At 40.3% G+C, this 141,203-nt stretch overlaps 11 protein-coding genes across 17 annotated transcripts; 8 read left to right on the top strand and 3 right to left on the bottom strand.

The window, feature by feature from the left end:
* Positions 1–20,348: 20,348 nt before the first annotated feature.
* On the top strand, positions 20,349–25,715 carry LOC146574365 (inositol hexakisphosphate kinase 2-like). The gene is made up of 5 exons (XM_085273971.1): positions 20,349–20,934; positions 23,192–23,423; positions 23,537–23,697; positions 23,804–23,979; positions 24,083–25,715. Exons 1-5 carry the CDS (start codon positions 20,721–20,723, stop codon positions 24,674–24,676), a joined length of 1,377 nt encoding a protein of 458 aa, XP_085130097.1. The 5' UTR covers positions 20,349–20,720; the 3' UTR covers positions 24,677–25,715.
* Positions 25,716–40,470: 14,755 nt separating this feature from the next.
* LOC146574364 (protein transport protein Sec61 subunit alpha-like 1) lies at positions 40,471–48,624 on the top strand. Its single transcript, XM_085273970.1, has 12 exons — positions 40,471–40,582; positions 41,229–41,296; positions 41,441–41,506; positions 41,776–41,854; positions 41,938–42,069; positions 42,180–42,289; positions 44,930–45,083; positions 45,217–45,377; positions 45,494–45,691; positions 46,099–46,290; positions 46,382–46,458; positions 47,533–48,624. Exons 1-12 carry the CDS (start codon positions 40,576–40,578, stop codon positions 47,717–47,719), a joined length of 1,431 nt encoding a protein of 476 aa, XP_085130096.1. The 5' UTR covers positions 40,471–40,575; the 3' UTR covers positions 47,720–48,624.
* A 3,023-nt stretch (positions 48,625–51,647) lies between these two features.
* On the top strand, positions 51,648–55,020 carry chchd4b (coiled-coil-helix-coiled-coil-helix domain containing 4b). The gene is made up of 3 exons (XM_085275554.1): positions 51,648–51,863; positions 53,512–53,610; positions 53,690–55,020. The coding sequence occupies exons 1-3, from the start codon at positions 51,842–51,844 to the stop codon at positions 54,010–54,012; spliced, it is 444 nt and encodes a 147-aa protein (XP_085131680.1). The 5' UTR covers positions 51,648–51,841; the 3' UTR covers positions 54,013–55,020.
* A 605-nt stretch (positions 55,021–55,625) lies between these two features.
* uroc1 (urocanate hydratase 1) lies at positions 55,626–62,015 on the top strand. The gene is made up of 19 exons (XM_085273968.1): positions 55,626–55,861; positions 56,372–56,502; positions 56,959–57,052; positions 57,159–57,218; positions 57,301–57,429; positions 57,516–57,577; positions 57,667–57,733; positions 57,852–57,995; positions 58,101–58,189; positions 58,618–58,680; positions 58,807–58,986; positions 59,087–59,184; positions 59,272–59,344; positions 59,482–59,671; positions 59,798–59,896; positions 59,992–60,091; positions 61,049–61,130; positions 61,221–61,320; positions 61,417–62,015. The coding sequence occupies exons 1-19, from the start codon at positions 55,736–55,738 to the stop codon at positions 61,555–61,557; spliced, it is 2,028 nt and encodes a 675-aa protein (XP_085130094.1). The 5' UTR covers positions 55,626–55,735; the 3' UTR covers positions 61,558–62,015.
* A 313-nt stretch (positions 62,016–62,328) lies between these two features.
* LOC146574361 (MAP kinase-activated protein kinase 2-like) lies at positions 62,329–67,720 on the top strand. Of its 2 annotated transcripts, none has more exons than XM_085273966.1 (11): positions 62,329–62,612; positions 62,727–62,982; positions 63,962–64,101; positions 64,976–65,040; positions 65,128–65,207; positions 65,554–65,680; positions 65,861–65,936; positions 66,058–66,182; positions 66,691–66,776; positions 66,855–66,935; positions 67,025–67,720. In XM_085273966.1, the coding sequence occupies exons 1-11, from the start codon at positions 62,596–62,598 to the stop codon at positions 67,259–67,261; spliced, it is 1,290 nt and encodes a 429-aa protein (XP_085130092.1). In that variant the 5' UTR covers positions 62,329–62,595; the 3' UTR covers positions 67,262–67,720. The 2 variants fall into 2 exon arrangements, with proteins under 2 accessions (XP_085130092.1, XP_085130093.1); XM_085273967.1 differs by having other exon boundaries at positions 62,329–62,616.
* Positions 67,721–68,471: 751 nt separating this feature from the next.
* On the top strand, positions 68,472–76,298 carry LOC146574360 (actin nucleation-promoting factor WAS). Its single transcript, XM_085273969.1, has 9 exons — positions 68,472–68,600; positions 73,986–74,132; positions 74,355–74,441; positions 74,536–74,611; positions 74,700–74,772; positions 74,865–74,949; positions 75,058–75,211; positions 75,325–75,551; positions 75,634–76,298. The coding sequence occupies exons 1-9, from the start codon at positions 68,502–68,504 to the stop codon at positions 75,772–75,774; spliced, it is 1,089 nt and encodes a 362-aa protein (XP_085130095.1). The 5' UTR covers positions 68,472–68,501; the 3' UTR covers positions 75,775–76,298.
* Positions 76,299–76,767: 469 nt separating this feature from the next.
* pfkfb4b (6-phosphofructo-2-kinase/fructose-2,6-biphosphatase 4b) lies at positions 76,768–92,992 on the top strand. Of its 3 annotated transcripts, none has more exons than XM_085273964.1 (14): positions 76,768–76,922; positions 84,896–85,012; positions 85,094–85,190; positions 85,491–85,557; positions 85,655–85,729; positions 85,822–85,878; positions 86,377–86,498; positions 86,899–87,106; positions 87,206–87,352; positions 87,448–87,552; positions 87,642–87,771; positions 87,879–87,941; positions 88,232–88,296; positions 91,967–92,992. In XM_085273964.1, exons 1-14 carry the CDS (start codon positions 76,880–76,882, stop codon positions 92,024–92,026), a joined length of 1,356 nt encoding a protein of 451 aa, XP_085130090.1. In that variant the 5' UTR covers positions 76,768–76,879; the 3' UTR covers positions 92,027–92,992. The 3 variants fall into 3 exon arrangements, with proteins under 3 accessions (XP_085130090.1, XP_085130088.1, XP_085130087.1); XM_085273962.1 differs by lacking the exons at positions 76,768–76,922; positions 91,967–92,992 and adding exons at positions 82,937–83,638; positions 90,181–91,193; XM_085273961.1 differs by lacking the exon at positions 76,768–76,922 and adding an exon at positions 82,942–83,638.
* A 40-nt stretch (positions 92,993–93,032) lies between these two features.
* Positions 93,033–97,989, bottom strand: arpc4 (actin related protein 2/3 complex, subunit 4). Its single transcript, XM_085273965.1, has 6 exons — positions 97,722–97,989; positions 95,174–95,292; positions 94,959–95,070; positions 94,749–94,844; positions 93,671–93,841; positions 93,033–93,575 (listed from the first exon to the last, which is right to left on the bottom strand). Exons 1-6 carry the CDS (start codon positions 97,722–97,724, stop codon positions 93,570–93,572), a joined length of 507 nt encoding a protein of 168 aa, XP_085130091.1. The 5' UTR covers positions 97,725–97,989; the 3' UTR covers positions 93,033–93,569.
* Positions 97,990–99,375: 1,386 nt separating this feature from the next.
* LOC146574357 (ras-related protein rab7-like) lies at positions 99,376–107,384 on the bottom strand. The gene is made up of 7 exons (XM_085273960.1): positions 107,270–107,384; positions 106,935–107,018; positions 106,755–106,817; positions 105,981–106,107; positions 105,577–105,795; positions 101,058–101,186; positions 99,376–100,949 (listed from the first exon to the last, which is right to left on the bottom strand). The coding sequence occupies exons 3-7, from the start codon at positions 106,805–106,807 to the stop codon at positions 100,845–100,847; spliced, it is 633 nt and encodes a 210-aa protein (XP_085130086.1). The 5' UTR covers positions 106,808–106,817; positions 106,935–107,018; positions 107,270–107,384; the 3' UTR covers positions 99,376–100,844.
* A 5,483-nt stretch (positions 107,385–112,867) lies between these two features.
* On the bottom strand, positions 112,868–121,451 carry LOC146574356 (ras-related protein rab7-like). Of its 3 annotated transcripts, none has more exons than XM_085273957.1 (6): positions 121,115–121,451; positions 117,364–117,426; positions 115,735–115,861; positions 115,362–115,580; positions 114,421–114,549; positions 112,868–114,283 (listed from the first exon to the last, which is right to left on the bottom strand). In XM_085273957.1, the coding sequence occupies exons 2-6, from the start codon at positions 117,414–117,416 to the stop codon at positions 114,188–114,190; spliced, it is 624 nt and encodes a 207-aa protein (XP_085130083.1). In that variant the 5' UTR covers positions 117,417–117,426; positions 121,115–121,451; the 3' UTR covers positions 112,868–114,187. The 3 variants fall into 3 exon arrangements, with proteins under 3 accessions (XP_085130083.1, XP_085130084.1, XP_085130085.1); XM_085273958.1 differs by having other exon boundaries at positions 121,362–121,428; XM_085273959.1 differs by lacking the exon at positions 121,115–121,451 and adding an exon at positions 117,521–117,542.
* A 2,925-nt stretch (positions 121,452–124,376) lies between these two features.
* Positions 124,377–131,340, top strand: LOC146574355 (fibroleukin). 2 transcript variants are annotated; one of them, XM_085273956.1, is made up of 6 exons: positions 124,377–124,944; positions 125,522–125,717; positions 126,072–126,149; positions 126,222–126,334; positions 126,490–126,752; positions 129,097–131,340. In XM_085273956.1, exons 1-6 carry the CDS (start codon positions 124,669–124,671, stop codon positions 129,437–129,439), a joined length of 1,269 nt encoding a protein of 422 aa, XP_085130082.1. In that variant the 5' UTR covers positions 124,377–124,668; the 3' UTR covers positions 129,440–131,340. The 2 variants fall into 2 exon arrangements, with proteins under 2 accessions (XP_085130082.1, XP_085130081.1); XM_085273955.1 differs by having other exon boundaries at positions 125,519–125,717.
* Positions 131,341–141,203: the final 9,863 nt, after the last annotated feature.

The raw sequence follows: 141,203 nt of genomic DNA, 5'->3' as shown, positions 1-141,203 counted from the left end.
TCACTTATGTAAGAGAAGGTCTGAGTAGCACTCACTGGCTTATGTGGGTCTGAGTGTGCTCAATGGGAGGAAGGAGTGGCATAAACAGAATGAAGATGTAGATAAAAAGCCAAACCACTCTCACTTTCTCACCTCCACACATTTGATAAATCTCTGCTTGCAGTGGAAAGCTACTGAAATTGCTACTTTCTCACATCAGAGAGGCGTCGTTGGCAAGGGCTTCAGACATTATTTAACTATCTAAAAAGCAGTTATGATGTAATGAATTGGAATTTTTGACAGCATAAAATGACCCCGACAGTCTTAATCTCTGTTTGTGCTACAAATCTGCACCTCCATTCAGATCATTTATTTAGTGAACACAGGCACAGAGATTGTGTTAGGGCTACTAAAAATTATTGCATGTGGATCATTTGTTACATTCATAACACAAATCAGTGCAAGATCCCCATGTCCTGCTCCAAGTCTAACATGGTATACTGTGGACATATACGTAAGTTCATCATCAGGACCACGGATGAAAAACATGCTGACTGGAAACTCTGGGGGATTCTGTCTCAACTTCTTCTTCCTCTGCTGCTATATTTAAGCTGTTCTCATTAACAGAAAATGTTCTCCTGCACAGCCACTAATTTACCAGTCTTTCATTCCTTCATGTGAAGCTTTAGTAAAACTTTCCATCTCATTTCTAATTTTTCTCACATACTTTTTCTTACACCTTGGGAGAACCTGTCCCAGTTCCCAGCGCTTTTTTTGGCAGAGCTTTTTATGAAGACTATGCACCCAATCAGGGAGAATAGGTGGGAAATACGGATTAGCTTAGAGAATCTCTTGACTCCTCAAGCAGCTCATTTCATTATCCCAGCAGTGCATTACCTGTCGGCATAATTACCACTTGACTTATTTCCTTAAGCCTTGTCACTTTAGTGTTCCTGACAGCAAATGGTAACTGGGAACGCTGTTCACTGAGAGTTTGTGTTGACATTTGTTTTCACAGTGTAAGCTGCTATCTTTTCTGGCAGTGCCCTTCGTCTGAGCACAATGTTCTCAGCTGTCTGTGTGCTCAGGGAATAGAGCCAAATGCCCTTTGCTGCCTGCCAGTCAAACGGCTTTACATCCATGACTTCTTCTGTTTCATCCTATCTCTTCATTGTTCTTTTTGTCCTCCTTTTGTATGGACCCTTTCTTGATCTCTGGGATTTACCGCTCGTAGTTGTGATGATGGGCTTGCGGGTCAGTGTTATGCAACCCTGCGATTATTACATGGGACAAATTGAGTCAGACAGGCTGAAAGGACTGTACATAGGCCAGGGCTTAAGATAACATTGCTGTAGAGCCATCACTGAAAAGAATACACTTTATAATATTAAAAGCTTAGAGGAGATGGTGATGTCAATGATGGTTTATGCCGTGTATGTAAAGGGCTAACATAGGGATTTGTTCTTAAGTTAGTATGAATTAACATGTGAGTTTCTTACTGCTTACTTATTAAACTAGAGTTTCATTCCACTCTTCCATTCTTTTGTGGTTGTTTTGACAGTGTCCCAGACTTTTTACATACAAGGACAGATGATTGGCATCTGTGGCAGTGGCCTAGACTGGCCCAGGTCCCAAACCTCTCAGGATTCTCATAAAACTTCTCCTGTCACTGAGGCTCACTGGGTCCAGTTTCCTTTGGCATCAGAAAGTGACAGAAAAAGAGCAGCAAATGATAGGATGACTCAGGGGGAGTGGCTGGTTTTTCTCAAACATACATACATACATATCCGCACTGGTGCGTATTTGTTTTCCTGGATAGATCTCATGTATGTCAAACTTTATTAATTAACTTTCAGTTAATGTGATGTAAGCTTAGCTGTTTGCCAAATAGTTGCCTTGACATTTCTAATCCAATATGGACTGGTTTTATATTCCACTGAGCTCCAGTTTATGTTGCAGGATACACTACTGCAGACTGGATCAAAGCTTTCAACACTGTGCCCTGAAATCTAGTTTACTTAAAATAAGAATAAGATGCCATCTAATAAGAAGTAGATTACAAATCTTTGCAATCAGAAATAATATTAAATCAATTTTCTCTCTGTAGATGAGTGTAACCTACCTGTGTTGCATTATTAGGTTATAAAGGCCACAGTGTGAGGAATGTTTATCCCCCTCCTGATGCTCAGCTTTTTGGACAGGTTCACTATCAGCTGCCTTTTTCTTTTACAGACAACAGGCTGGTAGAACTGGCAATAACATCCACTGTCTGCTTTAAAGTGGGTAGTCCTGCTCCACCATTACCAAACAAGTCAGTGTTTTCTTTCTTTTATGTGAGCACTGGTAACAGTGCAGGCATAGAAGGCTGGGAAGCAACAGAGTGGCATAAATTTAAACGTAACCCTGTTTACATGTTAATATTGGCATTCATTTGGCATCTTTATGATTTTTTTTTTGAAAGATGGAGACTTTTTAAAAGGCTGCTTGAAAAAAATACAAATGATATCGTTATTATAAAGAAATTGAAAGTGTAAGCAAATTACAGATACATTTACTCAGCAATACCCACTACCACAGCAGTCTATTGCAACTGGACTGAATTTGGTTGAAAACATGATATTTTGCTGATTATAACCTTTCTTTAGTGGTATTTGATAACTGTATTTTTGGCATATTCAGTTTTGCGTGATCTTCTAGGTTTGATTTTTCTTTGCGTATATCTCTGCACTGACAGCTTATTCACTTGTTATAAGTTGATTTTATTTTCCCGGAATCCTGTATGCTGCCATGTCTCTCATCGGAGAATGATACATCTAATGGTTAACTGCACAGAGTTAATGTTTTGGGGTGAGTGCATGCCTCGTCGTGTGCAGGACAGAAAGTATGAGAATGTCACCACAGAGGTTACTGGAGATGTCCACTGGGTAAATGATGTCATGCTCTACACATCTGGTGACGCAGGGCAATAATCTAAAGAGTAGCCACACACACACACCCACACACAGTTTCCCACTCTGATTACCTTTTACAACGTCATCATTTTAACACTGGCCCAACAGACTGCAGCAGAAATTTTCCCTTATGATTTAGCCACTAAATACCCGGAGTTGCAGACATTGCCACGTTATCTCAAATGCTCACTGCTGCATCGTTGTCACAGTCACAGATTGTCATTAACACATTTCCAATCACCTCCTCCACGTTTACACCAAAGATGCTGCAGTATCTGACTGTTTGCTGTTCGTCAGATCAGTTGATGGGAACTCGTCGTCCCTAACAACTAATCTAACCAGTGCTGAGAATTACCGCACATCCTCCGGCCGCATAGTGATGCTGAATTTTATGACATAATATAAATCTGTGAGCGGTTTGTCATATGTGACAAATGCATATGGAGTTATTTTGCCAGAAGTAAAAGCATTCAAAAAAAAATGCAGGCCCTGTTAGCAAGTAAAAAAAAAAAATAAATAAAAAAAGGAAGAAAACTACAACTACTTTCACATATATATGAGGATATTATGCACTATTTTTGTGCATTTTTTTTAATTATAGTGCTATACTTATTATTCAATTTACATCAATATGCTCACATCTATTATCCTATGTTGTGGGTGCTCGCCAACTCTTCAGTGCTGCTTCTGTGTCTGGTATTTTTCCAATGAATTCATGTAGGGAGGTGAGGTGATGGATCTATCCTCACAATGGCTCAGTTTTTTTGTGATGTGTGCTAAGTAGCGCTCACCCTGCCCTCCTCCTCTATCCTTTTCATCTTCCTGTACACCATCAGTCTGAGCCTCGGCACTGCAGCACTTGCTCTGGTTGGAAAATTCCACACTGCAGCAGAGCGAGGGGTGGCAGTGGAGAGGGAGACGCAGGTGGGATGGGATAGAATATGCTTGAAAGAAGTAATCCATGCTGTGGGTTTTGCAATAAATCGTAGGAGGATGCTACCACTTTCAATGATAAAAATATTATAAGTGACAGTAGTTAAAGAAAGAAATTGGGCTTTCGGTTATCTGTGATGCAATGCAATGAACAATGTTGAAATGCATTACATTGCAAAACTGAGAAAAAGGTTTTGTTTTGTTTTTTGTTATCATTATCTCACCTTGATACTATGCAATAAAATACAGGGATATGAAGACAGAGGTAGATTTTTGAGCTATTTAAACAATCATGTTAATTTATGTAAATACTTTTGGAGATAAAGGAGGGAGTCCTGTATATCAGCAGAAAGAGGAAGAGAGACCTTGAGGGAATGGGTGATGGAGGGATGGAGGGATGGAGGGATAGGAAAATGTAGTTCTTTGGCTACAGCCTCTGCAGAAACGTGCATCAATCATCACGTGCTTTGAGAATAAGCAGAAAAACACTGCAGCGCCCTAGCACTACAGCTTAGAGCTGGCACCCACAAACACTTAGCTACAGATTTAATCCAAGCCCCCAGAATTTATGCTAAGACTACTCACAAAGATTATTGGAAATGTGCATCGTGCATTTTATCATGTCTGTCAGATCTAATCCATTTGCAGGTGTCCTATACACACCATTACCACTGATATAAAATACACAATAATACAGCAGCCTATGGTAACACAAGGGTCACCATAAAAACCTACAAGCTGATTTTCAGTCCAATGTTATATAAGTATCTCAATGAAAACTTAAACTACATTAAGTGATTTTGGATTTTTTTTTCTTTTACTTTTTCTAGTCAATGTGAACTCATGAGTCCAGTGGTTACTTATCACCTCAGGTTGTTATTGCAAGCCTGTTTGCAAATAGTCACAGATATTATTTAGATATTTAACTTATGGGCAATATTATTATTCAGGTGGAGACTTGAATGGAACCTGATCCAGGAGAGAGAGGCAGTGATGGGATGGAGGTGGATTCCACAAAGCGTCTGCAAGGAAGAATGACAAATGTGCAGTGAGATTTAAAGTATGCAAAGTGAAGACTGATTGGCCTGAAGAAGGCCAATCAGTCTTCACTCTGCATACTGATTGTGACAAGCTGATTGTGACAATCAGCTTGATTGTCACAATCAGCTTGACAGTGTGGGAATGTGGAAGTGATATAAACCTTAGATTAGCCACCAGGACTCCCAAGGAAAAGAAAGCAGTCTTATCGTGGCAGGAAGATCCTACCTACAGGGAAATTAATGCATGAATGTTGGCAGTAATGCATGGCACAGGGCAAGGCGTAAAATGCATAACAGAGAGGGAGAGTCTTTGATAGGCTTGGAGCTGATGTACAGCAGAGTGCAGAGAGCCTGCCAAAGGCTGCAAGTTGCAAGACAGAAAAGAGAAGAGCATGCACTAAGGCTCAGGGCCGCTGAAGGCCAGTTGACAACAGAGGGTCTTTGAATGGGCTGAGAGTTGCAAAAACAGCAGCAAGAGCAGAAGGTCTGCAATAGGCCTGAGAGTTTGGCAAAGGTCAGGAGAGAAAGGAAAACCTGGTTTAAAGTTCAAGGCCACTGAAGGCTGGGACAAAGCCAGAACATGCAATAAGGCAGAGAAAGCAGAGCGCCTGCGATAAGACTGAGAATTGCTAAAGGAAGAGGCGAAAAAAGAGCCTGTATTAAGGCTCAAGGCCACTATTGGCCAGGATAGAGCACAGAGACTGTAATGAGGCTGAGAGTTGGCGAAGCAGGAGAAAAGACAGAGACCGCGATACCACTACCAGCTATGTGCTGATGTGCCAAGAGTTTTAGACTTGAGTGATTTGGCATTATATAAATAAATGGGATGGAAAGGCTTGTAAAGCTGCTGAGGCTGAACTTGAAATTTCACCATGAAACAGCAGAGATGGAGATACTGATTTACTAGTTCTAATTTCAGGTCGTTTCGAGGATCCATCTTTAGAATGCACATATTGCCAGCTTGACTTTATAAGAAGCATGCTTGAATAATTCCTGTGGAGGACAGGAAACAGCAGAAACTCAGGTGGGCTACTCCTTCTAACTATTACTGACAATAGTACCCCTGAAACATGGTGCTAAATGTTTAAAACCCCAAAGACAGAGGAAATATGAAGACATAGAAACATATGAAACATACAAATCAAAATATTGAGCAGGTATGGCAAACCTTCCGAGATAACCTTTAATGGCAGAAAGTAATAGAAGTCGCACTGGAGAGCCAGGATGAATAATCACGAGAAAATGATTGTCGGCAATGATTTGAAGACAAACAATGGCTTGAGTAAAGAGAGTCAGATGGCCAAACAGGGGAGGAAGCTAAAGTTTAATAGATGGTTAACTCATTAAGATTATCTAGGATACTTAAAATGCCTAGAAACTGCACACATGGTATGCAAAATCATCTAAGAAATAAGATGGCCTAAGATGAGGTGAAAGCTTGAATTGGCTAGTAAGGGTCAGTAAGCCAATAATCAACATGTGAACAACAAGAGAGATTTACCTAATGGATGTTTCTCAGACTAACAGAAAAGTATCATTATTATTATTATTATGTAAGGCTCATTGTACTGAACTGAAAGAACTTCTGTACAAATGGCTCATGTGGATATAAAAATCAAAGCTAAACATATCATCCTATCAGGATATACGGAAACAAGGTGTTCCTGATTAAAACGAGGATATGAACACAGGCTGAAGCTGCGATATACAGAGGCTTCTGGAATCCAGACCTACCCGATAAAGTTGCTGGGACCCCTCAACTGAATTCTGCAGATAAACATTGACTACTTCATATAACTTGGTAGTGAAAAACTTAAAAGCTTTAATGTGATAATTATTGCAGTGTAGTGGGCTTATACAGGTTAGGGTTAAGGAAATGCACCTCATGACTCTTAGAACTAAAAAGGCATTTATCTGTGCAGTTAATTCAAAACATGACCCTACTGAAATTTTAGAAGGTTTACGAGGAGGAAGCTCCGGAGGGTTAAATGCAATCGTTTTAGCTAGAATTGCTGCAGATTTAACACTAGATGAATGTGAATGATCAGGCTGTTGGATTGATTGGGCTGAATGATTAGACAAGGAATTTAAGTTTGTTAACAAGGAGTGACTAGCTGAAGCAAGTATTGAACTGAACTGAAATTTAGTGGGTTTTTTAGTGTTGACAAGAGAAAATTCCAGACAAAATTAAGATGATCGCTAAATAGCACTAGATAAGTGACTAATCATAGCTAACTGCTATGAATAAACTGAGGCGAATGGGGATTGCAGCAAGAGACCATTTAAATTAGATTTTACCTTGCAGATTCTTGAATTCTTCTGCCCACATTAAAGACACATGGAAACCAAGGAAGGGAGAAATTTGCGAGTTGCTGCACTCTCCAAAACTTGCAGATGGAAGTTCAAGATATGAAAATGGAAACAAGGTCCTGTAATTGGGTAAGTGTACTGAGCTGAGGCTAGATCTTAATTGGCATTGCTGACATTGAGAATTGCCGAGAGGATGTTTGCCATTATATGCGAATTTGGTATTATATGCACACTTCTAGGACTGCTTGAAAGACCTGTAACAGTGATGTCACAATAGCCCCTTTCCCAGTAGTACCTAGTCGGATCGACTCAGCACAGTTCGCCACATACCTGGTACCAGGTTTTTTTTTTAGTACCTGCAGGGTTCGAAGTGATCTGAGAAGGTACTAAAATGTGACATTGTCAAACTCAGTGCCACCGATTAGCTGGTCAGTAGAATCACTTGATAAGTCATAAGAGCATCTCGTTCACAAAAATTAAAACCGCCTTTTGTGAAACCTGGCAATGAGGAAAATGACTATAAAAGACAACGCCGTGGTTTCCGAGTCTGACGAAAAGCCACACACCAAGCAGCAGGTATACTCTTGCCGTGACCTCCACCTTTTTTGTAGTGTTCATGTTGCATATTAATTACGTCATGAGACACTGGGATGCATTGCTATGGCGACAACCATGCACGTTGGACAGTGCTGGATTGTTATGGAAAAACAGTTGATCTCAGTTGAGTCGATCTCAATCATCCCTTTGCTGCACACGTTGGAGGATCTCAGCTTCCTTAGGAAATAGGGCTTACACACCCTCCGTGTTGGTCTTCCAGTTGTTGTCAGTGTGCACCACATCAACATCTTGTGCCATAAAAGACACAGGTCATCACCATCTCTCTCTGGCCTTATTCATACTCAGAAGCAGATGAGTCCCCCCAGACCACTACACAAAATCATCCACTAGCGCTTTGTGCTCCAACCACAATAAAAATCCAACCACAATAGAAACATTCGAGTATTGCTGTAGGTGTGCCAGGTTAAAGTTGTACTGAAGGCCTGAGATGTACAAGGTGAACAGGAATGGAGACAGCAAAGCCCCCTATAGAGTTCCTCTACCGCACATCGACAGATCAGACAGAGGCTTGCTTGCTTTGTGTCGTTTTTAGTCAGCAGTGATTTTCTCCTTGGAGCTCTCCCATGGATGCCATTTTTGCCCAATCTCTTTCTTATTGCTCAGTCATGAACTCTGACCTTAAAGGGAACCCCGGCTATTAAGACATGTTTGCACTAAAATATGCACTGTGCTTTCAATAACATATATGTGGTATTAGCCGGGGTTCCCTTTAAGTGAGGTTTGTAGTTCTTTAGATGTTGTTCTGGGTTCTTTGGCAACCTCCTGAATGAGTTGTCCATGCACTCTTGGAGTAAAGTTTGTGGGCTGTTCACTGCTGGTAAAGTACACCACTATTCCAAGTTTTGTTTTCTGTTTCTGGATAATGGTTGTCGCTGTGATTCACCAAAGGCCCAAAACCTTAGAAATGTCTTTGTAACTCTTTGACTGATAAATGTCAGGGACTTTGTTTCTCAGCTGTTTCTTTAGATTCTTAGATTGATTTAGATTGTAAATTGAACTCATTATATTATTTATTATCACTTATTTCCACACTTCAAATATGCATACTCATAGCACTTGGTTTTTTTCACGCTTGTGAACAGTGCTATGCACCAAAAATGACATCATTGACACCCACTGTGCTTTGGTGTTGTATTAGCTTGTTGATTTTTGTAACTTGTGCACCAGGTTGGAAACACGTTTATCAGTGGCTCGGTTTTTACCTCAATTAGAGTGATATGTAAGTGCTCAGGAGCTCAGAGATACCCAGATTACAGATGCTGCAGCAGCCTGAAAAGAAAACAGCCCATCCCAAGCTAAAGGTCATCAGTCAATGAAGCCAACAGGACGACATCATCTACATAAAGCAATGACTTGATCCCAGGACCACTGAGCACTTATCTACACCTGTGTATTCTGTCCATTAAAGTTATGAACAGAACAATTCACTGTGGCTAGATATCAACGTGACATTAAAACACAGGGCCAGAAAAAAGCCACTGCAGTGTTGCAGAACAATCACTGTAGCATACAGATTGATTCAGAGTAACTAACCTAATGTGTTATTGAGCAACAACATGCAGACTGCAGATGGGCTGGCAAGTAGTTAGAAAATAGGGGAGGACTGTGACACGTGAATACAAAATGTGTGTTGTGCCAGCTCTCATTCAGTCCACTTTTTTTAGATACCACTATTTGCAATGAGGCTAAGTCCTAAGTGCCACTCACTCTCCTTAATCAAAGTTCTGTTTTTGGCCTGTTTCAATTTGTTTCAAGAGTGACTCGCACTTCAGGTAAGTCAAGTACTGCTTTTGAGTCAGCACTTTCAGGGATGTTCAGAGAAATCTAACTTTGTGTGATGCTGCTGCAGGACACAGCAGTACATATACCTCTGAAATCTGCAGGTTTACTTCTATCATGGGGTTACTTCTTCAACTAAAATCAGTGTGTTATAAAGTAGGCTCTGACCGTTTAATATTGAAAATGAAAGAGTAACACTCCACAAAACTAATTCATGTTGCAAAGAGCTCGAGTTAAGTTACTAAGCGCATGTAACTTACATTGAGATCTGAAATACAATTGGCTGTTCTAAAAACAGAATGTACTGATCTGCAAAACTCATGCAGCCATTTCTTTTCACAATAGAACATAAAATCATAAATATGTTTAAACTTAAAAAGAACAAACATTTTTATTTGATGGCTCCAACACATCTCCAAAAAGTTGGGTTGGGATAACAGAGGGCTGGAACAGTAAGTGGTTCTACTAGAGTTGGATGTCTCGAGACTGGTCTTGGTCTTGAGACCGGTTTTGAGACCACTTTTACGTGGTCTTGGTCTTGTCTTGGTCTCGACAAACTTTGGTATCGGTCTTGTCTTGGTCTCGATGTCTCGGTCTTGCTGTCTCAGATTGACATAGTGGTCGGGAGATTTGGAGTCAACAGTATCTATGACATGACGTTCGATAATGTGTCATGCGCAAAAGCTTCAGCTCTAAGAGCTGTGCTTAGAGAGTGCTTTGTAGTGAATCAGAAGAGTCGACTCCCATTGAGCAAGAGCCGGCTCCTCACTTAATTTCCTTTCGATGCTCAGTTCTCACACAGTGGCTCAGCTATGCTCCAATCCCTCCATATTGTGGCCAATCGCATGCGAGGATATAGGATAATATCATTATGTGAAAAACAGAGAAGGTGAGAGACGCGACAGCGTGTGTCTGTCCTCTCAGTAAGTGAGTGAGACAGTAGACAGTGGTGAGGAGGGCTGTGCGAGTGCAAAGCAAAAACACATAAATATGCCTGACACCCGTAAACGAAGCAGCATTTGGCTGCAGTTTAAAGACTTTTTTGTCTCGGTCTCGTCTCAAATTTGTCTTGGTCTTGACTCGGTCTGTCATGGTCTTGGTCTTGGTCTTGTCTTGGTCTCGATACCCTCTGGTTTTGGTATTGTCTTGGTCTTGGTTTAGGCAGTCTTGACTACAAGTCTAGGTTCTACAAAGAAAAAGCCGGAGGAACATTTTGCTGCTTGTTAGATAAACTGGAAATGTTTACCACTGTGTAGCATCTGTGTAGCATGTGTGCTAACAATTTTGGCAGAGAAATGAGGAATTCTTGTCTGAGGCAACAGCCCTGGGTCCTCTTTTTCATTTTTGTAATATAATGATGTGCCAGATGTTTCAGTTGCTAAAAGGTGTGGCCTTCAGCACCACTGTGAAGCTATGTTGTTGTAATGAAGCAATATGCAGTGTTTTTATGAAAAATGATTTTAAAGTTTGATTTGTCTGACAGAACAGACAGTGCATTTTAAATGAACGTTGGCCCGGAGAAAACAACAACATTTCTGTTGATGATATAGCTTTGACCTGAATTTGTAGATGGCACAGTAGACTGTGTTCACAGACATCGATTTCCAGTGTTAGAAGTTTTCCTGAGACCATGAAGTGCTTTTGATGACAGAACCATACCTGTTTTTAATGCAGGCCTAAACGCCAAGGCCATGTCCTTTGCATACAGATGTTTCTTCAAATTCTCAGAATCTTTTTATATTATATTCTGTAGATGATGACATTTTGAAACTCTTTTACATTATTCAGAAATTGTTCCACAATTTGTGGATGCAGGTTGTTAAACCTCTGCCTAGTTTTACTTCTGAGAAGCTCTGTCTCTCTAAGAAGCTCTCTTTATATCCAGTAATGTTACTGAACTCTTACCAATAAATGTAATTAGTTGCTAAATGTTTCTCCAGCCATTTCTTTTTAGTGCCACCTACTTTTCAGACCTTTGTTGCCCCAATGTAACATTTTTAAGAAGCGTTGCTGTCATCACATTCAAACTTTTATCAGTTTAAAGATTTGATATGTTTTCTATGTTCTATATTGTGAATGAAATTTTATAACATTTGCAGAGATTTGCATTTTGTTGTTTTTTACATTTTACACAGTGTCCCAACTATTTTGGAATTAGGATTAGAGATGTCTAAGCAAAATGCTCTGCAGTGGCAGATAACATTTACTTTACTTTATTCCTCTGATATACTCTCAGACTATGATATGAAACTAAAAACATTCAGTTCTTGGAAACATAATACTAAGAACTGCTCTTCAGTTTTTGGAACAGAGATGGACTTTTGGGAATGCATGCTCTCAAAGTGCTTCACTGTAACTCTTTTCTGACAGCAGCCTTGGGAACATATGAACCCTGGTCTCTTTTTCCTAACTTGTACCAGAGTAAGTAGGGATGTGATGGCACTTTCAAAAACATGCTGATGTGAACGATATTGGCAGTGAGCCCCACAAAGCCAACACCATCTGGACAATGTCTTAAGCAACTCGTTATGGACTCGTGCAAAAGAGCAGTTTCTTGTGGCTGTAGGTTTGTGCTGTAAACGGATCAACTCTCAGCTTTTGCATTGGTGTGTTTCAGTGCTCAGGACTAAAAGCAGATGCAGCACCAAAGTCAATAGTAGCCTAGTTTAAAGCCATTCTATGTGATAGAGTATTGATGGTTTCTCACAGTCGTCAGGCTACTCAGTCTTCAGTATTGAAGTACAAACTGGCTAGGTCACTAACTAAACATCGAGAGTTTTATAGTACATCACATGACTGAGTAAATTTCAAATTTAATTCAAAACTGAATACATAAATGGGAAAATAGGGCATGTAAGCAAACCTTTATGCTGACTGATGAACTTAACCTGCTACATCACAATCTCTTTCTGAATCTCAAAATCATCTTTTTTTGCCCTGCAGTTAATTCTCTGTTTTGAGCTAAAACGAAACATTTTAGCTCCCTTTAAGACGCGTCTCCCTTTAAGGACTTCCCACCAAAATATTGAACTATTTCCTAGTTTCTAGGGAGTTGGATAACTTCTGGAGGTTCACATTCTTTCAAAGTTCGCAGTTCTAAAGACATTTAACTGGATTGATACATGAGGCCATACATTTGACTTGCATCATTGTCAAAGGCTGCTTGCTGTCCAAACTTTTCTTAATGCAGTGAAAAATAAAATCCTGTTTTTGCTTTTTTTAGAGGTGGTGAAAAATGAAAGTGCAAAGGTCCTGTATGCGAGTCCTCACCACTATATGTACTTTCTTTTTCCAGGAAAAATGAGGTAAACATTATGCGCTCAAAGTCATGCTCAAAACTCCTCCCAGCTTGAACTGTCAGAATTGACAGGGGCAGCATATACGAATTAGAGGTTAGGCAGTTTAATGGTAAGTCTGAAATTAGTTGCAACAGCATGGCTGTGTTTTTGAATTCGTAGAGCTGCCACCTCTGGACAGCCTGCACTTTGTATCAATATAATGTCATGGGGTTCAGATACAGACAGATTGAATTTACTGGACTGTTACATAACACAGCATGAGAAGACAGGACCTATATTCACTCCTTCCCTCTCAAACACGTACAGCTGCACATGCACACAAACCCAGAGGCATGCACACATGTGCCACACAGAGACATACACACACTCGCACAAGCTCAGACACCACTGGTATGCAAGGGAACTCCAGAAGCCCTTATATCTGCAGAATAAAAACAAAAACCTTACTGTGTGCAGCCAAGTGGGAGGAGTCTTGAATTTGACTTTTAACAGATGATGTTTACCCCATTTTTCCTGGAAAAAGAAAACTGGTATACACCACAGAGTAGTGAGGAGGCCACTGCACACGGCAGGAGCACTCATGTACATGGCTTTTGAAGTTGAAAAACAATTATGAATTCACTTTTCACCACCACTAGAAAAAAGTCAGTCATGCCTCTCCAGTTTGAACTAAGAGTTATTTCCATGTGCCCTAATAAACTTGAGTTTCATGAAAGCCCTTGAATGGTAATTGTATCCCTGCACTGTTTGTTTTGGGGCTGACTCTTCAGCGTGCACAAGTCAGAGCTCAGACTAATCATGCCTCATGTGTTTGAGTGTGCACGTGTGTGTGCATGAAAATCAAAATATTATGGTTCTACATTTTGATGGTTCTAAGCCACGTGACATCTTGTGTAACACGTGTAGAACTGGAGGAGCGAGGGGGTGTTTTTAAGAAGCTTTTTTTTCCTTCACGCAACCTCAGCATACTTGGGTTATATGGAACTTGTTAATGTACAGTTAGGTACAGGAAGAGCCCAGCACAACAAGTCCTGCAAGTTTGCACAGTTTAAGACAGATAATATCATTTGGACTAATTTGCGTGGTTGGAAACTTCGCTCAGCTTCATAGTAAACCTCAAAGAATGCATTCATGAGACCAGATTTTAGTTGGAAGTCAAGGGCAGTTAATATTTGTGACTCTCCGCTGCTGTTTTGAGAAAGCAAAATAGAACATGCATAGAGGTTCAAATTGCATTTCATGAAAACAAAGAAGTACCCATTACTTTGCTTATCTGCTGAATAAGTTTTTTTTACCAGCACAAAATCAAATTAAGTGTGGACAGTGTGTGGTTTTGTTTTGTTTTGTTTTGCACTTGTCCTGTTTACAGCACTGGGAAGCATGGTGGCTTTAAACTTATGACCACAGTGCTTGTACTGAATGTACATGTTGGCGATTAGCATCAAGAGGAGTTGATTTGTTGTTTTTCAGTGAAGTATACTTTGTGATTGTTTGTGTGCATCTCTGTGTGCATGTGTGTGTGTTTGTGCACGTGCATCAGACTTTGCATGTGCATCAGAAACCATGAGCCATGCAGCATGCTCTTAAATCGTGGAGGTGTTGACATTGATTTGGAGTGCAGATACAGTGAGCAGTAAAACATCAAGGATTGCTGTGTTGATAGGATGCTTTGTAATCTTACGTATGAAAGTATATTGGGGGGGTTCAGACACAAAAAATATCCATAATGTTTTCCAGTGACTGGGTATAAAAAGGAAAAAAGTAAGAGAATGTGCAAAATAAAAAATAGAGATAAAAATATTGCACCTTTATCATCAGAAAATCATCATCATCACATATATTTTATGTTTCACAAAGCTGCAAAATGAACGCTGGTGGCAGTGAGTGCAGAGCAGATTTATGGGATGATGAAGGGTTTCTGCAGCACTGGATAGGATGTGTTAAATGTTATAGGTTGCCCTAGCTATAGATGTTCAATAATTCCCTCCAAGCGCTGATTCATTCTGGTCCATTTGTCCGAGACTGACACCTACTTTCCTTTAACTTTAGCGAAAATTGGATGCGATGGTTGGCCAGTCAGGATGTGGGGCACGGGCTGGAGGGAGCCGGGCTACTGGCGACTGTCTGGGTCAGATCATGTGAAACAGACTTGGTGCGGCCGCTTGGCTTGTACCCAAAGCCCACTTGCAGACAGAACCTGGCCACCTGGATCCTGGACAAGGAGCATAAAAATCTGACCTAATTTCTTTTCCAGGTCTTGAGGAGCTAGTATCAGTGTACAGTGTTAGTATAAATCTAACTTGTTGTTGTTTACTGGAGGTTAGGAGTCAAGGGTAAGGTTGTGTGGGGGAGGAGGGGTGGTATTGGCAGTGGCTTGGTTGGCAGTTTATACATGAGAAAAATGTGTCAGCTGAGCTATAACAGATCACCAGACAGATGTCGAAAGGGGCCTGACGTCGACGTGTCCTATGTGTTCATGTATATTAATAAGTGAGTCCAACGTGAACTCCTTATTTGACTTTTCATTTACACCTTTAAATTTCTCTTTTAAAAACTAGTACTTCTACTTTGGAAAACCAATCTGCATCTTCTCCTAAATTACTCCATTCTCTGGGCACCATCCCTTCCAAACTGTTCCCATGGTGACGTGCTGTTGCAGGCCGAGCACTGATGTGCTGCACGTACTGTAGAAACTAAGCCATAACAATGAGGCAATAAACATGTCCCAGTATTTCCAAAACAGGCACGTGAGTGATGACAAATACAAAGATGGAACCATAAACTTTGACACTACCAGTGATCTGTTTGACCATACAGTTTCTCACGTATGACATGTTTACAAGAGATTCCAGGCTTGTCCACACCTTTCCTTATACTTAAGAGAAATAGACAAGATGTTTCCTGTGGGTGTGGGGGTAGGGGGCGGGGGACGTTACGCTCTAGCTGATTGTCTCATGAAAGTCTGCGTCTCATAGCATAGCATTATCTTCAACATCAGCTTGATGAGGACACAGCAACTTTAATCACTGCAATTATCTGATGTCAAGGCATCTGGTGAATGCATGCATTTGTCTCCACCAGTTTAAAAAGGATTTTGCTGCCATAGCTCAGTGCACCGAGTAGCTTTCTTTGAAGCAATACGTTAATATTTTAAACTGTCACTCATACGCACGCACCTTCAGCACTCAGAAGCACAATGATTTGTGGCCTCCAACTTCTAAAACTGAATGTCCATGTTGCTCATTAACATCATCAGTGAGGAGGACATCAGCAACATGAACTTTTATGGGGATAAACTATGCAGACCGCCTCTCCCCTTTTGTCATCCCACTGTAGGACGTGACTGCGCTTTGGTCTAATGGGCTCCATGTAGCTCCGGGAATGTACTTGAGGAATGTGTTAGTGTATTTGAAGATAATGCTGTTAAATCCGTCAGGTTGCTTAGGTGCCCGCTACAGTTTGAGCAACCACATGTCATATCGACACAAGGCCATTGCCAGCTCAGATTTTGTATTACTTGGGATTTTGTATCATTGGCGTTTTGATTCAGTGTAGTCTCAATTTTGTTGTTCTTGTGACCATTTCTGATGATTAAAATGAACTTACCCCTGAGAACCACTGGCAGAAGATACTATTTACATAAGCCTTTTTCCACCCCCAGTACTATCAGTCTGTGTAAAGCCTAACTTTTTTTGGCCACATATTACTTTCTGTCCTTATTTAAGCACCATGCCAAAGATTGTTTTTCTTATATACTTAGGAGAGTTTATTGCATTTCCTTATCTTTTAGTTTTAAAAAGTAAATACACACCAACAGCAGAGAAACTCTTATCATTCCAATGAATTATTGACTCAGTGACTGAATATTGCCTTGTGTCACGCTTTATGATTTTATTTACTCTTAACCAGGAATCACCATCCAGGAACTTGTGCATTTGTATATATATATTATCTGTGCTATTAATTATATTGACAGATCCACAAAAGCTGACAAAGAGGTGCTTTGATTTTATTTTAGCGCCTTTTTCCATTCTAGACAAAGGGAATGACTGAAGGAGTTATATGAGGATTGTGGGTGGCAGTGGGGAGTGCAGGAATAAACAAGCTTGTCCTTGACTTTGCATTAGCTGTCAGAGTTCCAACAGGATTCATCACTATCAGCACACAGGGCAGAGCTGGTAAGCTCCCCTGCACACCCATGTGTCACTTCCTCACGAGAGCAGGAATGATTAAAAGGCCTTACAGACTGACTGGAAAATACCAAGTCAAATTAGGAGCATAATACTGTTGTGATGTCCCCAAGAAATTCATCTGAAGGCATAGCTTCATGGCACTCATTTTCATCCACAGTGTAGGCTGCAGTGTGGCATACTGATTTTGTTTAAGCTTTTACTTCCTTAAGTTAAATTACTTTAACTATGGCCCATTTGCATTATTAAGCTGTAGCTGTCCAGTGACCAACCAGTGCCATTTAAAGAAATGACTGGCACCAGTTTGAGTAAGAATACAAAAGAATAGTATATTAAACAAACTGGGTATATTGTAGACAATTGTAGACGGATAGTGTTTCCTAAGCTTGCTATGGAAAAACAAGATAGGTCACATTTTCTAGATGTAGCTACCTTCAGCTGTACGTGTATTCTCTGTTATAAGTTGAGCTGATTATGGTTTGATTATGACCTGATTATGACCCTTTGAAAGTTGCATTGCTCTGAACAAATCCACTATTTCTATTGATATAGGCTCGATCCACCCACCCACCCACCCATCTATCCATCCATCCATATTCATCCATTAACCCATTTTCTTTGATTTTCACGGGTGTGCTGGGCCCAATCTCAGCTGCCATAGGCTGAGAGACAGTAAGCACCCCGGACACATCACCAATCTGTTGCAGAGCTAACACAGACAGAGAAGCAGACAACCACTGACTTTCACATCAACACCTGAGAACCACCAGTTAACCTAACCCCATGCATTGGAGTGTGGGAGGAAGCAAGAGTACATGAGAGAACCCACGCAGTTTCAGGGAGGACATGCAAAATCCAAACAGCAAGAATCCAGGACTTTCTTGCTGTCAGGTAACAGTGTTAACCACTAATTTGCTTGACTGCTTATATGTAAACATGTATTACCATGGCACTAAGAACCTGCCACTAAGATCAGACCGATCCATTTATAAGTAGTACTGAATTTAAAAGTTGTTGCATTAAAACAGACCATTTTTGTTTTTCATTGGTTAAGATACTTATGCCTTTGTTCAGTGAGTTTTCTGCTGCATCTATGGTGGACAGAGTTTGCAGTGATTCCTGGGTTTTGAGCATTATGTGGTGTGCATATATGAAGAGAGGTTCAAGGAAATTGAATCACTGCTCTGATTCACAGCTGGATTGCGGGTCCCGTGGCACAACCAAGCACTCTTTTCCAGAGACATGGATCCATGCTAAGCTGACATAACACCGATCCATCATTTGTGGCTAAGGAGACTACGTTGGAAAGCTGACAGCTCATTATGTTTAAATACCCACACGATTTGTTGTATCCTCAGACTGGATCTGCTGTAATATCACAACTGTTATGTAGATTTGTGAACTCAAAAATTGTGTACATTTAATGTTAGTAGCACTGTATTTTTTGATTTCACTGTGACTTAGAAATATAAGCCATTTTTGCACCCTGCCTCTTTTGGAGCTATCTGGTGATAACAAGCCAGGTGGTCTCTTCCTCTTTCATAAATAATGCTTTCAAGAATTTCAAGTTTTTAAGTACAAGTGGGTGCCTTCTCTGTGTGCTGACCATTAAAATCCTTCCCTGTATGGCTCTGGGATATTTTCCTCTTGTGTGTAATCCCAGTACAGAACTGGAACATAAGAGATTAGTGCATGCACCTTGATGTGGCCTGGTACACTAGTCAAACTTATTAGGCTAACTGACACTCAAAAAGAAGTTTTGGGGCTTTTCAATGACCTCTTTGATATTGAAGGGGATTTTTGGGTTATATTAGCTAGCTTGACTAGAAGATTCTTTCAGAGGTCTTTCATTCTTCTTTCTTGTATCTGGAGTCTGTTTGGACAAATGTTCAATTCATAAAGGAATAATGGAAATTATTAATGGAATGTGCACTTTATTGAAAAGGATGTTGTTCTTTACAGATGGGACACTGTCAAGATAGTGAAAACTGTATCAACAGTAACATGATTTGTTTGTATTCAGTGTAAATAAATGGCTCTGATGCTGTTAAAGTACTTTAAAAAAAAGTTGTACCTCCTCAGTTATTCACTTGAGTTTACTGCTTGGAGACAGCTTGGGTGCCACACAAAACCCAGGTGTTGAGCTCATGAGAGCTGTTTTCATGTGTGTATTATTATCTCTGTAAAATCAACAGATGGGGTCGCGGAAGGAAATGGTTTTGCAAGAGAGCTGGCAAAAGGCTTTTTGGCACGTGATTTGGATAAACAACTTTCCCTGAAATTGCACTGGGGAGATGCAGAGTGACAGATAAATGTGCTATGCAAACTGGGCTTCCTGGATTGTGTGCCATTTTGTTATTGGTACCTGATGAAACATGGTCATCCCTGATGAATGATGACACTGTGTGTGTCTTTCTTTCAGTGCATCTCTATTTTAGGTCTGAACTTAGGTCTCACTTTGCCAGCCCAGTGTTCATCTAAGTATAAACTTAAAGACTGTACTTCTGAGGTAATTTATAAGAACTTATGTTGTTTTGGCAACACACATTTCAGCCCTCACACGACCCATGCATGTTAATGGATGGTATGTGCAGTTGAAAGTTGTAAACAAGGAAGTGATCTGTATGATCTGTTCCATATGAGGGAGTAGTTATTAACTTCTTGAGCTCCTGCTTTAAGGCAAATGCTCTCATTCTCATCTAAAAAAGATAAGAGCTTTTTTTATGTGAAGCCACCTGAGCCACCTTCCCTTATGACATTAACACAAGCAACATCTAGATTTCATACCCATCTCATTTGTTGTGTATTTCACTCATACACCTTTCACACCTTTGCCCTGATCAATGGGATGTGAAAAAGTCCCCCCGAAAAGAAAAAATAATCAAAGAGGTATAGTGTAAGAACAATTTGGATTTCCTGCTTGCTTTGGTGTTAAATTCACTGCTTATGTTTGGTGCAAATTAAAATAACAGGACTTGAAAACTGTAGCCGATCTCTAAAGCAAAAACATCGATGAAACCTTCAAGTACAGCAAACTTTAAAAAAAATCTCCACTGTTTTGTTTTGTATGAAGCATTTTTCATGTTCTACCCTCCCCCATGTTTTCTCTCCTTCCTCTTTGTTTGCTTGATCCTCTCCTAGGTATCTCGTCTCCTCCCAGCGACAGCTGCGTGTTTCTGATTGGGTGATTTTGGAAGAGGGGTGGGGCTTGCTCACTGCTTCTGCTGTTTTCTAGCAGGCGGATCAGCCTAGCAGTCAGTTTCGGTAAAAGGAGGCGACGAGTGTGGTCACTGCTTACGCTGCTTGAATTTCTTCAGGCAGCTTGTAGGAGCTTTATAATCATTTTTTTACTAAATGTACAAGCACAACGAACATACCGCTTAGTCGGTGAGCCTTATAATTTGCTCTCCGGGAAAGGAAACTAATCGGAATACGGGATTTCGTCGTCCTTCCTGTTCAGCCCTTTGTTTTTTACTGCTTCGGTCAAGTGGGAGAGCAGCAGCGCCCCCCTGTGAGCGAACAGGAAACAGCCTGAGGATAGGGAGCCAAACGAGCGGCCGAGCCTCTTGCCTCCCGTACGACGTGGGCCCCCCCAGCTCAGCTGTCCGATGCGGGGTGAGGATGAGTCCCGCTCTGGAAGCCCTCATGCAGGCGGAAGGGACTCCTTATCCCGGAAAAGGGGTGATGCTTGAGCCGTTCGTGCACCAAGTGGGGGGCCACTCTTGTGTGCTACGGTTTGGGGAACAGACAATTTGCAAACCCCTCATCCCCCGAGAACACCAGTTCTATAAGAGTCTCCCACCAGAGATGAGGAAGTTCACCCCTCAATATAAAGGTGAGTCTGTGCATCCCAAATATGAACTATTGAGCTGCCCGTTAGAGCAGCATGCATCTTTTAATTTTCTCACCTCTGTGCATGCGTTATATAAGAGTCTCATGGGTGCTTTTAATATTGCATTGCAAAAAAACAAAACTTCTATTACATGAAATTTTGCGCTTATTTGCCGTTGCAATACCTTAAAGTGCATTGTGTACACAACAACACTACAGAATGTATGTTGAATATTTGTAAGCTGATTGCATTGGCTTCAAAATAACTCACGTTACATTGTCAGTCATGTTGGAGCCTTTGGCAGACACAGCTATCCGTTTTCTGGCTATATCCCTCATGTGCAAGGCAGGGTTTCAAGTAGCGTCAAACCTAATGGCTTGACTTCCTGCCAAGAGAATGAGTAGCCAGAGTATCCAGAGGTCTTTGACTGTGTGACGCTTTTAAGGCAGCTATAGTTTCAAGATGCGTATTGGCGGGCCACGGCAAATCTAAAATAACTGCGGCAGATCACCAGAGTAATAATTTACAAGTCATTTGAGGAGATTTCCAGGTCTGGTTTCAGGGAACGACACGCATAAAGACTCACACAGACCTGAAGCAGGAATGCTATGTTCCCTGGTTGCATTCAGTCTCTCACAGTTTCCCCTACAATTACACCTAGTACATGCTGATGCGGAGATCTTCAGGCAGAGATCTTTTGACGTGATGTGTGGTAACTGAATCCACGGCCATGCAGCATGGGGCTATAAAAAGGTCCTGGATATGGAATGGGATGTGAGGAGCTAATAGTATAGTAGACGTCTGGGGCCTTCAAATGCTCAACGCCACTAGCATTTTCCAGTCTTACATTTCACATTATGATGAGAGACGGGGAAAGAGCTGTGTTCTTCTAAAGGAATGTAAGGTTCCTTATCCGCGATTGTAGATAAATGAGTCTCAGCAGTATCTGATGTTAGGGACATCTTGCAGTGGAATACTGGATTAGAAACATTAAGACTTTTGAGCAGATGTAGATTAAATTTATAAGTTAGGGGTCACTTATGTTGTGTAGAGGATACTATATTGCAATTTAATGTCACGACAGTGACCTGAAAAAAGATTGGACAGGAACGTTTGTACTTAATAAAATGATATTGATAGCAATAATAATGTCTAAGTCAGTTTAGCCCTACTCCTGTACTACATTCGATTTGCGCAACTGGGGCGCAATAATCGCGCACTTGATATACGTTTATCACAAATTTATGAGCCTTTTTATTGAAAGAAACTCGGAGTGACTCATAAGTTCCTTTGCTGGCTGCAGTGGTGTAATGACAGTGCAGTGCTGAGGCACACATTCCTTCAGAGGCGGGGCTTCCTGCAGACTGATGACGTCAGTGCGCATGACATAAGTCAAGCCTCCGCCTGCGTAGAAGGATGGCACCCATGATCCCGGGGCCTGCCATTTAACATCCAAATCCAGTGCCATGTTATTTGCATGGCTGTTTTTTGTTGTTTGTTTTTTGGTCATTGTAATAAACTGTCATTTAATTTTCTAATTCAGTGGCTGATTTGTAATGACTCCTACTGCTGCTTGGTTTTGGTATCGTGTTTTGTGTCATGTAACTTGGATGTTACATCCAGATCTAAAACAGTTCCTCTTGAACTGTTTCAACCACATCCCCTCCCTCCTTCCTGTCTGTGGTTGATCTGTTTCGGCCTTTGCAGCTGTGATGTTTATTCTCAGTGCAACACCTCCCCCACTCTGCCTGCAATACTCAGGTCCTTGTAGGGAGTTTTATTTTGGGGGGGGGGGGGGTGACCCCGTTGGCTTTTTGCGGGTCATGTCAGAAATTAGCATTGGCATCAAAGGCCTTCCAGAAACATCCATTAGTCCATGAGTTTATCAAATTGTGTTAATTATTACTAACTGAAGCCCTCAGACATTGTGCTCTGAGGGCTTCAGTTAGTAATAATTAACACAATTTGATAAACACTACCGTGCATTTGAAATATGAACTATGTAGATATACTTGCTGCTTAATATCAGTATCTATATTCTTATCTGTGTGTCTGAATCATTATGATTTGACACTTTAAAACTCTATCATGCTTTAACTACTACAGTGTTACATTTTCTATCTCTTTTACTCATGGTGGATCATATAGTTTTCTTTGTGCAATTGCTTTTTCAAATTGTGAGAATTTGTAAAAGTAACAAACATGAAGATAAAACCTCTCCTTCTATTTCTCTCTCTCTCTCTCTCACTCACTCTCTCAGGTGTAGTTTCAGTCAGTTTTGAAGAGGATGAGGAAGGGAATTTGTGCCTCATCGCCTACCCCCTCCACAGCGAATCAGGGGACCTGGAAAACAAAGACCCCTCAACAGACTGTGAGCCCAAGAGCAAGATGGTGAAGTGGAGCAACAAAAAGCAATCCCCTTTGGGCCCTGAGAATGACAACTATAGCAAAGACAGAGGTAGACACAGTCGTAAAGAAGACAAGATTATGAGGTAAGAGAGCACCTTTACTGTTTCACGGAAATAAGAGTCATGTTGAAGACGTGTATTGTTATGAAGCTCTGTAGCGCTGAAGCTGATGTCTTTCTTCGTTCTCTGCTCTGCAGTTATAATCGTGATGAGATGCAACAGCAGGCAGAGGTACTTTACTTTAGCCTGGAAAAAGGCAATGTGGTGTCACAGATCAAACACAACCCCTGGAGTCTCAAATGTCACCAGCAGCACTTACAGAGGATGAAGGAGAATGCAAAGCACCGTAACCAATACAGTATCCTTTTACCACATGCTTGAAGATATGAGAATTCTCAGTGTCTGCTGAAGTGGCTGAAGTGTTCCCTTTTTTTGCCATGTGATCCTTGACTCTCCCTTTACAGAATTTATCCTTTTAGAAAACCTTACATGGCGCTATAGAGTACCGTGTGTCTTAGACTTGAAGATGGGAACTCGTCAGCATGGAGATGATGCATCAGAGGAAAAGAAAGCCAATCAGATTCGAAAGTGTCAACAGAGCACATCTGCATCTATTGGGGTGCGACTTTGTGGCATGCAGGTAAAGTATATTTATAAATGAAACCATATATACGTGGGGGGGGTTTTGTATTTACTTGTTTATGTGCCGCTGTAGTGCTTATGTTGCTGTGGTACCTTTGCAGGTGTACCAGTCAGAACCAGGCCAGCTGATGTTCATGAATAAATACCATGGGCGAAAGCTGACTCTCGCAGGCTTCAAGGAGGCTCTCTACCAGTTTTTCCACAATGGGCATCGCTTGCGTCATGAGCTGCTGTCTCCAGTGTTGCGGAGACTTCGCGAAATGCAAGCTGCCCTCGAGGCCTGCGAGTCTTACCGCTTCTACTCTAGCTCCCTGCTCATCATCTACGATGGCGACCCTCCCAGGGCTCCCACTAGACCTAGACATAGAGGTGGGGAGGAAGGTGATGAGGATGAGCCATCTGATGAGGAGGAGGAGGAAGAAGGTGCCTTTGGTTTCCCTCGCTCCTCCTCTGCGGGTGTTGGCGCAGGTGTGTCCGGAGGGAGCAGCAACAGTGGCGGTAGTCGCTCATCCCACAGCGCAGGAGAGGCTAGTAGCCCTGTGGTGGATGTACGCATGATTGACTTTGCTCACACCACCTGTCGCCACTATGGAGAAGACAGCGTAGTGCACGAAGGCCAGGACAGTGGGTTCATCTTCGGCCTCCAGAACCTGATCACAATCATCTCTGAGCTCGAGGATCACAGTGCAGACTGAGGCTGGACTTTAGTCAGCATGGTCTAAATTTTAAGCGTGGGATGAGCTCACTGAGCTGAAACCCTGCTACACCAAGATGCATTATCCCTATGCCTATGTAGGGGTCTGCTTGGTGGGAACGTTGGACGCCTCTGCGTGAGGGGATAGTTTCAATGGTGGTACCTGTGGTCTCACTCACCTGCCAGAGGATTGGGCTGCCTGTGCCCTTTTTGCACTTTTCAGAGACTGCTCCTTTTTTTTTTTTTTGTAACACATGATAGGAGAAGTGTAGTATGAGAGAGGTCCTTCAACAGAGACTTCTGTAGCATCCTAGGGCTCTCTTCCCTCCTCTCGCCCCCTGGTACAGATACAGTTCTTTATTGTTAAGTTCTCTCTGAGAGAGAAAGCCTGAGGCAGAGAACATTGAAGCTGTAGGTAACTAGAAACCTGTCGTGGTGCTTTACCTGTGATACTTTTTTTTCCCCTTGGGATGTCGCTTTGACTGCTGGTCCCCAACAGCACAACACAATCATGGGGAAGCTGATTGAACAAGCTGACCTTGGCTGGCTGGGTCAGCAGCCTTGTAGCAAATGAGAAGCTTGCATCAAATAAGGACATTTTGTGTCTATTAAGACCCTTATATGGTTTGTGTGTTCAAGTAAGCACTTGGATTTACACTTTTTGGTGGAAGAATATTATTTAGTTCAATAAGAAGGGATCTGCCTTTTTCAACAGTTGTTCCCCTGTACTTATTGCCTATAAACAAAAGACTTTTTGGAAAGGGAATATTATCCTTTTTTTCTGGTCATTATCTTTTTCCTCTTTTTCATTCCTGAAAATTTGACTTGACAAAGAGAATATATTGATAAAACACTAAAAAGACTATAGACTATTTATTTCAACGGATTGTTAAAAATGTAAACAAGTACATTCCATATTACCACTATAAATGTTACGTCCTTCTTATACAGACTTGGATTTCTTTTGTTATTGGAAGAGCTCTCTTATATAACTGTGTGTTAACAGTATCTTGAAAATAAAGGCATTCATTGAGATAAAATTCATTGTCTGTGGTTTGTGTTTATAGTATGTTTGGGGTTTGAATTTCAGAAACAAGTATGGGTTATGAAATAGATCGTGAGGATCCTAATGTGTGCCAAAAACTGTGTACTTTTGACTAATAGTGGTACTTCCAGTTCCCAGTTTTGATTTGGGAACACAGACACCCTCTGCCAGTGTCAAGATTAAATCTTTCTTTTTCGATAAAGGATGTGGTTAGAGCTGGATCAGGTGACCCTGAACGATTCCTTAGTTACGCTGCAATAGGCCTTGGCTGCTGGTGACTTCCCAGGATACAATAAGGTTTTCTTCAGTCACCTCCTTTTACTGCATGTGTTTATACACTGCTGTGAATTTCATCACTAGTTATTATTAAACTCTGGCTGTCTCTCCTGAAGTCTGTCTTATGTTCTGTGTCCCTCCCCTGATCAGCAGATGGCTGCCTCTCCATGAGTCTGGTTCTGCCTGAGGTTTCTTCCTGTTAAAAGGGACTTTTTCCTTCTCACTGTTGCCAAGGCCTTTCTCATGGGGTGGTAGGGGTCATCTGATTGCTGGGTTTTCTCTGTATTACTCCACGGTGTTTACTGTACAGTTTTAATCACCTTGAAGTGACTATTGTGATTTGGCGCTATATTTAAAAATAAAAATAAAAATAAAAAAAAAACAACAACCTGAAATGAAATTGTTTGTGTTGACTATCATCTGCATTTGAACTGGAGACATCATATTTAGATCACAAGTGAGGTCATGTGTGAGGTATTGGATGTTTTCATAGTGCACTTAATGTTCCAGTGTGAATGAATCAAACTTGAAGCTGCACTTCAATACACCTAAGGCTGTCAAAGATTGAGGAAGACGTGACTCATAATTATCAGTAAGAGTCATTTGCTGAACTGGAACTGCTAGAATGGGGAAAAGATCAAATATCACAATGCTGAAACTAGACCTGCTGTAAAACTGTAAAATAAGGAATCAATGGTGTGGAAAACATGCGTCTTTTTTTTTGCACCTGATACTATGAGTTTTTCCATCCATTATCCATTGTTCATATTAGGCAGGTACAAACAATGCTTTCTTTTATGAAAGTAACATCTCTCCTTAATGCTGTATAGTACAAAAAGAAAGGAGTCGTTGTTTCAAAGAAAAAGCATGTTTTCATACTTGAAAGTGTAAACGTAACTAAATAAAGTGCAGTGTTAATGTAGCATAAAAACATTAACCTTCACAAAGCAAACAATTATTTTGAGTTGAGACCATGTTGACAAATGACAAACAGTTTTTGTGCGCAAGTTGAACTTCAAAGGATCATTTTTCCTAAGAGAGTTCACTAAAGGTGTGAAATTGTGAACATAGGATTGCTTTTTGACCACACAGAGACAAATGTTTTTTCTCTGAAGAAGTCTGGGATTTTATGAAAGCTCAATTTAGTTGTTAAGCTCGAATATAGGGAAAGATTAACCCTCCTGCCTTCTTGGGACCTTTTTGTGCCACTGCTATGTGTTAAATGGCTGCCATTTCCACTGTGTTCAGTGGAATATAACCAAACTTGCCACAGGATAGTTTTTACCTGTCAATGTTAATATTCCAGTGTGAATTCCTTAAATCAGCCTAAAATGGCTGAGCAGCAGAAATCCCCACACCCATCACCCTGGGGACCATTTTCTGCCCATTGACTTCCATTATAAACGCTATTTTTCAACCCCAAATTATCATCATATGATTTTATTTTTTCTTCTTTTCTTGGATGTCAATGAAGACTCAGGGCCTTGAAGTTTAAATTTTTAAATTGCAAAAAAATGCAAAAAAAATAATGGCAGGTCAAAATGTATGTTGGTGCCAATCTTTGGTCCATCTAAAGGCCTACTTATAATGACAATCACATATTACTTCAACTGGTTTTTTGTGGAAATATTTAGTTTCGTTTTTTGGTTTTTGGGGCTTATAACACAGGGCGCTCATGTAATAACACTGGGATTTGAAGGGTTAAAACAACGAAAATATAATTAAAACTTTACATGAATATTTCAGGGAGAAGTAGTTTTACAAGGTTGGCTAATTTAAAGTGGAATAAAATATGGATATATGGTCTTTTTATGGCGTGGCTGAGAATGGTCCCTAGGGTGATGGGTGTGAGTTTTTTAAAGGATGGCAGGAGGGTTAAACCACTCCTGCCTTAATCGTGATGTGATGTGAGTGATGAACCTCATCCTCATTCTGATAAAGGTTTCAGCATAAAAACCATTACTATAGTACAAGTATGAAAATATCAGACACCCTCTGTTTAGACAGAATTAATCTGTGGGGGTGGGCAATGATTTTTTCCAAGTGGCAATAAATAAAGCAAAATTGAGTTCAGCTTAGTGGTGCAGCCCTCAACAACAATGCTAAATTCTCATCTAGCTTCTTGGGAAAATTAATTGGCCACCCTGACACAGAAAGCTTCCCTGAGAACTGGCTTTGGGTTTTTCCTTTCCTTTCGCAAGTTTGCTTGGTACGGCAAAAACACAAAGATTGCTTACGCTGCATGCGTCACTGTTGTTACAGAGTTCATTATTAAGCAGTTTAGTTGAGGTTTTTGGCACAGTTGCTCTTTGGCGGTGACATTGGTGACTGATCTGCACAAAGCTCAGATTACAAACTTCTATTCAATAACAGTTCCATAGTGATAAGCAGGAAGAATGAGAAGGTGTTGCCAGCAGCTCAGATTAGTATTTTCTAACATACTGTATGTACCCTAAGCTCCACAGTGAAATGTGTTGCCTGTTAAAGCTGGCAGCTTTGTAGTCTGCCTAATCAGCTTTCTAGTGCTGGAAAAGAGTGAGGAAAGTATGGCTAGAATTTTGACACACCTGCTGGAAGGGTTGAATGAAATGTGACAGAACAACTTTGTATCGACGTATAGCAGGTACTGGTTTTAACCTTGCAACAACCTGATGTGAAATGGGTGGAGAAAGTTAACACGAAGAGATGGTTTAATCTATTAGGATTTCTTATTTATCTTTCCATGTTGGAAAAGTAAATATGGTGAACAGGTTCTTCCATTCTCGCGTTTGTGTGTGCGAAATAAGATGTGACTTTAAATTAGAATTAAGGTTGGAGAAGCCTGTGACCAGAAATGAGGAACAGAAATACCTGCTGAGAGGAAGCAGTTCTAATTACAAGAGAAATGAAACAGAAAGTCAGTCATGCAAATCATCTGATGCCACGACCACTCATCAAGCTTAGCTTCATTTACAACTGGTTGGACTCAAAGCCTCCAATTGACCCACATTATCCTACTTTGTGTGCAACATTCCTCTCCCTTCTTTAGTTGTAGTTAAAATTCTGTTTATGGACAGAAATTCTAGTTGCAACCAAGGGGTGTGACAGTGTCTGGCCTTGGAGGCCTCAGGATCACCTCTCTGCTTTTTGCAGAAGATGTGGTTCTTTAGGCTTCGTCAAGCAGTGGCCTCCAACTTGCAGTTTTTACCTGAGTTTGAAGTTGTTACCACTAAACCCCAGCCCATAATGAATTTAAGTTGAGCTAATGATGTAGCATCCACGAGCAGCTATCAGTGCATGTATCTTTGTGCACGGTGCAGCTGCAGTGCTCTGCAATTTCATGGCCAAAGCACTAGTTAGCAGTGAAGTTTCTCTCTTAGAAATGATCTGTTACCTAGAAAAATGGCAGCAGTGGAAGAAATAGCCAGAAATGTCTAGGAGTGATTGAGGGTTGCATTGAGGGTGCATGTCAGGTTTTGGCATTAGTTTTGGTTTTGAGAAAGGTTTAACATAATATATTAATCCCATATCAGCTGGAAAATGGTGGAGTGCCCACTCCAAATTAGAGAGGAATTTCTGTCCCAAGTGGAGAAGCTTCATTATTTGGGGTCTTGTTCAAGAGTGGGGGGAGAGTAGAGAAAGAGACTGACAAACAAATTGGTGTGGTGTCAACGGAAGCTGCCTGTTGTGGTAAAGAGAGAGTCAAGCATAAAAGCTCTCAGTTTACCACAGGCTTTACGTAATAACTGAATGAATGAGATCATGAATGCCAGCAGCAGAATTGGTCTTCCTCAGTAGGATGTTTGGGCTGAGCCTTAGAAGTTAAGCAAGGAGTATGGTCGTGAGGGGCTCATACTGCTCCATATCGAAAGAAACCAGTTGAGGTAGTTTTGGCATCTGACAGTGGCACTTTTTGGGTTTCTTTAAGGTAAGGGGATTTGGCATATCCTACCTGGAGGAGATCTCAGGGAAGATCCAGGACACACTGGGAAGAGTCTGTCATTCGGCTGGCTTGGCAACAGTTTAGTGTCACACTAGAAAGGTTCGACAAGCAGCAGAAGATGGATGGATGGATGGATTTCTTATCAACAATATATTGTTTTGACATTTGTTTTATCAGTTGACTTCTGATCTTTTGGCCCTGCCCACTATGTTAGGGGATTCGGTTCAGTAAACATCAACTCAGGAAGGTAAACAGAGATGCAGTCAGTTTAGGGGCGATGATAGTAGGAGGCATGAGAGGAAAGAGATTATAATTTTCTCGTTTCAGATCTAAAAATAACTTCACATCCGCTGCTCATGTGCTGCCTGCTGCAAAACAGATTTGGATTAATGTTTTTCTCCTCATTGGAATATACTGCTGGTTGTTTATATGGGTTTTGTGATGAAGCTGAAAAAGCATATGTAATCAGCAAAGAACTCAGAGTGGATACTTTGATTTGCTATATTTTTTAACTTTTTGCATTTTGGGGATGAGTCAAACTGTTTTGCTGTGATGACATGACATGGAGCATGACATGGAAAGACACAAATTAGAAGCTTTGTACCAACAGCTTTGTAATAAATGTGATCAGGTTGAAGGTTACTAGATCAAAGTAGGCTAAGGAGACCTATTCAGGCCAAGGATGTAGGAAAGCACTTGTTCTTATGTAAGATGTGTTATTAATCATACTCTAATAATGCATGAATGCAGCTCTCTTTGCATACGTGAAGATAAACACATAAGTGTTTGTGTTTATTTGGTGCAAGGAAAACTGCAGTGCATATCTGACAGACCTGTATGTGCTATTACAGCTTTTACTGTTCAAGGGTTATAAATGTTCTTATCTGATTGTGTGTCAGTCCAGCTCTGTGTGCTTGAATGACTTTGAAAGGCATTTTGTTGCAAACACTGTCTTATTCTTCACAAAAGAAGTTGCTTCTCAGCAAAACAAACTACCAAAACTGGATTTGAATGCTATATGGCACATGCACTCTACTCCTCCCTCCAGCAACAACAGAGAATAGTGTACTATTTCAAAAAAGCACAGAAATAAGCAGAAAAGCAGGATGGTGTCTTCAGACAGTGGACAGAGAAAGGTTTCTTTGCCCCAGGTGCTATTTTACAAAATGATTAATGTATGAAACTTGAAAGCCTTAAGATGAAATATGGCTTGGAGAACAAAGATTTCTTTACCTTTCACCGCTAATTTATCAGCAGTAAAGCCCAGCAGAGATATGAATAGCATGAGTGAAATTACTGTTTGCATACCTCCAGTGTACCTTGTATTATTCCAGTGTTCTACAAAGCCTTTGGGTAGAAGTGCAACATTATACTACAAGAAGAATTCAAGATTTAAGGTGAAGATGGAAAAATGCATAGTATACTGCCAGTACCTATTACAGAGATTTTTCCTTGCAGATTATTTAAGTTGTAAATATATATTAAAAGGATTGTGTTTAAAACCTCTTATTCTAGAGAGACCTGGCAGTAATGTACAGATGTACAGAATCTCCATAGCAAGCAATACATAAGAACTATAAAGCTTATGCATTTCATTGTGTAAAGCACAATGAAATACCGTAACTAACCACCTTAGGTAAAGATCAGGTGCATTCATATAAAGCAAAGGTATCAGATTTACTCCTAATAGAGAAACATAATTTATGTTTGAGCTTTTTAACGTGAATTTTAAGTAACAAGTTCTAATCTATAAAGATACCAAAGTACTTACTGTCTATGTTGTGACCATATCAGTTCAACCCTTTGATTGGTTTTGATTAGAGGAAGTTTCGATGGCTTTGCCATTTCAAAATAACATGAATTTGCAATTGCCTGCATTTAACACGAACTCAAGCTGAGTTAAATGGGACCGATCAACATCAAAGACAGGCTGCAGAAATTCGAGGATTTGTATTAGTGACGAACAACAAATAACTGCGTCGCAGCGCTTCATATATCTGCATATAGAGAGACAGTCAGCGGTTCTAATATAAAGCCCTGAGCAACTTCTTTGTCTACAGGGGGGGAAAGAGGATGAAGACCAAGCAAAGTAAATACACTGTTCTGGCCAATATTGTGACGTCTGTTAAGCAACTGTGTCAGAAACATTTACAAATTAAGAAAAAGAATGAAACAGCATTTTATTTAATCCATCTCATTAACAGGCTCAATTTTCATGTTAATAGCAGCAATTATTGTTGAATAGAATTTTCATCTAAAAAATCTTTTAATTGTTCACTGATAAATTTTTCAAGAATTTGCTAAAACATACAACATAGATATTGGCCTGCAGTTGTTATTTTTTATCTCAATCACTTTGATGCAGTTCTCACATCAGGAACATATCTCTACACCCACAATAGCCTTTGTCTGTTTGTACATACTGCTATTGTTGCTATTGTTACTTCACTGTTGAAGTTTTTTTTATTGTGCTGATCCATTTCTCATCTCAATTGCAATACTCATCAAAACAGTTTTTTTTTTAATCAGTCAGAACTACATATCTTTCACTCATCTTAATACTCTCCAACATTTCATTAGTGTTTTCAATCAAATTAATTCAAACGTTGTTTCATACATGTATGAAAGCATGAGACCAGTCGCATACTGATGGTAGTATTTGCTACCATCAGTATGTGACTGACACACATGTTCATGTCTTGTATCACATGTGCATATCATGGCACTCCGAATTATACACAAGCATGTACGTACATATGTGACTTTACTTGCTTGTGAGTGGAACAGTGCAGATTGCCAGTAAAACCGTGCAGAATAAAACCCCCTTCATCTCTTAAAAAATCCACAGGGCACAAGAGCAGGACCCCCTTGATCAGTGTGCAAACACTGTTTAGCAGATTATACTTTGTTTCCAAAGTACTTTTTGTTTATTGATAGTGATTTGTACAGTGCTGTGAAATTCTTCAGTTTCCTGTGTTTACTGTATTGTACTGTGTTGTATGAACATTGAAGGGAAAATAAAATTGTTTTGTCCAAGTTACACATGTGATACTGAAATAAGCTTTTCTGGAAAATTCACTTTTAGACACAATAGCAGTCAACTATACTCCAAATAAAAGAATAGTCAGATACAGCATGCATTCAAAGTAAATGAAAACTGCTAGTCATTATGACAAAGCACTGAAACATTTTCAATACCCTGCTTTATATAGGCTCAATGCAACTTGTCAATTTGGTGAGAATAACTCATTGGTTGACCAAAAAAAAAAAACACCTTTGTCTTGACATATGCATCTTTAATGTTGGAAACTTCAAAATTAAAATGAGCCAAAGCAACTGACAAAAACTGTTACAGCCTTTTGCAAGTTAACTGTTGCATGTATATGAGCTATTTTGGGAAATGCATCTTTAGTGCTGAGAACTTAAGAAATGTCCAAAGGCAATTTAGAAAATGGTAAATGCTGAGGAAGCAAAGTGTTTTACCACATTCAAAAGCACAAAATAAGTACAAATAAGATTGTCTCAGCAGGCGCATGTGTTTTTTATAAAAGAACTCAAACTGCTGTGGATAAACCACACACATGTCATAGTTTTTTATGACATCACAGTATGTTATGCAACCCTCCTTGAACCGTACATAACATACTGGTCAGATAAGGCTTCGCCACCATTAGGAATAAAATTATGGTTGACTGTCAATTTATGATCCTATAAAGCTGAACACACTCTGCTCTGCCAGTTCTTGTCCCATTTTCATATCAAGCAAGTGGGGTCACAGTCACTTGATAGCTGTGCTATAACTCTGCTTGCTCTGTCTTATCACTTCTTTAACTTTTGGTCCTGGTTAATTAATAAACACTTGATGAAATGTATAACTTTATCCAAGCAGGTAGGCGGGTTGAAATGATCTCAAGGGTCGTGTAAGTCACAGTTTGTTAAGGAACTGAAGGACAAAGGAATGTCTGTGAGACTGAACAAAAATGGGACTGGGGTTGTGTAAGTCCTTATTTTCACAGACTGTTGTCTGTTCTCAGGGTTGTGTCAGGACATCAACATCAATTTGAACATTTATTTATATTACTTAATCCACAGTCTGTTGTCTGTGCAATTACTTTGTGCTGTCTGTTTCTTATTCTAATGCAGACTACAGACTTAATGGATTAAAGCAGAAGTGAACATAGTGTGTAATGTGTCAGACCACCATTAGCCTGTAGAAAGTCTATGGTATGGATTGTTTAAGTTTCTTAAATGAGTGCCATTTTTTCAAAAGAAATTCCTTCATTTGGTGTTTTGGCATCAGAACAGGAGGGCGCTGCTCATCTAAACTCATTTGTGGTGACCTTTTCTTGTATCGAGGGCAGTGTATCCAAACTGCAAACTGCAACAGATGGGATCACTGTAACTTTTAGGGCTATACTAATCTGATATATCTAAATCCAGGTGTTTCTTTCAATTTGTTACTCATCTGTAACTTACAACTGTTAATAAACATGAAGTATTTTGTTCATAAATAATCTATAAGGCTTTATGTGGCATTTTATGTGGTATGGGACCTCTGTGTGGTTCTGACTACCTTTTGGCCTGATTTATTAGATGTAACTGTAGTTGACAAACTCAAACTTGCAGATATCCACTGTGAAGATGAATTTTCTTTATATGACGGCTGAAGCATGTTAAGATGTGATTTGGGGGCAAGACTGAGTGAATCCTTTGTGTGCACTCTAAAACAGAAATCCTTTTTGTCAAGTAAAAAAACAAACAAAAACAAAAACCCACGCACAACCCTAATACTGTACAGGTACACTCATTCTCCCCGAAGCAAAATCCAAGTGGACTGTATGACTCTGTATGCTTAAAATATCCCAGACAAGATGAGACAAGTACTAGAGAAGGCATTGAGTGTTCAACTCAATAATCTGGATTAAGCGTGATGACTACAGCCCTGTTAAAGATGATTAACTCCTGTGTGGTTAAGTTCTGGATTGTCAGTTACAACACATTCCCTGGTCAGTGGGACTGTTTTTTGGTTTTCTGCTGGGTAACTCTTTCCATGGAATAACTGCATTTCTCATGGAGGGATGGATTATAATGAATATAATGAGCAAGTATGTGGGTGGAGGAGGTGAAGGCAGGATGTTTCTATGATGAACACGCCCATACATTTACAGCATAATGATGTCAGCAAAAAACCTTTAAAGTATATATAAGTGAACTATGGCAATAGTTTCAAGGAGCACTGGCTGTCTTGATTTTAAAATCTTCTACATTGCTTTTTTTTTTAATTGTGCTTTTCAAAAACATGTTATATGTTCTGACCAGATAAATCAATTTTTCCTCAGTTGGTTGTCTTGTTTTTATCTCCAAGAGATTTAGATGTATCCTTACAGTATTATTAACATCCACAGTGGTTTTTTTAGACACTTCATAATGATTTTTTTATTAAAAAGTAACCTAAGCAGTTCTGCTCAGTGGCTGTCAAGGTCGTGTTTATGTTCAGAGTAAAGATGTGGAAGAACCTTTGAACAGGTTACATAAGACGGGTACAATGAGGCTGAACTGAGTACAGCTGCTGTTTATTTGTTTATTTATAAGGAACCCCATTAGCTTCCACAACAGTGGTTGCTAGTCTTCCTGCAGGCCCAATGAGATTAGGAGGACAGAAGCAAAAAAAGAGAAAATACACAACGACTCTGTCCCCATTTAGTTACACTGACATTTAAATGTGCCATTATTTACAAAGTTTTATTGCTAAATAAGAGACCCAAAGACATATTTATATATGCTCCTTAAACTCTGTGATCTCTATTTGTAAAGTGAGTGTGACCAAACGGCAGCAGTAGGTGTTTCAGACACAAATTTCTTGTGTTATTGGATCAATCACTAGGAAATTTTCTACAGATGTTCATGAGTCCTATGTTTTGTATCTTGCAGATTTTAGTGGACCAGAAAATTGACATACATAACAACAACTCCTGGACATTCCTGTTGCTTTGTGGATCATGTTTATCAGGTTTAACATGCGATTTTTCCCACCATAACACAACATATAATAATGTGATGGCACTAAGTTAATGACAGTGTTTGACGCAAAACTATTTACAATCCTGTGCTTTGTTTTCAGTGATAATTATCATGGCATGCTAACACACTGAACTAAAAGTCAGCATTGTTTTTGTTGGTATTTAGCTCAAAGCACTGCTGTGTTTGCTGTGTTAACTACATTGCTTCACAGAGCTTCTCATCTCCGTGTATAGCTCTTTAATCCTTTTAATTGGTTTTCAGAACTTCTCCAAGATTATGCTCTTGCTACCAGCTTTAATTATTTTTCGTCAACCCTCTTAAGACTACGTAGGAAATTTCCTTCAGAGAGGAGCTAGTGCTCTTTGGTCACTAGGGTTTATCTAGCCTGGAGTTTAGGGTCGAGGACATGGCGTTCTTCTGTGTGCTGGATCAGTGCAGCGGATTACAGGAACAATTTAAATCAACCAGTTATAACACACTGACGTTAGTACCGTATATGTAGCAGCTACATTTCAAACAGACCTAGTGAAATACTATATGTTAGCAGTCTGTGGGTCACCAAGAGTTCAGATCAGGTCTTTGCCTGAGACACAGCCTGTTTATTCTGAGCAGTGAAGGCTTGGCTAACTTTAGAGCAAGTGGATGAACCCAAATTTAAATCAGTATGTAGAGGGTTTACAGCATAATAAACCAGTATGCTGGCTAAACAAGCTTCAGCAAGTTCTCCTCAACAAGCTTCTCCTTACTGACAGACAATCCGTGGGGTACAGGCACAGAACATCAGCATGTGGCCTTATAAATCCCCTGGCGACTAACTCTATCTCTCTCACAGTCAGCTATTAGTGTGACCATCTGTTTTACACACACAAACATGCAAGTCAGTTCAAACACACACAAATTCATTTAAATTAGAGAAAAATGTGGATCTTTTGATGTCTGTATGCTGTGAGTGTCCTGGTTTTTGATGGCAGGTAAATTAATGTCTTGATGCATGCTCAACCATCCAGGTAAGTAAATCCCTAAAGGTTGATTCTGTTCATCTGGACGTAGCGTTTGCAGTGGGAGAAATGTTTCCCCAACCTTATAAACAGTACATTGCACAATGACTGAAACTAGCACCACTGAATGAACAATGGGCTGGGAGGTCAGTTCCTTGATCATGGAGGTGAATTAACTGGCAGACTTGCATGAGAGGAGGGCGGGCCTCCAGGAACAAAACAAGGAATGAGATGAATGTGAGACAAAAAGGAAGGAGAACAAACATTCACCAGTATCAGTCCAAGGAACTCAAAATTCCTTCATGCTCATATTTCAATGAAATCAAAGACTCTTGTGCAACACCAGCTGCCAAGGAACTTTTCTTTGCATGTGTTTTTGTTCAGCTTGAGTATTTGCATTCACAGTGACCATGTCACAAGTCACGTTTACAATTCATATAATGTTTTGGGGCACTAGTTCAAAAATTTTTGTTCAAGACACTAATATCTTCTTTTTAGAATTAAATAAAATGTATGAATAATTCTGAGATCTGACAATGTACTATGATATTGTGTGCTACTCCTCAATGCTGAAAGAGGTGGTTTAGGTATTTGATTAGGGTACCTCCTGGGTGCCTCCTGGGTAAGGTGTCTTGGGCATGTCCCACTGGAAGGAGGCCCTAGTGCAGACCCAGGACACACACTGGAGAGATTATATTGCTTGGCAGGCCTGGAAACACCTCAATGTCCCCGTGGATAAGCTAGAGGAAGTGGCTAAGGAGTGGGAGGTCTGGACCTCTCTGCTTAGCCTCTGCAACCCAGCCCCAAATAAGTGAAAGAGAAAATGGATGGATGGATCTGACAGTCTTGCAGTATATAAAAGTCCTGGTCAAATCTTGTGTTTGTGAGAGGCAGCCAATCAGGAGAAAGTTAAAGTTGCAGGGAGGGTTGCCTCTCATTTAAAGTGAGAGTAGTTTTAGACAGTTGGTGTTAAGAGGCTGCACTAAAGCCCAGTCTAAGAATGGGGAATTGGTATAATAGGTCCTCTTTAAACTGATCTGGAAAATGTGGAATTAAAAAAAGAAATGACTAGAAGAAACAAGAACATCCTCGAAGTTACTATGTGTTTCACCTCCATGTAGATCAAAACCTTGTTTGCGGTTGCAACAAATCGCCACTTTAATTACGTAATGTTGTTACCTTTAAATGCTATTTGTATCTAAACCAGGAGCATCAAATCAAAGCATAAATAGTGGAACCCTTGTATATGCTGACGTCATTGCACACCACTTAAAAAGAAAGAGCAGATATATTAATCTTATTCATCATTGTTAATACTGATGCTGGCCTATTGTTTTGCCTTTACTGACACTATCAACTGCTCTGGTTATTCTGTAAACTCCTTTGTGTATATTATTTTGCCTTTGTTGAAAGTGAAACTCAAAAGGAGCCGTATCACTTTCTTGACAACCCTGTATTGCCTGAGCTACATTTTTGCCTCTGGTCAGCGCTGCCCTCTGGTGGAGAAAGTCATGTTTCAGCAGTGGAGGAACAAGTAGTCAGGTCGATTTTAAGCAAAATAGTAATATTTTGTACAGTTTATGATGAAGTTAATGCTTAATATTGTAGTACTTTGTATTATATACCCTCAGAATAAAATAAGTAATTATGAAATAGCCTCTTTTGAGTGTTAAACTGCTAAATCGGACAGCAGCAGCAGCCAAAGCCTCGTGGTGCAGGAATATGAGATGAGGTGCACACTGAGGGCAGTGAACCCCAGGAAGGCCGCAGGTCCAGACGGGGGGACCGGAAGGGTTCTAAAAGAATGTGCAGACCAGCTGGCTGGGGTCGTCACTAAGATCTTCAACACTTCACTCTCCCAGTCCTGCATCCTAAAGTCAGCCACAATTGTCCCACTGCCAAAGCATACCAACATTAGCAGCCTCAACGACTACCGACCAGTTGCTCTAACCCCTGTTATAATGAAGTGCTTCAAGAAACTGGTCCAACATCACATCATGTCCTGCCTGCCACCCACACTCAACCCGCTCCAGTTCGCACACAGAGCTAGCAGACCAACTGAAGATGCCATTGCTACAACGCTCCACACCACTATCTCTCACCTGGAACAACAAGGGCGTTATGCCAGGCTGCTCTTTGTTGACTTTAGCTCTGCTTTAAATACGATACTCCCAGACAGACTAATAGTTAAACTGCTGGATATTGGACTTCCTTCTACCACCTGCCGCTGGATCAGAGACTTCCTGTCAGACCGTGTACAGAGAGTTAGAGTGGGGCCTCATCTTTCCTCACCCCTCAGCCTTAACACCAGCTCTCCACAAGGCTGTGTACTGACTGAGTCCTCTACTGTACACTCTGTACACACATGACTGTGTTAGTTCCCACCCAGACAACGCAGTCATTAAGTTTGCAGATGATACCACCGTGGTGGGGCTCATCTCAGGGGGAGATGAGACGGCATACAGAGCTGAGGTTCAGAGGCTGACAGATTGGTGTGTAGACAACAACCTGGACCTCAATACCACCAAGACAGAAGAACTGGTAGTCGACTTCAGAAGCAGGAAGTTTGAGCTGCAGCCTGTCAGCATCAACGGGGAGTGTGTGGAAAGGGTGTCCAGTTTCAAGTTCCTGGGTGTGCACATAGACACAGACCTCCAATGGAGCTCAAACACCTCTGCGGTTTTGAAGAAGGCCCAACAGCGTCTCCACTTTCTGAGAATCCTCAGAAAAATGGACCTGAAGAAGGAGCTGCTGACCGTCTTCTACCACTGCTTCACTGAAAGTCTTTAACCAAAGAATCAAAAATGCAAAGGAAAGAGACAATGCAACTAGCATCTATTTAAAAAAACATTTTCTTCCTCATCACATCAAGATTTATTTCCTGAACTGAACTGTTACACGTGAAAATATGCATAAACATGCTTATTTATTCCCATTATTGTTGCAATTACTCACTGTCAGCAGATTAGACATGTCCAACTGGTTGGTTACAAGCCTGGCTGGTTATGCCAGAGGAAAAAGGTCAAAGCCAAGATGTTGTCTAACGTTTTTTGTTGTTGTAACGTTTTCCAACTTTTCCAACAACTCCACTAAAATGGCAATAAAATCTGACACGATTGTACACTTGTTACTTCAACCAAGCTGCGGCACAGTGCGCCAGGTTACAAAAATCGAGAGGTGCTGGACTGCCCAGTGGACAGGACACAAGACGTGACATCAGAATCAGCGCGCATGACACAGGCAACAAATTCATTTGACTGCACTCTGCAATCTATTGACATCAAGTGGCGATATTTTACGATTTGTAACTTTAACTGCAGTAGTAGCAGCTGAAAAATATTGTCCCTCTGTTTCTCTGGGACTGTCAGGCTCCGGGGTTGTTTGCTTTACACAAGTATGTCAAAAATTAAAGTAGGTCTATTAAAATGTAGCTTTTCATATTTGTTCTTCGTTTCTTTGTATTGCAACTGTGATATGTGATGTTCAGTTAAAAGGTCGCTGTCTCTTTAAATCGCTGGTCTTCGTGTCTGTAGTGATGACGTGTCGCCTCCTTTTCCTCCCGGTGGCTCAGTTACTCAGGCTCAAGCTGGTCTCATTTCCACTGTGAAGAACCGTACAAAGAGACCAGTTGGGACATCATGGGCAGTAAGTTTCACTTTGGCACATGATTTTTAAGACTGTGATCTGCAAAAAACGAGGAGCAAAACTGAAACAGTGTTTTATGTGTTTTTGACAACTTAGTTAGCTAACGGTAACTAGCAACTGGCGTTGATCGCATGCAGCTAGCATTTAGTCGCTAGCTTCCTGGTTGATAAATGGTTTTTTCCCTGTTATGAAAATATTTCTAATGAGAAGTAGTTGTAGGGTTTAGCTTAATAACTAGGTGATATTTTGGCAAACTAGTTTTCTAGTCTGTAGATATCCTTTAAAAGCGATACGGTGAGTGGCTTAATTTCGAGACCTTTACGCTAACTTGTTAGCCACTCATTCAAAGACATTGACAGTCTAGTGATGACGACGCATAAGACGCTCTGTTTTTTGTGAGTCCGCTGTTCCTGTTTCCTGCCTTGCATTACTAGAAACATGTAGGTTGTAGAGGTACTGTAAAGATCTGACATAACAACAGGAAACTGATTTTTTTTTCAAAGCTTTGCTTTACTCCAGGTACATTGTTGGTACATTCACATTTGTCTGTAAAGTCCGCCCCCCATTCATTACCACGTCCCGCTGATGATAACCAGATATGATCACCTTTTTACTCATGTTTGTTTCTTTGTTTGTTTGTTTTCAGTCAAATTCTTGGAGGTGATAAAGCCTTTCTGTGCTGTGCTGCCAGAGATCCAAAAACCCGAAAGAAAGGTATGTGTGTTTTTAAATACCTCCCCTTTGCTAATTGTTTATTTAGAACTATGAAAACAATCAGTAAGCTTTATATTGTGTTTGCTTTAATTTTTTTACCCCCCTCCCCTCGTTTTAAACTTATTACATTTGCTCAACCATTAGATCCAGTTCAGAGAGAAGGTGTTATGGACTGCTATCACTCTTTTCATCTTTCTGGTGTGCTGCCAGGTGAGTCTCACTGTTGTTTAGTTTGTGTATTTACATTTTTATTATGTTTTTAATAGGGGAAAAAACCTCAACAGCTTAAATAAGTAAAAAAAAAACTTAGCATAAATTATTACAATGTTATTATTACATTAAGTTGTCTGTTACAGGAATGTTTCTTACATAATAGTCAAAGTATCAAGCTGAAGTCAGTGAATTCAGGGGACACACAATTATAACACTTCATGCAGCCAATTAAGACTCGACTGTAAATGCAATATGTTGCTTTTCAGATTCCCCTGTTTGGCATAATGTCCTCAGACTCTGCAGATCCTTTCTACTGGATGAGAGTCATTCTGGCCTCAAACAGAGGTATATACTTTTTAATATATTTGTGTATAAGTTAGATATATGTCTGCTGTTTTCTGGGGTCTAACTTGAACATTTTCTTCTAGGTACTTTGATGGAGCTGGGTATCTCGCCAATTGTCACCTCAGGCCTGATCATGCAGCTGCTTGCTGGAGCTAAGATCATCGAAGTTGGAGACACTCCAAAGGACAGAGCGCTTTTTAATGGAGCACAAAAATGTATGTAATCTCTGCTCAGGTGCTGGTTTGAAGTAGTTTGAAATTGCCTATCAAGACTTTAGGGTCTCTGACCTCTGATTTTTTTTTATTTATTTATTTATTTTCTTCAGTGTTTGGCATGATCATCACCATTGGACAGGCTATTGTGTATGTGATGACTGGCATGTACGGAGATCCGTCAGAGATGGGTGCAGGGATCTGTCTGCTGATCATCATTCAGGTGAGAACAGGATGAATATCTGCAAACATACCTGAACTGTGTAATGTCAGGACATGTAGGGCTGCTCAATTATGGCAAAAATGATAATCACGATTATTTTCACTGAAATTGAGATCACGATTATTTGACGATATTTATTTAACCCTTTAAGACCTACCATAGAACCAAGTCCGCCAGAGCTTATATTATTTTTTTTGTACATGCTGTAGTGCCATTTGTGGGAGCATTTCAAGTTGCTATACATCAATACAACTGTTATAGCCCATATTTTAATAATATGTATGCATTAAGTCCATAGTAACTACATTAATTGCAAACAAGTGCAATAAACTACAAAAAAATTGAAAATCGTTTTTGTTTTGTTTACATATATTTCTACTTGGAGAAATTTAAGAGGTTTATCCCTCAAAACTTTAAATACAAAAAAGTTGCAAAAAATAGTTTACAACAACAGGAAATTTATTTTGAGTGTCTTCATAGTTTTATTTTGGAGATACAGCAATTTTTATATACTGCAGGAAAAACAAAAAAAACAATCCTATGATGCAAATTTGCAAAGAAAACAGCACGTGCATCAAAATAAACTATTTCCAGCTGTGCAATTCGAGTTCTAAGCATCCCAGCAACTATTCAGAAAAGTATAGAGTCAAACATGACTTATAAAAACACTAGTATAAGTATAGTATAGTATAGTTTTTTACTTAAGGCCTACAAGTAAAAAACTACATTTTCCGCAAAAATGACATCACTTCCGGTTTCGGGCAGGAAATGCGATAGTTCGAGTTGACGTCTTTTTCAAAGTGGGAAGTGTTATGAACAGCTGATCGGATCGGCAAAGCGTGTTTCTGGAATATTATGTTTTTGTTCCTGCAAGCGCTTTTTATGCAATTTTTGCAAAGCTTTATGTGGAAGGAAACCGTGACCGAGGACAAGCTGATGGCATAAGATGTAAGTACAACTCCTCCGGTTTCATATGCAAAACAAATTATTGCGCTAGCTTAGCGGTTCAGGTTCTACAGGGATTTAAAAATAGTTACGCAAAACGGAGTGTGCTGCTCTGACCGGCTTTAAAGGGTTAACAATAACGATGTATTGAATAATGACTTTAAAAAATAATATAAAATAGTGTGCAAATACTGATAACAGTGCAAATGTTTGCAATATAAGAAATAAATGAAAAATGTAAACATCTATGTTTAGTCAACTTTGCAGTGTTGCTCTGTGGTGCAGCTACTACATCGTAGCAAAGTTTACACACTGTCTACTTGATCCACGTCTAACTCCGCCAACCCATAATGTTTCCACACCACTGAAGTTTTTTTTTTTTTAACCTCTTTTCAACCAACGGCAGTCACTCTCCTCTCCAAATAACTTCTGCTTAGCTTTCCGAGCTTCCCTCGGGTCCTCTTAATTGTTGTGACGCGTGTTCGAAATGGAGAGCGGTGCGCTTGACTTACCACACGGAGCAGCGCGAGAGTAAAGCATGAGGGAGGGTCTAATAATCGGCTCAGTCATTTTTAATGATCGTTGAAAGCCCAGATCGTAATCGTGATTAAAATTCGATTAATTGAGCAGCCCTAAGGACATGTATATAAATATAAATTAAATAAATTGTTTTATTAATTAATTATTAATTGTTTGGTTCCTCAGAGTTTCCAACAATGTTGTTTTTGTTTTTATGAACGTTATTATTACAGACATGTCCCTTACACTGGCATTACTGTTTATTCAATGTCATTCTTATTAAACTTAATGTTGACATCACAATTAAAGAAGTGCACGAGGCGCATTTCAGAGAGAGGTTTCATTAGTTACTCTGTCAAATACAGGGTAACTAAGTACAAGGTCTGGTTCAGCATTCATATTAGAGTTGTGTGATTAGTAGTTGATTATACAAAATTCTAATCTCTTTACAAAAGGCTGAGGCAATGGAGATTTTTTTTTCCAGCTTGTCTTTTCCCAAAGCCTTGTCTGCTACCTTTTCATAAACACTCAAAGAATACCAGTGAAAACCCTTTGATTAAAATCAGCCTTTTTTAAATTGTTATTAGTTGGTAATAGTTTTAAACCTGTGAGTATAAATATACTCCCAAGGAGATGTTACTTTCACGCTCTCAACCTAAAGCACACATACGCTGTACTTTCTGTTACTGAGATGACGCTACTGGTACTTTAAAGAACTCTTTGGGCTAGGAAACATAATTAAATTTCAGTTATTTTCAGCTTTATTTATCATTTAGGGTAACTGTTATACTCATTGATGACGTAACAACAGGTATAGATGCAGTAATTTTCAAAAAAAAATGAATCAATTGAAATCATTTCTTTTTCATTTATTCTGCTCAGCTCACAACCTGCTGGGGTTGTGAGCTGAGGGGGTTTTGCTGTCACCACAGCTTCTTATAATCTTGTGAATGTGAGAACGAAGTGGAGTAAAATTTTTGAATGTATCCCATCTGCTGTCAGTATTATTTTTTTTAATTAATCTTTCATTCCACAAGCCTACATAATTTTTTATTAATTTTAAATGTAAAAACAGAAGACGTAATGTGTTTGTTGGAGTCGATACTCAAAACTTTCCAAACATGGCAAATCTCCATAGCAATCTCATATGACTCGAACTGTTACGTTTCTCTCTAGCTGTTTGTGGCTGGGCTGATTGTGCTGCTGCTGGATGAGTTGCTCCAAAAGGGCTATGGTCTTGGTTCAGGCATTTCCTTGTTCATTGCTACCAACATCTGTGAAACAATTGTGTGGAAGGCCTTCAGTCCCACTACTGTGAACACTGGAAGAGGTAAGGAACCAATAATTGGTTTTTACAAAGTGATTTTTTTTTAAATTAAATAATAATTAAAAAAAACCATGTTGCATCTTTGCAATCCAAAACGAGGTTTCTAATTTGAGAGGGTTTTTTTCTGTGTTTCCAGGCACGGAGTTTGAGGGTGCGATCATTGCTCTTTTCCATTTGCTTGCCACAAGGACTGACAAAGTGCGTGCTCTGAGAGAGGCCTTCTACAGACAGAACCTGCCCAACCTCATGAACCTGATTGCTACAGTCTTTGTTTTTGCTGTAGTGATATACTTTCAGGTCGGTTGCTTTTCTTTTCTTTTGTCTGACTTCACACTAACCCACTTGAGATTTAAAACGTGTATTTAAAAAAATAAAAATAAATCAGTGTGATGAATTAATCTCTTCTCTCACAGGGATTCAGGGTGGATCTGCCAATCAAGTCAGCTCGTTACCGTGGACAGTACAACACCTACCCCATCAAGCTCTTTTATACTTCCAACATTCCCATCATCCTGCAGTCTGCATTGGTCTCCAACTTGTATGTGATCTCCCAGATGCTCTCCACGCGCTTCAGTGGCAATTTCCTGGTTAATCTGCTCGGAACGTGGTCTGTGAGTACATGTTTGCGTTTTATAGATTCTTCAGTTCAGTTTGTTAGTGTGTTGACCTGCAAAATGCCTTATTTAAAGTGCAAAAAGACCCAACACCTAACAACCCAAAAATAAATGCCTCTGCTAATGGTTTGGCGATCCATCTTCTTTATAAAAACTACCTCCTCTCAAACAGTCAGTTTTGTTTTGTTTTTTAACCATATTTTTCTAACTACACAAGCTGCATTTATGTAAGCTTACCATGACATTCACACCTGTGTGGCAGGACAAGCCTATTCTTGGATATTTTTGGTTATTGATAAAAGGAAACAAAATAAAATTGTGGAAAGATTGTACCGGAGTCTGACAACTCATTATCATGTTAACATTAGTGACTGATGGAGTACGTTTTGTTCCCGTTTTCCCAGGACACATCGTCTGGTGGCCCGGCCCGTGCTTACCCAGTCGGGGGACTCTGTTACTACTTCTCTCCACCTGAATCATTTGGCTCTGTTCTGGAGGACCCAGTCCACGCAGTAATCTACATCATCTTCATGCTTGGTTCATGTGCCTTTTTCTCCAAAACCTGGATTGAAGTATCAGGCTCCTCTGCAAAAGATGTAAGTTATTACTGCTTTCTAGTAGGTTGTGTTATGACATTGTTTCAAGAAAACTCGTTCTTAGAGCTCTATTCCATTTCCTGTCATGCAGGTTGCAAAACAGCTGAAGGAGCAGCAGATGGTGATGAGGGGACACAGAGAGACCTCAATGGTCCATGAGCTTAACAGGTAAAATACAAGATCTGTTACACCTGTTGACCTTCTAGATTTTCGCCAGCTTCCCAAAATATACAGAACAATTTTGTGTTTCAAGTGTTTGTTATGCAATGCTCTGGTTCAGGAGGTTATGTCATGAGTTCATCCAGACACAGCCTCCATATAACTGCTTTTCACATTTCCTACATATAAATAATGCCAACCCACACTTTTTGCTAAACTGCTCTTTTAAGCACTACTTAGTTAAGTGAGTGTACACTTCTCAAAAATGTAAGGGAACATGATCATCAGTGTATAACACAAAGTCAGGGATAGGAAGCATGAACGTCTGTCTTTCACATGCTCACATGAGGTGAACTTCCTTCCTTTCATCACTGAAGAAAATAGGGCGCCAGTGGCGAACCTGCCAGCTCTGGTTTTCTCTGGGGGAATGCCAGTCAAACTGCATGGTGCCAGTCTGTTGGCACAGGTTCCACTAAAGGATTGCGGCCTTTGTGTAACACTTGTCGAGTCTGTATCTGACACTTTAGTTGGAATAATGCACATGGAGGGTTGGGGGGTAGGTCGTTTTGTAGGGCTCTGGCAGTGCTGGAGCAGATACAGCTCCTATTGCTGAATTGATGATCTTCTCCTACTATTTCCTCCACACTCTTGAGACTGTGGTAGGTGCAGCGGCACTTTTCAATGTGCCATCCAGGAAGAGCTGGAACTTGAATTGTCTCATGTTGCCAGCAGTGAACAAAAAAGACACTAGTAAAAACTCTGTGAAAGGTTTTGGTGACTACAATCATTCCCTTTTGGAGGAATTATTATTGTTGTCTCCAGTGCATTTGTTGTCACTTTCATTTACACCACAGTAGATGAAATGAGTTCACAATGGCTTGTGCTTTCTAAATTGACAGGGTGATATTTATTAATTTTAACTGACTTTGTGTCTTTATGTTAAACTGATTGCGTATTCCCTTTCTTTCTTCTTCTTTTTTCTTAAGCCGTATATGTGAATGCTATCATCCTTACTACAGATTGCATTTTCAACAGAAAAACACAGGGTGTGTAATTTCCTTAATTTCTCTGTTTTCATTTTAGATACATTCCCACTGCTGCTGCCTTTGGTGGACTGTGTATCGGTGGTTTGTCAGTGATGGCAGACTTCCTTGGAGCCATTGGCTCTGGCACTGGTATCCTGCTGGCCGTCACCATTATCTACCAGTACTTTGAAATATTTGTGAAAGAACAGAGTGAAGTAGGGAGCTTTGAAGGCCTATTCTTCTAGCCATCGTGCTCTTGCTTTTGACCCAACTTTTTTTAGCACCACAAAACCCACGTTTATTTTACAGCCATGAGAAGCCCCTGCATCATCGGCACTGCAATTTTTTTAGGACGTTTGAGGAACCTTCAGGAGTCTCCGCTGAAATCGGGTACTGTGAGGTGCTGGGACAATATGCTGACTCTTCACTCCATTTGTTTTCCCCACAGACCTTCCAAAATGATGCAAAGAAAGACATTTGGCTGTGCTTTATCCATGTTTCTACCTGATTAAACGTGATTAAAGCTTCCTATATTCATCTATAGGCTTCCTGCAGGAGTCCCTCCCCCCTTCTGGACTGACAAATGCTTTGGTATGCAGGCATACTTGATTTGGATGGTGACGGTCATCTGTCTTCAGTGTGCTTAGTGTTATCTCCTACTTTTACTTTCAGCTTTATTTAATTTTTTTTTTTTAGTTAACCTGCCAGTCAGTTAATGGTGTAAACCAGGAGGTGAACTGTCAGAGTCGAGGAGTGTGTATGTTTCTGATCGGGACACTGCACTGAAGTGTTTATTGGGTCAGGGTCCTCTGAGAAGAAGAGATGGAGCTCACATTGGGTTCCAACCTCTGGGAAACATTCAAAACTCATTTTTAATTTAAGGCATTCCCGGGGAGCTTCAGTATTAAATGACAGCTTTCATTGACTCTTGTTACCCACATCATGCAGTCTTATGTCTTGTTTTGTTTTTAGTTGTCTGCTTTGTGTACTTTCAATAATAACTTTTCCAAACAGACTGTACATAGGCCATATATTAAATAACTTGGATTTGTCTTAAGTGTAAGATAAAGTCTTTGAATATGTAAAAATAATTGCATTTCAGAACAAACTTGTACAAAAAACATTCTCAATAAAACATTTTGTGGAAAAAGACTGACTTTTAACTATTTGCTTGGGATGTCCTTTTTATACAACAGGTGAATCTGGGGAGGTTTTTGTGATGTTTATGTCACCACAATATTGTGGATTTAGTTCCCATATTTTGGTGTATTTGTTAACAAATGATGGCTTTACTGTCTGGTGGTTTACAGATCAGCCCGCAGGACCCTGTCAGAATTAAACCTGTGGTTTCAGTTTGAGTTTCTGGTCTTTGCACATAAACCGCCAAAGTATTACACAAAGAGGAAAACAGACAGTATAAAAACATGATGAAATAATGTGGTTTTGTTAGAGAATAATACTAAGTAGGACATTCAAGTGCCTGCAAAGCTTTACATCGGACTTTGATATTTGTAAGACGTAGGTAAGTCCGATTTTGAACAATTGTTCAAAAAGAAATTTTAAGGTTTTTTTTTTGAAAGTGTGCTTCCATAAGAATTGATTATAGTTGTCATTAAATTAAGAAACTTGAACTAATCCTGCTTTAGCATAACAGCGGTTTAAGAAAAATGGTGTTATCTCGGGTTTGGTTCGCTAAGCTGCTGAAGGCAATATTCAAATGACTGCGCACCAACCTTGTTGCACCAACATCCATGCCATTTTCAAAGTCATTTTCATCACAGTTCTTCTCCATTTCGATACTTGGTTTGAACGTCTGCATGTCATCTTGACCTTCCACCTTCTCTCCAGTTCTTCTAATGTTTCCTGGTTTTCCTTTTGCTTTTCTCGCAGGGCTTTGTTTTTCTCCTGCAGTTCTTCGTTTGCCTCATGCATGTCCTTGTTTCTTTGTTGTTATTTGTGATGGATGGCTTTTAACTCTTCATGTCTCTTCTGTAGTTCTTGAAATAAAGACTGTATGTCTTTGAGATTTTTCTCCTGTCGTTGCTTTTACTCTTGCATTTTGGTGTTTGCGTAATGGACTTTGCTGTAGAGTGCTTGTAATTGGGTGTTTTTGGTCACCACTTCTTGGATTTGGCTCTATTTCTCTGCATATCTTCTCAAGCTGCTCTTTCTCTTCCTTGAGTTCAGTGTTTTTGTCCTTTATTAATACTCACAACTCTGTATTTTATGTTTCAAAGTCTTAAAGAATATACTGCATCTCTCTCTGGGTTTCTGGAGTTTTTCCTTCTCTTTTAGCAGGTCTGAGTTTTCTTTGAGTTCTTTATCGAATATTTCTTGTAATGCTTCCATTTTCTTTCTGTGTCTTTGAGTTTGCACTGCATCTGTTGGTGAACTGCTTCCTATTGTTCCTTCTCTTAAAGCATTTGCATATTTCTTTGGAGTGCTTTATCGAACACGCAAACCTTCATTATTTTTCTCTGATACTTGAAGTTTGCACATAGTCTCTTGGTGTATAGCTCCTGTTTCTCCTTTCTCTTTAAGCATTTCAGTATTCAGTATTAATTCTCACTGCTTAGTAAAACATTATGTGTAAACCTTCGGTGACTTGAAGCTTGCTCTGGAGCTTTTGCTGAATTGCTTCCATGTCTTGAAGTTTGCCCTGTATTTGTTTGCACATTGCTTCATTTGCTCCTTGTCTTTCAACATTTCTGTGTTTCGTCTCAGTGCTTCATTAAACATTACGTGTAAGCGTTCATTATTTTTTTCCGTGATGTGAAGCTTGTACAGCATCTGATGATGTAATGCTTCCATGGTTTGGAGCCTGCACAGCATGTGCTGGTGGATAACCTCCTGCTGTTCTTTCTTTTTAACCACTTCTGTATTTCTTTTCAACACTTTACCAAACATTGCGCACAAACTTCCATTATTTTTCTCAGTAACCTGAAGCTTGCACTGCATCTGCTGGTGTATTGCTTCCAAATCTTGAAGCTTAGACTTCATTTGTTGGTGTATTGAGTCCTGCTGTTCCTTTTCTTTCAGCATTTTTATTTTTCGATGGAGTGCTTCATCAAACTTTGTTTGCAACCCTTCATTTTTTTTCTCAACATGCATTGTTTTCACATCGTGGAGCTTACGTTGCATCTCCTGGTGTATTGCTTCCTGTTGTTCCTTCTCTTTCAGCATTTGTGCATTCAGCATTTTTATGACATTTGCGACTAAAATTTTTTATTTGTCTGGGTTTTTTTTTTCTTTTATTCAATTTGCATCAACATTACACATAAATTTAAATGAAATATAATCTAATATAAATTAGTTAACTTAAAAAAAATTAAAATAAAATAAATAAAAGTCTATACCACAGCTTTGATTGTGGGAGAAGTATAACGTATTTGCTAAGCATTAAAGATCTGAAAAAGTTATTTTGACAAAGGAAGTGATTTGTTGGACACAGGGCATCAGTTATTCAATAGATATTTCAGATATTTCCTCTTTTTCCCCATTAAAGAGGAATTGAGCAATGGTGAATGCTAATGCAGTAATTTGTTCATTAATTTTTTTGTAATGATCTTTAATTAGTAGTATTATTTTTAATTTTGTACAATGTATTATTCAGGAACAGCAGGTGTTTGGTTTGGGCAAAGCAAATGGATTTCTTTTTTAATTAGATACCAGAATAACTGGTATTACGACTGGCCATCCCTGCATTGTTCATGTCATGCGTGAAACAGTTTGCTGAATTATATTTTTCCCTCAGTGTGCATTAACACCTGTGATTATAACTCACAATATATTTACTCCAAAAATAAACATTTTTTGAAAGCTCTTTTTGTAATCTCTATTTTATCATTTTATATTGATTACACACTCATATGTTTAACATATGAGTGTGTAATTAACATTAAAAAAAGTAGAAGATGTAATATTGTCTCTTCATTCCCTTATTTTCAGTGACGTTAATTGATTTGTAATACAACCGAACTTTAGGGACAAAAGCTTTAATGTGTACCAAACTACCTGTAATTACTTGAATAATATTCAATAATTAAGCGCATAACATTTTATGTAATTTCGCAGAAATAAAGTGTGGTCCAAACACAAGATGAAGAGGATATTTCTATTACGAACTCCAGGAGGCAGCAACGCGCACCGTGGCGTAAACGATCCCAGCAACACTTTCGGAGAAGAAGAGTAACCACGTTCTGGCAAGGATAGTTGTGAAACAGCTTCCGAAGGATGGATTAAAACCTGCGATGCTGTGATATTTGCGTTTGTTGCATTGTGTGTCAGTAAAAGGCGCAACCATCAGTGAACTGCCATCTGTTTCAAGGAGTCAAGAGGAGGAAGTTAATGTGCTTCGGCGTGAAGAGATGAGTTCGGTCAGACAGGAAGGTAAGCATGCTTCTGCAAAGCTACTCTCTAAAGCTTAGTTGAGTCTGAATGAAAAATGAATCTTGGTGTAATAATAAGGTGGATTAAGAAGCTCCCTCATAGGATCTGAGCTAGGACAGTTATCCTGAGAGGGCAACAGTGCCTGCCACCTGTGGCCGTCAGAGTTTAACCTTGACCAGAACGTGCTACAGTCCACCAGGCCTGCAACATACCGTAATTATTAAAGTGACTAATATTAGCACGTTAGAAAGTCACTTCTAGTCTAGTTATAGTTTAAGGTGTGTGTGAAAGTATTTGGACTGTCATGGTAGTAGATTAAGTAATTCGTCACACCAAGTGTGGTTTTAAGATGCTTTTACACTACACAGCCCTTATTGGCTATGCTGTAGATTAAGTTTAGTTATTTAGTGGGGGGAAAGTGCCTATAATAAATAATGAACTACAGCTGAATTCGTAATGTATAAGCTATGATTACGTGGCTTATTAATCCTTAGTTAATGTTTCAGAGAACAGGGAGAGTGCACACTCGTTCTTGGAGATAAGAGTTTATAATCACACATAATAATAATAATTATCATCACACAAATATGTTTCATTTAAAGGTGGGAAGAGAACATTCTTTATTATATAACTGTGTATAATCACAACTGTTAAACGCTCGTAACTACCTTTTCTATTTATCAGTATTAAATTTATGTGAACTTAACTAAATGAAACTAGCTTATTGCAAGCTTGTTTGTGCATGCAACGGAGTGGCAGGAAACTTTGCACACTCACTGAAATGGCAGCTCAGGTGCCTTTATGATATAATGACCCCTCTTCATGTCTCTGTTTTAATCAAAGTCAGTTTAATCTCTTTTATGTTTATTCACTTACAAGGGAGGAAAAGCAGTACAGAGTAATAGTGTATGCGAGTGCTTGCCAGGGCAGTCCCGCTGAGCCTGTTTTATACATTTCCCCATTCATATCAACCAGTAAACGCGTACTGTGGGAACAGATGTGTGTCAGAGAAAACAGTTTCATTGTATAGCGTGCTAGAACACAATGCTGATGGAACTTGAATAACAGATAGCAGAGAAGACACATCACAGATTGGGAGAAGGACAGACAGACAGAGATTTTCTCAGCTTACCCCGGAAGAGTGTTTATCTTCGTCTTCATGTTTTTGCTGTGTCTATGGGGTTTTCTCTGTATACTTCGGAAGACTCAATGCCAGATAAAGCTCTTAAGTCCTTGGAAAAAAATCCTGGGATTTAGTTTGAAGTGCTTTGAGTGATAACTTCAAATAATCTTTTATTGGCTGTTAAATGATTCAAAGAAAATTGTATAAAACACCAACAAACAAAACACAAAAAAGAAAGAAAGCAGCAAATCTTCACTTCAGAGAGTCTGTTAAGAATTGCTGAGCATTGTTTTAAGTGTGTTAACAAAATAATAACTCCACCAATCATCTCCTGTGGAAGCTCGTTTCATAAGTAAGCCGGCATTTCATGTTATCTCGTAAAAATTCCATTTAATAAGTGGAAATTTTGAGATGTTCAATTCAAAATTTTGACTTATATATGGCCAAAAAAAACCCCCCAACGACAGGAAAAAGTTTTGATACCTTCCTGATGATTTATTTAAAATGCTCTATTTCACACAACAGGTAAAGACACGATCATCTTTGCCACCAAAGAGGATCATGCAGCACCCAGCACTGCGGAGCTCGTGGAGGAAGACCCCAATGACCCATTTGAGGAGAGAGGTGAGAAACGGTAAAGAAAGCTTTGGTGAAGTTGCACAATTACAAGTTATTTATTCTGTATTCTCCTCTCTCGTCCCAGGCTTAATTCTTCCCAATGGGGAGATTAATTGGAACTGCCCCTGCCTGGGTGGGATGGCCAGTGGTCCCTGTGGGACTGAATTTAAGGACGCCTTCTCTTGTTTCCACTATAGTAAGGAGGAGGTGAAGGGCTCTGACTGCCTGGAGCAGTTCAGGTCTATGCAGGAGTGCATGCAGCGTTACCCAGAGCTCTATCCACAAGAAGATGACAAATCACCCAGCGACACCCCAAAAGACTCTGAATCCACAGACGCGCTGGATGAAAGCTCAACATCTGCCTCAGATCAGGACTCTGATACCAAACAGGCCAACACAGAGAGCTAATAATGAGTCTCCGCAGCAACAGTGACGCTCAGTATCCATACATGACATAATTAATCATCCCTTTATTGAGCAAAAATGATGCAGAGATATTTTTTCATTATTTGTCATTAGTTTATTTTTACTATCGACAGTTTTTTTTCATAGCTCATTTTTAAATGATCAGAAATGGCTGTTATGCTTTGGGCTGTGTGGAAGCTGGATAGACAAAGTGAGGAAACACGCAGCAGAGATTACAGATTATTATGAGTTAATTTAAAGTAATTTGATTGGCTGGATGGAAGCAAACGCTGCCACCTTAATATCAAAAAGTATTTAAGATTTTCCCTCCACTGGTTTCTGATTTGTCCTTAAAGGAAAATGGCTACAGAGCAGATACTGTTTGCATGCTGTAGCAGATAAAACTTTTATTTCAGTTTCATTTACAAACTTTGCCAGCAAAGCGATTTAATGCACAAAAGAAAAAAAGGTTTGTGAAGTTGTTTAATCCTGCCACTGTGCTCATCCATAATGGTTGTAAATAATCTTCAGCTGAGTGCTAATTAAGGACCAAGCTTCCTACACCCACACAGTGCACTGTGTGTATACGTTTGGCTCTTTTTCTTCGTGTCTCAGGATGAACATTTGTCTGCTGTGTGATTAACCATCAGAGAGTGTAAACAGTATATTGTCTTAATTTTCTGTCTTTTACATTGTTACACAAATGTTACTTATATCAAATTTGTCTCAAAAGTTTATGTTAGTAACATTATTGAAAAGTTGCCAGCTTTACAAGGTATGAAGCACAAACTGAGGAAATGACTACAACTTGTTTTTGTTTATGAGCTGTTTATTTGTGTCTTTGCACTCTCTGTCCAGTAAGACTGCATTTTTTTTTATAACCAGACCTGAAAAATTTACCTCATCTAAGCTGAAATGAACCGTGTGTGTGCCGCACAGGAGTGACTGACTTGACTTGAAGTGGATATGACAATATTGTTAAAAGTTTTATAATAAAATCAATTACAAATCTCTGGTTTGTGAGATATTGTTGACTGTACACATCGTATTGCAGGTTTACATCATTAACGATGGGAAAATGAACAATGTTACTCATCACGTGTTTGCTTACCGACATTGAATTTTCACTCAAAAAACATACTGGTGTACAACATAAGATATTATATTGTGTATTGATAATATATCAGTACATCAGGTTAAAGAACCATAAACAGTAAGTCAGTGTACCCACCATCTTTGAAAACTGACATCGTGCCTGTAGTTTCCTGTTCTCAGTGAAACTGCGGTATTTAGTTGCACTCGTGGTTTTGTTAATGGGGAGCAACATTTATATGATGATTCTGCACAGTCACTGTGCTGTCTAAAAGGTTTTGGTAAGTTGTGACGCACACTTTTGTGTAACTCAGTTACATGTGCAAGCGTCAGGGGCCAGAGGTCTCAGTAAGTGTTTGTCTACTCAAGCATGTGCTGCTTCAAACTCCGCGAGGGATCAATAATTGCCAAACAACCTCTTCTAGTCGTGGTGTACCATTGGTGCATTGTGAAGGGCAAAGATGACCAAAGAGCCAATGGGACAGTCAGCCAAAGAGCGATTGCCCTCAAATGTTTCTCCCTCCCTTGAATTCTTTCTCTCCACAGGGGATCGTTAGAGCTACTGTCAGGTTCCAGTCTTACCTTTGTCTATAGGTTTCTGATCAGGTGTGTCATAGCAAATATCTAATACAGCATGTCTACTTTGAAGGAGATATGCAGCGGTTTGCCCCTCAACCCGCTGCCCCCTAACCGGGGAAGATATCCAAATGTGCCACATGCACCTATTCGGACTCCCAACCTCACCGCAGAAGAGGAGCGGGTGAGTAAATGGATTGCAAAACTATATTCTCGCACAGTTTGTAGGAGTTTTACCACCAAGAAATAAGTCCGTGAGTAGCACAGGTATATCCTGCCATAGTTTTTGTCATAGTTTTAGTTAATGTTAAGCACTAATGATGATAATTCAGATTTAAAAGACGTGACCAACATTAAAAGCGGTGACACTACAATTTGTGCACAGGAAACTTTTGGATATTATCCAAACAGAGCTGCACTATCATGTCACATAATTGGGCTTCTCTAAATATGTCTGATGGGAAAGTGCATTTGTGTCCTCTGTCCTATTGCGTCACCTCTCCTGGATCATGCCCTTTCCTAAAAATTGATTATTCTCAAAAGTCCTCCACTAAGTGAGTGAATAATTTAAAGAAAAACACAGAGATGCTTAATAAGTTACACGAGAAGACCGAGGAGCAGAAAGAGATCTAATCATGTCTTCTGAACATTTACGTTTCTTGACTAACGTCCTCTAAATGCATCTTTCCTCTAGCTGGCGCTGAGAAATGCACTGCGTTATTTCCCCCCCTCCCACCATGCAACGCTCGCACCTGAATTTGCTCAAGAGCTGCGGCAGTATGGGCACATATACATGTACCGCTTCTGTCCCACATTACGGATGAGGTAAGGCTCACCAAGGACAGCCAATATTCCTATTCTATTTAGATATTTAACACTGAAGAATCTTTCTGTGAGTGTTACAACTAATAGAAGGCAAACAGTTGCACTTTGTAATACTTTTAAAATGTATTAATCTACTAATATATGGGCTGAGCTATACAGGCACTTACCAGTGTGGGCGTGCATTCACATTTTTTACATAATTTTTATATAAAGATTTAAAACAGGTGCTCAGAATTACGGTCATTGGAATCTTTAGGCAGAACAGGTAGAACAGAGAAAACAAAGAAGAAGAAAAGATTTAAAAAATCTAAAAAAGACTATAACAGTATGAAACTGAGAGACCACTATAATATAAATATATCTTATATTTAAACTGCATTTCAACTTCAAAGTGGGATTTTGTTGATTTTTTCCCCCCATTTTACAAGTAACATGAATTTCCTTCTGCTTCCTAAGAGCTTACCCCATAGATCAGTACCCATGTCACACACGTCAAGCAGCCGCTATGATGCTAATGATTATGAACAACCTGGATCCAGCAGTTGCTCAGGTAAGCACAGGTTAACAAGGCTAAGCCTACTGAATAAAATGTCAGGTTTTCTGTATAATTTATGTGTTTGATGTGAATAACAAAGAATTCGTTCTTCATCCTTCAGTTTCCTCAAGAGCTTGTCACCTATGGAGGGAACGGACAGGTGTTCAGTAACTGGGCCCAGGTATGGCCTGAGTTAACATGATCGTTTGCACGTCTCTGATCACAGTGTATCCCTTTTAAGTTTTGCATTTGTGTGGGTGCAGTTCCGCCTCGTGATGCATTACCTGAGCGAGATGACAGAGGAACAAACTCTGGTTATGTACAGCGGTCACCCCATGGGCCTTTTCCCCAGTCTGCCTTCCTCACCTCGCGCCATCATCACCAACGGCATGGTAACGGCGAATCAGGCATTTAGCTCAGTAATGTCATATGAAGAGATAAGTGACGCATTCACATGTTTTTCTTTTGCTTGCATCAGGTTATTCCAAATTACTCCTCCAGAGATCAGTATGAGAAGATGTTTGCGCTGGGTGTATCAATGTAAGTCCTCAAGGTCCATTATAGCTACTTGCTTTTTTTGTCTGGAGATGCCAAGTGTGGTCTCTTTGGTCTTTGCTGTGCATTTTCAGGTACGGTCAAATGACGGCAGGCAGCTACTGTTACATTGGGCCTCAAGGGATTGTTCATGGAACTATGGTTTGTAATAATTACAAACAGATGCACACAACACAGTCTGAAAGTCCCTCACACAAAAATGTATTAATGCACGCTGTAGTGCCTGTTTTAGATTTGTATTAGTGGTCCTTTTTTGCAGCTGACGGTACTGAATGCCGGCCGGAGGTACCTGGGCTCTGATGATCTGAGGGGGCGTGTGTTTGTGACCTCTGGCTTGGGGGGAATGAGTGGCGCTCAGGCTAAAGCTGCCGTCATTGCCGGCTGCGTCAGTGTGATTGCAGAGGTCAGCTGGTTTCAAGTCATTTCCCATGAACTCTGATGACTAAGCAATAACAGAGGAAGTACTGTGTAAAGTCAATGTGACTGTGTATATTTGATTTGCGTTTAGGTGGATGAGGCTCCTCTGAGAAAGAGACATGAGCAGGGTTGGCTAATGGAGGTCACTAGCAGCTTGGATCAGTGCATTAAACGCATAAGGTAACTGAGAACATTGGATTAAAAGTCTTTATCAAAGGTTCAGTCAGACTGCTCTCGTTTGAAATGATTTACTACATCAGAGATTGAAAAGGTGGCCCTTAAAGGTGGTTTTCGATGTAAGGAGACTGGTTGTGGATGAAGCAGTGCATATCCAGCTGACTGCCTGTACTAGCTTGCAGGATTCACTCGAGCATGTTCTCTTTGTTGAGACTTTGTTCAACGAAGGGACATTTAACCAAATATCAGTGCGGGTGTTTGCGCCTGTATGTATACTTTTAACCTTGTGTGGATTAGAGGTGGTAAAATGTTTCATACATTACAACAAACCCCATAAACATACAAGTAGCATGGTGATCCAATGTTAGAAGGATTCCACAGGTAAATCTCTCAGCTGTGAAAGTCACTAATTACTACTTTGTTTCTTACAGAGAGGCTAAGAGCGCCAAGACTCCCCTCAGTCTGGGATACCATGGCAATGTTGTAGACTTGTGGTGAGTCAGACAGGATACGTTTACACTATAAAACTCAGGTCTACAGCTGCAGCTGCAGTGAAGGAGACAGTTTTTGTTGTTGTTGTTCCCTTGAGGTCTTAGTCATAGTCTGCTCTTTCTAAACAGGGAGAGAATCCTGCTGGAGTTTGAGAGGACAGGCGAGCTCCTGGTAGATCTGGGTTCAGACCAGACCTCGCTTCACAACCCATATAATGGTGGTTACTATCCAGTCCAGCTCAGTTTCCATCAGGCCAACCAGTTCATGTCTACTGATCCTGACCGTTTCCGCAACGTGGTCCAAGAAAGGTTAAATTAATCACAGAGCTTAACAAAGCTTATTGTTGTGCTGTTGTTTTTATATGTCTCTCTATTAAGCTGAAGAAATGTGTTTTAAATGCTATCACAGCCTCCGAAGACAAATAAAGGCTATCAACAAGCTAGCTGATGCAGGCATGCACTTCTGGGACTACGGTAATGCTTTCCTCCTGGAGGCCCAAAGAGCTGGTAGGTAATTTAACAAACACAGAGAACTCCATTATCATGCAGTTAATTATAGACTAATAACGAGGAATACTGTCTTTTGATTTACAGGTGCAGAGGTTCAAAAAGTTGGTGGAGGAGCAACAGAGTTCCGTTACCCTTCTTATGTGCAGCACATCATGGGGTGAGCATCATGAACTAAACTTCACTAAGTTTAAACATGTTGTAAAGCCTGCCATACTGTGACTAAACCCTTTAATGAGATGTGTGAATAAGCTTGTGTGCAATATTTTTGATCTCATTTCATATGCCTTTACCCAGGGATATTTTCTCATTGGGCTTTGGGCCATTTCGCTGGGTGTGCACATCTGGCGACCCCAGAGATCTCGCTGTAACTGACAACATTGCCGCTACTGTCCTGGAGGAAATGAGCGCCAATGTACCTGATCGTGTGAAACAACAGTACAATGACAACATTCACTGGATTAGAGAGGCTGGAAAACATAAAATGGTAAGCTCCCTACTAAAACAATCCACCCACTGGATATTTCAGTGTAAATTACACAGGTAATAAATAAATAATAATACAACAAGAATGCCCATATGCTTCATGTATTGTTTTTTTTTTTTTGTTTAGGTTGTAGGATCACAAGCCAGAATCCTGTACTCTGACCAGAAAGGAAGAGTCTCCATTGCTTTGGCGATCAACCAGGCTGTTGCTGATGGAAACGTTTCAGTAAGAGGATAAACTGTCTGCTGAGGTGATCATGAGGCTTGATGTTCAGTTTTGAGTGTAGTCTCAGTAGTGTCTTTGTTGTTACTCTTGTTCAGGCGCCAGTGGTTATTAGCAGAGACCATCATGACGTTAGTGGCACAGACAGCCCCTTCAGAGAGACTTCTAATGTGTATGATGGTTCTGTCTTCTGCGCAGGTACGTGGTACACTCACTACAGCTGAATACAACTGAAATTTGAAGCTTAATACATTGAACTCATTTTACATCACAGGCCACATACAGCCCACTTTGAGCTTAAGTCATCTTAAGTGGGCCAGATCAAATAATTAAGTCTCAGTGTGTGTTACTTCCTTCTTTATTTTGTTGGAGTCCCCTGTCTCCTGTGTGCATGTTCAGTTTTGCTTCTCCTGTCTCGTTAGTCAGATTTAGTTCACCTGTGTTCCCTGGTGTGTTCCATCCTCCTGATTACCTCATGTGTGTATTTAAGCCCCTCTTTTTCTTTAGTTTGTTGTTGTGATCTCCCCTCGTGTTGTGTATTCTCCTATCAGTCCAGCAGTGTTAGTTATTTTAGGTAGTTTGTTCCAGCTCTGCCCTGCCTGTTTTATTGGCCTGCCACTTGCCGGCTGATAAAGCTGAGTTTTTTAGTTCAAGTCTGTCTGCCGAGTCCTGCATTTGAGTCCGCACTCAACCTGCCACACACAAGTGTCCCATGACACAAGTCAGTTCCTTAAAGGCATTCTGAATGCAAGAATGGGAGACTTAAAATATTTTAAAGCTCACTTCCAGGCAGCACATTGTGGTAACAGATGCAGCTTTATAACAGAGCGTATGACCCATTACTGGTTTAGAGAGTTTCAGTGCCTCTGCAGGAAACCAGTATCAAAGAAAAATGCTCTGTGCTTTGCTTCATGGGCGGTACTGAAACCGAATTGTGTCTTTAAAAAAAACAAAACTAAATCTCCTTGACTACTGCTGATATGAAAACTGTTGTGGCTGAAAGTTGTGGCTTGGCCCACAAACGTATAACTTTGGTGACATAAAGCCTTTTTTCATATTCTCATCATTCTTGTATTTCCACATTCATATAATCCATAAATACTTGAGCAGTAATAAAAAAGTCCGCTCACAGCTCACAGCGTGTACCTGTTGCAGACATGGCAGTTCAGAACTTTGTTGGTGATGCATTCAGAGGTGCCACATGGGTAGCCCTGCACAATGGAGGTGGTGTTGGCTGGTAAGTCTGACTACAACAGTTTGCCAAAGCCATATTTATGTATTAATACAAATTTAAATCAGGGTGATTATAACTGCCTCCCATTTACAGGGGTGAAGTCATTAATGGAGGATTTGGTTTGGTGCTGGACGGCTCAGACGAGGCAGCAAAGCGTGCCCGTCTGATGCTCAACTGGGATGTCTCCAATGGGGTGAGATAGCTGAATGCGAAGCAGCTTACAGCCTCACTTCACAGTCTGCAGATGATAATTGTCCTGCTGCTATCTGTGTGTTTCTGTGTGTTGCAGGTGGCTCGTCGCTGTTGGTCTGGAAATTCAAACGCTTACGAGACCATCCAGCGCACCATGGAGGAGAACAGGCAGTTGCATGTCACCATGCCCTTTCCTGTGCAGGACGAGCATGTGCTGGATCGTGCCCTGCAGGGCTAAGCAGCAAGGCAAAACCAGCAAGCTGTGTAAAAAACCAGCCACAAAACTTATCCATCGGTTCAAATTTTACATAACAGACTTATCATACCACATTCATACCACAAAGACATCTGAATACGCAGAAAGCCTGCAAATATTTGTCAGTACTGCACTAGGTAATAAATCTATATACAGTGGCAATTTCTAAAACAAAACTCTATCAGGTTGCTACGGTGTTTCATATATTTTAAATGCATGTATTCTTTATTTTCGAACTTGTATACATTATAAAACCTGTGTTATTTGTGTGTACTGAACCTGCTATTACTATCAAGTAATTAAAATGCCAAGTCCTATATTTCATGTGCCATACAGGATGTAAAGTAAGAAGAGCTGCAGTTCTCTGCAGTAAGAGTTAAACGACTGATGTTCGAGCCAAGGCCAAGTTGGTCACAGTTGATAGCACATAAAAAAAGACAATATGGATTCTGCCCTGAACATTTCTTCACTTTGCACTGCTCATAGCTTTGTGTGTTTATATATATATATATATATATATATATATATATATATATATATATATATATATATATATATATATATATATATATATATACGGAACTCGGATCTTGAGGATCCGAGTTCCGTTTTGTTGCACTCTCGAAGGCGAATGGTCGCGTACTTACTACAGGTCTTTGCTCTGTCTGCTGAGATCCTGCCGTGCGTCTTAACGCGGGATTGTTCCTTTAAGAAAACTGTGAATGGTCCATGAATTTGAGCCTCGTCGCGCTGACGTAAGTGAATTGGAGAGGTTGGTGTGCCTTGCAGGAAGAGACAGATAACAGTGATGAGGACCAGGCAAAGGTACCAGATTTTTTGCCGAGATTTTTCCCCCCACTTGTTGTGTTTTTATAACCTCTACATTTACCCAGCCAATTGCTGAAGTCGTTTGAAGTCCGTGACAGTATAACGGTGCTTATTCCCCTCCCTTTTCTGCACATCGAGGATTCTTTTTTTAAATTTTAGATTGCCTCATTTTTTTCTTCAGCCATAAAAAGAATGGATCGTGACGTGTTGTAAGTAAGTACGAAAGTCGTCTGGATATATGTGGATGAGCTAAGATGACACTGGGTATTTTATGCGGCAGAGCCTGGTGACATTTTCTTTTCTGCGCCACCGTCGGCTTTTAGAGAAAAAATGGATCATTACCAGGAGGAGCAGTCGGTAAATCCTATTACCGCGCAGCACGGGACAGCGACCAACAGCGACTCCAACTTGGGCAGCGGCCTGACTGACCTCCAGCCACCTGCTTACTTCAAACTGGAGTTCAGGAGAAACGCGGTGACCGATGACTACAAAATAACATCTCAGGTCCTTGGCCTGGGAATCAATGGCAAAGTACTGGAGTGTTACTGCAAGAAAACAGGAGAGAAATGTGCGCTCAAGGTTTGTGACTGTGCCTGCCGCTTTATTTTGTTGTTGTCGCTGGAAAGAAAGAGAACAGCCATCAATTATTCATTTCCCCACAGTTGCTGTGGTCTGCACCGTGTAATGGTGACTGGAAATCTGTGCAAATATCCTAATGTCGTTTTATCTTCAGGATTTGATGTAAACTTTAATGTGCGGCAGCTTCAAATTTCTTAGAATGATATGATACACATGAACCAGGGATGGATGGAGGAGTAACCTGAAGCAGATTTGCCTTTTGAACTACCCAGACAGTAGTTGTGTCTCACACGCTGTTGTATGCTGTCTGTGATGCTGCTGCACAGCTTTTACTGTTGTGATGTTGTTATGTGGACAATGAGCTTCTCTGTTAAAACTTTATACCAGTGTCTCTGACATATAAAAAGGAAAAAAAAAAATCCCGCATTTTTCACTCATCCATGCAGCAATGTTGAGCCCACAAAAGCTTATGTGTTTGGAGAAATGCAGCTCTAAAACTACTTTTAGCTGCTCTCTTATTCACAAGGCTGTCGCCAGATTGGGTTGCTCCTCATGTTTGATTTGGCAGATTTTCACGCAGGATGTAATTCCTAATGCAACTCCCAAGGAACTGGTGTTAATTAAATAAACAGCTGGCTATGGGATTGCAGGAAATCCTTATAGAATTAGGCAGGAAGGGCAATCACTCCAGCTCCTCCACGTCTTTTCTTTGGAGGTGATGAAATAAGTGGTATTGTGTGAGTGGCAATGTATGTTGATGTGTTACCTTCCTCCTTCGGCACTCAGCTTGCATTGTCACAGCTGTTGGGATATGTGTGCTGAGTGCAGCTTTAAAATCCTGACTTTTATTGCTCCGTCTGGAATAACTGCTCAGCAAACAGTGGTAATTTAATGCCTTTAATTTTGCCTGCCTTGAACACTGATTTGCATTTTAAAGCATTTCATTATAACGTTTAGAACATTTTGTCACGTTCAACAGATTCTCTACGACACTCCCAAAGCTCGACGGGAGGTTGAGCTGCACTGGCGAGCTTCCGGAGGTCCCCACATTGTACGGATACTCAGCCTCTATGAGAACATTCACCATGGGAAGAAATGTCTCCTCATTGTTATGGAATGGTGAGAATGAACACACTGTTTTTTGGCACCTTAAAGTAAAAGCAGTTGCTTAAAAATGGCTTTTACAGATATTGGAGAACAGTTTGTGAATCTGATTTAATCAACAGACTTTTCAAAGTAAATAAATGGTAAATGGCCTGTATTTGTATAGCGCTTTACTAGTCCCTAAGGACCCCAAAGCACTTCACACATGTGATTCACACACTGGTGATGGCAAGCTACATTGTAGCCACAGCCACCTTGGGGCGCACTGACAGAGGCGAGGCTGCCGGACACTGGCGCCACCGGGCCCTCTGACCACCACCAGTAGGCAACGGGTGAAGTGTCTTGCCCAAGGACACAACGACCGAGCCAACCCTGGCTCGAACCGGCAACCTTCCAATTACAAGGCGAACTCCCAACTCTTGAGCCACAATCTCCCCTAATCATTTTCTCATTTCACTGATTAATCAATGGTGTTTTAAACACTCCACAATTTTGACAACTCATTATAAGTTCACTGAAGAGTGGTTTGAGTGTGATTATTCGTACAAACAGCCAAAATTAAAAAATGTGAGTTTATGTGAGCATGTGTATTATTCCTTTGTGTTGTTATTTTGCTTCCTGTTAAATTTTAACTTGTTAAAACAGTTAAACTAAAACTCAAAGTGGACGCAACAAAAGAAGTAATAAAATAAAATGAATATAAATAGCTAATAATAATAATAATTGAATCCATACAAGTCTAAGAAATGGTGGTCAAACAAAAACCCTCAAGACTGAACCCGCCTGAGCAGTTAATAGTCAGCACAATGACTTGCTTTGTTATAAAACCGTGATTGCCAAGAGTACCCTCACTGCCCCAGTTCTGATCTCTTTGTTAATCTTGTCTCAGCATGGAGGGAGGGGAACTGTTCAGTCGCATTCAGGCCAGAGGGGACCAGGCTTTCACAGAGAGAGGTGGGTTCGAGTTCACATTTAACAGTTTCATTTAATGGTTTCTGCATTGCAATCTGTGCTACCATGTCTCTCATATCCTCCAATCAGAGGTGTCGGAGATCATGCATGACATTGGCATGGCCATAGAATACCTCCACCACATGGACATTGCTCACAGAGATGTAAAGGTACTGTAACGCTGTTCTTTCAGAAGCTGCTGAAGACCGCAAGTCTGGTTAAAATATGCCACATTGCATTAAAAAGTTAACCCTCCACACAGCAAAATGATGCATACCCAGAGTTTTAAATACAATGTCAAGTGTACATATGTAATAAGATGAGGGTGACAGACCAATCTAACTTTAGTGTAAAGTTGATGCACTGAAAAAGGCCACTGCGTGCGTATTAGTGAGATGCAGCAGTACGCTGTGCCCTGGAAATCATTTACACAGTTAATAAAAGAAATAAAAGAAAAGATTTTATAAAACACAGTCAGATTAAAGAGTTTTTTCTTGTTTGTTATTCTCACCACAGCCTGAAAACTTGCTCTACACAACTAAAGAGAGCAACGCTACTCTAAAGCTGACTGACTTTGGCTTTGCTAAGGAGATGACGCTACACAACTCCCTGCAAACTCCATGTTACACTCCGTATTATGTTGGTGAGTGTCCAGAGAAATGTGATTGCAGGAGTTTCAGGTGCACTGCGTATTTGTCAGTATTAGAGTCAAAATTTGTTTTATTTTATTTATTTATTACTGTCTCCATGTGTGTCTGCATATGATTGACGTTTTTGTGTGACTCTGCCCACATTATCGTGTTGTATCTGTTTGCCCATTCAGCGCCAGAAGTGCTTGGGCCAGAGAAATACGACAAATCATGTGACATGTGGTCTTTGGGTGTAATCATGTACATCCTGTGAGTATCTTGTGCCTCTCTAATTAGCAATACTAATGACTAAAAATCAATTCTGCATAGTGCAAAATTAAGAAAGTGTGAAGTTCTCTTCTCTTCTCTTCCCTTCCCTTCTCTTCTTTAGACTCTGTGGGTTTCCTCCATTCTACTCAAACACAAGCCAGGCCATCTCTCCAGGCATGAAACAGAGGATCAGGTTGGGCCAATATGAGTTTCCGAACCCAGAGTGGGCAGACGTTTCTGAGGAAGGTCAGACTAACAGAATAACTAAACAATACTCGCACTGCTGTGAAATAAAATGCAAGTAGAGAGAGGCTCTAAATGAATATGCTATTGGTCCACAAAGTGTAAATTACTGTGCCACGGCGCTTCAGCGTTCAGCCTCACTTTAATCCTCGCACGCTCTAACAACATAATCATGTGCTTAACAGAGAGAGTGGAAATGACCTGCATAAACTTTCCGCTGTAATAGGAACCTCATGGTTTGCAACACTAGATCTCTGTATGTTTAAACTTCCCATGGTGTTGACTGTGTGTATCTTTTTGTTCTCTTGAGTGAAGAGGATTTTTTTTTTGTTCTTTTACATTAGTTCTCGTTTCCAGTTTCCAATCACTGAAGAATTGAAAACATAACACTTCTCAGAGCTTTAGAGCTTTTGCAACATAACAACTGAGATAAACCCATAAACATATCTTTATTCCACATGCACGTTGCCCTGTTGGATTGCTTGACTGTGTTTCTTATTGTTACCTGCAGCCAAACAGCTCATCATTCAGTTACTGAAGACAGACCCCAGCGAGAGGATGACCATTGGACAATTCATGAACCATCCTTGGATTAGTGTGAGTTAACACCTGTGCCCGTTCACCTCTGTGTTTTCTCCCAGTGCACACGCTGATGTGAATGTTTTTATTTAACAGCAATCCATGGTGGTCCCTCAAACACCTTTGTACACCTCTCAGGTTTTGACAGAGGACAAGGAACTATGGGAAGATGTAAAGGTGAGAATTGTATTTACTTCAGAATCTGGCCACAAGATGGCAGTAGAGCATTATCTCAGATTTAAAGCACAAACTGTGTCTTCCAACAGGAGGAAATGACCAGTGCCCTGGCCACGATGCGCGTAGACTACGACCAGGTGAAGATCAAAGACTTGGATACATCCAACAACCCTCTGCTGAAGAGACGCAAGAGGCCCGTTCCTCCGGGAGCTGACGGCGTGGAGGAAGCTGACAGAAGGGATGGAGATGGATCAGGAGTGTGTAACAGTCAGAGAGAAGTATTGTTTTCTGAAGAACATGGTGACATGATCACGGAAGAAAAGTAGCATTAAAACCAGAGTAGCAACATTTTCCATCCACATATCAATTGTTGTACTTTACTCGTTTTTTGTGTTCCTGCACTCACTTTAAAGAATGCCATTTATTTTTAACTCTCACTACTTAAAGTGAAATAAAATGTTGTTTTTTATCTTTTACATTGGTGTCCTGTCACATTTTACATGGCAGCTCATTTTATACAGAACACTAAGAGACTTGGAAACTTTACAATTATTCTGATTGTGAGTAAAACAAGAAAAAGCATTAACCTTAGAGACTTTGTATAAGCATTAGGAACTGATTTTCCTCTCTGTAACCAATGAAAGACGATATATGGAAGCCATAAAAGATAGTCACTTAGGCAAGATAACATACAACTAATTCCTCTTTACAAGTCACAACTGTTTACGTGGTTATGTCACTGCGCTGTCAAGGGACAAATAAACCTTGAGAAGTGAAGGTGTTAACATGGTTCATGCTCGTTATTAATCTTGCCAAACATTTCCGCTTGCTTGAAATGTCTTTCTTTAACAAGCCGTTAGTGTTTCCCGTTGTACTTGACTTCAAGATAAACGTTGTTCACTTTTTCACTCTAAAGTGTGCAAAACCAAAACACAAGCTCTCTAATTTGGACTTGGATGTTTCATGTACACAAAAAACCATTAGAGAACATAATTATACTAACTACTGAATCTTAAACAATGTCAGATTTGAATGCCTTCTACTGGGATTTCTATGTGAAACCCTGATCTCATGCAGTGCAGTCAATATTTTTCCACTGGAAGGGTCGTGGATTTAAAGCAACATGGAAATGTAAATATTCAGGGAAATTAAAATAATTTCCTTGGGTACAGAACTTAAGCAAATGTATGAATATAGGTGTTTAGTTTTGTGTTTGTCTTTAAAAGTTGTGGCCCAACCAGAACAGGGAACTGCCTTCCTTAAAAACGACTTTATTTACACTTCATCCCACATATGGCTAATAAGTACTCCTTTGTTTCACTGATGATTGTACAAATGACCTTTGAGTATGCACCCTCAATCATTTGGTTACTCGAAACTGAGTGGATACATGGCGTCCATAAATTTGCATGATGACATGCTGTAATGGAAACGTTACCATTCAAACTATGGTTAGGATCAGGAAGTGGTGTGTTCAGGACAGGTCCAAAGAAGACGCATCTGGAACAGGAGGAAAGGCGAGATTAACAGGGTTGAGGTAAGGCGAGGAAAACAGGAGTCTCTGTGATGGCTCTGTCTCTGATTACTGGAAGTCAGGTTATAAGTGACCTCCTGACGATCCGTGAGAAAGGCGTCCTCATCGGTCTGCTGGAGCCACAGTGTAAGGTACACTTTATTAATTTGTATGAAAACAGCTGAAAAATATGATGGAAAAATAAATAACAAGGCTGAGAAAATTGAATGTGTTTTAAGAGGGTAAAACACATCCCCACCATCTGTTAAATTCTACATGATGATAATATTACTGTAGTAGCTCGATGTGCTATGATGTATGTCTCTGAATCATTTCATGCTCACACTTGTTTTCATGTTATCATCTGCTGCTATCAGAAGGAGCCTGGTGTATGAATGGGCCATGTGTTAGAGCTGTTTTAGTTTTACATTTAGCCTAATCTTGTCATCCGCAGTCTCAGATGCTTGTTTTGTCTGGAACCGTTGTGTTCCCAGAGCATCAACCACAATATTTAAATATTATTTAAATACCACTCCGCAGTAAATAAATGAGGCATTTTTAATTTTTTTTCAGTGTTAGGGCTTTAGACAGTTATTTAATTAAATTTTAAATTCTGTGGTGTATTTGTTACCTTCCCTCTGTTTTCTTTTGCTTAGAGAGTAGAGGCTGTGTTCGTTCTGGCCAAAACATTTCTGTTGTGAAACACAGAGGCACTGTGCCGGCTCTCTCTGGTGTAGATCAAATTAGGCTATGCACAAACAGGCTCTCCCAGTTCATTACGTTACACTGACATTATCACTACCAAGAAGAAACAATTTGGGAAAAAAAGACACAGAGCAGACCCAGAACAGAGACACTGATAGGAAAGACATCGTCTTCATGGTGCAGCCATAGATGGCCATGTGACTGGCAACATAAAAATACTAAATGGAGAAAAAAAAATCACAAAAGTGAAGAAAATACATTCTTTTATATCCTCCAACAAAATTCTAGGGTTAACTTCCAGAGTTCACAAATACATCCTTTATAGTGGCATGTAAATGGTTAATGACCCCTTTTTAGGGCACTATAAAGTTCTTGTATGGTATCCTGTGTTTATATGCACACAAACTGCATTGCGCCTGGTGTTGTGAACTGGCACTCAGTAGATAAAACTGAAATATGTTAAACTGAAAATTTGTAGTGTGAAGAACACACATCCAGATCCAGGAGGGCCAGTATAGCCTGACTAACACATTCTAGACAGATGTAACTGTGTCATCAGCACAACAGAGAACATTAGATATCTTGATTAATTTCTTATACAGGGAGTGCACTATTATTAGGCAAATGAGTATTTTGTCCACATCATCCTCTTCATGCATGTTGTCTTACTCCAAGCTGTATAGGCTCGAAAGCCTACTACCAATTAAGCATATTAGGTGATGTGCATCTCTGTAATGAGAAGGGGTGTGGTCTAATGACATCAACACCCTATATCAGGTGTGCATAATTATTAGGCAACGTCCTTTCCTTTGGCAAAATGGGTCAAAAGAAGGACTTGACAGGCTCAGAAAAGTCAAAAATAGTGAGATATCTTGCAGAGGGATGCAGCAGTCTCAAAATTGCAAAGCTTCTGAAGCGTGATCATCGAACAATCAAGCGTTTCATTCAAAATAGTCAACAGGGTCGCAAGAAGCGTGTGGAAAAACCAAGGAGCAAAATAACTGCCCATGAACTGAGAAAAGTCAAGCGTGCAGCTGCCAAGATGGCACTTGCCACCAGTTTGGCCATATTTCAGAGCTGCAACATTACTGGAGTGCCCAAAAGCACAAGGTGTGCAATACTCAGAGACATGGCCAAGGTAAGAAAGGCTGAAAGACGACCACCACTGAACAAGACACACAAGCTGAAACGTCAAGACTGGGCCAAGAAATATATCAAGACTGATTTTTCTAAGGTTTTATGGACTGATGCAATGAGAGTGAGTCTTGATGGGCCAGATGGATGGGCCCGTGGCTGGATTGGTAAAGGGCAGAGAGCTCCAGTCCGACTCAGACGCCAGCAAGGTAAATGGTAATGGCCTGTATTTATATAGCGCTTTTACTAGTCTCTAAGGACCCCAAAGCGCTTTACATATCCAGTCATCCACCCATTCACACACTGGTGATGGCAAGCTACATTGTAGCCACAGCCACCCTGGGGCGCACTGACAGAGGCGAGGCTGCCGGACACTGGCGCCACCGGGCCCTCTGACCACCACCAGTAGGCAACGGGTGAAGTGTCTTGCCCAAGGACACAACGACCGAGACTGTCCGAGCCGGGGCTCGAACCAGCAACCTTCCGATTACAAGGCGAACTCGCAACTCTTGAGCCATGATCCACGTGGAGGTGGAGTACTGGTTTGGGCTGGTATCATCAAAGATGAGCTTGTGGGGCCTTTTCGGGTTGAGGATGGAGTCAAGCTCAACTCCCAGTCCTACTGCCAGTTTCTGGAAGACACCTTCTTCAAGCGGTGGTACAGGAAGAAGTCTGCATCCTTCAAGAAAAACATGATTTTCATGCAGGACAATGCTCCATCACACGCGTCCAAGTACTCCACAGCGTGGCTGGCAAGAAAGGGTATAAAAGAAGAAAAACTAATGACATGGCCACCTTGTTCACCTGATCTGAACCCCATTGAGAACCTGTGGTCCATCATCAAATGTGAGATTTACAAGGAGGGACAACAGTACACCTCTCTGAACAGTGTCTGGGAGGCTGTGGTTGCTGCTGCACGCAATGTTGATGGTGAACAGATCAAAACACTGACAGAATCCATGGATGGCAGGCTTTTGAGTGTCCTTGCAAAGAAAGGTGGCTATATTGGTCGCTGATTTGTTTTTGTTTTGTTTTTGAATGTCAGAAATGTATATTTGTGAATGTGGAGATGTTATATTGGTTTCACTGGTAAAAATAAATAATTGAAATGGGTATATATTTGTTTTTTGTTAAGTTGCCTAATAATTATGCACAGTAATAGTCACCTGCACACACAGATATCCCCCTAAAATAGCTCAAACTAAAAACAAACTAAAAACTACTTCCAAAAACATTCAGCTTTGAGATTAATGAGTTTTTTGGGTTCATTGAGAACATGGTTGTTGTTCAATAATAAAATTATCCCTCAAAAATACAACTTGCCTAATAATTCTGCACTCCCTGTAGTCTGCAGTCTTGTTATTCCATGTTTTATGTGGTATGGATGAGGCTGACTTGCCTGTGGTGAGAAAAAGCTGCTTTGAAAGTGCATTTTGAAGTACAAACTACTGACAGTAATTTATGATGCAGCATGTCACTGCCATTGTGGATTGCCTGAGACACGTACAGATGGTTCTTTTATGGTGCTTCCTTCCTTTATTACTTGTGTTTGCTTTCACAATAAAATTGTCTTTCCAAACAACGTTAAGTTCACTCACCTGCTAACACAACCTCACCAACTGCCCGTCCATACTCACTCCACACACCTGGCCCAAGTGTACTACTGCACAAGTACAAGAGACATAATTATACAATGCCTAGCCCGTGCTCCACCCCTCCCCTGTCGCTGAGCCAAACCCACATGCCTCCACCACAATGAAAGACAATTATAACAATTTATAATGCTAAAACATTCAAATCACAACAAAAATCGACAGAAACTCTAATATACATGAACTGACACATTAAATGCCACTGAAAAAGTGCAAGGTTCCAGGTTTGGTTTCATTAAAAGAAAAGGAAAGACATGTTGATTAGTACAGCTTAAGAAGACTAAAGAGTGCAGGCAGGGTAGAGTGGGTGGAGACGAACGGGGTGAGAGATTTGTGACAGCAGGATAGCTAGCAGTGCAAAGAAAGGTTTACAATATGGGACTTAGACCTGCTATTATGTGCGGTGTGGAGAAAGTGGAACAAACAAAAAAACAGGAAGTGGAGAAGAAGGTGGCAGAGCTGAGGATGCTTAAACTTTCATTGGGAGTGACCAGAATGGAGAAAAGGTTAGAGAAACAAGGCAGAGATGGTTTGGACACATGCACAGGAGAGACGGTAGACAGTGGAGCTGCCAGGCAGGAAGAAAAGAGAAAGACTGTAGAGAAGCTTCATGGATGTAGTGAAGAAGGACATGCAGAGCGTTGTTGTGACAGATGAGGAGAATGATAGATCAGCTGTGGTGATGATCTGAAAGAAGACAAAGTCTCTACTCAAGTGCATTAGCTCTCAAATAAAAACAAATGTTTTATTAGTGGCGGTAATCATTGTCATGGATTTGCCTAAGGCAGTGGTAAATCTATAGGGCTGAGGTTTGGATTTTGCATTCTGCAGACAGTAAGCAGCTTCCACCACTTTTCACATGCACTACACATAGGTCAAGTGTGTATGGTTATCTGCCTGATGTATACATTGCCTGGGCCTTTGCAGGGTTAGAGGAAGAGAGGTGTAACGCAGGTCAAATTACACTATATTACAGTATTCAGTTCAGTTTAGGTGTATTTATATTGCCCCAAATCACAACAACAGTTGCCCCGGGGTGCTTTAAATTGTAAATTAAAGACCCTACAGTATTACGGAAAACCCCACAAATCAAGCAACCCCATATGAGCACGCATTTTGCAACATGGAGAAGAAAAAAATGTACTTTTGACAGAATGAAACCTCGAGCAGAACCAGGCTCAGAGAGGGAAAGCCATCTGTCATGACCAGCTGGGGGTTGAGAGGTAAGAGAAGAGAAAAGAAAAGAGATTGTAGGGAGGCAGGACAAAACACAGACTAAGGGAGAGAGAAGACAAAAAGGCAATGGCATGCTGCAGTGGTAATATAAACACGTGGGCAGTGAAAAGAGGTCAGTGGAGTGAAGAAGTGCTCAGTGCATCTCTGAGAGCTTCCTTTTCCCCTCCTGCATGGCAGCTCTATCTTTAGCATCCTTTGTCTAATATAGCCACTATCCCTCCTCTGCATGTCTCGTCATTTCAGTGCACAAAAACTATTTAAAAAACAATAGCTACTCTATTTGAATCACCACGCAAAATTGAATGTAGTTGAACAACCAGAAAGGTATTACAAAATGTAGTTAAACTACAGGATTGCTTAAAAGTAGTCCACTATTACTTAATTGAGGCAACAGAAAGAAGTTAAATGGAAAAGAGGTCATCAGTCTCTGAGGAGCAGCATCTTTGCTGTAAAATGAAACTAGAATGACTCAAAGGGTTACTGTCAGTCAGGAAACGTGAGCTGGTTTCGAAAGTAAATGATTTCTTTTTTTAAAATCGGATGTTACTCATTAAAGAAGTGATTGTGTAGGAGGACGGGCACACAGTGTCTTAAGGACAGGGTTAATGCAAAATATCAGAAAAACAAACCAAAGCTAACTACACAAGATCATTACTGAAGAGACATTTACACAAAGACACCAGGAAGTTGCATTAAATTGGCATTTTCTAAAATTTAACACCAACATAAACATGCCTGTGCCTTGTATGATAACTTAATAAATTGCACATCATGTATTGATGCACTTTGGACCACTACTGTCTATTTCAGCTGATGAAATCTACAGTAGCACAGATACTACAGGCCATAAGTACACCAGGGGAGAGGCCAAGCTGGAGTCGCTTAGAATGCGGTGTGGTGTGCCTCATTGAGGATTCGTCCATGCATTCCTATTTCCTGCGCTTATACTGCGTCAAGGTAAAAAGAACATCATTACTGCTCACATTCACTCCAACCACTCAAACTAGCACATACGCTGAAACGTGCACGCTGCTTCCAACATGGCACAGCACGGGGCTGCTTGAAGTGTTTCCTCTACTTTGAGGTTTCCATCAGCAACAATAGGAAGACTCATCCAGATGGGTGCGCCTGTGCTTTTCCTTGTGCAACTCTAACAACTCCTCTCATTCTGAAACACAGCGTGCCAAGTTACTGTGGGAGCAGGAAATGTACATTCCATTCAAGTACACTGCAGCGCGTGCTTTCTTCCATACTTTCCCCGCAGATGTAAGTGATCCTTTTTTGGCATCGGTGCGTGCCTTATGATTATCAGAGTGCCACTTTTAGGTTGGATTTGGGTAGATTTGCTGTGTTTTCGCAGGACTACCAGGTAGGCGTCAACTTTGCAAATGAGACTGAGGCAGAGGAGTTTCATCATACCGTGGAGGCTGCTTGTGGTTAGAATAACAACAAACATCTACACGTATAAATGCTCTCAAAGGCTCAGCCCTGTCTCGTATTTTAACACAACCTTTTTATTTACAGAAAAGATGACCAGCATGATTGAAATGACAGCAGTGGGCAGTTCAACGAGGGAACTACCTGCTGATGATTTGGGGTGAGAAAGATAGCACCACTTTGTGTCTTTAGAGTGAAGGAAAGAGCGTTAAAGAGGTGGTTCACAGTTTCGTGTTTTTTTGTTCTCTTTAGAATTGAGCCATTGCACAGTTTGAATGGGGAGAAAGATCTCCCTATGGACACATCTTCCACGGCAGCTCCCCCAGCTTCAAGTTCTGTATGTCAAACTCTACAGTGAATTGTTAATGGGGTAACTGTTAAGCTGTTATTAGTCATTAATAATAGCATGATAAATGACTCCCTGTAATGTGTCTGCTTGGTGAAGTTTAAGGATCTTGACCCGGCTATGAGGAGGCTGTTGATGCAGGCCAAACTCACTGAAGAAGACTTGAAAGGCAAAGACGTTGCCGAAGCTGTTGACTGCATCATCAACAAGTTTGGAGGGCTGAAGGCTGTGCAGAGAGAGCTGAGAAACAGAGGTACTATATCCCGTAAAGTTTATTAGAATGTGCAAATATTTATTTACGTTTCAGTTTCAGGAAAAATACTATTGTGTATGTTTTTAAGATAGTGTTCTGTCATATGCACATAGGCCCAATCTCTCAGACACTGCCAAGATCTGCAGGGGCTTCCATCTATCTGAAGAAGGGCCCGTTGCCACCAGTCCCTTCCATCAAAGACAGCAACACTTTTCAACAAACACCAAAGGACATGGACACGGTAGACAAGAGTCAGACAAACACTCCGATTCCTTTCTCTCCAGCTCCCCCTCTGCCAGCTCCTGCAGAGAGGATCAGAAAGAGTGCAAGTTTCAAAAATGTAAGAGGAAAAGATTTAATTGAGCATCCATACTTGTACACAGTGGGTGGGCTGAACAAACTTTTGTGTTTTGTGCTGTTAGGCTGGCTCCCGAAAATCAACAGAGACAGGCGACTTAATCCTGGCTGCACTGAGAGAAGCGTTCAAAGAAAAACGGATGCTTCAGCAAAGCAACAGCGAAGATGGAGAACCTACTGTTACTATTCCTAATACTAACCAATGACGGACTCTTTTAAGAGATCTTGGAAGTCAGCTTGTACTGTAAATGTAGTTAAAGATGCGGCTTTTTGGCTTTGATTGTCAAACAAAGCAGTGGTCAGATTAAATTGCCATAAGGCAATGTGATAAAATGAAAAGCCACATTGTGCATTTAAAAAAATCTAAAATGCCATCATATCAGTACAGTATGCTAAGTCTTAGTTTAGAGTCATAGATGTCACTAAATTAGATAACGAAGGGCCAGATTTTCACTTCCCAACGTAAATCCCAGCTTCCTTAAATGTAGCCTACAGCAATATAAAGATAAGTGAAGAAACAGATGAATTTTTAACCACTCTTTTGCTTTAGTTTCTTTTCTGGAAATCTAGCTGAAAGTGTATGTTTTACTTGTCTTCTGTATAACATTTGTCATGACTGTAATGTTTATGTTTTTAAAAATTCAGATTTCTGTGGGGTGCAATGTTTTATGTATTTTTTAAGTGCTTTAATATACACCCATGGTGGAACCTAAAGAATAAACAAAGTGGAGCATGCATTATAGACAAGATATGGAAGCTCTGTTGTCCTGTACTATAACAGCACTGCCTGCTCTCAGTTTGCTTACAATTCAGTAAAATCTGACTTTACTTATACAGACATAAACAGTGTAAAGGCCAAGGTCAAAGTCGACAAACAGGTGAGTGTGGTAAGTAATTCAGTCAATCGCAAAGGTAAAACCCCCTCTGTTCTTTTCAGTGATCTTAACTTTTTGTTTTAGATGCTTTTCATGTGCTATTTGTGGACCAGTGTTTTAAAAAAGGAGATTTGGGAATAACCTCATGCAAACAGATATTTAAACCAATGTGAAGCGGTGTTTCTAATGACCCCCCGCCTCCCCCATGATACTATATTTCTAAATCTCAAAAGAAGAAAATGAAATGGGGTTAAGGCATTCTTAGAAGTCTTTTTTCGTGGAGAGGTGGGGATGAAAGTGGATGAGCGCTAACGCAGAGAGGTGGGTGTGCGCACGCTCCCGCAGACTGAGTCGCTTCATTCATTTGAGTGGCCGAGCTGCTCTAAGCGTACTGCGCTCACCAAGCTTGGAAAAAGAGGCTTTTAAAACGGGGATCATGAGAGGCTCCTACACTCTACGAAACGCGCAGGAGAGGCCAGGTAGGACGCTGAGTCCTGTCTTTTATTTTTCGTTATTTGCTCCTTTGTACGTGACGTTGCCGCGAGTCTTCGCTGGCACGGAGTACAGAGTGTGCTGTACGCGAGCAGCTGGGCTAACGGGCGGATGAAGTAAACAAGTGTGTGTCACGTAGGCTTGCTCCGGAGCTGTCAGCGCTTTCAGCCGTGCAAATGAGAGAGGCAGACTGCGGGGCAAGCCTAGGAAATGTGTAAAAGACGACTGCTTTCAGATGTGTTGCAGTAAATAATGGATTTTTGTTACTTTTTAAGCGCTTTGGCAGCAGCTTCCTGCAGAGTCGCTGCAGCTGTTGCTTAGCTAGCTGCACGCAGCTGACAGCCATGGGAAGGAGAGCAGAGACTTGTAAACACTGTTATCACAGGGTCATAGTAGTTATGTGTCAAACATCACGCCCCAGACTCATCCCTATTACTGCCTGGGCTGTGATTCGGGAATATCTGATACATTTCTGGAGCTGGCCGTTGATCTGGCACTGCTCAAACTTGAAAAAGTTGATGGTTAGGAGATAATTATGAGCATACTGGTAAAAGGAGAACGTCTGGCTCTTCTTGCATTCACTATGACCTCCGGGTAGCTTTGTCCTCTCCCACGTGGCTTCATAAGTTTGTAATCCATTAACCAGTTATAAGAAAACGTCACTCTTGCTGTTACACCAGGGTCTCAGAGACGTGTGGATCTTTATTAGCAGTAACTCGATGATTTCCAAAAGCACCTCCTGTGAAGTCATTTTATTAACACGTGCTGTGCAGCAGGGGATGGTGCACAAGGACTAAAAGAGATTTCAAAGTCTAAACAGACGCTCAGGTTTTGTCACTCACTGCTTACTACTCTGTTTACTTCTGCTTGCTGTTCTTGTTCCTCCATTACTCGTTTGCACTTGTGCATAACAGCGGCACTTGGCCTAGTTCTAATGCTATGTCCCATATAATACAACGTTTATATTTACTATAGGAACAGGCTCTTATGTAATTCTATTAGTCACGTATCCCGATGAGTCTGTTTAACGTTGCATAAGACACCATGCAGGCAGGTACACAGATTTCCTGCCGTTCTTTTTCGCAGCTGTGGTCACGGAGGTTTAAATGTGTGCAGGCTGAGCTGCTGTGGCAGGTGTACGAGGGATGAGCAGAGCTCAGGCTGCACTGGTGAGGAGACGTGCTTCACTGGCTGTCCTTATTATGCATAGACACAGAGTACACAGAGAGAGGTGGGGCTGGGCAGAAAAACAGGAAAATCAAACTGGAGTCAGTCTATCTGTGTGCAGCTGATCTGTTTATACTGAGGGGGCTGTTTAGTGTGGCGATGGCAGCTGATGTGCATATTAAGCTGCCCTTGCTGTTTAACAATAATCACTGCTACTCAGAGTGGAGGGTTGGAAAGGCACTGAGTTGTCTTAGTCATGAGCACCAATATGTGGTTATAACTGCAGATTGGCTAGGAATATGTTCCAGCATGTGCAGCAGAGTCTTAACAGATTATATCATTATGTTTAGCCACAATAGCTGTAACTCCCGCAGGATATTTATCTCTGGGGCTCAGAGGCTGCCTCAGACGCTGCAATAAGACCGCCTTCTTTCACCATCCTTCTCTCTGTAATAAAATACCATAAAAAAATCTTTATATTTGGACATTTTCATATCCTCCAGATTGTGGCTCTAAATCCCTCTAGTCCCTTCTTAAAGGCTTGGTCTCACTGTCCCTGCACTTCCCTCTCCCTCCTGCCCTCCCTCTCTCCGTCTGCTCTATATCTAGGTGAAAGTTCACCCGCTCACACAGACTTGCAGCGAAGGCTTGATGCAGGCTGAGGCTGTGTCATGTTTATGCACTGAGTGTGCAGCTCCACAGTGCTCTAATCTAGCTGCTGTTTTTGCATGTGAGAGAATTCAACCTCAAGGTCGTTGGAGGTGTTTTTGATGTGCCTTACTTGGTCTTTGTTAATCACCCCCGGATGAGACGTCTCCTCTGTTCTGCACACTATTTAATTAAGTATGAACCGACAAAATGATTCTGGGTCACACCATTCATACAGATTAGTTACAAAGATATTACTCTTTTAATCTGTGTTAATTGACAAAAGCAGCACATTGGCAGCATATTTGAAAAGCAGAAACAATAAAAAGGCTCTATTTTTAGCTTCTCTGCTGTGAAGATTTGCTGATTTTTGCTGGCTTAAAGGTGATTGAAAAGGAATTTCAATCACCTTGAACACAGGAAATTGTGAGCAACATTTCGTGTGATTTTTCAGTCCTTTATCGGAGTCAAAATGGAATCAAATGCTTAATAAAGCAGACAAGACCACAGACTTTTAATAGCTTGACAGCTTCAAGCATTATCACTCAGCAGTGTAGACAAATCCTTTCAGATGAGTCCGAAAATCAAACTCTGTCTTTTTAGGATTATCTTGTTGCCAATTTCCTACAGTCTAAAATGAGCCAGAAGGGCAAACACTGAGTAAAAGTACCCGAACAGGAATTTGATAATGGTCATTGAGAATTTCCAGCTTACCTCTTAAACAGTGAAACCATTGGGACAGCCTGGGATCAATTTCATCTACAATGTCATGTTCTCTAATGAATGCGTGTTTTTTACATGGTCAGCAGGAAGCGAGGTCCTGATGTGTAGAAGTAAAATAACCGGGCCTACAATGATATTCGGTTATGGAGTGAACATAATTTTTCTTCTGTATGATGCTTGATGCACAACACACATCCAGTGACATAAGGTAACTCCTCAGTGGTCGTCAACATTTCAAGGTGCTAAATATGAGTGTTTTGTATTTTTAAAATGTCTGTTACTCCCAATCAGCTTTTCCTTATTGTCATGGTGGTACTTGATAACCTTGAGCTACCCCTCCAGTGCATCTGCCTGCAGACCAACTCAGACTCCACCGTGTTGGATTGCAGATATCTATAACAGTCCTTGTTGTGGTGGTGCAGGAGGGGAAACTCTAACCAGAATCTGCAAGCTCACCACGAGCTACAGAGCAGAACAACGACTACCCAGCAAGTCCAAAGATGGTGGTGTTGGAGTCTATCTGAGGGAGGAAAGAAATCAGGGAATGCCTCAGCCGCAGGGATTGAAAATAGGCCAGGTCATCTTTATTCCATCACTCTTAATTTGGATCATATTCGGTTTGCAGGACGGTTTCATGTGTATTTAACAGATTTCAAAGCCATCTCAAACAAGCTGCTTCGAGCAAGAAGACAGAAAGAAAGTGTTCTCAAACCAAAGCAATCCACGTGAAATATGGGTTATAAAGGCTGCTGTTTGGCACTGGTTGTGTAAATTCGGGGTGAACTTTGGCCCACATTAGATTGGAATCTGTTACATATTCCTCTAAATGATGCTGCGGGTCAAAGCCTATATTTAGGGAAAGTAGGATCATAGTGGCCCAGAAACAGGACTGCCATCTGCTCTCGTCTGCAGCCCACATGAACAGAGTTTCAAATCCAGATACTTTTCACTTAGAGATCTTCTGAGATGTTTTTTGTGGAAGAAATTATGAAAGCAGAGGAGTAGACTTAGAACTTGTACATATACCAAATATTCATACATACATACAAAGAGTTTGTTAAGGATTATATTGAAAAGGTCAAATGTCTCGGGTCATTGCAGGTCATTAGATGCTGTATTTTAGCAGGATGAATTTAAAGACTAATTTATATAGTCGTTACTGGACATTATGTATTTGTTATTCATTTATAATTTACATTTATCAGATATGTCACTTGTGTTGTTTGTGCCATTCAACAGATTAAACTGACACAAACTTTCCAAGAACTCAGACTCTGAGTGATTGAAGAATAACTTTTACTGTCCCTAAAAGCCTCCCTAGGCTGTAGCATGCATGCTTGAGTGCTTTTATTTGCTTAGAAAGCCAAATGTTTGAGCATGTCTGTTGATTTCCTGAAGCCCTGAAGTGAAAGGCTGATGGGATTAGTGCTACTGACATGCTGACTGCTCTCAGACACTCCTGCCTGCTGACCTTTTGCCTAATGACCTCTGGTGACACTATAAACGTCTCCTTACAGATTTGTCCTCATTGTAGGGCCTGCTTTGGTGAAGCACAGCGCCCTCTGGTGTCAGAACCTTGGTATTATGTTTGGGCTTGTCAGCATTGAGGATAAACGATGATTACAGGATGTTATTGAACTGACATGACTCACTTATTACTTAAAAGTGCAATTTGAGTCTTCTGTTCATCTAAATTTGTCACTGAGTTTAATCTGGGGCTGCAGGATTGATCTTTTCCTGCCTCTGCAGGTTTGTGCTGCCGTCTGCATTTTCTCACAGGTTCCCATTTATTGTTTGAGACATAAAAACTGTCAAGCAAGCACATTGTGGCTTCTGACTTTGACTTTTACCCAACTTATTTTCAGTTTATTTATGATGCATGGTAGACTTTACTACAAGTGGGAGCAAATAACTGATTCACACCTACCTAACAGAAAATTAATCTGCTTTTTTTTGAGAAACAGAGAGAAATGTGACGATGTGTTGGTCCATGTCCATGTAAGTTATCCTCCTCAGACCCGAGCTCTTGGTTTAGATGCATTTTAGATGTGATGACTTCGATCTGATGAGAATATAAACTTATCCTATTTGAACAGGAATTTGTTACATTGTTACATAATTGCTGTAGCTTTTTAAAGTATTTGTGTTTTTAAGACAACACACTTATTTTTCAGTATAACACAATAATGTCTGTCTCTGTGTTAGCACTGAGCTGAAGTGGACATATGAGTATTGGACTGTTGCTGTATATGTTACCCCGGGCCATCTACTTAGTGCCTTTTGTGGTATTTCTTACTGTAGCTATGGTAATGTTACACAGCTCAGCTGCAAACCCTACCTCAGTGACTGTTTCACCACTTAATTGATGGCTTTAAATTGTCTGGCAAAACTGAGGTGCTTGTGTTCGACTCTGTTTGCGGTCGGTCAACGCATTGGCCAGAAACATCAAATCCTCAGCTAATCTTGGAATTATTTTCCTGTCTTCAAGCTCATTCTTGTCAAGCTCAGTCTTTACTGTCACTCAGTAAAAAACCAGGCTCCTGCCTAAATACGCAAAGCTGCTAAGGCCTTATTCCAACCGTCGGCCTCTCTTGTTTAACTCTTTCACGCTCTTATTTTAAATCCAGAGGCGACTACACTTTGGAAGTTGTGGGGCTTAAACTTTGGAAAAGCCTTCCTCTTTATATCAGTTTGGCTGAATCAATGTTTTGTTTAAAACGACTGCTGAGAACTAGTTTTTCACAGGTTACCATTTCCTTAAATCCTTGGCCTGTTACGTTTGGCTAAGTAATCACTTATGCTTGAATCGTGTTTATGTACTACTATATGTTGGGGTGGTAAATACATGTTTTTTGACAGACTTTAAAGCTATTTGTAAATGTGTGTTTAAAAAGTAAAAATGAGGATAGTTATTGTTATTCTCCCCGCTTTTTATTTTATTTTTATCGTTTTTATTCAGAAACCCCTAGGCTTTTCTTATATCATTTTATATAACAGTAAAAATAAACTACTATAATTTGTCAAACACTAATACTATACTATACACTATATTCGTGTTTATTAACCAGTTTCATTTTTTGTTTAAAAAAATATTTACATCTATCAGACGGGAGTTTCTGCTGTATCTTACTTTGCTGGCAACTTTTGCCACATGAAGCATGTGTGATCAGTGAGGCCCGTGACTGGGTCGTGTAAAGCTGAGGCTTCCATGGTTTTCACGATGATGTTGAGCTGAGCTCCCAGTAGTCCGCATGCCCTTCTTTCCTGCCAATGCGCCTCTGCTATTGGCTGCTGGGCCTCTCGTTCCATTTCTGATTGGCTCAATTTCTTGCTGCATTCACTGCCCATGTGTGCTTCATGTGAACGCCTAAAACTTGTTTTTCACTTAGCGTCTTCGAATCGTACGTACGTAGTTCACGAGTCATTACGGTAACTTGTAAACAGTCGCGTTTTCGTGGATTTTTATTTTTATTTATTCATTTATTTATTTTACAGATGGTGGATGCTTGTGATATTTTCAACACAAGACGCTAAGAAAAATGCTTCACAAGACTTTAAAACACAAAATGGTCAATAAAAGCATTGAACTTTATATGACCCTGGAGTGAATTGAGTATTTGCTTGATTGAGTATTATTTGGGTAAACATTATAATGTCTTTGGAGTATTTTGTCTGTTATTAACACAATTGCATTTGAATTCTTCAAACTCAGTTGGGGCTCTTAATCAGACTTCCATACGCAAAATCATGGTGGGAGTTTTTATGTAAGCACCTGGGATAATACTGTCACGTGAAATATGTAAATACATTAATTCACGCTAACATGGGGGAAAAGACGACTGAAGTATCGTTACAACCTGTACCGGGACATTTTGTTTTCTTCCCTCCCTCGCTTTCCGTTGCGCTCAGTATCCAGTCCTTACGGTAATGGGGAAACTGCTGTTCCTCAGCTGATATATAACATCTACCCCCCTGCAGAATTTCAGTGCCAGGCTGAAGCCCACCGCCTCAGTTTGTTTTCAGGAGGGTAACGTAAATGACCCAACAACCAGGATGATAGACAATCAAGAGTTTATGGTGGAGGGTTACCCGCGGGAGCTCACCCAGAACCCGCTCAGGAAGATCTGGATGCCGTGCAAAAACGGCCACATCGCTCATAGACGTGGTAAGATGCAGCAGGTCGTCAAGTGCGCAAAGGATGTGTGTCGGAGATGCGATTTCACTCATCTGTGGATATGATCTCGTCTCTGGTCTCTCTCATTTTTGTTCTGTTTTGCACGTTTAATGGTCAGATTTGTGCTTGAACTTATCACATTACGCACGGCTGGTTGAGATGTTGCGTGCTCGGTAATGTTGCATCAGGCGCATCTTGTCTGGTCCATATTTCTCCTGACATCACATGCAGGGAGTGGGATTCTGAATCAGCTTAGCATCCGATTACACAGGTCTACTCCTTATGTTACTGGGCAGCTGTCCTGTAATGTGACCCGGGTGCTTGGTTTTGTGTCTGATTTTCTCTCTCACTTTTCTTTTCTTTTTTTTTTTAATTTTTTTTTTTTTTTTGCTGAGTCATTGTCTGCCTTCCCCAGAGCTGTTTTTAGTTTTAGTTAAAAAAGCTATAGCTAGTCCAGTCCCGTTTTGGCATAACACACATCAGTGACCATGTAATAATATTATGCTGCATGAGTCTCCTTAGACATCAGTCTAAATTTCCTTATCTCAAATGTATTTGATGTGTGGGACTGTCTCAGTACTTAAAGATATTCCTATGGATGTTTCTTTTTTTGCATAAGCAGGTTTGTTTTTGTTTTTTTTTACTATACAAACAAATAACAGCAAAAAAGTAATTAGTAACAGAAGAAAAACGGAAATTGCTAGTTTAAGTCTTTAATTTAAACACTTGTTTGGGGCTGTAACAAGCAGACCTTTGTGGTGGTCCAGCTGAATTTCAGCCAAGTCTGAGTTGTTGCGACTGCAGAGCACAAACCTGGCATTTTCCCACCTAATTAATCAGCATGTGCTGCTGGTTAGCTATTAAGGAAACATGTAGGCTTCTGTTCTGCTGTCTGAATTTATGTGCTCCTCACAGCCTTGTTTTTAGCTGCACTTTTAATTGTCATTTTTTCTTCATCTCGGCCTGTCTCAGACATGTCGGAGCTGGCCCCCAGCTCTCATAGAGCCCAGCGAATATAAAATGCACATGAAGGATTTTAGTCTGAAGCACGTGGCTTGCATTTTTAAGCAGTCTCATTGTTTTACCTCATCTTTATTCTGTAGCAGTGCATATAACTGTTACAAAAAGGGTTTTTTTTTTCTCCAAAAAAGCCCTCTAGACTAATTGGTGTGAATTATTGTTGATCACCAAATTAAATACGTGAAAAGCTTTCAAATTTAGGTTCTTTTGTCTCTCCGTCTCTGTCAGTGTGCATGACAAACTGCCCGACCCTCATTGTGACAGTTGGACTTCCAGCCCGAGGGAAAACCTACATTTCAAAGAAGCTCACACGCTACTTAAACTGGATAGGCGTGCCAACGAAAGGTAGGAGCCACTTCCTTAAAATCATGCATAAAGTGACAACCAACATTGCTCTGTGTAAACATGACAGCCGTCTCTCAACAGAGTTCAATGTTGGCCAGTACCGGAGGGAGTGCCTGAAAATCTACAAATCCTTTGAGTTTTTCCGTCCAGACAATGAAGAAGGCCTAAAAATCAGACGGTGAGTCTGCACATGGTTTTCTGGATGTCATGCAAAGTTTCATTCCAACCATTCCACCAGACTTCACCCATGTGTTGAAGAGAGGAGAGCTCAGCTGTGAAATTACCTGCTGGGTTGATCGGTCAGATTGAAAACCTGGTAGCTTTCAGCTATTGTTGGCACATGGATTAACCGCTACAGCTTGGTTTCATGTATAAAATAATACATTTTTCTTTCACGATGTAAAAAAGAATGCAACAAAGACCTAGAATAATCCCAGTACAAATCTGAAATGTAAAAATCTCTCGTGTCTTTCCACAGTCAGTGCGCTTTGTCAGCTCTTAATGATGTACGGCAGTACCTGAGCGTCGAAGGAGGACAGGTTGCGGTGAGTCCTTGATTCTGTCCCTGACGTCTGCTGTAATCCTAGAACACAGAAGCATATAGAACGGCTGCATAACGCTTGTTTTTCCATGTTGTTTCAGGTCTTTGATGCCACTAATACAACAAGAGACAGAAGAAGGACCATCATCATGTTTGCTGAGCAGAATGGATACAAGGTATGTTTAAAGCAAGATGGTACTCTCTTTTTCTTTTTTTTTAAATTTGGATTGGCGACCTCAAAGTTAGCTGTATTTTCTTGTCATTTCAGGTATTTTTCGTGGAGTCTGTGTGTGAAGACCCAGAGGTCATTGCCCAAAATATAGTGGTAAGCTTTGTCTCCTTTCATTGAATCCAGTAGAATCAAAACAGGACTTTTTAAAATTTCTGATATACTTCCCCAAACATTGGCTGCTGAGTCCAAAATAAAAATCAAGAGAAAATTTAGCTTTAAAGTTCATCAGAACTGAGTTGCAGACATAGACTTTATATGAAAGATGGATGTAGCTGCTGTAGCATCACCAGTTGGTTAGTGAAGTCCAGTTTTGAAGCTTCGTGTTGAGCTTTTTAGAGTGCTGCTGTCTTGGTGTTTTTGAAAACACACATCATGATCGAGGTGTGGATGGGACTCAGAAAACAAGGATGCTCGCCTGAATGGTTGTTTAGTTGTTGCGAATGAGTCTTGAACCAAGCTTAGACTTTAAACTAATTACGAAGGACTTCACTGAGGTTGCAGACCAAGACAGAGAGAGTCAGCATGAGGCAGCAAACTTCCCCTTCCTTGTTTCGTCTGCTCAAATCCTCTCCTTGTGTTTCCTCTTTGTAGCAAGTTAAGCTGGGAAACCCAGACTACATTGACTGCAACTCAGATGAGGCCATCAAGGACTTCATGAAGAGAATAAAGTGTTATGAGTCATCCTACCAGCCTCTGGATGAGGTTCTCGACAGGTGACGACATACAAAACATGAAAGCGCTGGATTTTCAGCTGGATTTCTTGCAACATGAGTTAAACATTAGGTTTGATGTATGTAGATGTTGAACAGTAGGCTCTGAAACAGGGATGCAGTTCTCCTTTCAGTCATGAAAACAAATGGAGCTAGAGTTATTTAATTTTTTTGCATTTTGCACATTTTACCTCCATCTTGTATCTGGGCTTGTTTTGCTTCTTTTCACAATGGAGCGGGTTTCTGTCTTTATCAGCTGCACATCTGCTAGTTAGGTCATGGCTGCAGTTACATGAGAGGGTCAAATTTTAGGATAGCCCTACCCTCTCACAGTGTGACCCATCAGTAGAGTGGATGAAATCAGTTCAAGCTCACAGGTGATTAACAGAGCGTCTCGTTTCAGGGATCTGTCCTACATAAAGATAATGGACGTGGGCCGTCGTTACCTGGTGAACCGTGTCGTTGACCACGTCCAAAGCCGAATTGTCTACTACTTGATGAACATCCACATCACACCGCGCTCCATCTACCTCTGTCGCCACGGTGAGAGCGACCTCAACATCAAAGGACGCATCGGAGGAGACTCGGGCTTGTCTGACAGAGGAAAAGAGGTCAGTGTCTGTGCATGTAGAGAAAATATGGCAGCACATATGTTTCAAATCACCGAGTTGATCTAATGCATCCTTCTGTGGTGCTCTCTTGCTGTCCAGTTTGCCAAACGTCTGAGGAATTTCCTCCAGGAGCAAAACATCAAAAATCTTAAAGTGTGGACGAGCCAGATGAAGAGGACAATCCAGACCGCGGAGATCCTTGGAGTGTCGTACGAACAGTGGAAATCTCTCAATGAAATCGACGCTGTATGTCCACTTCAAGTTTTCCTTACTTCTGTGCAAAAGCCTCTGTGGAAACATTTGCGTAAATGCTGAACATGTTTCCTCCTCTCTTTCCACAGGGCGTGTGTGAGGAGATGATGTACGAGGAAATCCAAGAGCGTTACCCTCTGGAGTTTGCCCTGAGAGACCAAGACAAATACCGGTACCGCTATCCGAAAGGAGAGGTGAGCATAAAACTTATTTTTTAAGGATTTTTTTGGTTGTTTGAGTTTTAAAAACAGTTGAGTGTGACTGATCTGCGAACCTCATTCAGTCATATGAAGACCTGGTTCAGCGGCTGGAGCCTGTGATCATGGAGTTGGAGAGACAGGAGAACGTTTTGGTGATTTGTCACCAGGCAGTCTTGCGCTGTGTTCTTGCATATTTCCTGGACAAGACTGCAGGTAAGAAGGACTCAAAGTAGGTAGTTTGAAGTTTTTTTTACTTTACCATCAGAGTATGCTTTTTAAAGTCTGAACCTGAAACTTACTATAACTTTCTGTCACCACAGATGAGTTGCCTTATCTTAAGTGCCCTTTGCACACAGTACTGAAGTTGACACCAGTGGCTTACGGTAAGTTCTGTAAATTAAAAAGCTTCTAACACATTCACAGTTATGCATGAGTCCTTAAATTCTATTCTTGTTGTATCAGTGGAAACAAAATTTCAGCTTGTATTAACTTGTATCAAAAGCAGTTAGATGTAAACTTTAAGATAAATATTGTGAAAATGTTTATCAAAATAAAACACCTAAGATATTAAAAATGGCTTGCCAGTGGGCGTGAACATAATATTATATTTATTTAGTATATTTAAAAAGGAACATTTCTGTATTATAAGTAACTACTGTTTGCTCTTACGCAGGATGTGAAGTGGAGTCTTTCTGTTTAAGCGTGGATGCTGTAAACACACAAAGAGACAGACCAGAGGTAGGTGTCACCAGCAGCACTCAGACCTTTGACCTCACTGCATTTTTACCCTGTGACCCACAACTCAGTCAGGAGGCTCCCTCACACTGTATACATTGGAACCACGACAACAAATAATATTCAATGAAACAAATGATACTCAGGCAACATTATTACAAAAGTTTAGATTCTCTAAGCTGCGGACTCAGTGGTGTTTCACACTCTTTAGAGAAAAGAATTCATATAAAAATAGAATTTAAAGTTTGGGTTAGTCTGTGTGCAGATTCAGTATAAGGTTTTAGGGTTTAGAATAAATTTGTGTCTGTATGTATTGCTGATGCTCATTTCACAGTACAAACAGGGGTCTGAGGGATCTGAATGGAGAATCCAGAGAATTGATCTGTCAGTTGGCTGTAATTTTGTATCTGCTGATATCTAATCTCAGAGCACAGGTTACCGTGGCGATATCCTGCTGAGAACAAGCCTATTCATTTATGTCCTCTGTAAAGGATGTTTGTTTTTGGTCTATATCTTTTGATTTATTTGAGCTATGCTAATAAATCCTGACTAGGGATGGGTATTGATAAGATTTTCACGATTCCGATTCCATTTTCAATTCTGTTTAACGATTCGATTCTTTATCGATTCTTTTTAAAAAAGGAGAACACTAAGGTCGATTAGCTTAGAACTTTGTTTTACATCTTCTCTTTGAACAAGATAGAAATTTAGAAGTAACATGGCCTTACAAACCCAACAGTGAGATCTTAAGAGATCCACAGCCTACGGCTCTTCAATGGTGTGTCACAGGGTCCCCAGGAAAAAAATTGTAAATGTAAAATAATAAAATAAATATTCTTCTGTAGCAATTACACAAGAATATAATATAATATAATAAGAATATAATATAAGAATGTTCCTGCCTACAATTAAACACATTCACTTACCAAAAATCGGGGGCATCTGCTGTGGCAAATGGGTTCAAGCCTTTTACCACAAACTTAGACACTGCTCTGTGACGTTCGTCTATCCTGGCCTGAAAGGAGACGCTACCGGTAGACTGCAGCGACAACTGCCAGCGAGCGCCAGCCAGACTCGGTCTGTCTCTCTCATCATGGTCACCTAAATGCACAGTAATGGCAGGTTTTGTAATAAGGCAGATCGCACTAACATAATATGCACTGTTAGTTGATTATTTACCTGCCGCATTAACGGGAGAGGACGTACAAACGTTACCGCTGCTGCTGGGTTGAGATTCACGAGTGTGGAGCGCAATTTAAAAACACGACATTCACTTAAGGTTATCGTGTGTTTTGTGAGCAAATGCTTTTGCATATTCGTAGTGTTTCCTCCCTTAAATGAAGTATCTACTTTGCAAGTATTGCAAGTTGCCCTGTTGTCATCCGTTCTCGTAAAGTTATAACCAAACTTTTGAGCGTTTGAGCCGCTTGGGTGCTGTGTTTCCTGCCAGGTAAATGACGCTCCGCAACGTGGTGACGTCATTCGGGGCGACTGGAATCGATAAGGGAATCGTTTTCAAAAATGGCAAACAATTCCAAGGAATTGAAACAGTGGGAACCGGTTCTCAACAAGAACCGGTTTTCGATACCCATCCCTAATCCTGACGTACTAAACAGAGGACATCCTGGGCTTTCCATTGATATCTCTGCTTTTAGCTCCAAAACTTCAGTGGGAAGAGGAATTTTTCCTCGGTTCTCAGGAGGATGTATTCCGATAAGAAGTGAACCACCTTCGTAGTAGAGAAAACAAGGGTTAACCAGTCCTGTTTCATATTACAGACCTTTGGTCTCTCAAGAGGCACAACACCTATTCCAACATTTACTGTAGCTCTCACTCCTGAGCAGGCCTAGCAGTCAGTACTAATCCGTCTGTTTCTTCTTCGCACAGCGATTGTAAACTTTCAGTCACACGTTCACTGTCCATCCTCCAGTGATCCCTGACAGCAATCAAAACAACTGTGAAGTCGCTTATTATTGACATTTCTACCTCTTTTCTCATCAGCTATGACTTTGATTTTTTCCTCAGGTTTGCCATCTGAGTAAGAGCTGCATGCTCAGATGGCTGTTTTAGGATAACTAAATGTGTGCGCTCATGAACATGTACCAATAGCTTTGTGTTAGATTGTGGTTGTGTGAGACGTTGTGCTTGGAGTTAGGCAGGTGGTTGATATTGTCAGAGTGAGTAAAGGGTATATGTATGCTAGTCAAAAAAAAAAAAAAAAAGAACAGAAATTGCACGTTTTATGCTGTGAAGTACATTTTAAACTTTGTTTTAAATCTACTTTCTCAGCACATGATGTTTTCAGTTCTGGTTGATGTGTAATTTTACTGAACACAAGTGAACTCGTACACCTCAGCATTGATTCTGTTTACTGCAGTGGTCTCACTGACTGAAGTCGACCCATCCTGTGTTATTGTCTTAAGTTTAAATATGTAGCATATGTGTGAACACAATGAGGAAAAATAACAGGGGCACTCCTTCAGTGTTTTTAAGTTGTTTTAATGGCATTTCAAAAAAATTAATTTATTTCTGATTGTGGCTGATTTGTATTTACATTCATTATTTATAGACGTGTATTTTATGCATAATGTAGCTTGTTTTCTTAACTATGTGATGGAGACTGTTGCTTTAAATCTCAACATTGTTGCTGTTTCTAAAATGATTCAGTTTCACTATTGCGATCTAGGCTTTGTGTCTGTGCTACCAAAGTGAACATGTCAAACCTCCAATAGAACCAATAAGTTGTTTTACAAAAAATCAGCATTAATGTTAACTTGCTGCTGGATACAAAAAGACTGATTTAATTGAATGTAACATCATTTCTTCTCAACTGTGTTGAGTCTTGCACATTGTACACATAAAAATCTAGATAAAAATAAATATGTTTGTTTCTCACACTACTCTTTTGGTCAAAGTGTTTATTTTGTCAAAGCTAAATTACACAAAGTGATTACACTTAACGCAGAAAACTGACTTCAAGTCATACATGTCAGTGGGGTGTGGGTAGATGTCTGATCAGCGGCTGATATTAGCCGTTTGGCGATGTGTTAACACTGATGTTTATAACAGCTGAAAAATTTAAATTGAGTGTTGCTGTGGTATAATTTATGCATGGTTTCTCCACCAGAGGGCACTCTGCAGCTTCCCTGTTAGCAACACACATTTGGAAGGCCACAAATAACAACCAGCGGATCTGAGTAGCCGGGCTGAATAAATAACTACACATTACAAAAGTATCTGTCAGTGTACATGAATATTAGGTTTTTAAATAACCAAATATCAGTATTAACAAATCTGACATCAGTCGTGCTCGAGTGTGAAACGGAATAAGTTATCAATAATTAAGCTGTGTATCAATACTTGAAAATTAAATGCTAGCTTCTGTAATGCCCTTTTAACACACATTAAAAATCTGTTTGACTTTCGTACCGCTAAAGGCCTCTGGAATATGTTTTAATTATTTGAAATCAACAGTTTAAACAGATTTTTTTTTTCTTTTTCTTTAATGTCATCATTAAGAATCACTGTAGCTGCACTCACAAGGTCTGCTAGTACCACCTCATGAGACAATGGCTCATTCTTATACTGAATATGGAAATCAGGTAATTAATGAACAGGTGAATTAATGTAAAACTAAATGTAACTCAGTTTTTTCCTCTCGTCCCTCTTCCAGAATGTGAATGTGCAGCGCAGCACTGAAGACGCTCTGCAGACAGTCCCTGCTCACTTCTAACCTCCTCCACTTCCTGTTCCAGCCGAGACCTCATCTGACTGTTTTTTTTAGGATTTCTGAACAGCCTTCACGGTGCTGCTCAGCTGCTGAATGAGGCAGCTTTTTGCCTGTCTCAGAGACATCTTTTTACACTCTCACTGTAAAGCACTTTCTTTAAATGTCCTCCATTTTATACATTTATTTTAATCGCAAAGAGCTTGACTCTCTTTGGGGGGCAACAAAAGGCAGATGTGATTTTTGTTTTATATGTGGACCTTGTTAAAGGTGCAAAAATATTAACTTTAATCATTGTCTCCATGATTATATTAATATTTACTGTATAGTGGGCATTGTATACTGCCATATGGGCCTGTTGTTCGTTTCTGAAGGTGTTTTTATATGAAGAAAGAGAAGGAAAAAAAACACCAGAAAAAGATCGAGGACACTAATCACAAATTGCTTCTTAAGTGTTTTCCTTTTCTTGGCTGTTAACGTTTATTTTTTTTTTTTAACTAAATGGAAAAACGTGCCGTGACCGCGCTGTGTTATAAATGAAATCATTCCAGAGATTTAACAGCGAGCAACCCCCCCCCCTCCTGAAAAAACATTATGGGGGGGTTGAGATATTAAATGCATGCAGCGTGTTTTCTCAAAAACGTAAGCTGATATGCTAAAAATACGAAATGAAGCGCTTCCATTGTTGTAATCTTATATACAAATAGCTTTGTATATAAGACTAAACGTTCAAAGGCTGTTACATAAAGCATTTTAAATCACTCCAACCTTCACAAATGAAAAAGATTATAACATAAAACTGTGAAAACTGTAGGTGCATGTTTGTTAAATTTGTGTGTAAAAACATGTGTATTATACTTTTTGTGGGGTAATGGCTTATATTACTATACTGGGGGGAAAAATAACCCAAAATGCCTTTTGTGTTTCCAGCTGTTAGACCTCAATAAATTTGAATGTTTCTTGTAAAGAAAACTGGAGTTGTGTTTAAAGACTGAACAGAAATCACAGAAAATACAAAGCAGACTGGGTTTTTTATTCGTCTTCATTGCCAGCAAATGTATTCTTGTTTCATCGACGACAGACTCGTCTGTGTACTTGTGAACTACAGCAAGAATCATTATCCAATTGATTGCATTCATGGGTTGAAGTCTGTTGTAACAAAACAGGAAATTAATATGCATATAGTATATATATATATATTGTCTATATATTTAAAAAAATTAAATTATCTGGAAAAAAAAAGATCCATATTAGCCTGTGCTCATGAATATTGATAACTCTTTTTAAGGACCTGCCCTGACTCGTTATGTTCAAGGCAGAAATGAATGTTTCACACGTAAATCTTCAATATGTACAACCACCAACATTTCTGAGCACAGAGGGAATTAAAGTTTAAAGGCTAAAAGCTCATTGGCCTGTACATCATTACTGTACGTCTTATGTAGCTCAGCTTTTATTGGCTGATCATAGTTTGTCTCCTCTGATGTGAACGCTCCACAGTGACGGCCAAGATTGCAAAAGGAATGCATTTTTCCGAGTTTCTTCGGTCTCAGAACTGCAACAGAAGAACAAAAAGCAATGAAAATCATATTTTAACTCTTGGTCATCTTTATTTAAAGTTTTGCACGTGAAAGAATTACTGAAACTCACATTTTTGAGGAACTCCTCAGCGACGATGCGAGCCCTGGCATTGACAGACAGCTTCATTTCACTAATCTCCTTGTCAATTTCCTCCATGAAATGAATGACAAAGTCCACTAGCTTGTGCTTGTACATCTGTTCTGTGTGGAAATTGGTGATGAGAAAGCTGATGTCATAGCCCTGTGAAATTAAAGAGAACAGTAATGTTAACGATGATCTCATCACCACATTCACTTGAACTGAATGCTGTTGAGTTCAAAAAGTAATATAACTCTCAATACTTGAATCAATGAGCTTGTTATTTGCAACTAAACTTTATCTTTTATTTGTGGAAAACACTGGAGGTAAAAGGGCAGCTGCTATTTTAACCTAAAACAACTTTTAAGAACATGTCGCTACCTACATAACTATATAAAGTTTTTGTGTTTAATAATGTTTATGACACTTAAAGGTTCATAAAAGTTTTTATTTTTAATTTTCCTCTTGAACACTGCCCACCCCTTACATACTACATACAAATACTTAACGAAAAGATAAACAATTAAATGACAGGAAAGCTCACAGTAAATTAAGAAAACATTATCTTTCATAATTACAGGACAGTCTGTGCAATGACCTATCATACGATTTTCTGTATTTTTGCACATTTATCATGTGCTAAATGACCCATTTGTGGCATTTATGCACCTATAACATGTTATAGGCATTGCATCAGTTTAATTTCACAATACTAACATCTCATTTATATACACAAAATTATGAATGACATAATGGCACCATGTTGCCCAGCAACCACCTACCAACTGACTAAAATCCTCTGACTAAACAATACTGATGTACTGTATGTACTGATGATAATATCATTATTAGTAATAATAACAATAATAACAATGCGGGTTAAATTTGACGTTGTCTTTGGTTTCTTTTGGCAAATGAATTATAATAAACTATGTGTAGAAAGCTACAGAATTTAAAGCAGTTTTTTCATTTTTTAAATATTATAATTATTGTCAATGGCAACAAAATGCCCAACACCTCTAATAGGAACCATCTAAGTGTGACTGATGCATTTTCCAAGGCCACTTACCTCCACTGGTTTCCTCCTCAGGATGAAGAAGTTCTCTGCTCTCATCATCATGAAGCGCATGAACTTGTGGCACAGAATCTTCTCAATCTCATCGGCCTAGAACAAATTAGTTAATTAATGAAAAATAATAATGGGCATTATAAACAGCTGTGACGTTTACATGAGTGTGTTAATTACTAACATCTGGTGTAAGTCAGGGTCTGCACTCACCTGCTTGACAGCGATGCTGACTCTGACAGAGTTGATGGAGCCTTCGATCAAAACCTTCTCCTTGTCATTACGGCTGATGATTACAGGCTGGAGGAGCAACTCTTTACTGCTCCTAAAAAGAACCAGAGAAACACACACGCAGACTATAAACACTATAGATCCGTAGGCATTGTGATGTTAAACTCCTTCAAGTTTTACGCTGTTGCTAGGCTCACCTCACTTCCACTTCTGGCTTGTTGTGTCTCTCCACCACTTGTGAGGAGAAATTCTCCAGGCAGAGGGCGGCCTGCAGTGTGGCACGCACAGCGTTGAGATACGGGCGCAACGTTGCTGTCTGAGAGTGAAAATCGAAGAAAAAAAAAACAAGAGAATATTTTCTTAACCATGTCTGTCTATTCCCAGGTACAGCCAAGTGTGACTGGACAATGAGAGGTCATGAGTGTTTCATACAATTTCTCCTGCTTGCAATACTTGCTTATGTTCAAAAGGTATGTCAAGTCAAAATACAGTCCTGTCATTAACACCAAGATAAAGGTATCCATAACAGGAGAAAGAAACCACCAAGAAATCCACTACTGATGCTGGTGTAGAAGATATATAAAATCTCAATCAATAAGGGGGAAACCAACATAATACATGCAGCTGTTGTAACGCAGGTAGCTCTGAGTGACACTGATTCATTTTTGGCACATGGACGACAGGAGATTTATTTAAATCTACTGTAAAAACATCCCCAAAAGGAAGTTGTCAGCAACTGCAATTTAGCAACTTCCTGTTGGGGATGACAATGTGATGTGACAGACAGACGTTATAGTAGGGTTAATGAGAATTTCACCCCTTATTAGAAATAAATTGTGAGAGATTAGAATGGATGTGGTCAAGCGAGTCATCTTTAACCATATGTATGTGTACACCAAGAAAACATTCCTAACATGGTCGGGGTTTTCGGGGATGACTGTGGCTCCATCCAAAGAGCATGAAAGGGCTGAATTGTTTGCTCAGTATTAAAAATGATGTGAGTCATATGTTATGGCATTTGCACTCACCAGATCTAAACCCAGTTGAAAACCAAAGTAGGATTTTCAGTTGGCGAGTTAGCCCATAATGAGATACATATTGTTTGATGACACTTAAGGGATCCTCATCAAACATGTTTTTATTTTATTTTATATTGTATATTTTTTAACTGCCAAAAAATGGTAATGACTTTGTTCACTTTATCCTCTGATCACATCCATAAATCAAAGTCATCAATATCACAATGCAGCAAACACTCATTGGTCACTTTATTAGGTACACCTGTTTAGCTCCTTGTTAATGGAAATATTTAATTAGCAAGTCACATGGCAGCAACTCAGTGCATTTAGTCATGTGGACCTGGTCGAGCAATTTGCTCAAGTTCAAACTGAGCATCTGAGTGGGGAAGAAAGGAAGTTTTAAGTGAGTATTTCAGAAACTGCTGACTGACTGAGATTTCCCCACACATCCATCTCTAGGGTTTACAGAAAATGGTCCAAAAAAAAAAAAAAAAAAAGGAAAAGAAATATACAGTGAGCCGCAGTTCTCTGGGTGAAAATGCTTTGCTGATGCCACAGGTCAGGTGACTGGCCACAGTGCTTCAAGCTAATAGGAAGGCAACAACTAAAAAAACAAAACAAAAAAAAGAAACAAAACAAAAAACCTTCTCCAAAATTGGACAACGGTAGACTGGAAAAGCTTTACCGGTCTGATCAGTCTCAATTGCTGCTGACAGTTTCAACAGTCAGATGGTAACATCAACATTTGAGGTAAACTACATGAGAGCATGGATCCATCCAGCCTGGTGTCATTGGTGGCGTGATGGCATGAGAATATTCTCTTGTCACCAACTGAGCACCATTTAAATCCCACAGAGAGTACCCAGGTATTGTTGTATACAATGTACCCATCTTCTGATGACTGCTTCGAGCAGGATAAGACACCATGTTTCCTAGCTCAAAACATCTCAAACTGGTTTTGTGAACATGATGAGAGATCAGATATGAATCCAGTAGAGCACCTTTCTGATGCGGTGTAATAGAAGGCTTGGATCAAGAACATGCAATCAACAAACCTGCAGCAACTGTGTGATGCCATCGTGCCAAAATGGCCCAAAATCTGTGATGAATGCACCTTGTTCAATCTGTGCTATTAACATTCAAGGCACACCTGAAGCAAAACGTACTAGCAAAGTGTGCCTAAAAAGTGTTCGGTGAGTGTTGCCACATGCCCTACAAAAGTCAGTAAGACAAATAAAAATGTTAAAAGCTTTTATTCAAATATGCAACATGGCTTAGCAATAGAATATTTTTTTTTACATAAGCTCCAGAGGGTGCAGCACCTCCACCCTAAATCTCTCCTTATCAAACATTACATCAGGTCAGCTGTGACAACTAGCTCGCCAGATGCAACCCTCCCTTTTCAACACCGCAGACAGCACTGTACGCTATTTAACAATTAATATTACTACAGAGTAAGGACCTATCTGTTCACACCATCAGCATGAGCTATAACCAAACAGCAATCTGCCTTTTCTTTTAGCAAGAAAACTAGCTGGCTAAAATTAGCCTGTTAGCAATCCCGGTCACCTAGCTACTCTAAGTGTCACAAATGGGGAGTAACAAAATCCGTTTATGGGTGCATTTTCCGTTAACGAACGGCTACAAACCCAAAACCCACAACGCCGAATATGTACGACTATTCAGCTATGTCGTTTCATAAGCACATATGTCTAATTTCTCTTACCATTTCTCAGTGTCAGGAGAGGCGGCTAAAGGCGGAAGTAGCTGCACTAACGGAGTCTCTTCTGTGAATATTCCGGAAATTATCCGCTGCTGCCGCCGCTGTGATGATACTGTCGATCTGTAACCAAGCAAATACAGGGCCAGTATGGCTGATACCAGTATCGATAATAATACTTATAATTTATAAAGGAAGTGTAGCATTACTTATGTAGAAGTGTATCATGAGCTGTTTGTCATGACTTGAGAGTAATCATCATCAATTTGCAAATCTGAACATTCCACGATAATTAGTTAACGCAACAAACCACACCTTTCAGGTTTTCATGTATATCGAAACTATTACGTTAAAAAGGAAAGCAAAGTGAGTGTCTGTTGTAGCTAATTAACGTCTACCAACATTATAATGCACCGTAATGTGAAATGGAAATGGAGATGATATATCTTCAGGAGTGGGACCACACCTCCATACATGCCCCTTCCGGTTCTCTGTCTGACCCCTTGTACTACAAGCTGTTTGTTCAAATCCTAAATTGCCTCAATTTATGCTCACACCATCTGCCATTATCTACTAGAAACGCTGTCAAACCTTTGACAAATTAGAATTTAATCCCAGCTAGTATTTTAGTTTCCTTAAATGGTAAGTCATTCCAGTAAAGCAGCTATAATTGCTTACCTAACTGGAATGCAGCTTTTGCAGTTGTCAGTAACGCCTGAAGAGCCTGCGGCTATTACTGCTTTTTCCGGTATTCTTGCTTTGCCTGGAAAGCAGAACAAGAATACCAGATGCTCATTTGATTCCTTTCCAATTCTATTTTTTCAGAGTTTGAGAGTTCTGGTAATACACAGTACTGCATGGTACTGCTCAGTGACACACACTTTAGTAAGCCCTATGCTTATTTTGAACATGGATAAAAAGAAATGCTTTTATGTGAGCGAGGCCTGTCTGCAACAGGATGCATTGTTCTGTTGTATAAGGCCATTCCAACATGTTAGCAGTTATTCTGCGTGATTTCCATTTTTTCTATAAAGTTAGGAGGAATAGCTATTGCTATTTTTCTAACTTTTTAGTGTTTTGCACCCATCCATCCAATTTCATCTGATTATCCAATTCATGGTGGCAGGAGGGACAGGTTACCAATCTGTCACTGAGCTAAATAGAGACAGAAAATTCATCTTCACAGGCTTGGTGATGCAGTGATTAGCACTGTTGCCTCATAACAAGAAGGGCCTAGAGCCTTTCTCTGTTGAGTTTCAGTATTCTTTCCAGGTAACTGCATACAGTCCAAAGACATGTGTGGGATTAGGCTAATGTTCAACTCTAAAATGACCGTAGGTGTGTGAATTGGGTCTTTTGCCAGAAGTGAATTTATCCCAAGTGGCCACATCTGCCACTAAAAAGCGAGAACGTAAGTGACGTAGTAGCTCATCTATCTCACTATCCATCACAATTCACAGGTGGTGGCAATATTACTTGTGTGGAGTTTGCATGTGCTCACTGTGCCTGTACCGGCTTCCTCCCACAGTCCAAAGACATGCTTTTTAGGTTAGTTGGTGATTCTAAAGTGGCTGTGGATGTGAGAAGTGCTTGAATTGTATAGAATAAAACACTGCAGAAATGTTTGGTTAAAATGTGACTTTTAGTCTAAAGTGCTCTGAGTGGTCAGTAGAAAAACTCCAAATGCAAGTACATTACATTAAAATCCATCCTAAGGTCAAGGAGGCTCAAAAACAGTCATTAATAGTGCAAATTCCTATTATTCACCGGCAAATGAAAGAGTTTGAGTTCAGGAGTATTATGACTACACTGAAATAAAAAGCATGAAAATATATGTATCAGTGTGTCACTGGACTGACTATATTACTTTTGTTAACACGGTGATAGAAAGGCCCCGATATCCAGTCCCACCACCCTTAATGTGGGAGTCAACAAATAGAACCACTCACAGCATGATCATTAATGATAAGATCGTGATCATCACGTTTTAATATGATACGTGATATACGTTTAAGTGATATACGAAAAAGTGTGGCAAATTTGTATTTTGAGTTATCAAAAAAAAGTTTAAGCAGGAAGAGTAGTAGTGGTTTTTGTGGAAGGATGAACGCTAAACACCTCTAGCTAAAGCAGAAGTGCCAAAATTGCAGTTCCTCTAATAGCCACTAGATGGTGTCTTGTAAAGCAAGTCAAACCTGACAGTCTCCCATGTTAAAACAATGCTAAATAGCGTTAAAGACCATGTTTAAAATATAGCAAAAAAAAAAAAAAAATGTACATAGGATCTTTTAAGATAAATATCAAAAATTTTAACAACAAAATACTAAAACATGAGAGCAAAAAAATTACTCCAAAACAAGTTTATAAATCTAAGTTTTAAAAACTAATCCACCAAGTCCACAGATCTCAGGCTCAGAGGGAGAGATGTCTTTTGTACTCTATCTCTATCTTTGTATGCTGCAGAGCCAGCAAGCCCTGATCACATGACCTCTGGGACATGCTGGAGATATATGGATGCAAAAGTTCACTGATGTACACTGATGCTTGTTTATTATCAAAATAAATCAAAACGAATCAAATAAAATAAAAATCTTAAAATGTACATGGAAGTTCATCGGGAGTCAGTTCAGCTGAATTAGCAACAGTGTGATATGTGAGTATTTACAAGAGTTTGTCAGTCGTGCAAGCTTCAAAGTTCCAAGGAAGTCTTGTTAAGATAATAACCATCAAAACAAATGAGCAACTTAAACCCAATGAAGTAAAGACATGAAAAATATTCAGTCCAGTTCAGAGCATGACACAGTGGAGTTTAACTCAATTTCTTAATCGATTTAAAGTGATAGAAGCAAAGATGAACCAGAGATTTAATGCAAGCATTCAAAGTGAAAAATCGGTCAAAGGTTACCCCAAGATTCCTGCGAGAGATGCTAGAAATGTGTATTAATTTGTCTATAAAGATAGAGGGGGCCCTTCCATGTGCAGCACATTGTGTGAAGGGTAGTGTTGAGGGAATAAACAATGGCATGGAGGAGGGAGAACAGTAGGCTGTTTCCATTCCCTGGAGGTGATGTAACCAAGGTGACAGTGTGTTTCCAAAAAGTTAAGAGAGAAGATGGTTAAAGTTTTCCCTTAGCAGCTGCATCTTTTTGCTGAAGACTTAGATTCATCATTCTCTCCAAATACTATGGGCTCTGGGAAGTCATGATACAACTCCACCTCTGTCCCCTGTGAGGCCTGAAAAAAAAAAGCCAACAGAGTTTTGAAAAGTCAATGGTCACACAATGCCACAATATATTCCAAAACCAACATTTTTTCCCCTAATTCCATAAAACTGTAACTCACCTGTTTGAGTGTGTTACTTGCAATTGTCTGGAATGCCTGTTCTAGATTTGTGGCGTCTTTCGCACTGGTCTCAAAGTAGGGGATGTTGTTCTTACTTTGGCACCAGGCTTGAGCCCTTTTGGTGGTCACCTGTGGATATACAATATCATTAATAATCATCTAAATTATACTCACTGGATGGTGTCAGGCTGGACCCCTGTTTGCTTTCAGAACTGCCTTATCTCTTTATAACAACAAAGTGCTGGAAATATTCCTCCGAGATTCTGGCTCATTCTGATTTCCAGAGGTGTGGACTCGAGTCACATGACTTGGACTCGAGTCAGCCTCGAGTCATTAATTTTATGACTTTAGACTTGACTTGAAAAAATGTTCTAAGACTTGTGACTTGACTTGGACTTTTACACCAATGACTTGGGACTTGAATTGGACTTGAACCGGTTTACTTGAAAAGACTTGATATTTTACCCCAAATACAAAATCTAACATGCATATTATATAGAGATTGAAAATGTGACGTCATTCACGGGTAGAACCGCAAAGGATTCTGGGAACTCGTGGCAAGCGGTACTAGCGCACGCAGGCTTTCAATTAAAATCAGTTATACAGCGATAAAAAGAAACACAAGAAGCCGTTGTATTATTAACTGCAATAGCCGGTCGCATGACAGCCACGGGAAGCCGACGGGTAAAGAGATCGGTTGTTATCGGATTACCTTGTTGAAGAGAAATTGTTCGAGCCATGTTTCCGAAGTAACAAAGAGGCAATGGATGGCCTGGATTGCAGCCATTCAAAGATCAAATATAACGTCCCAGAACACTCCAGCTCACAGGTTAGTCTGCTCCAAGCATTTACACGAAGGTCAGTGTTTTTTAGTAGTTAATACGTCATTTTCATAACATAACTGGTGATATAGGTTACAAGCAAGTCTGGCGCTGAACAGAAATTGTCGCGCTATGCTCCTTTATTTATTGTGTTTATTGTGCATAAATAGTGAATTGTCCTGACACAATATTGCGTTTCGCTTCTGTTATTATGGTACATTGACAAAAACATATACTTTTATTCACAGGATAAAACAGGTTTTTTTGTATCACTAATTGCCCAGTACGATTACAGCATACAATATTATTGTCACTGCTACATTTCTGTGATGCTACCAGAAATTATTTCCACTACTAATTAATTACCGTTGAGCTCAAAGGTCCTATTAATAAACGGTTAACGAATGTGTATTTATGACGACGATTCGTGAGACTGGTAAACTTATGATACGTACGATGGTCTTTACTTTCTACACGGTGCATTTCAAGGTCCTGCACCCATCCGTCGGTAAACTGTACCTGGGCTTGTTGCAGTGACCTGAAGTTACTAAACTTCATGAGTGTGTGCACTCACTCCAAGAACCGTATGATTATAAATATGCATATAAATATGCTACGATGAGATAGCTGACTTCATCTAACTAGCAAATGTTGTCCAGGCTACGTTGGTGATACAGTTTTTTTAATGTGTATGATATTTTTGTCATGCGATTTTAAAGCCGGTCCTACAACCGCATCCAAGAATAACATGCAGCTTATCTCAGAACTGTCGGTGAAAATTATTCTTGGAGCTAGGTTTAATTGAGCTGCATTTTAAAGAGGTGCAATTTCACAATTTGTGTATATTTTCTAAGTTCACTATTTTGTCATGTGTTGAGAAAAACACAGATTTTAAAATTACATGGTCTAACATTTACATTTAGCATAACTGCAACATTATTTTTTCGTTGTTTTTTTTTTTTAAAGACTCGAAAGGACTTGAAATTCAAAGTTTCAGACTTGTGACTTGACTCGGACTTTTACACCAGTGACTTGAGACTCGACTCTGACTTGCCTGACATTACTTGAGACTTGACTTGAGACTTGAGGATAAAGACTTGAGACTTACTTGAGACTTGCAAAACAATGACTTGGTCCCACCTCTGCTGATTTGACACAATCACACGGTTGCTGCAGATTTGTCAGAACAGTGTGGACACTTTGTAAATGCTCCGTTTTCTGTATTAACTGATCATAAAGTATGATCCAATGTTTAAGTCAAAAGTACAGATAGAAACTACATCACTCACTATTCTTATCTTCTTATCTTTAGTTGTGGGCCCACAACTAGGTCAGTTAGCCTAAGTGCTAAACTATCTGCCTTTATAGACAATTTGTCTACCAATAGACTGACAAATTTCTAAACTTTGAGATTACTTTGTGACACTTTATGGACATCAGCTATGTTTAAAACACTAGTTTATTAAGCTATGTACAAATAGCAAGAAACAAACATCTTTATTTATCCCATACAATAGCCTTTAGCCAATAGCCATAGCCTTTACTCCCTCTGCTCAGTATTGTAATTTCTCCTTTCTCACACATCTGTTATGTCCCCTGAGACGTCCAGCGGACACGGAAAAAGCAAGAAGAAGTGTTGAGGCAGAAAAATAGTGAAGGAGGCACTTTTAAGAGCAGAAATATATTTTCTTTTAATTGTTAATTAAACTAAAAGATGGACAAACTGCTATCAAAATAAAAACAAAATAAATAAACAAAATAAAACTTAGCAGTTGATTACTATACAAAAGAATGAGAGATGTAAAATGATCAAACACACCCTCCTCTCCAGAGAGTATGAGTAAAGAGCTCCCTGAGCTTTTTCTTCAGCAGCAGCTGAAAAACCAATATACACTGACTGGATTTGTGACGCAAGACTGCAAACAGCAAGAGGCACCATGAGATGGGAGGTTCCTATCCCACAAAAACTTTGTGCAGTAATCTCCACAAACCAGCTGTATTGTTTATCTTTGGGCTTTTATCTTAGTTTAAAGATGCAGAATTTCTATAGGTCCTTTGTATTCACTAAAGTTTAACCAACATGTTGCCATGCCCATTTCCAGTTTTTTGTTGTCCTTTGGAGAGCTTCCTAGTATTTGCAATCTGTTAGCAACTGAAACAATTTCAAGGAGGTTTTTGGTCAGCGGATACACATGTAGCTCCATGTCCTGAAGGATGTACATGTAGCCCTCAGGACCAGAAGTTGCCAGAGGGTCACTAACCAGTCTTTAGGGCTGTGTGACTAGGATGTTGAAATCTTGACCCTTGACATTATGTAGTCACAATTATTGTCACACATCCAAAGTGGCAGCCAAATAAACATCACACGTCAGTAGCGTTAGATGCAGAGCACCAGCAGTTCAAGTTTCTCTTCTCTCTGGTAAAATGATCGTAGCTTTGACCAGCTGTTTATCTGAGACTTCTAAAACACCATCAGTAGGCGTCAGGCAGAAGGATGGTGTCTGAGCTTTTTATAAACCAGACCGTACTCAGCAGAAAAGGCAGAACAAGCTTCCGGGGACTTATCTGTAAATTCACACTGCAGCATTATGGCTCACACATGCTGAGGCCAGTGCAGCGAAACCTCTATGCACTTGAATTCAGTGAAAAAGGTTTGAGTTCTGTTCTCAGAAAACACTCGAACTGGGTGAATATTTCCACAGGAGACACCTGTGCACCTACAGTAGCAGAACGAGAGCTTATCAGCTCCAATCACTGCAACCTAATATCTGTGTCAGCCTCGGTTTCTTTAGTTTAAACTCCCACCAACGCTGGAACTCGCTCTATTGTCCCTGCTCAGGCTGACATGGCATGCAAGATGGACCTACAGCTTAGCATACATTTTAAAACTAAGAGAAGGTTTAACAGAGAAATAATTAAATTGAATGAGAAGATCTGGCTCTTCCAACCCTACCGCACTCAGTGCTTTGGACTTTCCTTCCTTGCTTTGATTGACAGACACTAGAAAAGGTTTTACTCTGCTTTCATTTATGAAACATATCAGAAAAAAATAGTGTTTTTTCACAAAAAATATGTGAGAGTCTTGAAAGTTTATCTTTAAATCTTATCCATTTATAAATAGACTTGAGAGACAAAATCAACCTTGATTTCATAAGAGGCTGCTTTATCTTTTCCCTTACCTTAGTCATATCTGTGGCATGTAAACAGTCATCACATTGTTACTAACACAACAGAAAGTTTACTGCTCCAGCCGTCTTACTATAATATTTAGCAGTATTTCCTCAAAGATCATCCTAATTGCTTTTTTATATAAAAACAGGCAAATGTTATGTTATACAGTTTTACCTGGTCAGTTGATTTCTGTCCCCTGATGTCTGCTCATTCAGGTACATTCATCAGTGTTTTTAAATAATATCAAGTGTGATTTAGACAGTCGGTCAATAACACTTGAGGCAGTAATTTAATAGAAACACAAACACTCCCATCAGTCTTCATTTTAGTCAACATACATCTATCAGCTAATCTTTTAAAACACGAGCACTTCGTTTACCATCATGAGCTGGAAAGCACCTGCATTCTTTCTGATAGGAAATTCAATACCAGTACTGGGAAGTAAAGTTATCTATGCTATGGCAGAGACAGCCTTCTAACAAACATACTGAACCCGGACCTTTTTGTCTCAGGAATCTCATACCAACCTCTCTGTTTTCCAAGTCAATCTTGTTGCCTAGCACCACAAATGGGAAGTTCTCAGGATTTCGAGGGCTGGCCTGGATCAGAAACTCTTCCTTCCAGTTGTCAAGCGATTTGAAGGTTTTTTGCGCTGTCAAGTCAAAAACCAGCACACAGCAGTCTGCTCCACGATAGAAGGCAGCATTCAAAGACTGATACCTTTCCTGGCCAGCTGTGTCCCAGATCTAGGCAATGAAAGAGAAACGCAGTTAGCACCAGGACACCAAGACTAGAGATAATGCAGAACAACAACGTCCTACTAAGGACCTGGAAATGTCTTTTCTCAATAAAGCTGTGCTTGAAGCCTTAAACATTAAATCTTCATTTGTCCTCATATGATCAAAGAGTCCATCTACATTTTATGCCACACCTGCAATACAACAACCTGGTCTCCAACCATCACCTCCTTCGTCATGAAGTCTGCTCCTATTGTGGCTTTGTACTGGTTACTAAACTTCTTGATGGCATACTGGTTCATTAAGGAGGTCTTCCCAACACTGAGAAAAGAAACAGCAGCACAACAGATTTATGAATGTGGTTAAAGCTTTTTTAAATTTCTATTCCAAGTTGAGTTTAAATAAAAGCAGCATGTAGTATAGACAGGTTGAAATATGACTGCTTCAAGCATATCACCAACCATTTTAACATGTGGTCTGTATAGCAGTATAGCTGGTTATATTGTCTGTATTCATGTGGTAAAGGAAAATAAAACAAGAGTAGGGTAATATTATCCATCCATAATAAGAGAATAGATTCAGTAAATTCATTTTCATCTTTGATCAGTGCAAATACGTAATAATCCACGTGAGTGAGAGAGCGGTGATTGGTACGAGGAAGCAACTCTGACAATCAAGAAAAATGTTTGTTTCGCTCTCAGTTGTGGATATCTGATAAACAGCTTTGTGTTGTTATGCACACTTAAACCACCTTTATTAAGTAGTTTTAAACATTCCCTTAAACAGTATTTCAGAAACTAAGGTATAATTGTGCATAAAACAATAGGATTAACTAAGTCTTACATGCAAGATACATAGCTAATATTCTGACTGGCGACAGCTTATTGCACAACAACAACAACTCGTGCCAACGACGAAGTAACACACTTTAAAATTACATTTAAAATACATTAATATCAAAACCTCACAATGAATCTCCCAGGAGGACGACTTTCAGGAGAACCCTCTTCTTGGATGTCATTTTTCCACAGCTGCATTAAGACAAAACGCAAGAGAGTTTAGTTACTAATGCTTTCCTGACTTCCTGTGTTGCGTTTTCATGGCCCTGCACCAATCATGTATGAATGCCACTCATTCCAGTCATGTACCTTATAACCTGTTTGGCAAATCAATCCAACTCCTCCTCAAACCAGGTGACATCAAATGTTTCAGCTGATTTCGGTGTCACTAAGCTGACAGCACACAGATTTCAATTCACTGTCAAGCTTTGTATGGTATAATTATGCAAAACAACCACAATCACAAACATAACATGAGTTCTGTTCAACATGCATTGATTAAAGAATTTGTTTGCCACACTGGATATGACTGATCTAAGCCGTGGCTCAGCCACACCCAGTGTGTCAACTGGATCTAACTGTTGTGTAATCCTTTTTGAACACGTAAGTGAAAATAAGTAAGTGAATATATATTGTACTGCTACCTTTAAGTGTCGTGATCAGCTGATATATTTTAGAGCCCAAAGCTTGAAGTAAAAAAAAAGAAAGAGAGAAATTAGATTGTTTGTAATTTTGAGTCTCTGTCTCAGTGTTATTTCCTGTTTCATTTTGATAGTCTCTTGTGTCACGTGTTTTGTATTGCTTCCTTTTTCTTGTTTTCCTTGAGCAGTTTCAGCCAAGGTTTCTCATTTCCCTAATTATCTGGTGTGTATTTATTGTCTGACTCTCTCTCTGTTTATTGTTGTGCCCTCCCTCTCTGCTGTGTGCTCCCTTGTTCCTTGTGTCTCCCCCCTCCTAGTTTTGTATTCCTGGCTCTAGCCCTGCCTTGTTTTGCGTTTTATTTTTGTGTTGTTTTTTTTTTGTTTTTTTTGTTTTTTTTTGGCCTGTCCCGTTTGGCTCTTTTGCCATCAGAATTGTTGTCTAAAGGCAAAGAAAGATGCCCAACGGATTTACTTTACCAAACTGACCATCCCAGCCTTGCCGTAATGGTCCATTTGATTCACCTTTTATTGTTTATTTTATTTTCACTTACTGAATACGGGACAGACTTGACTGGGGGAAAGAAGGGGAGAAAGAAAGAGGGAAAGAGAAACAGCTGAGAAGAGGGACAGGGGAGAAGGGCAAAAGACAAAAACCAACAGAACGGGCAGAGAAAAAAAAATGCATATATCAATCACCTGGATCACCTGCTGAGAAAGAAAAAAGAAAGCAAGCAGAAGAGAACAAGAGTAATAGAATAAACAACATCACAATGATATATGGGAATATGACAGTAAATACTAAATGTTAAACATTATTGTGCAGCACATAAGATCAACAGAACACAGTGTGCTTTGAGGTAGGAGCCAAAAAGGGTGTAGTTTGTGGGTGTGATCACCAGTGTGTACACCTGTGAGCATGGACGCGCTTGTTTTTTGTTTTTTTTAAAAGGTTCCTTCATGTAATAATCTGCTAGAGGGTGTGGGGGGGCCACAGCCCCGTCCTCCAGGGCGTGAAGCAGGTGTGGAGGCGATCAAAACTCCAGACATCCAGAGGCCCCCAGAACACAAGAGACCAAGGAAGACCAACAGAGGGGCAGCTGCGCCACTGTCCCGGAAAGAGCTGAGGAGAGTCCCAGATGAGGGCTCACTCAGCAGCCGCGGAGCAGAAGCCAGGGGGAGTTGCAGTGACGCGCCCGTGAGCTCCGCCGGCAGCCAGCTGCGCCTGAGTGACCGAGCCCCAGGCCGAGAGGCCGGGGGCACCCCACCTCCGAAGTGGCCCGAGCGAGCCCCAGGCTCCAGGCCCCGATAAGCGGCCGCCAAGGAGTGAGCCGGTGTGTACCTGGACGCCCATCCCCGGACACAAAGAACCACCAACGCACCGATGTCTGAGGGAGTCCGCCACTGGCAGGGGAAGTGGTGGTAGGGGGAGATAGGCCTCCAAACCTTGGAGGGCCTGAGATGTCCCCAGAGAGGTGGCGCCTGACACCCAACCTGACATATAGACACAGACATACAGGCACACACAGATACAAACATCCATTCCCACCCTCATGCTCTCATATGCACTTACTCCACACTCAACCAACGTGGAGACAGACATAAAGAGACGTTGTACACACGATCACACTCCCCAAGCGTACTCTACAAACCGGGTCTAGGTGCCCCCGCCCCTGGAGGGGGGAACTGCACCCAGACCCAGGTGGTGTTTCCCTTTTCCCTGCGGTGGGGGGAGGCAGACCGCCCCGACTCCGCAGCAGCAGGAAGGCTCCACACTCCAGACCGCAGTCGGACGGTCAACTCCTCCTCCTAGTCCTAGCCCCCCTGCTCCAGCAGGTCGCAGAGAACGGGGGTGAGAGAAGACTCCAAACCTCCCTCCACCCGCTCATTGTAATGTTGATGCATGTGTGTTCTAAGGTGCATTTAAAACCCAGGAGGGCTTGGAGCTACCTGCCAGAGAGCAGCAGGTAAGCGCATGGTCCCTCCTGCTAGCCCTCAATGTCTACGTGTATTTAAAATTGAGAGGTGGGCAACGATGCCAGGGGTGAGGTATACACCCTGATGGTACTTTGGACTCCGTGTATCGTGCCCACCCCCAAGATCCTATATGTATGTGTAATGAGAGTGTGAGTAATGTGAATGTCTAAGTTGTGGGATAAAATTGAGGCAGAGGCAGCCAGAAGGGGACAGAGGGGGGGGTAGCCTCCTCTGCACCCTGGTGACATACCCCTACTCCAAGGCCCTGCATGTGTGGGTGGTTGTGGTGGAGCGGGAAGAGGGAGGCAGCTGGAGATGGGGAGGGAAGGAAGGGAGGGGCAAGTGACCCCTCCCTGGGGCCAGCTCCCCCGCTGACCCCAGTAGGCACCCCCATACTCCGCGACCCGCCAGGGAAAGGGGGCCCAGGCCCATCCAGACCGGGGCCCAGTGCAGCAGCGCCGCCTGGCCCCACAGAGCCCGGGACAGTCCACCCAACCCCACCACAGAGAAAACTGCACCCACCCCACCATCCACTCATCTTCCAGACTACATAAGACAATAAACACCCAGGCTGAGATCTTCCTCCACCTCTCCTGTATCTCCCCCTCCTACAGAGGCAGCTCCTGAGGAGAGGAAAGCTCCTGCAAGATGTGACAATCTCCCCCACCAGTTGAAGAGCCCCCCAGGCGGTTCGACGCACCGGCGGCACCCTGCTCCAGGGCTGGGCCCCCATGCACCCACCCGCCCACAACCCCGGCAACACACCAACCAGGACCCAAGCCCCCGAGGCCCGGTCCGGGTCCCAGCCCAGAGACGGAGCGCCCCCAGAACCTCACGCCCATCCCGGACCCACCCAGGGGCAGCCAGGCTACCAGGTCAGTAACCCACGTCCGTCAGCACAGACCCTCCCCTAGCCCCGCTGCACGCAGCCGCGAGGAAACAGTCACCGGAGAGCCAACAGAGCCCCTAACCGGACATGACCGCTACCCCGGGTTGAGCCCCCCAAGGAAGATGCCTCCGGGGAACCCCCCGACGCCCTAAGCCTGTCCCTACCCCCACACCAATCACAACAGTGAAGGCGGGACCAAACTATGACCCCCCACCCCCACTAGGTGATGGAGCTGATCAAAGGAGCCCAGAGCAATTGATCTGATGTGGTGGCAGAGGCTGTATCAAGACTAATGTAATCTAATAGATAATTTCTATATTGGTTAGAATTAAGATTATTTTTATTTTTCCAGTTCATGAGGACTGTTTTCTTGGCTATGCATAGGGCAGTGAAAACCATATGGGCGATATTCTTTTCTGAAGTGACATTATCTAAGCTGCCCAACAAACACACTAAGGGGGAAGTTGGAATGTTACATTTCAGACACTTCGATAAGTCTTCACATATCTCGCGCCAAAACTTCTGAACTGGTGGACAGAACCAAAGAGCGTGGATATAATTGTCCGGTGAATTGGTTTGGCAGTGTGAGCAGTTGTTGGTAGACGTAAAGCCCATCTTGAACATCCGATGACCTGTATAGTGCACTCTATGTAATATTTTGTATTGAATTAATTGAAGACTGGGATTTCTAATTAGATGAAAGGTTTTTAAGCAAATCTGAGACCAGAAGTTTAGTATTTTTGTGTTTTTTTTTAATGTAAAGACTCCAGCGTTAAAGCTTTTTTGAGTTCTTGTCTCACAAGTTATGCATCTGGATCCTTATCCTGCCTGCAGCACAGCCATTTCATGACAGATTTCATAAGAGGCTGCTTTAACTTTTACCCAAACCTTTGTCATATCTGTAGTAAACGGTAATCACAGTTTTACTGACAAAACAGAAAAAACTAGTGCAGCAGCTCTCTGACAGTAAGCAGTATTTCCTTAAAGCTGATTCATAGCATACAGGTGTATTCCTGACTCAGAATATCCTTTTAGAGCTCAAGCATGCATATTTCTACCAGTAAACTATAAGCCTGTTGTGTCTGGCCTAATTTGGCCCACTTTGCAGTGTGTTACATTTTGCAGTTAATGGTGGAATATCTAAGAGGGAAAATATTTCACAAACTGAATTGTTGCTGTTACAACACTCGAATTCAGCGAGCTCTTTAGAACAACCCATTCTTTCACAAATGTTTTTAAAGGTAGACTGCCTGTCTCAGTGCTTGAGCTGTGGCAATGGGACTGAAAACACCTGAATTTAAAGATTTTGGGGAACGAGGTCCAGTAATTTTGTCCATATAACATATCTCAGTCTTTATACTCTGCACAAGGTCTGTTGGAAAAAAGTTGATGGTAGTGTCAGACAGAATTGAAAAAAGAAATCTGTTGCATGTGTGGCAACAGATTTCATTTTGTCCTCAAGCTTGTTGGTACAAGAAATAGTTGTTGTATGATCAGACAATCACGGGTAGCTGCGTGACCTGCAAGTCACAAATGAAAGAAAAACTATTCAACACAGAAAACAAATGTGACAGGACATGTTTGCCTGCAACGCTGGCACAAAGATGTCTAGCATATTTATTTAACATAGACTGTCTATTTAAAGACGTCAATATTCCCCCAGACAAAATTTCACAAAGAGGAAGGGGCATTTTACGATGCTTTTTATGGACAGAAGCTTTATCACTGCTGCGCAGGGAAAAAGCCTAAATAACTTTTTATGTCCTCCATCATTTTTCCTGAGGGGTGGTTTAGGAGTCATCAGCGGATCAGATTGTCTGTAGTTAGATCCCCAGCTTCTCTAGTCTGCATGTTGAACCCTGAGTTGCCATGTTTGCAGGTATATTGGGGGGGATTTACCATGTTTTCATTGAAGTTCATTGTTCCATCCTGTGTTTGAAACTTTTGAGTTCAGGAAATTTGAAATGGGTGAACAAGGAAGTGAGTTAGTTCCAACTTGAAAACTGGAATTGCCACTGAAAATTAGAAGCTGTAGTGCCCCTACAGGCCACTTGCTGCCTCTAAAAGTAAGGCAAACAATGCCCAACTAAATAGGTGGATTTTTCTAACTCAGATGGATAAAATTAGAGGCCGGGCTGCTTTGACAGTCATGCACTGTTTTAATTGATTGCTCAGCTAAATTTTCCTCTGTAAATTTGATCTGCTGAACTGGACCTTGGGACAAGCTGATGCTTTTAAGAGAATAATCTGACCAATGGTGGTGCTTCACTTTTGGTGGAAAAAAATTACACTAGTCTGTTATAGTAGTTCAGTTTCTAAACTTGTTAGATCAGCCCTTTTGGTACCATTCAAAGTAACCCCTGCCCTACCATGTGATTGGCTGATTAGATATTTGAGCTAACAAGTAGTTGAACAGGTGTACCTAAAAAAGTAACTGATAACAATAGTTAATGACTTAAAACATGAAGCACAGTGCATTCAACACCTATACAAGTAGTTTTTTCTCATTTACTTAAAAAAAACCCATACCAATAACACTAACTGGTTTACAGTGAATTCAAACTTTGTGAACTGAAGGCCAAAGTAGATGGAAAAAGTAAAAAAACAAATGTATATCAGTTCTCTGCATCTGTGATTAAGGCTTCACACAATTACACACCTGAGGGGGTGTCTGAATGGAAAAAGAAACTGAGAATTTCATCAACCATACATACACTGAGACACAGAACGCCAGACTGTTAATATAGTCAAGAGTTTTATTATTTGATGTCCGAATTTTCTTTGACAACAATGTTTGCATTGCAGTAATTTTGTTCTTATAAGGAGGAGTACTACCAGGACAGATAACTGGATATTTTCATTAAATGGAAAGATAGAATATCCATTTGATTTCAGTCCATTATACCTTCACCATCTATACACTGTAATACACAATCCGTTAAAAATATTAAGTACTTAGCCAACCTGAGCTACAAGCAGATAGATAGAACAGCAATAACAAAGACATGACAGAAGACAGGTGTAAGCTGTGTTGGTGATGCATATTGTAATTCTATAGCGATGAAAGACGTCTGATGAAAGGACAGAACATATACAGCAGTAATAGTAGCAGTACAAGTAATGTTACACAAAAGGCAAATATTAATATATCAGGGACAATTAATCCATGTTCTACACTGACTTATTAAGTAGACTCAGCTTTTACTTTGAGTCTACTTAACAACATTTCTACTGTGCTGTTTAGGCAGTTATAAACCCTTTAAGCACAATCTTGAAGGGCAAAGGCAAAGATAATCTACCAGAGTGTTCAACAAATTCTCAGGACATATCAAAAAAGGAAAGAGTGAGGAATTCTAATTTGAAAGGCATCTGGCAGCAGACGTTGCCCAAAAATCAGTCATCCCTGTATAATTTTTAAAGGCAAAAAAAAACATACAAAGTGCAAAAAGAAAGAAGAAAGTGTTTCAGATTGGCTTCAAAAACATCTTCAGCCAATTAATGCATCTGTATATATAGTTCAGCAAGATTATTCATTGACAGATAGGCAAAAGAAAGCAAAAGAGAAATCAGAGAATGCGAAACTTGGGATGCTGACATTAGCCAACATCGCCTCACATTAAAGATAATCAGCTAGGACATCTAGAGTTCCCAATTGCACTCTGAAAATGGCTCCATCTTGTCCCCTTAGCATGAATGTCGGGCATCATCTGCACAAATGGGTTGCTGGGACAGGAGATCACTCACAGGAGATCAAGTCAGGGACCGTGAGGTCAGAGTGGGGCTGGGGGGTGTCATTTTTTTCTTGTGTGATCTTTGGGCGCTGGACTCGTCAACATATTTTACAAGAGAACACTAGTGTATTAATTTGTGTATTAATTGTGAGGGGGACACATCCATGTGCAGCACATTGTGCGAAGGGTCGTGTCAGTGGAATGAACAATGGCATGGAGGAGGAAGACCAGTAGGGAATTCCCTTCCCTGGAAGCGAGGTGGAGGTGATGTAACCAGTGACAGGGCGTTTCCAAAAAGCCAAGAGAGAAGATGGTCCAAGTTTTCTCTTAGCAGCTGCAGCTTTCTGTTGCGGGTTTAGGTCCTTCATTCCCTCCCAGCTTTATGGGCCCTGGGAAGTCATTATACAACTCCACCTCTGTCTCCTGCAAGGCACCAAGAAAAAAGAAGTTAAGTAAAGCCGAAAGATTTTTTAAAATTCAACAATCACACAATGCAACAAGCCATTTCAAACCCACCACCAGCACACCACACACACACACACCATTAACCTGTAACTCACCTGTTTGAGTGCATTACGTGCGATTGTCTGAAATGCCTGTTCTACATTTATGGCTTCCTTCGCACTGGTCTCAAAGTAGGGGATGTTGTTCTTACTTTGACACCAGGCTTGAGCCCTTTTGGTGGTCACCTGTGGATATAAAGAGAGATTGAGTCCATCGACAACAACAAGCTAAAATAAGTTGTACAATACAATAACTCAATTTTCTGCATTATTTGATTATGATATAGGTATTGATATTTAGGTCACAAGCATACAAACTCATATTATGCTTATAAAAAAAAAAAAAAGATATTCCCAGTGCTGGAGGAAAAGTTGATTTTTCAGCTATATTTGGGGAATAACTGCTCAACAAGCATTTCTCATAGGTGAGTGCACAACTTTCAGGTGGCACATGTATCATTTGTTCTCACAAACTGCTTTTATTTTGGTTTTTGGATGTCTGGCGTGAATAGCTTTACTGAGGTATCAATTTGTCAATTCACATTGTAATGTTGAAGTCTATGCTCTGATTATGCCACTTCAAAGTGTGGATAAGAGTTACTTCAATGTTTAGAGTTACTATCATTGGAAAAAAGCCACTCTGATATTGTTATGTAACACATAAACTTGAGGTGAGCTTTCCAAGCTTATACAAAGGCCCTGTCAAGGCATGCACTTCACTAGCCACAAGAAGCTCCTCTGCTCAGGTGAAGTGACTTTTGTAGTTTCACCAAGTCCTCTAACATTCCTTACACAGCAACCCCATCAACACCTGCGCTAATCTTTATGGTCACAGCAAGTCTTTAATGATTTAGTCTTTTCTCCTTCTACAGATCTACCAAACAAAGCAGCACAACAGTAACAGCCACAGTGTGCTGTGTGCACTTACAACTGACACGCACACATAGTTAAAGTCATTCTTAAAACAACGAAACTAGAACCAGGAATCTCATACCAACCTGTCTGTTCTCCAAGTCAATCTTGTTGCCTAGCACCACAAACGGGAAGTTCTCAGGATCTCGAGGACTGGCCTGGATCAGAAACTCATCCCTCCAGCTGTCAAGTGTTTTGAATGTATTGGGCGCAGTCACATCAAACACCAGCACACAGCAGTCTGCTCCACGGTAGAACGCAACACCCAAAGACTGGAACCTCTCCTGGCCAGCTGTGTCCCAGATCTAGGCAATGAAAGAGGAACAATAGTTAGGCACACCAGGATTAAAGATAATACAAAACAACAACTCTCAATAAAACTGTGCTTGAATCCATGAAAACTTAAAGCTTCATTTGTCCTCACATAATTTAGTCCTCCGACTAGTTATCATACCACACCTGCATTGTAACGAGTCGGTCGTCCACCATCACCTCCTTCGTCAGGAAGTCTGCTCCTATTGTGGCTTTGTACTGGTTACTAAACTTCTTGTTCACATACTGGTTCATTAAGGAGGTCTTCCCAACACTGAGAAGAGAAACAGCAGCACAACAGAAATATGAAATATGCAGCAATTAAATTACTGTGTTTGGTGATATATGAATGTGGTTAAAGCTTTTAGAATTTCCACCAGCTTGAGCACATTGGGTATCCATCTTAATCGAGACAAGCTGATTTTAAATACAAGGATCCACTACATATAAGACGAATGATGACTGCTTCAACCATATCGCTAACCACATTAGCAAATGGTCTGTACAGCAGTATAGCCACTTACAGGTCGTAAAGCATGCGATAAAGGAAACTGAAATGCTGCATGCTATGATGATGTTATCAGTGTGTCATTCTTGTGGAACAAGAAGACACACTCAGCAAATTTAACGTGATCCTTAATCAGTGCAAACAATTACTGACCTGTGAGGGTGACAGAGCACCGATTGGTACAGGTAAGAGAGAATGGTGAGCAAGTCCAAAGAGTAAAGGCTTTGCCTCACTCTCAGGTGTGGCTACCTGCCAAACTGCTATGTTGTTGTTATACATAAATAAATACAAGGACAAAACTAAGGTATTTTCACACAGTCAACCAACCATTTCAGATGCTTTACCACCACACTAGAGTGAAAAAGAGTCAACTAATTTGCATCTAGAAAACTCAGATACAAAACAGACCAGTGATCTGATTTAGATATCTGTGGGAATTCTACATCCTAACTCGTGAAATAACCAGAAACCCCTCTTAACCCTATACTACAGCCTGCCACGCCATTAAATGGTTGCGGGCTGTGTCAACCTGAAATGTAGAATTTCTCAGGAGGTGCACATTAGGCTATGTTCTAAATTAAGACGTAGATTTCCTACTGAAGCGTACTAGAGAACTGTTTACATCATAACCTACAAATTCATCTTTCTGGTCAATCAGCAAAGAACCAGAGTCAACTTTGGTATTCTTTCCAAGTGGTCATATGATTCAACAAAACAGGGATCATTCCTATTTTAATTTTTGCAAGTTAAAATATTCAATGGCCTGGAGTTACATTTCAGCCTGGCTTAACAATAAGAAATGAATGAATGGTGGTTGATTCAACCTGTTTGGTCATTATGTTTTCCTTACATATAAAATACTGTAATTTATTGGTGAATCATATTATCACAGGGATACACAAAAGATTTCAGTGTTCTCAGGTTCACCCAGCTTTAAGGTTTCTTATGAAACTGTTTACTAAGCTTTTTTTTTTATAAATTATTGTGAAAAATTAAAAGTTCCCTTGAAACCATGTTTGAATAACTGTAATATAAAAACTACTTTTGAAAGACGGCATAATGAGCATGAAAACTGAGCTTGATAGCAATAGTAGTGATTAGCAGCAGATAAGGGCTGTATATACAAGAAGCACAGTTTGTATTCTGCCTGGCGACAGCTTATTGCACCACCACAACAACTTGTGCCAACAAGGAAGTAGCGCAATGTAAAATTAAATTAACCCCAAAACAACAATAGGAAAAAAAATTGAATAGTTTGTGTGACTCACCCTGAATCTCCCAGGATGATGACTTTCAGGAGCACTTTCTTCCTGGATGTCATTTTTCCACAGCTGCAGTAAGACAAAAAGCAAGAGAGTTTAGTTACTAATGCTTTTCTGACGTCGTCATAGCAAGTCACAACCTAACCACTAGCTGTCTATATACCTGGAACAACATAATCAATACAAAAAAATAATTCAGTTTCTTTACAGACTGGCCTATTGGACAACTTTATGTCTTGAGTTTCATGGCCCTGCACCAATCATGTATGAATGCCACTCATTTCAGTCATGTGCTTCCTAAGCTGTTGGGCAAATCACGAGGAACATATCTCTCTCTCTCCCTCTCACTTCAACACACACACACACACACACACACACACACACACACACACACACACACACACACACACGGAGGTTACTTCTAAGAATATTGACTCCTCCTCAAAGTCCAAACCAAGTGACATATGAGACATTTTCTGCTGATTTCACTGTCACTAAGTTGACAAACCAATGCTGCACAATGTAACGCTTAATACACCGTCAACCATTGCAAGATATAATTATATAAAATGACCACAGTCACAAATACAACATGACTTGGGAGACAACATGCAAATAGATGTATAAATAAAATTAAATCTAGTTTTTCCCAGAATCTATACAAAAGTGAAAGACACATATTAGTCAATTTGGGGCTAAAATGTTGACTAAATTCTGGAGAATTGGACAAAACAACTGGATGTATGTCACTTTAGTTTGAGCAAGAGTGGTAGTTAACTGTTCTGCAATCTGTGCCTTTTCTGAACACTCAAACACTCTTCACTGCTCAGGGATGTGCACAATTTCCCCAATACTCATCAGAGATTTCAGCAAGAGCTTACCCAGTGCATGATTAAGTTAATATGTGTTGTATTATACTGTATCACCCCCTTTAAGTGATCAATTGTTTATTTGAGAATGCAATGTTTGAAATAAATAAAAAGAGGAAAATTAGATGCCTTGGTGTTTCACTAGGACAAAAAAAGAGATTTTGTCAGCCAGTATCATTATACAATGCAAGACTGAAGCTGCATCCACACAGAAAGTGATTTGCTTCAACAAGAGAGCAGAGAAAGTGAATGGCATTCAGCGATTAAGAGCAACTAAGGGTGAAATAACAACTGACGAGGTAAAGTTGGTGGAAACCAAGAAACTCCACCACCACCAGGCGAGTGATTGAAGTGAGTGAAAATTAAGAGTGCACAAAACTGTTGCTTGACATATAATCTGGTAGTAAATACGTTAGAACATTACTTAGATAACCACAGCCTACGATGTCCACAAGCAACAAGACGTCAGCTTTGATGGGGTCGGCGATGAGTGCTTCGCTTCCAGTGTTGACGCAAATCTGACCTTATAGCAAATCTTTTATGTTCTGTCCAATTGTGCAGTGGGTTCCAGTGAAAATGTATATTAATGTCTTGAAGGGCTATGTATAAATCTTTCCCATACACAAATAGACTAGAAAGACAAAATAAAATGTGATTTCTTAAGACACTGCTTTATCTTCTCCCATACCTTTGTCCTATCGGTGCTATGTAAACACTGATCACAATGCAACTGATAAAACAAAACCTGGGAAAAGTACTGCACTGTCAATAAGGAGGGCAGAAAAAGCAGATGTCTGGCAGTAACATGTAGCAGTATTTCCTCAAAGCTAAAGATGATCCTAATTGTATATTATAGCAGCATAGTATACAATTAGTAGTATACAAACATCAGCAAGGTTTCACCAGTGCATTACAAACATGGCCTCCCACTGGGAATTTTCTTTAAGAAAAAAACAAAACAAAAAAAACCTGTAGCCTTTATGATTGCTAATGTGCCTAAAATACCTTACTGCTCCAGTTAGATTGTGTACATGTTTAAAAAAACAAAAACAAAACCCTTTAAATTTAAATGAAACCCGCAGCCTGATTATTGTTTTGAGAGTCAGAAATTCCTCTGAGCTGGAAAAGCACCATATAAAGATATGTACTGTATATATTATACACTGTGGCAGTGTCTAATTGTCAAGTCCAATTATGTTTCTCCTTTTGGGTGAAAAAAAAAAATACACAAATTGTATCTTGTTTTGGTGGTGAAGCAATAACCTTTTAGGTAACATTTAACAGTAAACATGAACACTTCATTTCAAATTGCATGCATCAGTTTACTAAAGTAAAACACAACCATAAGCTGGAAAGCACCAGCATTCTTTCTGAGTGGAAATCCAATACCTGTGAAGCACAAAATAGTTGACAGTAGCATGAACAACAGCAACACACTGTCACGGAGGTGTGCTTAAATTAGTCACATGATAACAGCAGAAGCAGAGATCAGACATTTAAACTTTCATGAACAGCAGGTCCATGATTTCTCATTAACAACTACGATTTCTGACAGGCGGTTCAGTCCAAAATGAGATTGTGGCCTTTCACTAATATGATCAAAACAAATTAAATAATTTCTTCTGCCTGAATGAATATACAGTATTTCTCAGTTAAGAAATGACTGCATGAATTAGGCTCATTATTATTTATTATTTTAAAAACCATGAAGTTTTGGACTCCACCACAGTTTCTCTATGCTCATACATTTCTGCTCAGAGCATCTAGTCTTCACCTCTGACATGGGTTATAAATGCAAACCAAACAACACAAAACAAACCCCAAACTAAAAATAGTTTTGGAAAGCAGAGTTCAGACAATGTTCAGTCAATTACTCCAGGTCACAGAGGGAAGCCATCATCATTTGTCCTTGTTAACCAGCTTCTACATGGGAAACAGATGCTTCAGTAATGAAGGATCATCTTTTTAAACGTGTGTATTTTAGCTATAACAAGTACGAGTGAAGAGATAGATATGCTGAACAACTTCAAAAGACACACAAATTAGGACTAATCCAAACTCAGAGGGCTGTTTGCAGCGGAGGAGCAGTTTTTCAACTCCAACCACTTAATTAAAAAACTGTGCAAGACCATATGTGTCATCATACTGTGCACAGTATTTTTTTAATGAAACAATAAGAAAATGGTAGACGTAAATGTCAGACAGCATCTGTCATTGAAAAGTAAAATACTCAAAACCTGGATAAATGTATAGCAAGATGTTTCTTTTCTGTCTCGAGCCTGTTGGTACAAGCAATGGGCGTTGTATAATTAAGACAACTTGAACGACGTGTAACCGCGTGACCTGTGAGCCACAAGCGAAACGAAACCCACTTAACGCATAATACAGACATGACAGGTCAAGATTCCCTAGCAACACTCAGACACATATAACATCTGTTTAACACAGCCTGTAGACAATAAGGGTGAGGAGATCGCTTAAAGGTCACACTGACCAGGATCAAGATGTAGCCAAAGAACACAGTGACGAGTAGCTATTCAGCCACTCGGTGATGTGTAGTTCTGAGGTAAAAATCCTTCTCTGTGTGCATGAGCATTAACACCGTTTAAAGACACCCCTTCACAACATTTGACAATGATGAGTTTTTTTGTTTAGGTTTTTTTTTTTTTTTGTTGTTGTTCTTTTACGATGCTTTGGCCGACAGACCAACCCCGACTAGCCGGTCTCCTTCCTTGTTGGATTCGACCCAGAGGAGCCACAGGCCGGCCTTGTTTTTGCCGAAAAACACCTCACCACCATTAGCAGCTACAGCGTCAGGACATCCTAAACACTGACAAGTGGGCAGACATTATACATATAAAGAGTTTCTTGTCGTCTCAAAAACTTACTTTCAGCTCGTAACACACGGTAGAGGAGACTTGCTGACCGTATCGAAGCCGGCTGCGAGAAAACTAGCCGTTGTTGTGCAGCGCAGCTAGCGTCAGTTGCTAACTAGGCGTTACGTTAGCTAGCGTTGATTTGGCAATGTCCCGTTTGAGATTCTCAGAAAAGTTTCTGACGTCGACACCAACAAAAATCGTGTCGTAAATTCACGAGGTAATTTATCTACAAATAGTGTTTAAATTTGGCACTTGCCTTAAGGCTTGCCTGCCTACAAGCCACCCAACCAGCTAACTACTTAGTTCTCCCTTGTCTTCTTTCACTTCCGCCTCCCAAACAACGCTTGTGCCCTACGTCAGACGTAAACAGCCAATAACAACCCCTTCTGAAATATTAATTAAGGCCCGTATAACTTCTCTATCCTCGACTTTCACAGCCCATTAAATGCCACAGCTCGGGTCTTTTCAGAGAAAACATTAATATTAGTACTGATTCTCAACCCTGTTGCCATTCATATAAAACAAACATGACAGATACGTATTAAAAACATTAAAATAATATTAAACTCAATTGTCCTAATTTTACCCATTTTATTTTATGGATTTCTTAGCTCACAAAGTTTTAGACTACTGCCTTTTAACAGTTTGAATTATTATTTGTGGCTGTGTCTATGGTGTATTCGGGCAAATGTTTGAAAACAAAAAACTGAAATCAGTGAAACAAAAAAGTATGTGACTATGAAAAGTGAAAATTTGGGCAAGGTTGATTTAGAAACTTGCCTAAACTCCTACTAAGTGTAAGCTGAAACTGAATTAGTATTCAGTATGAGTGTGACTAGCTTTAACTTAGTGGTCAAGAAATTAATATTTTGTTCAATAAAGTTTTCAAGTTTCAGAGTATTGGTATTAGGGTTGCACCAAACATAATACACAACAACTAACATATTATAAAATACTGTAAAACATTTAAAATTCTTTAAGCGTAGATTGTTTTCGAATTGCAAAATTACCCAGGCTTTGAGCACAAATGCTAACCTGCTGATGTTATGTATTGATAGATTACAGTAAACATTAAACAGGCAAGTTGCCAAGCTTTCAGTTAAAAATTAACTCCCACACTGAGTCAGATCTGACCACATCATCACCCTGACTCGCATGATTTTTATCAGGTGTGTGCTTATTGTCCTGGTTGCGTTTTTTTCACAAGACCTGACTTTGCACTAGATAGGTCCCACTGGATGACATAACAGATAACTGGGCTAAACCTGACAAGTCTGTAGCCTGGATATATAATAGAAAGCCATGTTGGAGCTTTGTAGTCATTCTGATGCCCCTTAATGCAGACTCAAGTAATTACAGTTCCCTAAATTGATAATAAATCGGCTTCAGAGCTGCTGTTCCACTTTATTCAAAAACACAAACAATATTTTAAATCTTCTAACATAATGAGTGAGATGATGAGCTGCATATTCCAAGTAATTCTACATAACTTTTACAAAACATCCAGTGAACATGAGCATTTTTTTTCAGTGGGAAACAACATTCTGGGGAGGCACCTTGAACTGATCTTAACTAATCTAACTCTCAAAACCTCCAACTACCATTTTTTTTCATTGTATGATTAAGATGATATTCTCCTAAGAACCAGCCTATTCATTTATGTGATGGACATTTGTTTTTGGGTTATATCTTTTGACTTATTTGAGCAACCCTACTAAGTCCTGGTGTACTAAACAGAGGACATCCTGGTCTTTCCATTGATATCTCATGTATTTGGGTGGCCTCTTTTAGCTCCAAAGAGGAAGGAAATCACAAAATAAGTTCAATAGGAAGATTCTTATCCTTGGTTCTCAGGAGGATATGTTAGAGTTGTCATTTTAATTATAGTGCATTATTACACTCCACCAGTGAGTCATCTAAGATAATGGTTGGATGGATGGAGTGAGTAGTCCACCACTAGAGGGCAGTGGAAATTCATTTTGAACAGAAGAACCAAGCGAACTAATGAACTCAGACCTTTTTCAAATGCATGCTGTCACTCTGTAAAACAGTAAATTTAACATTAATATTTTTCCTATTACTTCTCATTGGCTGTTAGTGTTATTTACTATATTGTCAGTTTTACTCACATGAATTATCTCTTACAGAAGTGCAGTCATGAAAACGAAAGTCTTCACAGGACTCTATTAAGTTTTTTGAAAAACAAAGTACACCCTTACTACTTCCACAGGAATTAAGTAGCAGCAGGATCTGCTAATCACGTACACTTGATTAATTGATTATTATCCCCTCTATGAAAGCAGAGGTGTTTGTAGTTTGCCTTGTTTGGAGTATTCAGGTGAGTCTTAACAAAATACCACTATCTTCCCAAAAGTGGACATCCCAGAAAATTCACACTAATGTTGACACATATTTAAAAAATTAAAGAAAAGCTAAAGAAAAAAACAACAAAACAAAACATGAAGCACACCTCAGGCTCTACAGGCCTCGAATGGCATGTCAAATGCTAAAGTTCATGGAGCAACACAGTAAAAAAAAGGTGGGCCTAAATTCCTCCAGATTGATATGAGATACTAGTAAAGTCATACAGAAAATGTCTTTAAAAATGGTTTCACATTAATATATCATCTCTCCATACTAAATGTCGTATGTGCATTTGTTCTCCTCATTACTGGAAGCGTGCCTCTGTAGAATCTTGATGACTGGGATGACTCTGGTGTTTATAGAGAAATTCCTCCCTTCTTACACCTATTGAATCTGGAGTCTTTATGGCCTCTTTGTAAATACAAACACTGCAACACAAAAGCGTGTGAGCTAGAAAACGGTTCATGGGTGGGAAGGCGCCACATACTTGGAGCATCTGCTGGATTTTCATCCTTGCAAACACTGTCGCATTTGCACCTTGATGATGGCAAAACGTAAGAGCTGCTCAAGGTGGGACACATCGTTTATATCATTAGGACAGACATATCAGCAAGGTGTAGAGTCTATTAAATCATGAGAGACAGCCATCAAAGTGCTTGTGTGTTTGAGATATAACGGCACTTTCATTCACATTCTTAGTGCGTGTATGTGTAAACATGCATCTCTGTGTGTGGCTGTGTGGGAGGGGAGGAGAGGCAATGAGATGAGTTAAGGAGATGAACAGATTTTGTGTGTGTGTGTGTGTGTGTGTGTGTGTGTGTGTGTGTGTGTGTGTGTATTAGGGGGTGGGTGCATTAGTCCGTGTCAGACAGCAAAGAGTGCCGCATTTATCTAGGAATCTGAGCCAAAGCAACCTCACTAGCAGGAGCACGAGAAAGGGGACAACAAGTGAGATGATCTGAGAAGAAAGAAAGAACATGAAAGAAACCCAGAGAAGAAAACACAAAATGGACAAGGACATGACTATGAAGATCTAATTTTCCCTCTTAAAAAAAGGACAAAGTCAGCAAAGTCTATTTGCCTGAAGAGGCACTGCTTGATGAGCTGAAGGAAAGTGAAGAGAAAGTTTGCAGGGAATCGTCAACACAAAGCAACTACTTGGAGGAACAACGTTGGACCACGGTTTAAAACATTTTTCCATGTTTCCTTTCAGTTCCTTTAAGTTTAGCATGCTTCCTCTCCTCTATGTGGGAGTGCTGCTATCCTTAGTTGCCTCTCCAGCCTGTATAAATCCTCCCTGCAAAGATAATCTAGTGGCCTCACCCATCCAGCCTGGGACTGGAGCTGCAGGTACCGGGGCTTGTGAGGGTCAAACTGGGACAACTGCCTGCGGGACAGGGGTTTCACTTGCAGCAATCTCGGACATCCCTCGGAAAGTGGAGCACAAACATGAAATACCCCAGTTTCAGTACAAGGTAACTGACATTTTATACAGTACTTTTCATTGTGTGTGTGTGTTTGTGTTTTTTCACAGTTCCCAGCTTAAAAATCCTAAAATCTCAGAGGGGCCAGAAACAACTCTTAAACAGTCAATTAACTCCAGCAGCCTGGGAGACCTTAAAGTTTACCTTTTTACTCATCGTGTTGTAGTGAGAGTGAGCGGCATACTACCAAACTCATGCCAGCAGGTTCTTTCTCATGGAACGCTAGACTTGGCACCACCTTCCAGCCAGGGAACAATAACCGTCAGCAATCAAAGAAGGGACAAAATTAGGTTTGCTTTAAAAATATCCTCATCATATGGCTGTGCTGAGCTCATGCAGGAACAGGTGTGTTAGGGACATGATTAACATGGGTGATGTAAGTGTAAGAGACACACTGTGACACAAAACTGAGCTGTCGGTTATGTGTGAGGATGTGTGGATGATATTTATGCACATGCACAGCTTTATTTTTAGACTTTTTATGCATGACTGAATAACACTAAGGAGTGCTGAATCATTTCTGACTTTCACAAAATGATTTAGATATATCTGTGTCACTGTCTAGCAGACTGGGGTTGTCAGAGAGCGCCTGGTTCAGCTGCAGCGCTGCATGCGCTCTGTCCAGGATACTGGGGGACCTTGGAGTCACGAGGGCCAGGAGAGCAATTCTCTTGGGGCCATCCTGGCTTTAATGGCAGCTGTGCTGACAGAGTGTGACCTCCACTGTCACAGCCAGGCGCTTGGGGCAATGGCTAAACGACTGGGTAAGTAGTACACCTTTATATCCCCAATCTCTGCAACACACAAACATGCACACACATAAATGCCAGTGCAGTCGCTCCCCCACACATAGTAAACAGAACCTCAATGAGACCTGCTAGGCATCAGTCATAGGTGAGTTCATAGGAATTTAACTGCACTAAGAAGCATGGCAAAAACTCTGTATACATGCACACACAGATGCACAGACACATACGGTACAGCTCACAAAGCGAAAAAGCCTTGAGAGCGCTATCATGCATCCTCTCTGTGAGGTATACAGGGGAGCATCTATTTTCAGCCCCTGACGACAGCGTGACTGGCCTCACTGATAACCTAATCTATCTCTTGGTTGGCAGAGAGCGCAGCGGTGGGGAGAGAGGGGGAGAAAGACTTGCTGCTTTTCCTCAAGAGCATCACTCAACATCCACCCACAGGTGAGGGCATTACAGGTAGCTACGTGAATTGTTGTTCATTTCTAAGCAGAAAATGCACTGTGTGTGCCCTAGTTGCCCCCTTGGAGAGGCTACATCCTCGGGACTGTGCAGAGATTTACACGCTGGGGATCAAAGAGAATGGAATCTACACCATCCAGCCTGACCTGAATGGGCCGGCACTAGAGGTATTTCAGATTCACCGCACTCATAAATGAGACAGACATATCACCCGCACCCCAAGCCCACACCACCCTGGTCAGCTTCTTTTGGAGATGTGCATGCTATCTGTGGATCAGTAAAATCTGGGCTTTATAATATTAGAATCTCTGTATTGGTTTAGGCTAAATGTGACATGGAGACTGCGGGTGGCGGGTGGACAGTAATCCAGAATCGGCAAGATGGCTCAGTGGACTTCAACAGAACATGGCAGGAATACCGGGAGGGCTTTGGAAATCTGCAAGGAGAACACTGGCTGGGTAACGCAGCGTTGCATGCCCTTACCTCCAGTGGCCAACACCAACTCCGCATTGAGCTGGAGGACTGGCACCAGCAGAGGCGCCAAGCCACCTACAGCAACTTCAAAGTGGCCTCGGAGGCACAGAGGTGAAGCACTCTGCACACAGATATATTTTCTGCGCTAAGGGATTAAAGTTACCTGGGGATTAGACCAAAGGTCAGAAAAAGAGAGACTTGAGTCTGGAAGTCAGCTACAACAAAAATGTATTTATTTTATCTTCAGTCACAATCTTATTTGCTTTCATGTATTAACAACAGCCATGAAAACTTGTTTTCCCAATCACTTTTTTCTTAAGTATGAACTGCACGTTTACACAAACAGACAAGGTTCTGAATATTTCAGTCAAAATGTGATTAATGTCCTGAGAGATGTGTGTTGTTTTTGTATGGCTGCCAATCAGTTTTGATCAAACTACATCCTGAAGCAGATCAGCAGAGTTAATAAATTAAAAGTTAATAAAGTTTTTAACATTACCTTTCAAACTTTAGCAAAGGCAATTAATGTCTTCGCCTAATGTCTTTATGTAATTCAAATGGCCATCTTTAACTTACTTTAAACTGTAGTTTTTGAAGTTTTCACTTTTACCTATAATCAGTTATTTGCATTCTAGTTTTCCACATATACGATAGTCTACATAACACTATACAAGCTAGGAGACTTGTATATCCAGGACTCTTTCCATTATCACCCATTCACTGTCTTGGTGTGGCTGTGACTCAGGATGTAGAGCAGGTCATTTACTAATTGGAAGGTTGGTGGTTTGTGATAGAGATGGACCGATCCGATATTACGTATCGGTATCGGTCCGATACTGACCTAAATTACTGGATCGGATATCGGAGAAAAATAAAAAATGTAATCCGATCCATTAAATATCACGAAAGCACCTCACAAAACTTGCAACACGCCGTAACTCACCTCAGAACGTTAGCACGTCGGAGCAGTATGCATCACGTGATAGAGCGGCTGTGGCATGGGGACCTGTCGGTGGTCTGGATAGCATTTGGAGCTTCGCTAGCAACCCGGCATTTCATCTCCGACAAAGTTATCCCGAGAGAAGTAAAGCAAGTGTGTAAGTCCATCTCTGAATGTTTGTAAAGCATTCCTGCGTTAAGCTTACCAAACGATATATGGAGCGACTGCCTCTTCTGGCTGCTACTTCAATCATGAAACTGCTTAATGATCAGCTGATCGGCTTTTCTGTCGCGAGTCCGTCTCTCTTGTTTGCTTTTGGCCCACTTTGCACCAGAAAGAGGAAACCAGCGGCTGAACAACAGCAGCACGTTTAAGCTTGATCAGCTGTTGTTAGAATTTATTTATTATTACTTTCTACTCGAGGATCTTTTTCTACGTAGCTGACGGCTGGTAACTGTGCAGGGGCGGATCTAGCAAAGTTTAGCCAGGGGGGCCGATAGGGCATTAACTGGGAAAAGGGGGCACAAAGACATACTTTTCTTTCTTATTCTCATTTAAAATGTCGAGCTTTTAATAAATAATTATCTGACACCCAAAGTTTTAATTTGATGTAAAATGTATAGAAGTCCATTACTGCATATAGTAACTATTAAGTCTAATATATATACCCTAGTAAGCTATAGTACTTTTTCCTTTGGGAAGGTACCATCTGTGCAGTCTGCAATTTTGTTGAAGGAAGATGTTGAATCTATTTAATATTTCTTGAAAAATAATTGATTTCTGTGCTTTTTTTTTTCACACTGCATCAAATTAAGGTTGATTACGTCGATTAAGCATCATGAGGTGGAGCGTGAGGGGTGGTTCCCTATTTTTTATTTATTTATTTTTGTTGTTGCTGGGAGTTGGAACCCTATTAGTTAGGTTGCTTAATATTTACGCTAAGTACTCTTTAAAATACCAGAATAGGGAGGATGGTGTAGGTTTAAGTTTATTAGATTGATCAGTATTGCTGAACTATGAAATTTTTTTTTTTTTTGCATACAGGTATAACAGAATAGCTTTAGTGTAGTTGTTGTTTTAAACTTGAGTATGAACTTATACAAAATGCAGCAAGATATTTAAAAAACAGTTTTGTTGATTAAAAAACACTATATCGGATTCATATCGGTATCGGCAGATATCCAAATTTATGATATCGGTATCGGTATCGGACATAAAAAAGTGGTATCGTGCCATCTCTAGTTTGTGATGGTTGCTAGAAGTGTGAATGTTTGCTAGAAGGCACTTCAACACAGCCAAAAGTGCTTGTATCAATGGGTGAATGAGACGTGTTATATAAAATGCTTTGATTGCTCAAGTAAAGTAGAAAAGTACTGTATAAGAATCAATCCATTTGCCACCTTGCTGGGAGTGTGAAATTAATATAAAACATAATTTTACTCGGCTTTTAACAAACAACACACACATAAAAACAAAACAAAAAAACCCCTCAAATGTTGTTTGTCTATCTTCCAGGTATCGCCTGACAGCACGGGAGTATTCTGGTGATGCAGGTAATGCACTGAGCTACAGTAAGCGCTACAACCACGACGGCAGGTCCTTCAGCACTGCTGACAGAGACTATGACCGTTACGTGTCGGGAAGTTGTGGTCAGTACTATGGTGCAGGCTGGTGGTTTGATGCTTGTCTGGCAGCTAATCTGAATGGACGGTACTACCGTGGGCGCTACAGCGGGGTAACCAACGGCATCTACTGGGGAACGTGGTACATCCTGACAGATGGACGAACTGGAGAGCGCTACTCCTTCAAGAGGGTGGAGATGAAGACAAGACCCAAAAACTTTATGGGAACAGACTAAAGATAATGATGTCAACATAATGGGGAAAATTTGCTGTGCAGTAGACTACAGTAATAATCACACCAGACACTTTCTTTCTTGTTTTATAATCGATAGATGCTTTGGTCACTATATTTAGCATTGCTTTCATGTCACTTATCAGTTATATGCAGATGGCAGCTAAAAGATTAAAAAAAAAAGTGTAAAAGAAATAATGTTTAAATGCTGATTAGCAGACTGTGAAGCTCTACTTTCTTTATGATGGGCTCACTCTGGTAAAAAATACATGTTACTTCATAACTGTGAAACAGTTAAATACATATTGAAAATATTGCAGAGGTTGCTGTAATAAATTTCCAGAATCTTTATTGCACATCAACAACCTGCAAAAGGCTACCTTAATGTATCACAGGATGCCAGGGGAGGCATGTTTTCTCCGTGTTAACAGTTTAAGGACAAGACAAACAACCCAAACCAGACATGAAAGTCATCCTTCACATGCATGAGTTAATACTGGTAATTTGCTTGTGTTCCTACCTGTCTATGCTCTGTGACCTACAGAAATACAAGCTGCCTGCAGCAGCTCACAGACATTGTAGGTCAGATGAAGTCATGGGAGACCGTTTACTAAAAGGCAAGAGGTCATCGTGTCCCTGCAGAGAGCTCAGCTGTTATATACACAACTAAAACTAAAACTTCATCACACTGTGATTCATGTGACAGGGTGTCTAACCACAGTCCCCTACTGTATGTTCTGCCTACAGCTGCTTTAATAGAAAGCCAAAGAGCCAAAGCTCACAGTCTGATACTAAACCAAGAGTAGCCCAGTTTTAGACAGGCCATCTCACCTGACTAATACTTTCCCAGGTAGAGGTCTAACACACTGACGCTAACTCTCAGGACCTTCTTTTTTTCCTTTTCTGTTGGCAAACCGTCCTCCACCCACCTCTATTAAATCAAACACAAACATACAGAAACAGTCACCCTCCCCTGGTCTCTAGAGTTGGTGTCAGCGGGGGTGATTCATCCACAGATGTGTTTCACGAAGACGTTTTGGGAGTAGGTATGTGAGTCAGTGGGTGTGTGTCTCACAGTCTTTGTAAAAGACTTTTTACTTTTAGCATTGTTTGCAGTGAGCTGTCAGTCTCTGCAACAAGCAGGCTGTCTAATGTGATCGTGTGACAGCGCTCTCATCTAAACACACAGACACACTGCTGTCAGACCTCCTACCTGTCAAAGTATTTCACATACACTACTTATCTACACACAAGGAGATGTCTGTTTTATGCACACACACAAACACACACACACACACACACACACATGCACACACACACAGGAGTCAGTGGTTCTCTCAGCAGATAAGGAGGTGCATGATGTGCTTGGCTTCTTAAAAACAAATGGATCCCATTGTACACATCATGGGAAGGTAATCACTGTTACACAACCACAAGCTCCTTTTCACCTTTTCACCTGTTTCACACATAATATTGCACACACACACACACACACGCACACACACACACACACACACACACACACACACACACACACACACAGGCTAACAATAAGCAATTATGATCAATCACCCATAAAACCTATTATACATATCAGCTTTCTAGTTTAATTTTCTCTGTGTGTCTTCGTGTGTGCTGGAAACAAAGCTGGATGGCTCTGTGTTCTGCCCCCTGGTGGCTCCTGGTTGTATTTTAGAGACTGAGAAAAGCTTTGTCTCAGCTGAAGATGAAATGTGAAGTCAACACAAAAGAAATTAAAACCAGGATAAAATTCTGTCAATCTAAATTCATTTTTTTTTAATCTTTAAGAGATTCTGCCTGTATAGAGATGAACGTCTAAAAATCAAGCTCAGTATCTAAATCAATTTTCACTCTATGTCATCAATAAATGGAGCAAAAACCTTTTCCTACCACTTTCTGTTCATCATCACTCTCTATTTTTGCTTTCTATCACTTAATAAGAGTTTGACTGATGTTGTTCAGACCTTCTCAAATTTCCTCCTTTTTGACTCTTCATGCTCCGAGCTGCAACTGCTTTCAATAAATTCAATCACTCCTCCTGATCTCTTCTTCTCTCCTCCTTTCTGCATCCATCAGTCTTGTTGACAAGGGAGGAACAGACGCCCAGGGTTGTGTCACCACAGTATCCTGGCACAGTGTCTGGAGTGGGGTGATAGTGGTGGTGCGGAGGGGTGCGGAGGGGTATCAGCAGGCTCTGCTGCCCCAGGGCCGGAAGCCCAGACTGGGCAGCGGTTAGCCAGCACATCCCTTTGAGAAACACTGTGCTCCTCTGAGGGAAGTTCAGATATGTGTCATTTATTTCTAAGTGACACAAGAAAATATCAGATTTAAAACAGAACTCATGTTAGTAGTAGTGTGTTCATCTTTCTGCAGGAGGCTCTATTTTTATTTTTATTTATTTTTGTGGTGCTTATAAAATATGTTTTTATAATCTTTCACATGATGTAGAAAATTTAGAACAGCCCATCTGGTTACAAAAACTTAAAAATATAATATGATCTCAAATGCCCTATGATAGACTCTTAACCTATCTTGGGTAAGTCCTGCATCTCACCTTATGAAAGCTGGAACCTGCTCAAGCCCCATTGTGACCCTGAAATGGATGAGCTCTTATAATATGGATAGGTGGCCAATAATCACTGCAAATGGGGGAAAAAAAAGTTTCCCAATCAAATAATCTGTTTATCCAGGTAATATCCATCAGTCCACCAAACGTTAATAATAATCAGTCTCAGTTTCTCTTTATATCATATTGAAATGCAGAGTAAGACTTCACAAAACACTTCAATATTTCACCCTGGAAACATTTTGTGTTTTTCCTCAGATTTGGCTCCAAAATGAATATAATCTCTCTTCACACTCAAAGGATTTTTTAAGAACATGGATGAAGGCAGAGAGAGTTTTACAGTTTTTTCTGATTGCTTAAGCACATTTTTTGTAACTATTGGCTAATTTTGCAAAACTCTTCACACAAATAAGAAAACCTGTCACCCAATAATCAAAACATTGTAGTTCTCTTGCAAAAGCAAACACAGCTAGATTAACTCTTCACACCTTCGTAAAAATGGTGTTTCCGTATCAAACAGTACACACAAGCCATCATCTACTAAGCACACAATGCGCCAACTGCACACTGATGGTATGAATACAAAACACATCTGGCTTTTGCTTTCTCTGTGCACAAGGTAGGCTATGTCAGTTTGAGCTCATACTTCTGTCATAGATCCATAAGCATAGAGGGATCCAAACTTCAAGTACATCAAAACAAACACAAGTGTTTATTTCCAAGTATAGGATTATTTGCAATCGCCATAATGACTATATGGGTTACTTGGTCTGCAGTGAACATGCTTCCTCTGCCCCCAGCATCTGGTCATCTAGCAATTCTGTAAAGTAACAATTTCAGTATTTTTACATCAATGGTATTGGTGTGTTTCTCATTGGCATATGGCAGTGCTACAAATCTTTGTGCGAAGTGACTGTACTAACCGATTCTCATTTCAAGATGTCCTTATGGTGCTTGCTACAGTGTAGCGGCTCGAGTTAGGCTGGACCCGTTGGCCAGCTACCCTCAGGGTCATTCCACGGTTGATTACATGGTCCACTATTGTAGCTCTGATGTCATCAGCAATTCTATTTCTTACTCTTCCTACCCTTCCTCTCCCCCCTCCTCATCTTCCTCTCCCTCCTCCTCGTCTTCCTCTTGCTCCTCCTTGTCCTTGTCGTCCTCTTCATCCTACTTCTTCACCTCCACGTCCTCTTCCTCGGCCTCCTCTACTTCTCACTCTTTCTGCTCCTTCCATTGTACTCCGCACACACAGCTTACCTGTATTATAGTGCTTAGGCTGATTGCAAAGTGAACTAATTATCTAAAAAAGTTTTCACATGTGAAAGTGTGCCAGACAGTTGGCAAGTTAGTGTTAATGATAGCCATACATGTGTATACTTTTGCTAGGAGTGTGTTGGAAATTTGGTAATTGAGTGTTGTGCAGTGAATTGTGCCTACAGTTTTGCAAAGTGTGTGTTACAAAATTGCAAACTGAGTGCAAAGCAGTTTTTGTGCTTTTAGTTTTGCAAACTCAGTGAGTGGTTTTGCTATAAGTCTGAATAGTTTTAGAGATTGTGCTACAGGAATCACAGTTAGGGTTTAAGCATTCAGAAAAAACTGTAAATGTGGGCTGCCCCTTTTTTGACTGCTGAAAATGACTGAAGTTGTAGGAATGTGATATTCCCATCCATGTGTTTAACAGCAGGTGGCAATGTTGCTTAGAGCAAATCTGGAAAACAACTTTCACATGAGAAACTGCACAGTAGTCTATAGCAAACAAGGCAAACAAAGTGTCTATAGAAATGAGAGAACAATAGCAACACTGTGCTCTGTCAGAAAATAAACAGCCGGAGACAATAACTGTGCTTAACCTACAGCCTGTTTATGTGAAGTGCGATGAGTAAAAACAATAACTGAGGTCTTATTTTTTGAAGCCATATATGTTATTCCGAATTATTTCAGGGGTTTTGATAAGTTTTGTTCAACTCATAAGGTTTCAGAGAACCGCTGAAAGCACAACAGCCCTGACTTGACTGTAAGCTTCAGGTTGCCGTGCCTCTTTTCAACACTGGGGGCGCCATAATTGGTACTGGAGGTCAAAGGACAAAATCTGCTCATAGTGATGTAAGTTTTTGAAATTAAGACTTTACAAAATTACAAAACAGGTGTGTTAATGTGGACTGTGGTGTAAATGAGCCTCGGGCTCAGCAGCACTGCATAGTAGAAAAGAATCTGGTGAGGTGACAGCATGGAGGAGGCGGGAGGATGAACTTAGTGGCCTGCAGTGGAAGGAACTTTTCATACTTTAACCTGCTCTCATTGCGATAAGGGCATGCATGGCGGCTGTCAAGTGCAAGGAAAGTAGGAGGAAGGCTTGAGGGTGGGGAGGAAGCAGGAGCGGGTGAGGTTTGAAAGGTGTGTGAGTATAACAGGCCGTTAGAGGCTTGTTTCCCTGACCACAGGACCACTGAGAGACAGCATGTGCCTGCTTTTAATACTGGTCCTACAAAAAACCAGAGAAAGGCAGCGTTCCGTTTGAAACCGGAATTCACCAGAACAAGTGTATCCTGATGTGGTGAGGAGCTGAGGTGAGGAGGGGAGAGGAGGGAGGGAGGGCTCAGAGGGCGCCAAGTGGCAGGCCTCGCTCCATCTTTATGCATGAATGTGCGCATGAAAGTGGAGGTGGAGAGGGTTTGCAGGCAGGGAGCGGAGGCACTGCAGGGTTTTTTCTAACACAAAAAACAACAACTTTTAATTAACTAAATATTTATGTGATTAACATTCAGCATGTTTAAAATCTTTTGGAGACTAAAATTATTGCAGTGCTTGCTGGTACAGCACTTTTTTTAAATCAAAAAGTTGAATACTTGTGAATAAAGTCAATAAGCTTTACATCAAAATTAGTCATTCATGACATTTAAATTTTATGTAATCAGTTATAATAGTTTTGATAAAACAGTGTTTGATGAACTTCTGGTATAATAAGAAAGCTTCACTTGATACTTTAAAGCAGCAACTTCAACATTAGATTAAAGTTGACCACTTGCGTATTAAATGTGCTGCTCATAGAAATGAATCTTCAGTGTTTTTAACACAGAAGGAAGCTGGTTCACTGATTCACTCACATGTGTATGAATATACATGCTCACAAGCACTTTATTAGAAACACCACATTAATGCTATCATTGATGCTGTGTAGGTGCTTCATTTGCTCATCTTTAGCTGCCATCCTGCAAATGTGTCTGCTGCACAGCTGTGATACAAATCTCCTCATTCTAAGATCTCCCAAAGGCATCTTACTGGTTTCACATCTGCTGAGTGGCCAGGCCTTTGCCTGCTGCCCTGTATAGCCTCAGTCTCTTTTAGCGAGTACAGGAGAGGAACATGGCGTGCTCTCAGTGTCGTGAATTATTGCTCCAAAGCGCTTTACTTCCATCAGCATTTACGTCTCATGCAATTCCATAATAATCCACCTCTGATGTGAGGGAAAGACGGAGAAAATAACAGGAGAGGGGGTGAAACGATTGAGAGTGCTGATCAGGCAGACTCCAAATCAAAGGATTATCTAATCTGATAATACCTGCTGACAACAAAATTCATGCGGGCGACCTCCAGGGGGTCAGAAGCAGCTCATCATAATATACCAGGAAGACCTTTCACAATTAATAATCCAATAAATCCTTTAAATATGCACACTGTGCTTGTCAAATTATGAAATATGAATACTGAGAGAGAAAGAATGAATGTGCGTACATGTGTGCATGAGCATATGTGTGTGTGTGTAAAGTTCAGTATGAAGGATGTGGTAAAGCAGCCCAATGGTCAGCTGTGTTTCTCTTCTCTCTGTAGCTTTCTCTCTTGCACCTGCAGAAAGTTGTGGCAAAGAGGGAAAACACACACACAGACACACACACACACTCTGTCACTGCACTCTGATGACTTCACTGTCTTCTGCCTGAGCAGCCGCAAAAGCCACACTGAATTTCTGTAAATGCTACGAGATTTTCCTTTGTTATTGTGTGTGTGTGTGTGTGTGTGTGTGTGTGTGTGTGTGTGTGTGTGTGTGTGTGTGCTGTAGGCATCTTTTTACACAAAGACCAAGTAAGAGACAGGAATGGATCAGATGTCTTTTTTTCAGCGCCTCTGTGTCTGATGTGCGTGTGACATGTAGGATAGGTTAGCTCTGTAGAATCAGCTTAAGCCAAGCAGAAAGTCTGGGGATTTATAGACGGGAAATCATTGAGGATCAGACACAGAATGAGCAGACAGATGCAAAAACACACAACACCACCATGTGTACCAGAACATATGCACATGTAGATGCAGAGCATGCAAAAAATGCATGTTTGGTCCAAGGGTCTCGAGCCTGTGGCTCCCAGAGCCACATAACAAAAAACTAGCTGATTAATAAGATGAATGGAAATTAAATTTTTTTAAAGCATTTTAAAATCGGTTGGTAATAAAGATGACTGCTGTAAGTTCATAACAGCAACAAAACATGATATTACTGCATGCAAATGCAACATTAAATTAGATAAATAAGCTGTGTCACTCTCGTCATAAAGCTAGAATATGTTTTGCAGCTCCAGACTGATTTCTTCTGGTCAAAACTGGTTCTTTTGATTGTAAATTTCTTATTGAAGCCCTCATAAAATCCATCAAAATCTCTGTCATATAGATGGTGATAAATTTCCTCTGGCTATTTCTGGAGGTTAACTTTACTTGATTTAATCTGTGAAAAACTCATTAAAGATTCCTGGTTGACTGACAGAAACAGAAATGAACAAGGGGCATCTGAAGCTGAACTTGATGAATTGGCACAGAGAATCTCCTTTTAAACTGTGTACATATTTATCTTATTCAGTTTGGTGTCGTAATAACAGAAAATGTAGAAAAAGTTACAAGTCACTATCAAATTCAGCCTTTAGTTTTACTTCTGGCCATTTTCCCTGAACAGTCCTTACTGAGCGCACACCTTAACATATACACTGCACACTCGGACGTACACTCACTCTACCCACAGGAACTGGATTAGCACAAAGACAAAACAAAAGAATGATGAAGTGAAATTGATGAACACGTGAAGGTTGAGGGGGGAGAAAAGGTTGTTTTGAATTCTACAACTCCCCGGACAGCTGCAGTGAAACAGAGATTGATTGACAAGTGGTTAGTGACAAGGTGTTGTAAACTCTCATATCCTGCTGCTCTCTGGGCAGGAAGTGAACCTATGACCTGTAATGACTAAGAAAAGCTACACAGAGAGAAATGCAAGATCAAATGAGAATATTTAAAGATATTCAAGATGCTGAAATAGTTTTTCACTGAGATGTGTGGACAACAGGAGTTTAGAAAATAGGGAAGAATCAGTAATTACAGAATAAAAAGCTACAACTGCTCTGTTGTCACAAGGGGTCACCACAGTGGGCATATGTTAGAACACATCACTGGATTACAGTGTAAATAAGAATCTGTTAATGACACTATTAAGGTGCTGAGGCTGCTGGGCCCGTTTTGTTAACCTCATTGCTCAGCAGCTTGCTAGCATGAAGGACAGCGGCCTAACTATGGTTATTTTTATAAAGTGTAAACTGTGCATAAGGAAAAGGAAAGATTACAGCATCGCTGCTCCTCGGCATAGATCCTGTAAATCTCAGACACTTTAAGGGATGAACAACTTTCTCTCAAAAGCATTGTGGCACATTTGTTTTCTGGATGATGGTGGTGAAAAATACAAAGGTTTAGTCATTGGCCTTTTTAAACCCCACCCCCCTTTTTTTTTTGCTGCAAAATATACAATGAAGCAGAATCTAAATCTTCCCAATCAGGGTGAACAGAACTACTACTCTCCCCTAGGTGTCACTGTCTGCCTGATTATTTCAACCAGCAGCACAGTTTTGTCTTACCATTAGGAGTCCTCCTAATTTGCAGGCCAAGAGTTAGTCTAGCTCTAACAAGTTATTCAAAAAGCTGCCGAGAGATTAACTTTTTTTAAATGGACGTCATATTTGTAATTTTTTATGTATTCACTTTATTTAAAAGGATTCTTGAACACTGGCTGTCACTGTATGCTCAATCCAATAAAATCGGAAAATACATATAATTACATACATACTAATTCAAATTGAATTTTAATTCAAGTAATTAAGTTATCTAAACATTTAATTATCCATGAAATCAAACAAATTCGAATGATGCTAAATTTCTAATAAAGAAAAAAATCAAATAAAAAACAAACATTGTTTTAAAAGTAACTTTGAATAAAATGAAACTGAGAATTACATCAGTTTTATGTTTTTTTAAATTAGACCCACTACTTTAAGGAACTTTATTTTATTTTCCCATTATTTTTTTATTGACTGCAGAATCTAATCTAATCTATAAGTGCTTCTAAACTCACCCTTTATTCATTCATTCATTCATTCATTTCCATTAGATGTTAAATCATGTGCACTTAATGACCTGTCGCAAAAAACTTGCTATAAAAGGAAAACTTTTGACTTCAGGAATAACTGTCACACACCGCTGTGATGTCTCAGCAATCAGCTCTGAAAGGAAGAAGAAGAAAAGACTTTTTAAATGGTCATCTCTGGTATTTCACGTATTAACTCAGCTGCCTTCAAAATATATACTTTAGAGTAACCTATGCAGGCAGATTACCGGCAGCGTTTGAAGGACTGTGATTACGTCTGTGCGGGAGTCATCAACCTACCCCTATCTTCTCTCAGACTTGGGCACAACTTGAAGGGGTTTGCAAAGACTGATATGCTACCTCACTTTGAAGCCTTATGTAATTTGTCACAGTCTTCAACCCAGAATTAGTGCTATTAGGAACATGCAAAGAGGTTTGTTGTCCGCGATGCTTGCATCTATCAAAGCATCTGAGCAAAGGCCCTCACACTGGTGCAATATGAACAAAAAAAAAAAAAAGGGGGGGGGGGGGGGGGGGGGAGAGAGAAATGGGAAATGCTCTGTCATTGTAGGGGGAGTGGAGCGAGGAGGAGCGCTCTTGCCTGGTTTGACTTTCTGTTTGACCTTTTCGGGAAGGAGAACTAATCCTTGAATATAATAGACTGTACGATATGGAAAATGACTGCGCTGTTATCTGCGTTACCCTGGAGACCATCAGCAGCACCCAGGCCTGCTGCAGCTGCCAAGTTATTAAGCATCCAGTTTGTATATATTGGAAAATACCTTTTTTCTGCATTAACCGATCACTCCCCACGAACACACGTATCCACAGTACAACAACAACAAAAAAAGGTTCCTCCTATTCTTTTTGTCTGCATGACGGAACACTGATTTTCCTTTTCTTTGAATGAAGCCCTGAACCACAGGCTTTGTCCTGATTAGTTTTATCAACAGCATATTGTCTTATAAAAGTGTTCTCTTTATATCGAAATTCCTGACATAGCAGAAATGACAAATGATGGTAGAACCGTTCTCTTTGTTGAAATTTGCTTTTCAACTTGGGGCTATGGGAGAATTTCAGAATAGCCTAATTTCCTTCAAACATACCAAACATTTTTATTCTGTTATTTAAATGAGCAGGAGTTTTTTCAAACAATACGGAGTCATGCGTGATTTCAGCCATGATCATGACTGATTAAATAAACAAATATCAATCTCTGCGCTGTTACCAAACCGTTGCGAGGCTTATCGCCTGCTTTTGCCATTTGCAAAATTTCCAACACGTGAAAACATTATTCAATTTTTTTTCTTCTTCTTCTCTCTGCTTGGAGCGGCTGCGTCTGTTTAACTCTTATGCAGTCAAATCCAAGAAGAAAGAAATTAGATATCCCACAACAAAGAGCCGGAACCTCAGATGGCTCCTGCAGATAACCCAAAAATAATGGGAAGCCAAGCTGTATTTATGCTGTCAAATGCACCGAATAAAGACTTTGCACATGCACAACATTAAACTTGTAAATAATAGCCAACATCACCCCCCGCCGCCCCTCTTCTCTCTATCTGTTTATCTATCAATCATTCACACAGATCTAGTCCAGTATAAGTGATGCATTCGCTGCATTAGATGTATTTGTTGTGCGAGTTTGAAAAGGCGGCGATAATCTGGGAGAGAGAGATAAGAAATGCCATTTATTCCGCGGCACTTTGGAGCCTATTTCCCGGGCCGATCAGCCTCATTCTCCCCGACACCTCCAGCAGCTCGCTGATAACGATTAGGCTATTTATTATCTTCACAAAGAACAAAGATTAGCCAGCACCGATGAAAAATTACCCCGGGATGGGCTATAATCAGGGGATCCAAGGATCCCACCAGGATTGGATTTCTCTTTCTCTCTCCTTCAGTCTCACACGCACACATCAATGTAACAGGCACTTGAAAATAATTAAAAGCAAAAAAAATTAAAGCAGCAAGTAAAAACAACAACAACAACAACGACAATAACAAATAATAATAATAATAATAATAATAATAATTTGTGATTTCGCGTAGATCATTGCATTTATGTGTAACACGTTTAGAATTTTTTATTTTATTTTATTTTACTCTATTTTCTGTAAGTCTGCTCGGCGTTTATTATGAGGGGAAACCACTTCCTTTTTCGCCCTATAATGAAATTCTCAGAGCTGAATCGGGGAGCGACCTCTCTCTTTCTCCTGGGCTCGTGTGAGAAAAAGAGCCGTAAATAAAAGGGTGGATAGAATTAATGTCAAGTCCTAAAATGGAAGTGGATGTTCGCTGCCGATAAGGTTTTTATCGCCAGACCAGATCAAAAGGGCTCACACTCAAAGCATGTGTATTTCCACATTATCATGCTGATGAGCTCTAATACTGCTCACTTGTCCCTCTGGTATTCTCTGCTTTCTTTATGCTATGGATGTCCTATTAATACTGCTTAAAACGAATTTATATATATATATATATATATATATATATATATATATATATATATATATATATATATAGAGAGAGAGAGAGAGAGAGAGAGAGAGAGAGAGAGATAGATAGATAGATAGATAGATAGATAGATAGATAGATAGATAGATAGATAGATAGATAGATAGATAGATAGATAGATAGATAGATAGATAGATAGATAGTGCGTTTGCACACAAAAGACAACTTTAATGAGCGTTTGAAAAAAAAAGAATAAATAATGAGGACATTTACACAGTCAAACTTTTTAATCTAATCGAATCTAATCTTTAATCTGCCCTCTTCCCAATCTTTGCT

This window comes from Mchenga conophoros, linkage group LG5 (assembly GCF_057382185.1).
Source record: "Mchenga conophoros isolate Kocher_MC1m ecotype Shallow Benthic linkage group LG5, M_conophoros_male_GT1.1, whole genome shotgun sequence".
Taxonomy (NCBI): Eukaryota; Metazoa; Chordata; class Actinopteri; order Cichliformes; family Cichlidae; genus Mchenga; species Mchenga conophoros.
The sequence above is the reverse complement of the archived record's forward strand: the minus strand, read 5'-3'. Positions and strand labels throughout refer to the sequence as shown.

Bases quoted from the DNA above. Each gene is read 5' to 3' on its own strand.
- LOC146574365 (XM_085273971.1), top strand. From the start codon at position 20,721: ATGAGTCCCGCTCTGGAAGCCCTCATGCAGGCGGAAGGGACTCCTTAT. The intron at 20,935-23,191 runs GTGAGTCTGTGC...TCACTCTCTCAG, and splicing joins GTTCACCCCTCAATATAAAG to GTGTAGTTTCAGTCAGTTTT. The intron at 23,698-23,803 runs GTATCCTTTTAC...CTCCCTTTACAG, and splicing joins AAAGCACCGTAACCAATACA to AATTTATCCTTTTAGAAAAC.
- LOC146574364 (XM_085273970.1), top strand. The intron at 45,378-45,493 runs GTCGGTTGCTTT...CTTCTCTCACAG, and splicing joins CTGTAGTGATATACTTTCAG to GGATTCAGGGTGGATCTGCC. The intron at 45,692-46,098 runs GTGAGTACATGT...CCGTTTTCCCAG, and splicing joins ATCTGCTCGGAACGTGGTCT to GACACATCGTCTGGTGGCCC.
- chchd4b (XM_085275554.1), top strand. From the start codon at position 51,842: ATGAGTTCGGTCAGACAGGAAG. The intron at 51,864-53,511 runs GTAAGCATGCTT...TTCACACAACAG, and splicing joins GAGTTCGGTCAGACAGGAAG to GTAAAGACACGATCATCTTT. The intron at 53,611-53,689 runs GTGAGAAACGGT...CTCTCGTCCCAG, and splicing joins TGACCCATTTGAGGAGAGAG to GCTTAATTCTTCCCAATGGG.
- uroc1 (XM_085273968.1), top strand. From the start codon at position 55,736: ATGTCTACTTTGAAGGAGATATGCAGCGGTTTGCCCCTCAACCCGCTG. The intron at 55,862-56,371 runs GTGAGTAAATGG...TCTTTCCTCTAG, and splicing joins TCACCGCAGAAGAGGAGCGG to CTGGCGCTGAGAAATGCACT. The intron at 61,131-61,220 runs GTAAGTCTGACT...TCCCATTTACAG, and splicing joins AATGGAGGTGGTGTTGGCTG to GGGTGAAGTCATTAATGGAG.
- LOC146574361 (XM_085273966.1), top strand. The intron at 65,937-66,057 runs GTGAGTATCTTG...TCTCTTCTTTAG, and splicing joins GGTGTAATCATGTACATCCT to ACTCTGTGGGTTTCCTCCAT. The intron at 66,936-67,024 runs GTGAGAATTGTA...GTCTTCCAACAG, and splicing joins AACTATGGGAAGATGTAAAG to GAGGAAATGACCAGTGCCCT.
- LOC146574360 (XM_085273969.1), top strand. From the start codon at position 68,502: ATGGCTCTGTCTCTGATTACTGGAAGTCAGGTTATAAGTGACCTCCTG. The intron at 74,950-75,057 runs GTATGTCAAACT...TGCTTGGTGAAG, and splicing joins CTCCCCCAGCTTCAAGTTCT to TTTAAGGATCTTGACCCGGC. The intron at 75,212-75,324 runs GTACTATATCCC...ATATGCACATAG, and splicing joins GAGAGAGCTGAGAAACAGAG to GCCCAATCTCTCAGACACTG.
- pfkfb4b (XM_085273961.1), top strand. From the start codon at position 83,527: ATGATAGACAATCAAGAGTTTATGGTGGAGGGTTACCCGCGGGAGCTC. The intron at 85,879-86,376 runs GTAAGCTTTGTC...TCCTCTTTGTAG, and splicing joins TCATTGCCCAAAATATAGTG to CAAGTTAAGCTGGGAAACCC. The intron at 87,942-88,231 runs GTAAGTTCTGTA...GCTCTTACGCAG, and splicing joins GTTGACACCAGTGGCTTACG to GATGTGAAGTGGAGTCTTTC.
- arpc4 (XM_085273965.1), bottom strand. The intron at 94,845-94,958 runs GTGAGTGCAGAC...AATTTGTTCTAG, and splicing joins TCAGCATCGCTGTCAAGCAG to GCCGATGAGATTGAGAAGAT. The intron at 93,842-94,748 runs GTAAGTGGCCTT...TTAATTTCACAG, and splicing joins TGAGGAGGAAACCAGTGGAG to GGCTATGACATCAGCTTTCT.
- LOC146574357 (XM_085273960.1), bottom strand. From the start codon at position 106,807: ATGACATCCAAGAAGAGGGTTCTCCTGAAAGTCGTCCTCCTGGGAGAT. The intron at 101,187-105,576 runs GTTGGTATGAGA...GTATATCCACAG, and splicing joins TTGACTTGGAAAACAGAGAG to GTGACCACCAAAAGGGCTCA. The intron at 100,950-101,057 runs GTGAGTTACAGT...TTTTTTTTTCAG, and splicing joins CAAGTAACACACTCAAACAG to GCCTCACAGGGGACAGAGGT.
- LOC146574356 (XM_085273957.1), bottom strand. From the start codon at position 117,416: ATGACATCCAGGAAGAAAGTGCTCCTGAAAGTCATCATCCTGGGAGAT. The intron at 115,862-117,363 runs GTGAGTCACACA...TTCTCTTCTCAG, and splicing joins ATCATCCTGGGAGATTCAGG to TGTTGGGAAGACCTCCTTAA. The intron at 114,550-115,361 runs GTTGGTATGAGA...TTATATCCACAG, and splicing joins TTGACTTGGAGAACAGACAG to GTGACCACCAAAAGGGCTCA.
- LOC146574355 (XM_085273955.1), top strand. From the start codon at position 124,669: ATGTTTCCTTTCAGTTCCTTTAAGTTTAGCATGCTTCCTCTCCTCTAT. The intron at 124,945-125,518 runs GTAACTGACATT...GTCACTGTCTAG, and splicing joins TACCCCAGTTTCAGTACAAG to CAGACTGGGGTTGTCAGAGA. The intron at 126,335-126,489 runs GTATTTCAGATT...GTATTGGTTTAG, and splicing joins TGAATGGGCCGGCACTAGAG to GCTAAATGTGACATGGAGAC.